Source organism: Haemaphysalis longicornis, unplaced genomic scaffold (genome assembly GCF_048455015.1).
Source record: "Haemaphysalis longicornis isolate Haplotype H1 unplaced genomic scaffold, Haemaphysalis longicornis Haplotype H1 scaffold_12, whole genome shotgun sequence".
Lineage (NCBI taxonomy): Eukaryota > Metazoa > Arthropoda > Arachnida > Ixodida > Ixodidae > Haemaphysalis > Haemaphysalis longicornis.
The window spans coordinates 24674843-24819021 of record NW_027526225.1 but is presented as its reverse complement, the minus strand read 5'-3'; the positions used below and the strand labels follow the sequence as shown (position 1 = coordinate 24819021).

The following is a 144179-nucleotide window of genomic DNA, read 5'->3' as shown; positions in this document are numbered from 1 at the left end:
ACCAAATAAAGTCTCTATCATATTCTATAAAACATTTCAAAGGGTTGAAATAGCAGACGGGTCTTCTGCACGACCGCACATTTCTTTCGGCTAGGGTAAAGACTACTGCAAAAACGTTCAAGCAATACTCAGCTTACGAGCTCGAAGTACTCTTATCCAACAAGTAAACAACAAGGAAACAGCAATGTCGGATTTGACAGCGGTGGGCCTCGATATATATACTTGTAATTTGTAAGCCTCGTTGCATATTACTGAAGCCTAATTTGATGAAGCAGTAAGCGAGTGGCATCCACTGTGTGTCAGATTTGACGGCGGTGGGACTCGATATATATACTTGTAATTTGTAAGCCAAATCAAATCAAATCAAAGTTTATTTCAACATCAATATCAGGCGATACAGATGCTGAGGGCAATGAACAAAAAGCCACTAGAATGGGCTTGAAGGCGTCCACTGCCCTGTCCACTTGGCAAAGCCTTGTTGCATATTACTGAAGCCTAATTTGATGAAGCAGTAAGCGAGTGGCATCCACGGTGTGGGTTCACATCTAGGACTAGAGGCCTTTTTTTGTTGTCCAATTGTGTTTAATTGCCAATTCGCCGATGACGCGACGGATACTGCGATCAAGAGGCATGTAAGTGAAATCCGTAGGTGCGGGAGAGACGTCCCGCGGTTCACCATCTACGATGAAATGGAGCACCGAAGTTCAGCCACTCCGTCCACTTCGGCTAGGCCTTTCTTACTTCTATGAAGCGGTGCAAGGGGGTTTATCCGGCTTATTAATGCAGTCAACATGTGTATAGCGGGTCATGACAATTTATGAAGTATGACTAATGCGTGATTACAGGTAACATCAGAAACCATGGACGTCATGGACGTCTAACTCCACCAAAATAAACCACAAAACTACATTCTCACAATTTCACTTCATTACAATAGCGCTAAAGTTTTTCCTAAGGAACAAATAGCCTTGACAAGAACACAAAAGGTTGTGAATAAAATTTTGAACGTTAAACTTCGTCCAATCGTATTTCAAGACAAGTTCACCTTATAGGAAACGTCGCCGAAAAGGGCAATGAGCCAGCAGAAAGAAGAACACTTTATGGTTCATTTTTCTGCTCAAATACGTTTTCCTAAACACACTCACACTAGTGGGAACCTGGGCTCCAGGGGCCCCATTCTGGACTGCATAAATTCACCGTGAACTGTGAATTTGCCGGAAGTCTTTTCTGATTGGTTTTCAGTTGTGGTCACGTCCCCCGGGTTGACAAAGCGGTTTTCTGTGCTTTTGTCATTTTGGCGTTTCATGAAGTTTATTTGTCCCATTTTTGAAGTTTGCCACATTTCTCTCTACTGAAAGCCTATAATGCTTGGCCGGAAATAATAAACTAGACGAAATGTAGCGGACATAACAACATTAGCCAGTGTTTGCTATTCAACTACCATACGGCTCGGATCTGTGAATGAATGAGAATATGTCACGTCATCTAAACTGTTGTCGGGAACGTTTACGTCTCATACTGGCAACTTAAGCTACGTAGCAGCGATGTGATGTTACGTAACAGGCGGTCAATGGCGGCTCCTGCCGCCGTGAAACAGGGAAAAAAATGACCCCGACATTCGGCGCCATGACATCGCCGTGGATATGCGGCCGGCGCAGTTTCGCACGCCGCGGGGTGTAAAAGTGGTTTCTGCAGAAAAAAATATTATTTTTCAGGTCGGTGAATAATTTTAGGTCGGTGATAACGGAGCACAATAAATAACGTCCGGTTTTTTGTTTTTACGTTCGGCAAAAAAATAAAAATGATTTTCTTGGCGTAACAGCAACATCAGACAGCCGTTAAAACCTCTCTACAACAAAGGACCCAACGCATGGCATTTGACCACGGTCCTCCTAGTAACCTGATGGGTAACATGATCGAATTCAACATAAAGAACAAACAAATCTTACGCTTTTATTATTACATTGCGCTGATTGAGTTCGAGCTTGACGAATGAGTGAATCGGTGGCATGAGTACCACTGCCGTTATGAGGCGTGGTGTTTCACTGTTCTTACACGTCATTCATCCGATGATCGAGGCCGCTTTTTTCTTGGATCACGCTATATAACTTGTGACAGAGCAGCAGACGACAGCGTGGCAGCGGAGCCAGTCGGGAACAGAGCTCTTCGAAGTAAGCAGTTGCGAAACTCCGCCTCAAAGTAACGGCCTGCACCGACACCTCGCCACTTTGGATCGTGCGTACAGAATAAAAAAAGTTTAAACTGGCACCGGGAAGACCGGTACAGTATTGGGAATTAAGCGTTATTTTTTTCTCGTTATTCATCTTCAGATACTGTTAGCGCTAGGGGCTGTGACAGGAATGGGCATGTTCATCCTAAACGACACTCATACACAAAAATATCACAGTACAAAGCAAAACAACCAAGAGTAGCTTGTGCTGGTTTAGAAATCTTGCCAAGATGTTTTGCAAGCTACTAATGCTAATAGATCCAACAGAAACTTTCGGGTCAAAGTTCTTCTGGCGCAGAACAGTTTCGACAGGTAAAGGAATGCTTAAATATTTCAAATGGGGGCGGTACAGAACAAGGAGGCTTGCATTATTTAAATGTTGCTGTAGGGTGCATCTATGCATTAACCATTCAGGATGCCGGGGCACTTGTTTTAAAATGTATCCTTTCTATGCGAAGGAAAAAGAATTAGTGTCCAAAAATTTCTTGTTAAATTTTCCAGGTCGCTATTATGTACGCTACGCCAGGATCAGAAACGGCGAGTGTTGTGTCGTTTTCTGCAGCTGCTTTGAAATGGTGCCGGCGAAAGTTTAGTTTTCCTATTGATAAGCTTTTAAGCTTTTTGTCTCTTTTACCCTGAATCAAACCAGCTTGGTTTTACCTATGCACATTATCTTTTTGATAGCGCATATGTTAACCCAAGTTTACTTCCTGCATGCAGGTGACGGTCGAACCACTGCCGGATTGGAATCTTGACAATGCAGGAAGCGGCCCATATAGAATTGCGCTGTTTCAACCAGTATTGTACACATTCACCGTTGTGTTGATGTTGAGATTGCAAAGTCTGACCTACGAGTTTTCTTCAGGTCTGGCGGTAAGCTTCAGACAGGCGTTCGGCAGTTCGTCTAGGAAGTCGTTACACACTAAAATATTTTCCATTTGGGCCCTTGTGTTCAGCAGTGAAAAATATTGCGGGGCCCGAAACGCAGTATCTAAAAAAACGTGCGCCAGCCGTGGAATTATGTACTTGCAATATTGTTCCGCGCTCAAGCAGCATGTTTTCCGAACAGTCAAGGGATTGAAACATTAGTCAATTTTAATCGGATGTGAGAAGGCTACTGTTTTATTCACCAAAGAATAGAAATACTGGGTTCGAGTTAAACGTTGAGATGTGTAAAAAATTACACCATAAAAGAGGTGGCACACAACAAGTACTTTGAAACGCAAATACAGTCACACTTGCTACTCAGAGAACGAATGCTCAGTCTGAAGCATAATTTGCCTACAATTTTGAGGAGGAGGTTTACGCTACAGCAGTTTCCAAATATTTTTGTTTGCATTTGATCTCACAATTTACGATCCTCCCTCTTAGAAGTGCACGGTTTGTTAACTCAATCTTTCTAACAGAACCGCCAAATTGGACAGGGATCACAAACTATAACAAATTAACAGTACAAAAATATCAGTGACATAAAGATGCCGTCCCGTTGATGATAGTGAAAACAAATACCACGAGTATAGCTATCCCATCTGCTAACATCAACGTTTGTTAAACAGGTATTTATACGAGTTGAAATCATGCGTTTTATGAGGGAAAACAGCCGCATCTATGACAGACACGAAGGAGGTGTCACTGTTACTGCTGTGAGGAGGCGAAGGCAAAATAACCAGCCTTTTACACGCCACAAAATTTGACGGTTAGTAAAGGTTCCACAGTTATGTCGGACATTCTAAGGTTTTTCTTTTACTAACCTTTTCAAGTACAAGGTTGGATACGGAAACTGTCGACTCGGCTGCACTAGAAATAGAATTTCTTGTGCAAAATGTCTGTTGTTTATCATGTATTTGATAAGTAACTAGTAATAATACCAGGGAATTGAGTGTTGTGCCAATTAGAAAAGGGTGGTAACACGTAATGTGGAATCCATTAACATGCAAAGTTTGCCTCCACTTCCCCCTATTCCACACTACACGCCTGCGCGGCAGCAACTTGGACCTTTGAGTCTTGGACACGATGTTGAAGCCCACATGACTGACGACCTAGAGGCCCACAACTGCACCTGGTCAGGCAGTACAACGACGCCGCGAATAACGTTGGCATTGCTTTATAAAAGATATACTGAACACTTGTGCCATGCTTCCGTCGTCGACTCCACCTTCAGCGGCGGCCGACGCGTCTGTAGAGGCGGCAACCAGTAGATACGAGCAATTTAGACGTGAGTTCGGAGTATGGCTTCACAAGTTAAAGCTCCTTGGGTTAAGATTCTCGAGCAGAAACACCTCGAGAATGTTCGCATCCTCATACCTGTAAGGTCATCTAGCAATGTGCCTGCTTTGCGGAAGCTTTCGCACATGGTGTGACTGAACAAGAGGGGGGTGCATACCCTTGGAATCGCGGAGGCTTCATTCGGAGCTATGCAAAACGATTTGATGCTCAACGTGATCCCAGCTGAAATCATTGTAAATTGCGACGGGAAAGTACGGACATTTCTCTGGAGAACTCAACCACATATTGCCTACGTTTATCTGCATCGATGTCGAATTCTGAGAAAAAACGTAGTTGATGGCCAATCGGCAGGAAAGATAAGAGAGCAATATTCGCGTCTTCCACCAATTTTTATGAAGGCTGCGATTCCTGCCGCGGGGGCTCTTTAGAAAAGGATGAAGTCTTTCTTTTCGCGCTGTCTTTTTTTTGTTCCGCTACCAACCACTAGCCTGGTGACTGCACGAACGATACAACTCTCGCATAAAAAAGCAACCAACTGGCATCAAAGGGTGGGTGCTTCGAATGCAGGGCAAAGGGTGATATACTCCGCGACTGCAAACGAAGAGTCTGATGTCAGGCTTAAAAACTCCGATGCACCTCATTTATGGGCCATGCTCGTAATGTGAAAGCAGCGTGATCAAAAAATCCTATAAAATAGAGCGCTACGGGTCCAGTCACTGCACGGTGCTCTCAAGGTCTTCCACTAATAAATGTTGTGCTACTCCAGACGTCTCCAAGATTTATTATGACGCCTGAACGTTGCTGTCACATGGTTGCAGACGAGAAACAACTAGCACAGGCCTAATTACCCGAGCCTGTATTAGGATCCAGGAGCACTGGCTCTGATCAGCTGTGAAACGTGACGCCGAGTACAAGCGAAGAGAACTGCCAAAAAGGAAGTCCTGCGTTAGCCGTTATCAGCAAAACATGAATGTGATTCTACAAGGTCTCAACATGGTGGTTGAAGCGCCGCATTCTACAAAACAAGCAGACATGTATGTGCTTTCGGAACAGCCTCCCATGAAGCCTACGAGACAACGTTCCTAGAGCAAAGATTTTGAGACCTTGATGCCATCAGAATTTCAGATACGCCATTGCCCCTGGGTAGCGCAGATGTCTTGAAACAATTTATCAACACATCCATTATCCGAAATGGGCGCTGCACGGTAGCGTTACCTGAAATATTGCCCCTTGTAGACACGGGTGACAATGGGAAAGTCGCCCTAATAAAGCTTTGGGAGCTCGTCACACGTCTACCATATACCAATGAATCCTTCAAAATTATGGGATAGCTATCCAGCAACGTGAGATGAATGCGCAGGTTGCACTTTTAATACGCTAACCGCACCGTTAGGAAATCCTAGAAATGTCTACGGTGGCGCGACGTCACGTCGCAGACCAGTCTCTATGAGCACCATATAACCACCATGTGTGAAAGCTACACGACGGCGGCGCGTTAGCAATCAATGCATAGTATTTTTTATTTAGCAGAATTGAAAGGAGAGCGCGTGTGGGAACCGTCTTTTAAACGTTTACGTAAATGTGCAAAAAAAGACAAGTAGGCACACAAGTTGCTAAATTATAACGAATCAAGATTCCACATGTCATCGCATGTTAGAGAAGGGCTCGAGCTCCACGGTATACAACCCAAGGTCCGACAAGTGTAACAAGTCTCCATGAGGAGGGCAGCTGCTAGTTCGCGCTTCGTTTCCATCCAATTTGTGCAATTTTTATAGTATACACAGCGCTATCCAAGATGGAGCAGTACCAACTATACCCATTTTACGTCCTTTATACAGTGCTGGTAAGTTCTGTCCTCGTCTTTCTGTCCTAGTTTTTGGGCGCGGTTTCACCAATGCATATTGCTGTTCACATGTGCCGTCGTTATGGCTATCCAATTAAAATTATTCTCCGATATGACTGCGCGATAATTTTTATGGCTCCGTCGGTGGGTGTAACCACGTTGTCTGCCCAAAGTTGCTTACTCTGAAAATACCCCGGGATTTTGTGCAGCGCGTCGTGAGTTGCGAGCAGCTTGCAGACGTTGGGCCCATTTACATTGAACATATCGCTCGGAAATTCTTTGCTAAGCGCAGCCCTTGATGGGGAGTGTTTCGGGAAAGAATAATTTGATTGGTCAAAGGCTACCACCGGAAAACGTCAGAAACAGGTTGCTTCAATGTTGAGCAGTTTGCTGCCGTCCTTACATAGTAGGACAATGTGACATATTATGTGCCGCTAACCTGCATCTCTGACGCTCCTGAGATGGAGCACTTACGCATAAACATATCCTAAGGAGGAGGAGGTCCACTGCTAGGCCTAGCTGTAAGGGTGCTGAACGATAATCCAATCACTGATATTCCCAAACGTTGGAAGTGCAGCCGAAAAGGTGGAGGACTTTTAGAAATGCTGGCATAAGGACTACCTTTTATTGCTTAAAAGCACGCATTTCAGGCCAATGCAGGCTGGTAACCAGTTTAAGGTTGCGATGGAGTTGTCATCCAACAACACACAGTGCCAATTCCCGCGCGGGGCATCTTGAGTACTCTTGGTGACCCTGGGGACTCCGAGGCCCCGTACTGACGCTGTATTTTACCGTGCAAGGAGTTTTAGGGTGAAGAGTACAAACCACAAACGGTGGCCGCCGGAGCTGTTTGTGCCGGATGGGTTTCTTCTCTGTTTTCCAGGCAGGGATTTCCAGGACCTCTCTAGCTAAAAGGGCAAGACAAGAAAAGACAAGATAGTGCCCAGGTTCCCTGCTTTATACTACAGCGTATTGTATATTCTATACCCTCCGGACGAAATGATCCAGCCCTGAATAGGGCTCGCACCGAAGTAGTTGCTTTTCCAACATTTTCTGTTTAATTGTTTCACCTGAAAACTTCCTTCGTTTTCTGCTAATACAGTTCAGTGATAAATATACACTCATCACCAGTAATTCAGTTTTTTTTGGTAGCTAAGCTCATTGAAAGCGTGGTTGGCACAAACTAACAAAGAAGCTAACATGAGGTGACATTCTCGTTTAAGTGCAAACTAAATAACAATCCACTAAACTATTGAGCCAGACCGACAGGCACGATGTCAAAGTATCCATCACTTAACACCGTTGCTTAAACAGCTCGCATGGTGTAATTTGTCAACTTGACCTTTTGAAAGAAACCGATTCTGACATCCTAGATTGCATGCGTTACCAAGGAGTTACTGCAGTCAGGAGAATAAGAAGACGTGATCGAAATGAAATAGCCACGAAGCATGTGATACTAACTTTTGATCGGAGTGTTCTTCCTAAGTCAGTCACTGCAGATTATTGCATTGCGAAGCCTGACCGTACATCTCCAACCCGCGCCGATACTTCAAGTGTCAATGGAATAGGCACAGCACAACCTCCTGCCGCGGACGTCTAACGTGCGCCAAGTACGCAGCACATGATCACCCGTCCTGATAAATGTATAACCGATCAGCTGAAATGTGCCAACTGTGAACAACCGCACGCCGCCTATTCCCGAAGATGTGAAAAGTTCAAAACGGAAAACAAATATTCAGAATCAAAGAAAGGTAAAACATCACTACCAAGAAGCGCGGAGAAAGCATGCAATGTCTCTCCTATACTCCGTTTCATACATCAAGTGCAACGGTGTCAGAGCTAGCGCTCTTGTTTGCGCTGTGTGCTTCCGCGACCAAAAGTAGTGGGTTGCTTGCGGTGAGCTAGAAACAATGAATGCTTCGCCGGCAACCTTAAAGCATGAATATTTATCATCAGCTTGACAAAAAACGTCTGCGTTACCGGGCAAACAATCGAAATATGCGAGTTTATATTTTATGTTTGTCGCTTTCGTATCAGGTTTTCGCTCTCCGCGCAACCTTGAACGCCGTTTTTGGTTTACTCTTTGAGGCCGCTTTGAAAAAATAGCGTCCAGCTCTCGGGCTTCGACCACGTCTCCTGTACGCATTTTTTCCAGGGTTTGCACATCAAAGTTGTCAAAGAACGCCACGCAAGTAATTGCAAATGTGTACGCCCGTACCAGGATGCATTTCCCGGCGAAATCTGCGCAGGAAGTACTGCGTGTTGTGAGCGAGGACACCGGAGTATCTCCCCGTATCGAGGCGAAATTGAAGGCAGAGTGTCTGCGTGGGAATTTGGTGTCTCCCAAGAGAAGACCTTGCGACGTGTCGATATCAAGCACGCGAACCGCCAAGTATGACAGCTTCACAGTACATGCCATCCGTCTGAAAGTGCAGAGCATGTACGCCAAGAGGGAGATCCCGACACTGGACAGTGTGCGAAAGGCTGTCAACGAAGACGACGACTTGCCGAACCATTGTCTGGCGCCGTAGGTACCTGCGGGCGATCAAGGAATTCCGAAGACAGGGCAGGTGGGAATCGTTGATGAACTTCCCAGGAATGTGTGACCTGTCAGTGGCGGCTTTGTTCACGAGGGTCAACTGGCAGAGGTGGAGCGTGGACACGCTTCTATCGAGCCTGCTCGCGCTGCTTCATGCTGAGCCGATTCCCCGAGAAGGCTTTGTTACTGCGACAAAGCAAACTGTGTTTCCTCGTCGTGTGGTTTTGTTTATGTGGTTTCACGTCACCAAGTGACCCGTGCTATTAAAGACACTACATCGTAGTGCTGTCCTGTTCGGTCGTGACGTGTATACAGCCGGAACAGTCATACAACTTCTGCAAAAACTAGGTGGAAGAAAGTAACGAAACGAAGAAGTCGGAACCCACCAGGAAATCGACCAGAGGCATGCTCTCCTATAAATAAAGTTTGTTTTTTTAAACCGCGAAAGTGAGCCTCCTCTTGCAATATTTGTGTATGACACACAATCCGTATTGCCCCTGTGTGCATTTATGTATGGCTACAAACCTCCAACTCATGAGCTAGTAATGTTTTTTGTCAAAGCATTAACCTATACCATAGTCATTTCCTTAACACAGAAAAACAGGCCATATCAAGGTTCCGTACGTAAAAACTATTGACCTATCCATGATTCTCTTGCGAATAAGAGCCTAGCTTAAAGAGCTCTCTTTTCAATCACAAAAGAAGATATAACTCTTGCTTCCGGGGTGAAACATTGTAGTGGAGAATTAAATAAATCACGCACAAGAATTCACAAAAATGTCGCATATATTCAGACTGAAAAGGGGCGAATAACAAATTTAAAATATGTATTCTGCGTTTCTGTGCCATAAATCAGTATTATAAGGTACAGAAATCTGCTTTCTGGCACTTCCCACGAATAACAAATGATACGTTATTCGCACGAAGTTTTTCGGGCTACTCCACAGTGCAATGCAAAAGTCGGTACCAAACTGTTTCGGTAAAAATTGAACCCGTTGCTCTGCTGGCGGCCCGGTATAATCAGTAACATGCTGAGTGCTTTAAGAGAGGCCCAGAAAGAAGTGTATCGTTCAAGGCAACGGCGAAAACGAAAGTTGAAAATGAACACCTGTTGGTAATTCATCCTGGTTGGAGCAGCTGTGCTAACTAATCAATGCATTAACGTGTTTTTTTCTCATAGTTATCGCTATATTCAACGAGGTAAACTGACAATGCTGCAGAATCGCGACAAAATCGCCATTGCTGGTCAAACATCGGTGGGAGCTTGCTTCGGCCCGCACAAATGAGCATGGTCTGCATCCAATGAACCCATACGTGCAGTTCATTTCCGCATGCCGGTAGTGTTTAAGCTACTGCGAACGAAATAAGATTTAGAATTGAACTCGCAGAAGATGTGATAAAAGATAAAAAAATGGGCTCATCTCCCTGCGAGGGGGACTCGAGTAAATGCGTCGCATAGGGGGTGGGTGTATTGCGTTAACGTTTAGTGTTTGGGGGGTTGGTGCTATCACGTGTACACCACGCAGCTATCACGCCGCTAGCACGCCGCTGAGTCGCCAACGCACGCCGCTGACGACGTAGTTTTAATGAGTCAAGGATATAAGGCGCGTTCGTAGCCTTTGATTCTGTGTCGGTTTTGTGGCGCAGTGGGAAGAGCACCATGTACCTCGCGTTCCGCCCACAGGTAGTGAATGCGTTGTATCAGCAGCTTCTTGACGTAGTTTGAACGAGTCAAGGATATAAGGCGCGTTCGTAGCCTTTCATTCTGTGTCGGCTTTGTGGCACAGTGGGTAGAGCACCATGTACCTTGCGTTCCGCCCGCAGGGTCGTGGGATCGAAACCAGGCGCCGGTAAGTGTTATTTCTTTTTATAGTGTAGGGGGAGGCTGGCTGCTCATTTGTCCTCACGAGTATTCGTACTCAATCTGTACTCATGAGCACTGGATCTGTACTCATGAGTACTCACTCTGTACTCATGGGTACTACTCATTCTGCACTCATGAGTACTCAATCTGTACTCATGAGTACTCAATTTATATTACTCACGAATAATCAACTCATCTGCACTGTTAGCTAGGTCGTATCTCGAATGAAGAACAAATAGAAATAAATAAAATGTTTAATTGATTAGAAAACAACAGATTACATATATATCAGGAGAGAGGAAGAAAACGTTTGACGCGGTGCCCTGTCGTAGGGCGACTTACTGCGCGAATGCATGTACATGTGACTCGAAACGGAACGTAAGCATGCGCGTTGCGTCTGGCGTCTCCTCTTGTTCTCAGGAATAAAAGAACGAAGTCTGGGCCGGGTCGGGCTCAGGGGAGCTCGGGGCTTGTCGGTGCGGCCGTGGTCGTAAACTGCGGTTTTCTGCGTGTCTTTGGGTGGCAGCTTTTGTAGTCCGTTTTCGTTTCCCGGCGCGCTGATACTCTCGTAATCGTGCTCCGTATCCAGATCACTGTCCGCTTATTCACAGATGCTCGATACTGGCGTTTGTTTTTCGTTGTTCCGGATACTAGAAACTTCGTTAAGAGGGTGTTCGTCTCGTTGAGTTTCGGTGAATTTCAAATCTGCTTGATTTTATTGTGTGTGTGCCGTGGTATTCACTTCGTCAAGCCTGATCTTGACTTCCGTCGGCGATTGTGTTCGTGTAGCTCGTCGCGTGCATGTGGGGGCGTAGTCGTCCGGTTTGTCCGGTGGCGAGCTGCGCTGTGTATACGGATGGCATAGTTCGGCGCGTTGAGGACGTTGCTCGAATTGACGTGTGCGTTGCGTATGGTGCGGGAGCAGTTTGGCTTTTCGTTTAGTGTGCGGTAGCGTGGCGTTTTCGTAGGGTTGCATGGCTGATCGGTCAAAGTCGTTGCGTCTGCGTGCTCGCAGTCGCCGTGGTTGTTACGGAAGTGAAACCGTTGTGGTGGGGAAGCGGGCATAGTTCGTGCCGTCCGTTCGGTCCCACATTCTGACTTCATCGTTAGGGCATTCGATGCCTTCGTCTGTCTGGATCGGGTTCATTCGTTGCCGTTCTTGCCGTGTCCGTGTCGTCGCTCAAGCCCTCGACTTTTGCCCGTTGTTTCGAGAATGCTTTAATCGCTATCTCTGCCATACAAGCAGGCTCCGTTCGTCCCGAGTCCGCTTGCTCGCAGTTGCGTCCTCTTATACGAAATGGTGTTTGTCGTGTGAGTCTCGGTCGGAGCGCGGGTGCCGGGGATCTTGTTCCTTCTGGCTCGGATATGCCGCATGCGCTAGCCGTGTCGTTGCTCGTTGACGGACCTACGTCCACGAGTGTTATGTCGTTCGGCCTTTGGACATCGGGCTGGAGCAGTGGGTGTCGGAGAACTCGTACGTTCCGGCAGGGTTGAACCGCGTGCGCTGGGTCTTCTGTTGCTTGTGGCCAGGTGATTTCTGCGGTTGTAACATTCGTTGGCCAAGTCCGGATAGCAGCAATGGGAGCGAAAGATGTTGGGAATAGCAGTTTTCTCCGTGTGTGCTGGCTTGGTGGCGTTCCGGGCGCTGTGCATTTCGTTCGCCGTTGTCAGCTCCACTGGTTCAAGTTGGATGTCGTTCGTCGCCTCTGGCGCGTTTCGTGCGCTTTGCGTCTCGTTTTATCTAGGAAACTCCCCTATAATTGGTGTGCGGTCGTTCGCCACGTATGGTGCATTTCGGCCGACGTGGGTCTTGCTCGCTTGTCGTGGCCATATCCACCAATCCGGATGTGATGTCGTTGGTTGTGTGGACCGGCGCCGGGACAGGACGTGCGAAAAATGTACGTACTCGCTCCGTTGCGTTCCATGCTCTCAGCGTTCCGTTTATGTACGTCTGTACCGGAAGAGCGAGTGCCAGGAACGTGGTGCCTTCTGGCTCATGCACGCTGCGTACGTTGCGCGTCTCGTTGCTCGTTGCTGGAATGACCTGCGCGTGGGCGATGTAGCTCGTGGGCGATGTAGCAGAGCAACGTGTGTTCGTTATCTTGCCAGAAATGCACTGACCTTCGGTGCGTTTCCGTAATCGTGGCGATTACCTGGGAGAGGTCCGGTGAGCACGCAATCACAATTTTGCATGCGTCGTCTCGTTCGTGTGCGTGCCGTCGTGCATTCTGCCTGTGTCCGGATCTCGTGCAGTCCAGGCACCGTTGGAAACGTCCCGCCGACTCTCGCCAGTTGTCTCTGAAAACTTTCTCGTTCATCACGCCGTCTCCTGCTCTCAAACAGCGCCGCCTGCAGGGTCCTCTGCTGTTTGTTGTCGGGGGCAGCCTGAAGTAGCGTTGGCACATTCGCTCGTTTGGAGAGATGGCGACGTTCTCCATTGTCCTCTAAAAGACGCAAGACGATGTCTTCCTTACGGCCCGAGCGGGATACCCTCGTAATCGTAGAGCGCTCACCAACTGCTGTTTCTTCGCAGAGCATAGGACGTAGCGTTCCGTTGAAGTCAGCGGTGTGTCGACCACCGCTGACATGGAGATTGGTGTAAACACACATGCATCATCTGCAAAATATCAGCGGCAAATACAGCCTAGAACAAATTTAAAATCAATTTTAAAGTGTGCGAATCGCAACCGAGCAGCCAGCGGAGGACCTCCCGCAATCGACAATCCCTCGATATTTTGTAAATAAACAACATCAATACACGTCACGAGTTTGTGTTGGCCGCTTCCGCACTGCCGGCGTTTCTCGCCGGCTCGCCGCTCCAATCGGAGGTCGGAGCTTCTCCTCTCCAGGAACGAATTACCCAATCGTTGGCGGCAGAGGCGCGGTGATTTCGTCGGCTCATCGGGCAGCTGGCCACGATCTAAGTTCTACAGCGATTCCATTCACTCCATTTGTATTGCTTTTTATTAGACTGGACGCGAAAACACGACGGGCACACCTAAGGCGCACTGAGCGAGCCGCACTGTCGCTGCGCGGGCGGATGAATGGATGTGAACATTTATTAACTGATTATAGAGAGGTAGCTTGGAGGCGACGGCCACGGCTGCGAAGTGGTGCAGGTCGGTGCAGGTAGCTCGAGCGATAGCTTGCTACTGCTGCACTAAATGGAACCCAAGTCCCAAACATGGCAGCACATATAAGAATGGAGTTAATGATTCGATGGCGGGTTGCATTAACAACCGTCGTCTGCATCGCCTACGACAGCGGCAATCGAATATCCGCCGCAGTGCTAAGCCGAACGCATCTGTAGGCGGACCTGTAGGCAGACCCGCCGGCTGCTCCCAGCGCGCGTCTTGCCACCCACTGTCTCGAGCGTCGCGCGTGGTTCCTAGCCGTGGCAGCAATTTGCACTCGCAGCGCCTGCGTCACGTTCATGGTCACTTCTTAATTAGGCGGGTCACGAGGGCAGTGCGTGGGGGAATTCGCAGAAACTGCCGGCGACGCGGATTCGACAGTGCTGCGGCAGTTCTGCTCTGTGATATCTGTCCGACCATCACTTGGTCAGCTTTGTTCACACAAAATCTCGAGTTTCGCGGCGGCCGCTGAACCCGAAACTACGACTGGCCGCATTGAAAACGCCTCTAATAAACAACCGCCGCACGCTGTGAGCAAATTAGGTTTCCACACGTGATAAGTAGGTCATTATATAGCTGCTCATCGCAACAAAAAAACCGAGATGCAGAATTTTTGTGTCAGTGCCCTTTTAAGGTAGCACTCGTATCACTTAATTTCGGTCAAACGCCACAACAGCCCGCCACAAGCATCACACACACATCAGCAACGATTACCGCACAAAACATATCTTCTGTAAGAAAATACAACAGCAGCCCAACAACCTCTTGCAAGCATATTTTGAGTTATCCGCGCAGCTGCAAGCCCAGGATGTTGACCTTCAGCACAGCGTCCGGGCAGGGCGATTGCACAGAAATCGCAAACTGAGAAATAATTAGCCACTTCCAGTTTGTCGAATCGAGAGACAGCTTCTCTTTCTTCATCATAAACGCACAACTTGAGGCAAAACGAAGCAAGATAGAGGTATTGCGAAATGGGTCCACAAAGGGCGGCAGTATCTATCTTTACAAAGACAACAGATCACGTCGAGGTTACCCCTATTTCGCTCGTCCCATTCACTGCGTCGGAAGATGCGGTTCCAGCAGAACGCCAGCTGCGGCCGCTGGTGTTTCCCAGTCGTCTTTCAAGCACCGCCCCATAGGTGTAAAACCCCAATTATTTAACGATATGTGACTGCGCAATTTAATATCAGTAACAACTAAGCTTGCAACCCGTCACGCGCGGATTGCAAGGTGCTGAAATGCAATGTGTATATCAGCTCCGCTATGGTTTTACGTTCATTACTTGATTGGCTTTCTTGTCGGGACGGTGTTGCTGTCACGCTTTGGTTTATTACAAAAGAGGAACGGGTGCGCTACGCGGCGCGAAGTTTCAAGTTTCACGGCGCAACCGCCACAAGTTCTCCCTCTCTGATGTGTTTACCTCTTGGCTAAGGCTTGCGTGTTCCTAACGGGGTGCAGGGAAAGGCGTTAGGATGGCGCACCGCTTCTTTCTTTCTCTCCTACGGGCCGTCCGGCAGCTCGAGGCTGCGCTGGCCCTCCAAAAGCGAAAGGGGGACACTCCGAGTAGCAATAGGAGGCCGGCAACCTAGCCCCGAGGTCTAGGCCCGGGTGCCACCGAGGTAAAGGTGGCTGCTAGATAGGGTGAACCCCGCGCCCTGCGCGGCCGGTGGGAATCCCGCATGCTGGAACGAAATAAAGGTTATTCTCTCTCTCTTTTCTTTCTCTCCAGGGATGCTATCACAGTGCTAGGAAAGGAGCTGAGGGCAACAGCAATGGGATGCCTCTCATTGGTCGATGGCGTGGGTTAACCAAGGTCAGCAAAACAAACAAACAAAAATTCCCCCGCATTTCCCCGAGGGGGAGAATGTGAAAGTGCGAATGCACGGTTGTCGGCCCGCTTGCGGCGCTTGCGCTCGGCCCCCGCAGCCCACCGCCTCGCCGCCTTCTCTTCCATCTCTTCCATCGGGTTTGTAGTATCACGTGTACACCACGCAGTTATCAAGCCGCTATAACGCCGCTGAGTCGCCAACGCACGCCGCTGACGACGTAGTTTGAATGCGTTAAAGATATAAGGCGCGTCACTAACACTGATATCACCGTCGCGTCCGTGGCTTGGTCGGTAGAGCGTCGCGCTGCGGCCGCAAAGTCCGCGGATCGAAACCTGGCGCCGGATGCTGTTTCTTTATAGAGGAGCACTGCGGACGCCGACGCCGCCGCCGGCGGTGGATGGTTTGGGGTCGCTTATAAAGTGTATTCACACTTAAAAAGCTGATTTTTCGCCGCCTTGTGCCGTCGGTTGCACACCCTTTCTTCTTACTTTCACGCTCGCGCTCCCGGTGCCGGCGCTCCAGCGAGGCGGCTCAGCGAAGAGGGAAAAAATCGCCCTTCTGATGCATTTCTGATGCCGTACTCTGGTGTTTTTTTTTTTATTCTTACTTTCATGACGTACGGTTCTCGTAATAGCTCGAAAGCGCGGAAACGTTTTAATTGTTGTGTGCTCCACTGTACATATGAATAATGCACTGTCCACGCCGGTAGTGTCAGAAAGCTCATGGCTGTTAGCCAAGCTTCTATGGTTACGGTTCCGTGTATAAATCACGTCTGTAAATAAGAACGCGCGTGACTCCATGTGTCTTCGAAGCTCGCAGGGTGCTCTAGCCTCAGATTTTCACTTTCACTTTCATATCACTTTCGTATTTATGTTTGGGTTCAAATATTCGTAATGTGTTATTTTTGTTGAACAAAGCTGATAAATAAGAAGCATGGTACCAGCTTTAGTAGCGAGGGGATATTTTGCCAATATGAAGCTCTCGATCAAGTATTATTTTAACTTTTGGCCGAGCGGCTGAATCGCGGGGCAGTTGGCCAGTTGTAGAGAGGGCACATTATGTACATAAAGATACTTAACGGTGACCCCAGTAGCTCCCATGTATACAGCGGGGCGTGATATCAAGTTGCAATAATAAATTATCTTTATGACAGACACAGACAGACAGACTGACAGGCCAACATTGTCACGCTCAAATGGCCAAAGAAAGGCTATCGTCTTTAAAACCAACTGGAAAGAGACGCTGCCGCTACTGTTCCGCATTCTGCGAACATTGCGCAACCGTACCCCTCGCAACCGCCGCCAGCCCGCAAAGTAAGAGATAAATAAAAAGACGAAAACCGGCTACCACGCGAAGAGCCAGAGGGAGGTCCCGCCGCGAGAAAAGGACAGGACAGGGGCGCTACGCGTCGCTGTGTCTATTTCCGTTAACAGAACGGTCAAAACTCACACGGGTCTGACCTTAATCCCTAATTTTTGTATGCGGGCGTGTGCGGTTAACCAGAGCGCACGGCACAAATTTGCTGCACCTGGCGACGCGCCCACTGTGGGCCCGATTCGCGCCTCGGTCAAACAGCCCGCGGCATACGTGCCGCAAACTGGTGGCACGCGGCGCCGCCGAGTCTACTCTCCTTTTCCCATCGAGGCAGCCGCACCAAATCATGCCTGGGACGACCGGCCCGAAAAAGACACGCAGCGAGTAGACCCTGGAGACGGCGCCGCTGAGTCGCCTTCCCTTTCCTGTCATGGCTCGGCTGACGCAATCACTTCGCCTTCAAACTGCGGCCAGTGATAGTCCTGATTGGAAAGATTCGAACTGCACGTGGCTGCGGCGGAACCCCGGGGGTATAAAACCAGCCCTGAAGCAGCCGCTGTGCGGCGGCATTTCATTGGAGGCATTGAGTTGAGAAGTGCTATCGCCTTTGTGCGAGCCATGTAACGTTCTTGCTACCTTTGTATATATTGTATATACATGCAGCTTAGAATGACCGTCGGCTCGACAACTTCATCGCTCTGCTCTGCGCCGCGTCGATGGCGGACTGAGTAGGGCAACGTCGCAAAAATGGTGACTAAACAGGAATGGCCCACTCCCAACAGTGTGTGTGGGTGTGTGTGTGTGTGTGTGTGTGTGTGTGTGTGTGTTTGTGTGTGTGTGTGTGTGTGTGTGTGTGTGTGTGTGTGTGTGTGTGTGTGTGTGTGCGTGCGTGCGTGCGTGTGTGTGCGTGTGTGTGCGTGTGTGTGTGTGTTCGGGGGGGGGGCGTGGAGAGGGTATCGCTCCGTTGCTCCGGTGCTTGGCAGCCGTTACAGCCGAACTGCGCTGCCGTGCTTCGTGTACTCGAGAAAAAAGTTTGCAGACGCGTTTTTCGGAGGTGTGATAGCTTGCTCTGACGTCACTGTATTGCCGTGTTGGTGGGTTGGTTGCACAGTGGAAATCTGCAGCTCTTATCTCGAGCAGTGCGGATGAGGCTGACACCGTTCGATGAAAAAGTGCGGTGGCGTCGTTATGTGCAATCCACATGTTTTACGAGACGTTCCAAGACGCAAGCTTAAGCGACAATCCCGGCGTATGGCGTTGGCGTTCATCGTTTCAAAACGGCCCCTTCACGAGGCTTCCCCAAGTGCGAGCTTAAACTCGGCAGTAGCTGCTAGCGAGGCGTGGTCGCCCGCCTGTAAACAGTACTGAAAGTAGTGGAATAACTACCACCGAAATTCACCGTCATCGTCAGCGCCATCATTACACGGTGGCATAAACGAGAAGCAGCGAATGGGGTTGCAACTCGAAAGTAAAGCCATTCGAAACCAAAGCGCTCCTCCAGCGGCAAGATGCCAGAGCTCTTCGACAAAATATGCGAGGATAAACAAAGCGTCGCCCGCGTTCAACTGGATATTATGATGTCCGATTCACAACTCACAAATGTACTTAGGTGTACCCGGATATTTTATTTACATTGCTGGGGCAAATTCCACCACCGCGGTTGCACGGTGGGGCTGTATGCTCACTTTTAATGGCACTACACGAGACCATATTACTAGCGAGCCTGAACAGAATGTTTCAAAACGGGAACCTAATAAAACCATATGGGCGCACGTACATCAGCCAAATTGTCGCTTCAATACGCACAGCGGAATGATGCGGACAATTTAGGTGAGACAAAGGTTACAAACCACGCAGTCGGTTTGACGCCAGTTACGTAAATTAACTGCAACTGTTGAAATGAGCGGTTCGGCTCACGAAATGACTACACAGCGTGACATGCGTCTACGGAAACTTCTGAAGACCGAAAAAGAGGGACTTCAGTACGCCTGTGCGTGCATTGTTAGCAGGCTCCACCGCCTCTCCCCTAAAACAACTAGAAGGGAGCAAGCGCAATGAAGCCGCCACGCGTTCACAGGCCACGTCAACAAAAATAACTGCGGCAGTCAACAAGTGCCATAGGAGCAGAGCAACTGCGGCCGCGTTTCCCGCTGGGCCCTCACACCCTCGTTTTTCCCTCTCCACTGTGACCCCTTTGCGAGCGACTGCCGAGAAACGCTTACAGCGCCAGTGATCGGGAAAGGAGGGAGGTGCAGTTTTCGTTGTCTAATTTTACCATCCTTGACAGTTAAGCTGCACAATGGCACCGCTAAATGTTTGCGACTCGTACACGCGCGTCCGGACTCGAGCTCGTGATAAAACTTGTTTCCACTACGGTACTCACGAGTGCATATATTCAAGAGTGCAGGCACTCGCAAAACCAGTATTCATGAGTATTGTACTCTGAGTGCTGTGTACTCATGAGTACTGTGTACTCACAAATGCTGTGTACGCACGAGTACTGTGTACTCGTGAGTACTGTGTACTCACGAGTACTGTGTACTCATGAGCACCCATACTCATTAGTACTCAAACTCATGAATACTCATACTCATGAATACTGTACTCATGAGTACTCATGCTCATGTGTAGTGTACTCATGAGTACTGTACTCACGAGAGGTGGACTTACCCCTGTACTCACTCGTCATCGTACTCACATTTTTTTCTGGGTATGTACTCATCATCACACTCACTCGTGAGTTTGAGTACAAATGAGTACAAATGAGTGTACTCACGATTGAGTACGCCGACCTATGTGTAGTACGGGCAAATTGTAAAGGGAGTGCGACATCCCCGCCAGTGAGGAGATCTCCTTTCATGTGCTGCCCAACGACGAACCTCGGCGAAGCAAGTGGCTACGTTTTGTGAACTTTGCAAACGGAGGAGAAAGAGAGCTAAAGGAAGTACGAGTGTGCTCGCTTCATTTCCGAGGAAGTGATTACGGCAGGGACCCTTACGTTAGCTCACTCCTGGGATATGCTAGCGCTCGTCGCCGAGTTCATCAAATCGCCGTCAAAGCGCTCTGACCTTGGGGGGAAAAATGCCGCACACATCGCGCATTGACGCTCGTATCTTTCTGGTCGGAGCAGAGAGCTCGCGCGAACGACTTTCCATACGCGACACCGGCCAACTGGTATAAGCGATACTGCTGCTGAAATTGCACTATTATTCACCGTAATAAAAATACGGCACATACGTACCAGTCTGTATTCGTCCGCCGCGACGGGGCTGACGAGGCAGCGGTGCTGACGGCTGGGCGTTCGTCTGTTGTGGCTATCGCGGAATGGTCGCTTTCCGGTCCATCCGCGTATCCCACAACTCCTGCCGCTCGTGCACTTAGAAGCATTGAGCGTTCAAGGGGTGTGAGGTTGTTAAATGCAAGCCCGAGCTTCTCGGCGAGAGTTTTGTTCTCCGGATCAGGCGATTTCATGACTAGGGCTGCGGGTGCACTAGGTTTTACTAGTATTTTTAAAATGGCCGCCGTCTCGGTTTCGGCATGAGTTCCGGTTCCTGTTTGATTCCCACGTGTGGGTGCTATATGGAGTCGACATACTAAGTATCTGTTTCATGGACCGGCTCGTATGACGTCATTGTTCACGTCACGAAATGTGAAATTTAGGGGGAGATTTAAAATTTTGGCTTAAATTGCCCTATTTCTCAGTGAATAAAGCATCATTTGCTCCCGGGAAAGCGCTTAGGGTACTATGAAACACCTAATCTTTCAAATAAAACAAACTTTTGTTTTCTCTTCATGGCTCTTTTAAGGCACGAAAACCTAATGAAACAAAAACCTCTGCTAAAGATCAAATTAGAAAAAACGGGATACAACTGTCCATTCACTAAGCATGAGTTCTCTGTTGCACTATCGACATGTGGGAAAAGAACCCCAGGGGCGGACTGTCATGCGTCTCACGCGGCAAAGAAATGGGGCTCGGGTTGACGCATTCGGTGCCCACAAAATATATTTACAAAACCAAACCTCAAACAAACGGGATCGTAGCAAATGAACAAGCATATCACACTACACAAAAACCAAGCAGAACCTCACACTATCAAAAATGTAGTCCAAATCACTATAATACCTTAACGGTCTGTGCCAAAGTTAAACAAGTCCTACCATGTCTATCACGACGAACTCGCAGTGATGCCGATGACGTGGCCCGTTGGGTCGGCTGGCACGTAGGAGCACGTCGCGATGGCCCGCGCTGGTCGTCAGTGGTCTGAATGACCCTGGTGTGATGCCACAGGTTCGTTGAGGAGCAGCAGTGCAAAGCCGCTCGAAAGAGGTGGTTCCGAGCTGCCCGCTACCAACGGTGCGACGCCGCTGGTACGTTGTGGGGCACGGCCCGACAGGTCGCTGGCGGTGCGATGCCGCCGGTGCACTCTCAACAAAAGGCCCTTTCAGGGCTCAGGTGGCTCAATAGTGGTCCACCACCTCTCATCCCGGGGGTGACATAACCACCTGGAAGCCCCGATGCTCGACCCGAACTTGCCATCATTCCTCCCAAGACCTCGTTCCACACTCCCTACTCTAAACTCGACATCCTCCTTTTCCGCTCGCATTGTACCGTGCGAGGCTCCCACTTGCTGGCCCAGCTAACCTTCTCCTCCTCTTCGATAACCCTGTGTATGTTCTTTATTGTTCCCTTCAAAATCCTTCTCGCCCTCCCCTATGCTGATCCTTCTTTCTCTTCGTCTTTTCTTCAACCATCTTCTTCCCGGGCTTATCCCCCATCGCGTATGGGCTCTTCCTTTTCTCAGCCCAAACCTTCTTACCACATGACACGGACAGTATCACATACGAAATGATAAAAAATACACACACAGACAACGAAGCTACAATTCTTCATTTATTCAATAATATACGGCAAACAGGACGTCTCCAAAAATCTTGAACAGAGTCTATTGTTATTTCAATCTTAAAATGTGGAAAGGCAACTTTTTACCATGAAGCTTAGGCCGAATGCGTTGACGAGCTTCCAGTGCAAGCTGTCTGAAAAAAAATGATTAACAGACGTTTAGTGTACTTTTTAGAATATAATAAAACTTTAGAGAATACCCAGGCAGGCATTTGGTCAGAAAGGTGCTCAACTGACAGTGTCGTGGTCGTTTAGTCTTATGCAAGGAATATATTTTTACATAAGCAGCACTGCATGACTATCTTCTTACAGGGAAAAAGGTTATGACACTACATGGCATCATAGTATCTTACTGGATCTCTGCTCGTTTGAAATTTGTGGCAATATGCTAAATATTGTCACGGGCTCTTGCCCCTTGGCAAAGGAAATGACTTCAATAAAGGAGCGAAGAGTATCCAGGTGTTCAGTTATGGCCAACCTCTCCTCCAGGAATACGCGCCGCTGCACTGATAGGAAGCGGAGCTGGTACAAACCCTTGGAAAAAGGGGACGACGACGCTGAGAGCCTTGGGGACGCGCGCGCTGTTACTTGGACATTGAAGCCGCCTTAGCTGCGGCTTGTATTTGCCTGTTCACACATTTTATTACCAACAGTTTCTTCACTGCCACGTCACATCTTGTGGTTGAGTTGCAAGTTCCGTACCAATGTCCCACTAGTCTTGGCACAACACGGAGCTTCAGCGAGAACGTCACACCAATCGCTGGACGATGCCACCAACCCGGGAGCGTGATAGTCATTGTCTCCCCACCTCGCGACCCCGGCTTTTTCTCTGGCACTGACGATGTGGGCATTGATCAATGGCTCAGCATGTACGAGCGCGTCAGTACCCACAAACGGGAGATGACACTTTTAAAGACGATAGTCTTTCTTGGGCTACTTAAACCCAGAAATTTTGGTCTGTCTGTATGTCTGTATGTCTGTCCGTCTGTCTGTCTGTGACTCGATTCAGCCACCCGGCCAAAGCAAAAGAATGCCTGCGCAATAGTCTTATATAGTCATAGCTAAGTCTACCCGTCTATGTCCGGTGTAATGTTCATACTTGTCAACATTGTTGAACAAGAATAAGACATTACGCAAATATGAGACAACAAATCAATACAGAAGTGATATTTGCAGTGTTCCTTTATAAAAAAATCAAACATGCTAGACTTTTGCGAAATTAAACACTTCATCAACTGCAGAAAAAGAATTCACTCCGCCGTCGCCTGCTGTCGCCCGCGCCACTATAGCTTCTGGCGCCATTTTAAGAAATCAACCGGCAACAGTTACGCAAGGTTCCACTAGATATGTTCCACGCTCTGCTTGCAACGCACGTGGAGTAGGGAAACGCGGTTCTATAAACGTTGAAGTAGGGCGCCTCGATTAACGAGCGTCTTCGCCGTACGGCAGTGTTCGCATCGAGACACTCGGTTTGGAGCAGTGGAACGCGGGAAATTTAAAATGATTTAAGCAAACCTTTGGAGTCTTTACCTTGGGAGGAGCGCGACGCAAGATGAACAACATGAGAGGTGAGCGTGAAAGCGAAGGGAGGCATTTACTTCGCAAAAGCCGATAAAGACCATCGTCTTTTGACGGCATTTGCAACGAAAGGAGCAGATACGCGGCCAATTTTATGTTGGAAAATCTCCCCTTACATCTAGAACACCCGCTGTGGTGTGGTTCCAAACCACCGAAGCGAAGCTCACCAGATGGGATCGCTGTAAACATGAACTGCGTGATTTGTTCGCAACTTCGTCTTCGTGGCGCGCGAGCTTCTAGCAAAGAAAGGCCTCTCTTCCCGCGTCTAGTCATCCACCACGTCTTATGTGGCTTGCACGCTAGACCTTTTGCTCTCTTATCAAAAGTAGACCCCAGCATGCCGGAATCGGACAAGGCTGGGCACATCCTTAAGGACATTGCCGACGATGATTTTAATTTGCTGATTTCCAAAGAGTGCGGGACGGCTGAGTGTGCCGTGAAGGAATGCCGCCAATTTGAAGAAGCGAAGTACGTCTCATAACGAAATCCTTCACGCGCTTCCCTCACACCGCGGTAACATCGTCGTGAGCGGATGTAGCAACGCCAGCCACCCCGTTCACCGGCGACATATGACCTGCCGACTCATGCCGATCCTCTGACGACGCTAGTGCGCCCTGAAATAGAGACCATGACTCCGACTATGGCGCCTCGATACGGCCATGCCTGAAATACCCAGACTGCAGCGCTTATCCAGGAAGTCGTGCGTGAAGAAGTTAGCAATCTGGGGCCGAATTCTCTAAAAAACGGGCGTCGTTTTGAAACGACGGGGCAGCGCCATGCAAATGCATGTGTTCTGGGGTTGGGGCCGTCGCTTTGGGGCTACTTGCAGGGGCAATCACCGCAGAAAAGCGCTGTGGCAAGGGCGCGAAGCGCGACAAGTGAAACGACGGGGGGGGGGGGGGGGGCAGTGGGTGTCACTTCGAGCCCTTGCCACAGCGCTTTTCTGGGGTGATTGCCCCTGCAAGTAGCCCCAAAGCGACGGCCCCAACCCCAGAACACATGCATTTGCATGGCGCTGCCCCGTCGTTTTAGACAATTCGCCCCCTGGTCATTCATCCTGTGTGTGCTCTTGTGTGCTCACACACGTCCGCAATCTCCTCCACTTCCTTGTTAGAGAGCAGAATGCCGCACCATTACTACGCCCAACCCTGTTGCCGCCGCCGTAGCCCTACGGAATGGCGCACCGCTGACGACCGGCCAATCTGCTTTAATTGTTCTCGCGTTGGACATGTGTCTCTGTACTGCCGTTACCGCTGATCGTCGCCGCCGCGGCCAAGGTTTCCTGATACAAGCTACTCCAGCGAAAGGACCCACCAATTTGTGCCTGGTTACCAGAAACGTGACCTTACTGGCAGTTCTGTAAGCACTCGTTTTGGCCACTCCCCGTCTCCACAACGTCGCCAGTCTCGTTCGCCCCAACCTCGCCGCCCTTCTCCACCTGCTTCTTACGCCGCCGCTTTACGCCGGAGGTGATGCTGCATTTCCGGACTTGCCCGAAGATGCTCTCTTCACTAATACGACAAAACACAATTTCTTGGGAGTTGATATTGACGGTATTCGGGTGGACGCCCTAATAGACACAGGCGCGAACATCTCGGTTATAAGCTCGCACCTTCGCCGCCACCACCACAAATTTATGGTGCATGCTCCATGTGACCTTGTACGAGTCGCCGACGGCCAGATGCCCGCCGCAGCAGTTCTCTGCGCAGCTCGAGTTGGCATCGCCAGACACCAAATTTCAGTCCTATTCACCGTCTTGGACGAATGCTCTCATGACACTATTATTGGTCTTGGCTTTCTTACTGACCACGCCGCCCCCATAGACTGCGCCTCCGGTATCCTTCATCTTGGCCTTCCGATCGCTCCTGTGCCGACACTGAACCTTATCACCGTCTATTGCCTGCCGAACACCTTCGATTAGCTCCAAAAGGCATAACCTACGTCCTTTTGTCCACGTTCACACCTGTCCCGGACGGCTAGTACATTACCCTCTTAGTGATGTCCTCCTACGGCACAACGTGGCGCTTTCTTATGCAGTCGTCACAGTCCCATGAAATCAAATAAGGTTGCCGTTCTTGAATATTGGTCCTTCCTACCACGTGCTTGCACAGGGAATGTCACTGGCCACTGTTTGTACCCTCGATGAATGCCAGCTCTCTTCTGTGTCCACTGATGTCTCTACAAGTGCTCCCGACGGTCTGAAAGATCATCCGCCGACCTCCAATGACTTAACAAAGATGATGTCATCGGTCCTTTCCGCCTCACAAGCTCGCCAACTGCACGAGTTACTTGCACCCTACCGGGACATCCTTGACTTGCCCGACCGTCCGGTAGGCCAGTCTTCGAAGGTAACGCATCGTCTACGCGTGCATTTATGTTCCGTGATTGCGTCTTGTTCGGCCGAAACTTTCGCGAGGACAGGACAGGCGAGCTACTTCCTGTGTCTCAGAATCTCCGCTCTGACGTCCTCCGCTAGCTTCTCGCCTCGCCTATAGCTTGTCACGTTGACGTAGCTCTGAGACACGACCGCGTGCATCGGCGCCTTTACTTGCCGGGCCTTTACCGGGCCCTGTACACGGGGACCATATCGCGTGTCTCATACGAAACGAACAATCATACAAAACGAGGCAGAGAAAATGCTGAACAAGGAAGCCATTGAACCTTCAAGTCTCTGGGCATCACCAGTCATCTTGGTGTAAAATAAACATGGTTCGTGGCGCATATGCGTTGACGTCCGGCATTTAAATAAATTCACCAAGAAGCACGTTTACCAGCGCCGCCCCCCCCCCTTCCCCGCATAGACGGTGCCCTCGATTACCTTCACGGTGCGCCCTATTTCCCGTCTATTGACCAAAGATCTGGCTATTGCAAGATTGCTGTGGACGCGATGGACTGCGAAAATACCACTTTTGTGACACCGGACGGCTTGTACCACTTTGAGGACATGCTTTTCGGTCTTTGTAATGCACCTGCGACATTCTAAAGGATGATCAGCTCGCTTTTGCGTGGTTTCAAGTGGTCGAATTGCATCTGCTACTTGGATGATGTCACCGTGTTTGCCCCAACATTCTAGACACACCTGCAACGTCTTTCGGACATCCTTGAGGTCTTCTGTCGTGCCGGCCTCCACCTCAACGCGTTTAGATGCCAGTTCGGTGGCCGAAAACTTAAGATCCTGGGACATGTGGTTGACGCTGTTGGTGTGCGATCTGATCTTTACAATGTGCGCACCGTCAAAGTCTCCTGTCCCTCAATCTGCGAAGGACGTCGCAGCTTTGTCGGCCTTTTTTCTTACTTCCGCCGCTTTGCCGAGAACCTCGAGGGCATAGACCCTCCACTCACGGATCTTCTTAAGGCCGATACCTCGTTCTCGTTGGGCTTTGCGCAAGCCATGGTTTTTTCCTCTCTCATTGCCCATCTTACACGTTCTCCGATTTTTGCCCATTTTGATGATACGGTTCCGACAGAAGTTTGTACTCATGCAAGTGGGCATGGCATATGAGTTGTATTTGCCCAGCAACAAACTGGTCCCACCGGAGCGATAGCTTATTCCAGTCGTCTTTTGACCCTGCCGAACGCAACTATTCTATCAGTGAGCGTGAATGGCTCGCACTTGTGTGGGCTGTAAACAAGTTCTGTCAGTACTTGTACGGGAAATCATTAGCTGTAGTCACGGATCACCATGCGTTATGCTGGCTTTCCACTCTGAATTACCCCCCCGGACGACTTGCTGGTTGGGCATTACGGCTACAGGAATACGACTGTTAGGTCGTGTACAAGTGTGGTCGAATGCGCAGGGACGCCGACCGCCTTTCTCGTCACCCTGTCGACCCAACCTGATCCCGACACAATGACGACGACTGCAGTGTATTCGCTTTGTCGGACTTGCTCAACATTGCTGACCATCAGCACCGTGATCTGTAACTTTGCAAGATCATCGAACGCCTCAGCTCCGAGCCGGCCGACCCCTGTATGCAGCATTTATATTCCGTGATGGCGTCTTGTTCCACCGAAGCTTTCGCTAGGACGGGTCTGACGAGGTACTTGCTGTGCCTCAGTTTCTCCGCTCTTACGTCCTCCGCTAGCTTTACGCCGCGCCTACAGCTGGTCACCTTGGCGTGGCTAGGACTTGCGACCACATGCGTCGGCACCGGCCTTTACCGGTCCGCGAGGTGATACGTCACGGCTTGGTACCTTTGCCAACATCAAAAAAATGCCTCGTTTTCTTCAAGCCGGCACCCTTCAACCAATCAATGTCCCTGCAGAGCCATTCTTCCGTGTATGAGTGGACTTTGTCGGCCCTTTCCCCTTGTCCTGGTCCAGAAGCAAGTGGATTGTTGTCGCCACCGATTTTTCAACGCTTGCGCTCTCACACGAGCCCTCCACAACAGCTGTGCCACACACGTAGCCGACTTCCTCCTGCAATCTTGCCCCACGGGGCTCCTCGTCAACTGCTTACGGAACGTGGGCAGCACTTCTTTTCTCAAGTTATTTATAACCACCTTCGTTCCTGCCGTACCAAGCACAACCTTACCACCGCATATTACCCACATACAAACGAACTTCCTCAACTCTTTAACCACACGCTCACGGATATTCTCGCCATGTACGTGTCAACCGAAGACCGTGACCGGGACGTACCACTAACCTACGCTACGTTTGCTGATAATTCTCGCTCCGACGCTGCTGTCTGCTCTCCTTTATTTCGCCCCTTTAGGAGCAACGCTGCCTTATTTTTGGACACCGTTTGTCTTAACTTGTAGACGTTGACAATCGGATACGCACGGGATTCAGTAGTGGAGGCTTATTTGGCCCGCCAGATTGACCGCGCCACTATGTCGACAGCACAACCAGCCCAGAAGGGGTGCTATGACCAGCACCATCGCGATGTGTAATTCGCCCCTGGCACTTTAGTACTCTTGTGGACACCAACATGCCACGTCGGCCTATACGAAAACCTTCTGTGCTGTTTCACGAGCCCTTACCGCATCCTACGCATGGTAACTCTGGTGGCCTACGAAATATGACCACTGACACCTTCGCCGTCATTGGATTCAACGATTTAACTAGTGCACGTCTCCCGTCTGAAGCCGTACCCTTCCCACGGTCCAAGCTGACTCTAACCTCGTTCCGTCGTTTGCGCCGAAACGGTGCTCCGGCCGTCGGAGGTTATGTCAGGGGCTCTTGCACCTTGGGAAAGGAAAGGACTGTAATGAAGGAGCGACAATTATCCGGGTGTTCAGTTATGGCCACTCTCATCCAGCGATATGGGCCACTGCACTGATCGTAAGCCAAAGTGGTACATAGCATTGAAAAAAGCAGACGACGACGCTGAGTGCCTTGTGGACTTGCGCGCTGTTCCTTTGACATTGTAGCTGCCTTAGCTAGGGCTTGTATTTGCATGCTAATAAATTTTATTACGGAAAGTACCTTCACTGCCAATGTCACAATAATATATAGGACTACCTTTCGCACGGGAGATATCGCAAGCGGCTTGGAAATGTTTTATCGAAAGTGTCAACTTAAGAAAATGGTGTACCCCAAGGAGGCGCTCCGAGTTGCTCACTCTTTATAGTCAAAACGAACTCCTCCGGTAAAGTTTTACACCGCTCACTTTTTTATTCTGTTTATGTGGATGACATTCTGGTCAGTTTTAAATCACGCAATTTGTATATTTTTGAGAGACGAATCCACTAGGAGTGAACAGCCTCTCGAGGGGCGCAAATGAAAGCGGTTTTGACTTTAAGGGAGACGGCGAGGCGTGAAAGAACGGCGAGAAAGAAAGACGGCGAGACAGACGGCGTGAAAGAGCAGTGAGGCGTGCGGCTGGACCCATGATTGAGTCTTCATGGAAAAATCATTACAATAAAAAAAGATCATAAATGTTTGGATGTGCTTCTGGATAAGAAATTATATCTCATACCGTTCATAAACTACCGTTAAAATGTATAAAAAGCACTCAAAATTCTTAAGAATATTTCTCGCCAATTCTATGCCATGGATAGGTCAAGCCTATTGACAACATTAAACAGCCTTATCAGATCCAGACTTCATCACGGTAGCGCAGTGTATGAGTCAGCCCCAAAGGCTGCGCTGAAACTGCTGGATCCTGTTTACCATTTAGGCCTGCGACAGGTAGCTGGTGCTTTTCGTTGCAGCCCAAAAAACAGTTTATATGTTGAATCAGATATTTGGTCACCGGAAAATCAGCGTGCCTACACAGCCTTGCTATACGCAGTAAAAACATCCTCACTCGTAAAGCATCAATCGAACGTCTTAATGCATGACACATCCACTGTATCTTTATTCCATAAAAGTCCTTCACTTCCACAGCCTTACACGATAACTGCAGACACTCTCGCTTCCAACATGGACATTTTTTTCGAAGATGCCTACAAAACGACTTTGTCTTATGTTATAGCCCCTTGCAAGCTAGCGCCAGTGGTGTGGGGCATGACTTTTACAAGAACTCACAAGAACAAAGCAGCTTGTGCCTTGATCCGTCAACATTTCGTAACCCTTCAATATAAGTATAAATGTACAGAGTACTACCAGATACATCAAAAACACTCTGCTGTATCATGTGCTCTGCATGGACTGAACCTCTCCATGGAAAAACGCTAAATCCTAACACTAGCATTTCCACAGGCCACGCCCAAGGTATTGCGATAGCTGTAGAACATATAATAAAAAAGGAAATGTTTGCTCAGTCATATACCCTGATTCGCTGGGTCTAGGGACAGGCCTATCATTAGCGAAGCCCCTTAAGAATGCAGTGTTCAACTCGCCCATAAACACTATCATGTCAGCATACTCGCTGAAGCTCAAAATCCTAGGCTGCATGGCTCCTGGCCATTATGGAATAGCGCGAAATGACGGTGCTCATACGGAGGCAGCTGCTTCTGCTCTCCGTAGAAATGTGGACATTGTGTCAGTGCCTTACTGCGACCTCAAATCGCTTATTTAAATAAAACACCGAGAACTGTGGCCGAAACACTGGGACACACAGACAGAAAAACTTCATGAAAAAAACTACACATAGGCAGACACCTAACCGGAAAACTACAAAGATCTGTAGAAGTTTCTCTCTGTCGTTTAAGAATAGGGCACACAGATGGCACACATGGATACTTTTGAAGGGAACAACGCGAAAAAGGTTTGATAAATGTGGAGGATTTCTCTGTGTACTCCATATACTAGTTGAAGGTAGACCACTGGAAACACAGACAGAGACACTTCGCTAATCAATACACACAACACATGCCGCTACACCCGGCACGCTTTCTCTCTGATAAAGGAATAACTGGTTATAAAAAGTTTAAGACTACATGGCTGAGGTTGATTTTTTTAAGGAACATTTCTTATCGGACATGGCCACAGCTTGTCCGTCAGTATTTTGGACACTGCTGAGGTACTTTTCCGTGACTCAGGGGCCTCACCCTTTTTTTCTAGGCAAAACCTCTCCCCGAGGCTCCCTAAGTTTCAGTCCAAGTTTTTTCCTATGCTCTCGACTAGTTTCACTGCATTTTTATTGACAAGAGTTGGCCCCATACAGCAATTTTACGTAACCATCTTTTACCGAAAGCATGCAGCGTAAAACGCACTTGAGACACAACCCACGCTTTTGGCGCTCTTTGGCCTCGATGCCCTTGCGCCATTAGAGATAATCATCATGACAAGGTGCTAACGTTTTGGAAAGTCGGTAGACTTATTGAGTGTATTTATCGAGGGATATTCATGTTATCGTACATAAAGTTACCTCACCAGAAGACAGAAAAGGTAAAAGAACAGAAGGGCTGTTGTGCTGGTTAAAGTTTGGTGAGTGAACGTTTTCGGGGGCGGAGGGGGGAGATCGAATTTTAAACTCCGGCGCCAATATCACGTGGTTTTCTAGTGCCACGAAACGAACGGGCTGGCAAACGGCGATGTACTTGCAGCAAGAACATCACGCTAGAGGGGCGAATAGTCATGTCTGCTTCTTCGGTGCTGCCAGCTAGAGCTGAACGGAGTACCCATTGTATGGGGATTTACAGAACAGTACTTACTGATAAGTGGTGTGGGGACCACAACCGCGCGCTTCCCCCTCTCGCATTTCGAGTGCACGCTAGCGGCTATGGCCCAACCGGCCGACACCCCTGGCGTATGGGGTCAACCACCCCGCGGTAACCCACTGCGCGTACCAGCTCCCGTTTTCTTTGCGACGCCTCGGAGGGCGCACTCGTGGCTCCAGAGGAGTGCTCGCGAAAAACTGGACCTCGGGTCGGAGGTGGGAAGCGGGGACGGTCCGGTTTTTTGGCCCGAAGAGCTCCTTGGATGAAAGCCTCTCTTGCCCCGCTGCCTCCTAACCCCGCAGCCACGCGAACCCGCAACCTTGGCACGCTACGCCAGGACTGTTGTCTTCCGTTGCGAGAACGCCACAGTAAAACCGGAACGTCGATCTTGTTGTGGCCGCTTTTTGTTTTCACGCTCAACAATATTCGCTGCAATGCACATGAGTATTGTTTTTTGCAAGTCTGTAGTATACTTTCTCGTCCAAACATTGAGCCACGCATGATTCTAGGCTCGACGGTTTCGGAGTCGGGGGAAAGTCGCCAAGTGTTACGGCGCGACAATTGTGCAAATGCTACTACGTGAAGTTCGTTTCCTAGGTTAGCCTTACGTATGCGACTCTCAAGTGGTGAATGGCATCTGCGAACGATGCGGCTTGTGCCACGCGACGGATTTTCTATATGGCTTGTGTAGAGATGATGGGTAAGAGTAGTGCGCAGTATGGCCCTGACTGGAAAATGAGTAGTGCTGCGGACATCCCATCGTGTATTTTGGGTTAGCTCAGCGAGATGAAGAGGTGGGCTTCCTTCAGAGTACTGGAGACAGGTAGTCAAACATGAGTCCACGCAGCCTATTGTAATAAAAAATCGAAAGGGCGAACATGGACATAGTACATAAGCTACTGAAAGAACGAAACTATTGTACGGGATGGATCATGCAACACTAAGGCTGAATGCGCACACAAAAAAAACCAAAAGGCCTACTTCGGACTTTGTGTGCGGCCGAGTTTCTCGGCGCAGCGGCATCGCCTCACGGTTCGTGGGGAAGTTGCGTTATCGCTCTCGCCAGTGGGAGTGATGCGACCCGGGCCCGGCTGCTGGCACGGGAGCTTCGAGGACAAACGGGCGCGGGGAACTCAAAGCGGGGGCCACACCCTCACCGGAACGCCGAGCGGGATGGCGAGCCTGTCGTGCCATGTCCCGAACTGGTCGTCTCGCGTGTCCCGGGCATCTCGACTGAGGTGACGGCTTACGGCCACAGCCGTTCGATCGCACATTTTCCCGCACCTCCACGCAGCCGTCTTCCTGTTTCTCTTGCCTGCAGTCTTGCGGGTATCCCATTCGGGATCTTCTCTGGTCTACGGGGAATTTCGCACCGCTGCTCGTCGAAATTTGTGCCACATTGGCCACTTCACCACAATGACCCCCTGTTTTAAAAACATTTGCCGTGCACACCTATTCGCTGGCTCACCCCACCATTCAACCGGTTCGATGAGTTCGAATAGTAGTGAGCACTAAAATCACCAAAAATGAATGTACATCTAAGAAATACGGAAGCCACGGGTATTTCACTTAGGGCAATAACAAGTCGCTCAGGCGTAAATGTCACATGTATAGCAATTAAGGCAAGCCAACCCAGTGAAAACACAAAAGGAGATGAACGCCAAAACTCGTAAATGGAAATGTAGATTAAACGTGTTAGCAAAAACCGATTCACGTGATTACGAACGGTAGTAACGTTTTTCACTGGCATTCATGCTGCATTAGCAACTATATATCCCGCTCATAGACAGACACCCTCCGTACTTCTCGAATCTTCGTCAATCTCGTGTCGCGCGGAAGATGCGGCTATAAGGGAAGAGAGAGAGTGAGAGAAACTTTAATCACAGTTGAAGTGAGCAGATTTCTGGTCGGGGTCTTCAGTCCAAGACTCCGTTGGCACTGCCGGCTGTCTTCGCTCTTTCCGCTGGCAAAAGCTGCGTTTCAGGGCAGGAGCTGGCCAGCGTACTCTCCCACTGCTCGCGTGAGGGGTTCGGGATGGGGGGAAGACCTGGGTTTAGAGGGCATTCCCAGATAATACGGTAGCGTGTGCCTGGGGCTTGGCAATAAGTACATAGAAAATCATAGAGAGTAGTATGGATGCGCGTAGTCTTCTTGGGTGTGGGTACGTATTTGTTGCCAGTTGTCTCAGCATGACTTCATGGCGTTTCGTGGCCTGATCGGTGACTCATGGATAGAGATGTCTCGCTAGTTGGTAATGTTGGGTGATGTGGGCGTACGTGAGGAGTGGTTATCAGGTTCGCTCCAACTCTTCTTGCGGTACCCGGTGGGCGAGTTCTCGGGCCAGGACGTGTGCCGTCTGGTTGTAGGGAAGAGCAGAGTGGCCTGGGGTCCAAATTATTGTGACCTGCTACTGTAATCGTTGTTTAAGTAGAACCCGAAGCGCTTGTCTTGAAATCCAACCTGCTTGTTATGCTCGGCAGGCGGCTTGACTGTCCGTAAGAATTTCTTTGGCCTTTGTCTGGGAGAAGGCAAGGGTGATAGCCGTCTCTTCAGCCTGCTGAGTGTTAGACGACCGAAGCGTTACACTGGAAAAGAGGTCGGTTGTGGAGGTAACGTCTGACGATCCTACCCCGTACCTTGCGTATTCCGCCGGGTCTGCAACGAGGAGGTGGTGGTGTCCTCCGTACTGTTTTTCTAGCGCAGTAGCTCTTGCTATCCGTCTTCCCATATGATGTTGAGGGGACATGTTCCGGGGTATTGGACGGACAAGAAGTTTGGTGCTTAGTTCAGGCGGGATGTCCACTGCGTTTTTCGTGATGTGCGGCGCCGTGTAACCAAGCTGAGCTAGCGTTTCCCTACCCATTTGGCTGGCTCCTAGTTTAACTTTCTGCGCCGTTAGGTGGGCCTCTATGAGCTCTTTGATGGTGTTGTGCAGTCCCAATGCCTTGAGTCGTACGGTAGAGCTGCTCGCCAAAACGCCAGGGCTTTTTATAAGGCTTTCTGACAAGTATGTCTAGCTTTTCGCGCTCCGATGCCCCCAAAAACGCATAAGGAGTCATGTAAACGATCTTGAAGATGACGAAGGCCTGCACAAGACGGACCATATTGTTTTCTTTTACTCCATGGCTCCTGCTCGCTATCCGCCGCAGCGTCCGAACAATTAGAGCTGTGGTTTCTTGAAGCCTGTTAATAAGCAAGGTATTTTTGCAGTTTTCCTAGTACGTCATTCCTCATATCTTGATTGAGGATATCGGTTTGATGAGTATGCAGTCGAGGCAAATTTTGATGCTGTCTGAAGAGTACCGAAGGCAATTTTGCAATATTATGAGTTGTGACTTTTACGGGGCACAAGTTAAACCGCATCGGCTGGCGTAGGTGCCGACGACCTCCGCTGGTGTTTGTAGGCTGTCTTGCATAACGCCAGAAGAACCTTTGATAATCCAGATCGCTATATCATCCGCATAGAGGGCATGCTTAATGTTGGGGATTTTCTCTAATTGTCGGGAATGCCTATCATGGCTATGTTGAAAAGTAGAGGCAATAGAACTGCCCCTTGTGGTGTACCACGACTGCCACACTGTATGGGGGAAGACTGGATCTCGCCAATTTCAATGATCGCAGTTCTATCCGACAGAAGATTCTTGATGAAGGAGTACTTCTTCTCTCAGCAACCCAGGTTACCAAGATTTGGGAGGATTGCTTCGTGTGTTACATTGTCGAACACACACTTCAAGTCTAAAGCCAGGATCGCTTTGAGTGTGGTGCAACTGGCTGCCTCAAGTATGTTCTTCAGCTGCAGTAGTACGTCCTGAGCTGAGAGGTGCGGGCGGAACCCGAACATCGAGTGAGGTGTTTGGTCCGTGGTTCCAAGAAATCTTTGCACATGGTTAACAACGACGTACGTCACTGCCTCGTATATGGCGAACAGATACTGGACTTTCGCGAGTCAGATATGGTTGATCGACGTATGTTGCAAGAACTAACAAAGCCTTTTGCATCACCTAGGAAACCGGGCCAGTGGAATTTCTCTTGAACACGATGCCTTGTTCTTTGGACACCTTGATTACCGTGTCCGATGTTCTTGTGGGGTACTCGGAAAATGTCGCCCCGATAGGGTTTTGAAACCACATGTGCTTTACATGTTCTGGCAGTGGCGAGTTCGTATTGCCTGTACAAAATATTCTGATCATAGAGAAACCTATAACGGTTGCTTCCGGGTAAGAAGGTCTTACTCGTTTTGCGGAAGCGACATTTTAAGGTGGAGGCTTTCCGCTGCTCCTCAACGCGTTGATCATGAGTAACATGTAATGGGGTTAATTGGTGACTCCTGTAATGGTGGGAAGTTGTCCTTTGTTTGAGCGATGGTGGCAACCTAATCTGAAGTATTGCTGCTGCACACGGGTGTCTTGTGACTGCTTATCGGTGCCGGCGTTTGGAATAGCGAGTTCCTACGCTTCCAATTCAATTATCGATTCTGAAAGTCCCGCACAGCTGGGAGATTGCCGGTTACAAAATCGTAAATTCGCTTTTTCATGCAAGCACCGCTTATTTCACCAAAACGTCTGAATAACTGCCACCGAAAGGCACTTTCCAGATCCGTCTAGAAGACGCGCGTGTCTAGTGCTTCCTTAAAACCGTCATCAGGAAGCTGCGCTCCCCGTACAATGGCCATATTACTTCCTGAGTTCGTTAGATCGGTTGCTCGTTTCCCGAGTAAGCGTCCTTCGATTACGAGCATGCCTTCGACGGTAATGAAGAGGCTTTCACGCATCGTGTAAAGGCCCTTTTTGGGTCTGGCTGTTGTATTTCTGAGAATGCTGAGGTTTGGGGCAGCTATGAAGAGTTGAAAAATGCTTGGCCAGCGCGCAAGCAACTACCTCGTTATACCCAGGCTGGCACTTCTGTCGTGGGCCCGAGGTTTCAGGATATCTTGCACTTCGGAAAGACTTTCTCTGTGCTGCGACTATCCGCAGCATGTTGACCCACTCGGTCGCACAGGAAGCACTTTGCAAGTGGCCTTTTCTTGACATCAAGACGTTCTTGGCTCGCGCTCTTTCAGGTCGTTCTTCTCTTGTCTTGGGTCTCCCGCATCATCAGCATCTTCGAATAGATTTTGCAAACACTGGCCTTCAAGAAAGCGGTTCCTATACGCTGCCAGCGTCGCAAGAGACATCCGCTCCCTCTTCTTTAGAAAACGTCTAGCATCGAGCTCCAGTAACGGAGGAACTAGTCCGAAATCTTGTGCTCCCACACAGCGTCATAAGTCTTCGGAACCTAGGCCAGCTCAACCCAATGGTCAAAATATCCAGTGAGCCGAAAGGCCAGCTACTTTTAGTTCTCTCCCCCTTGAGCCACGTGCTGTCCTAAATTTCTCTTAATACCCTTGCACCGAGAGCTGGAAGCGTTGTAGCACGGCGTTCTTTCCGTTTTGGTTGTCCAGTACGTCGTCTGCGGTCATTCTCACAATTACGGTAAGCGCCTCCCCAGTAAGGCGCATCCTAACGGCAGTGGCCTATTTTTCTTACGGCCAGCCCTGTCCAGTCGCTACGCGTTCGAAACAATGCCGGTAGGCATGGAGGTTGTCGCGCCGCTCGTCGAACATGAGCAAGAGCTTCTGGGGGGTAACAGCGGGTGTTGATGAGGAAGCCGCACCCTTATCTGTCACTGGCTCTTGCCTTAGCGCCCCTTCCTGCAGACGAAGTCTGCGCTCTAGGAGATGTCTCTCCATTTGTCCGCTTCTTACTTTGCATCAGGTTTGGTGCTTGTTCTTCTGTCCACAGCACCCGTTCGTTCTCGACCCACGTTGAATTAAGCTCCCCGCCTGAGAGGCCTAGATGCGTTCCGGACGCTATTAGCTTATATAGGTCCATGCCGCAGCGCCGTTGCGTCTACGACCACGACATTAAAATTTCCCCTCGTGTAACACCATCCAAACTGGTAGGTTCCCCTATATTTATTAAGGGGTGGGCCACGTTAGATTTCCTTTAGAGTATTGGAGACAGGTTGTCGCACATGAGTACACACAGGCGATATTCGAAAGGCGAAAGGACAGACACGGACATAATACATAAACTGCAGAAGGAACTACACTATTGTACGGGACGGTTCACATAACACGAAGGCAGAATACGCACGCGAAAAAAAACCAATTGTCCTATGCTGGACTTGCGGTGCGGTCGGCTACTGTCGGCGCAGCGGAGTCGCCTCGATGATCGTGGCATGGTCTCCTTGTCGCTCTCGCCAGCGCGGCGCGAGTGCAGTGGCCAGGGCCCGCCTGCTGGCCCCCGGAACGGCGGGGACAAAAGGGTGCCTGGGAACTAGGGCCCGGGTCACACCCACACCGGAACGCCGAGCGAAGTGCCGAGCCCGTCGTGCCGTTTCCGGAATAGGTTGTCTCGCATGGCACTGACATCTTGACTGAGGAGACTACTTAAGGCCGCAGCCGTTTCATCGTAAATCTTCCCCCCCATCCACACAGTCGTCTTCTTCCTACTCCTCCAGCCTCTCTTGCGCGTATCCCATTGGGGATCTTCCCCTAGTCTTCGGGCCATTTTTCGCCGCTGGTCGTCGAAATTCGTGCCCCATTGGCCACTTCAAAACATGTTCTAAGATCAAGTGTGGTCAATCTCCGGCAGCTGGGGGTAGATGAGTGCAGCAAGCACCCAGTCATTGTTCACGCTTCCATCTAAATACACAATTACCACATCTGGGTCTCCTTCATGTAGGCGAGATGCTTGGAGCGTGGCCTGGCTAGGTACTAGGTTATGGAGGCGACCGAATTGTTTGTTGTCGGTTAGCTGCAGTAGCTGCAACGAAGGATTGAGCTTTTTTTATTCAGCATCTGTGCCTTTCACGGTTGTACTTCATAAAACAAACCCCATGTACCAGGCTAGCTGAGCGCCTTCACCGACCACGGCGACTTACATTCACAGACAGAGCGGTGTTGGTGCACCAGCTCAACAATCGTGTTCAGTTAGGCCTTTTTTGGCAAAGTTGTTATTGGCGTCAGTCTGAGTAGTCCTTGAGAGCTTGCATGGCATCCCGAATACTTTCCGCCGGAAGATTGTAGTAGAAACCTGATGCAAAAGAAGTAAAATCTCCCGTGCCAAACGTCAGTTCTGCCACCCGCGTGAGGTACAAACCTTTCCGGTGACCTTACTCGCCGATAGCAGGTTGCACTGCAGGGATTACGTGTTGGAATGGCCCTTACGCCGTCTGTTACTGCCTTATGGCAATTGAACCACCACGGTCCACATGGCTCCACCTGTCCATTCCTGGACTCCACCATACCGTAACATAAAGTGCAGCATCTGCTGCGAACCTGCCCTGGACTGCATCGAATCCTTCTATGGCATCATCATCCAACGGGCCTCCACTCTTGGCGCACTGCAGATTTAGAGTGCTGTGTTCATGGACAATTTTATCGACAACTGTTGGAGTTATTGACGAAGCGAGCTTGTTCTTGTACCTGTGAACGTGTGTACAGCTCTATCAGAGGGTAAACTTTCGAATTGAAGAAGCTTGCGCGATGCAGCGCGCGCGGTTCTTCAATGCTTTGTGCACGAGGTGGAAAAAGATGGCCGCTATTGCGGACGCCTGGTTTTTCGTCTTTTCTCGGGCGCCACTGGACACCCAGCTGCGGTTTTCCCACAGTCATTTCAAAATCTTTGTGGAAAGTGATTGCAACATCTCGAACACGAAGTATTTGCCTCTATGACGCTTGGCTCTGTATCTGAAACCAAGAAATACCTGCACGTGACCAATACGTTCTTTAGGATGTTGCACAAATATTAATTACCTTCCACATCATCTGTATTTGATACCTTTGTGAGGTCAGCTGACATCGGCCACACTTTCTTTTGTAGACGGCTGATCCAGTGGTCAACAATGTTATTGTTACGCTTTTTTCGTTGGGTATTTTTCCTGTGCCTTGTATTTGTATTTACTGCACATTTTCTTCCGCTGTTTTTTTTTGCTGGTGTGTTCTAACTAGGCGTTGCGTGCAAGCACGAGTCTTCGCGTTGTAAGCCATTACCACACAAGCCTGCTGAAGCCTACAGAATCCACACAAGCTTAGTTTCGCCCGCAACTATTTTGTTGTACCCTTATGGACTAAATAAAACTGATGTGATTGTATCCTTTCATCTTTTTCGAATTATATATTGAAGTCAGGCATTCTAGAGGTTGGAAAAAAATTGCAGTTATCAACAGCAGAACTACTGTTTCGTGGAGTGAGGCACCCCGCTATTTCGGCCGCAAGTTCAACATTCGTGCGCTCACTCCACACTATGAGGGTAACATAGTAGTTTTAGATACGCTGGGGATACAACAGAATTGGTACATTGTTACGCTATTTTTATGCGCATTCCTTGTGCTGCACCTTGACCCAGTAGCCTCACTCATATATTTTGCTGTAAAATTTGTACTCCAATAAACAGCAATATTAAACAGTTTTAGTATTTTGTACTTATAAGATTTACATACGTAGTGCTTGCACGGGTGAAGAATGCGCATGCTCGGAACGCAAATAGTCTGCGTGAATCTTACGTACGTACGTGAGATTCGAATTGTTACACTGCGGGTCTTATGTTGCTCCTGTACATAGAGTTGACCGAAATGGCGGCGCCCTGCCCTTCCGCTTCGCAGCGATAACAGGTTTCTTGCTAATCCCTCCCTGCCATATCGTGTTGTAAGCTGTTGATTTTGCCCTCAAGATGTCCATCCTTACTCTGATATAAAGTTCCACGCAACAGATAGGTTTTGTTTTTAGAATTGCAATTTCGCAGCAGGTAAACGTGACGAAGTACTATTTGTCGCCGTCACAGCAATGGTCTCGCGCCATCGCAAGTGGCTACAGCAACGGCTCTGTCTGTTCATAGATGGCGCTAGATATCGAGCAACCTTACGCACAGCGTGTGTCGCGTACTTGGGGCTAATGAGTTTCAAACTACATGCGTGTGGGCTACGTATACTTCTCACGTTTGTTTACGTGAACTTGTGGGTACGTGAAACTAAAACTGTCTATTTAAAATCACACAACGAACTCATTCTTTGTATGCAGGACTATCAGCAAATCATGGGTTTGGACGAACGCCAGTTTTTCGTTGGCCACTTCACCTCGATGATGCTCATGCTTACCGTAGAAAATGCCATAGCCATCGCGCTGCTCTCCATCCCAGATAAAAACGGTAACCAAAACTTATTATAATCCGCTAATTTTTGCAAATGTTGTGCAAGGGTAATTGAAAATTTACCAACTTTTTCTTCATTGTGAACACGCTCGGATCACACCGACTGTCCGTTTCAAGGTGGCTAGACAGGAGAGCGTTCAATCATTGTTCACTCTACGGCAGAATGCATGAACACAAACTCTTAAACTCTTGTTTGGACTGCGCTTGTATCAATAATTTCAGTTTTGAACAATTACTGGTAATATTCCAGCACGCGCCACCAGCTCGCATGCGTTGTAGGTTACAAATAATAATATAATCATCAAAACTGATTAAAGCCCCGTCAATAGTACCGCTGTATGGCAGGAAAAACTGGTACTAAAGCTGTTAATGACACTACCGCTGGTCTTCAGAAGAAGGGAATTGTAGGAAAATTGGTTCCTACTTTCTGGTTCTTCTGGTGGTAATAATCTTTTTAGATTTGACATAAAGGAGAACGGTTGTGAAATATCCACATCACAAAAGGTTGTGGTGTTTCTTGGTTTGCAGGGCTTAGTACGTTCAACAACGTGGACGTGTCCCTAGTGTTCGCATGTTTCACCTTGTGCGGGATCGGCGTCGTGCTTCTGGCCATCGTGCTTGCGTGTATCTTCCCGAGTGGTGGTAAGTGAGCCGACATACGGCCGTTCAACCAAGTCTGCACTGGCGTCGCAAAGCACTCGCCCTGCTGTGGTGGCCTCTAATTTACTCGAGCTTTTAGATGCGACGCTCAGAGCATCTCTTGTCGGCGGCCATGTCCTTTCTGCGTGCGTCCGTTGTTGTCCGCAGCCACTCTCCCCCTCTACTCTCCGATAGCGAACACGCTCTCGCGAGCGGCATTGGATTGGATTCGATTGGATTGGCTTGGCTTGACTTGCATTGGATTGGACTGGATAAGATTTGGATTGGATTGGATTGGATTGGATTAAAGTGGATTGTGTTGGATTGTGTTGCGTCATAGCCACGGCACTCTCTCCGCGGTCTCCTCTCCTTCGGGCGCGCTCCGCATATAACCGGTGTGCCGCTCTCCGGCGGCCTTTAGGCCGACAGTTCCTCTCCGCTCGCGCTTGAACCCCCCTCAGCGTAGCATCACACCAGGGTTCCCGCGAGGGGAGGTGGGCGTAATTTTTTTTAAGTGCAGAGCACTTTAGGCACTCGCCTTGTCGTCCTAGCTCGCTCACTCGACCCAACTAAATAGAGCACCAAGGCGGCGTCCCGGGATAACGCTGTTGTTCTCGGCGTACCCCAGAGGCTTCGAAAGCCACGCAGTTTATATAGTCATTAGCGTTCGAAACACGTAAAACTCTGGCGCTTTTCATGCATCATACCGTTGTTTAGCGCAACGAAAACTTTGGGTACATTTGAGAAAAAATATACGTAATTAACCGGGAGCGCCCGCGTTCCTTCAGTTAAGGACTCCCGTTGGGTTGGTTTTCACGATAGTAAACGCCAAGTATGGCAGCGCAACGCTGGCACGTGCGGCAAGAAAAGCACAAAGAGAACATAACTCGCGCTGGTGTGTTTCAGGGAGGGGGCGCGCGAACACACCGAAGACAGGAAATTTGAATTGCATTTGGTGGTAGCAGTAAGAGGATAACGGCGGTACAGCCCGTTAAGGCGAATCATTGCTCTGCACTTCCGACAGCTTTCACATCGAGTGGAATGGCTTTTTTGGCCCAATAGCGGAAAAAGACTCCTCATCTTTGCGGAGAATAAGAGAAACAACCCCAGCCTGTGATATATCGAAGGCCGCCAAAGAGAACGCCAAGATACGCCCCCTCGCCGGGAGAGAGTGCGCAGCTTTCGTCCCAAAGTCCGCGGCTGAGTTGTAGAGGGACCGATTATGCGAGATATTTCATCGCAAGTAGCTTCAGTGATAGTGAAAAGGTTTTTCTAATACTTGCATCAGGAGATTGCTGGGAGAACAGACGTTATTGCATAATACATTACGTGAAATCGGTAGTAGGTGCCGCAGAATACCTTTAGGTAAATCATGAAGTTTCGCCACCACAATTTTGTCCCCCTTGACACACGTATCTGGCAGACGTGTACCTACTCTTGCCATTTCCGGAAGCTGTAGTTGTGTAAAGTCTATGCCTACCGTAATTGTGAGCGAGGATCAGCACATTGAGCGACATACGTGTTCTTATGCGGGTATCGTCCCCCACGCGAGAATCATGACCGCCCTCTTTTTACTGATTTCTTCTAAACCGGCCCGAAGTGGCTGTTTCGGCAGGCCTGCAGCTCTACCTGGTAAAAAGCAAGTGTGCACTAAAGCGGGTGGCGGGTGTATTCAAAAGAGTTGGGACATGCGTGCCCTGTCGACATGGTTAATTGCGATGAAGATTTTGTACATATCTTCTTCCGCACGGGGGAAAACATGGCTGAGGTTACTTTCTATTCTGCCTTCATAAAAAATTCACAACGCTGGCAACACCCAGGCAACACCCTCAGGTACGTTGGACAAGTCGCAAGAAATTCGTACTTTTACTGCCGCAAAACACACAATTCTCCTGCTTTAGGCAGAGGTGGTTTTCTGTGCAGACTTTGTGTAATTTGTTTACATGCTCATTTGTGGTATTCACATAAACGTTTTTCCAACAAAAATTTTAAAATTCGCACATTTTGAGAACTTGCCAAAACTGCGAGCCCTATATCTCTCACACAGAACGCAAGCGCAGTAAAAAACTGAGGACGAGGCGTAGACGGGACACGCGTTACCTCTGCATTTAAACAAGCTTGAATGTTGGAGTTTTTGTATTATTTCTTCGTCCGTTTGCGTTCTTAGTGCGAATTTTAGTTTGTGTAGGACAAATGGTTCACTATTTAGAAACGTTTTCTGAATTCGGTTTAGTCGCGCGTTTCGCTATAATATGGAGACCAATGAAACAAAAACGCTACCAACGATTTCTTTAAACTTTCCAAAAACTAAGCCTACGTTATTTTCTATCGCAAATTTAAAGCACGTTGCACCATTTTTTTAGTTTTGTAGCCACAATGCACGAAATATGAACTTATAGAGTTATTGTTGTGACTGGCTAGGCTGGTATTTAGCAAACATTTTACGGCAACGCAAGACAAAAAGTGGTTAGTACAAATAAGACATAATCAGAATAACATTGAGGTGACCACCTTTTCTCTAAATAACCGCGAATAAAATAGCAAGCATTTTAACATGCAGTAAACATGTTTTCCAAGTGCATTGCTGAGGCTAGCGCCCCCACATTTTCTTGATGCATCCCTTACTGCAGTACTTGCTGTTTTCTGGCCTACCCATGTACACCCATTCACATTGTTAAGATGAGCTGCAGACGCCTGTGAAGCGACCACTGTTTTTACGATGCGCGAATTAAAAGGATGCACCGGTATGCAAGGTGTGGTTGTTAAACATCTTGAAGTAGCAGGGATTTGACACAGACATATTTAAACGAAGGTATACTACAGCGCTTCCACCTGTCCATTTTGATGTGTTATTAATGAGTCTGTGTTACTTCAAGATGTAGAATTCCAGCTTGCTGCTGAGGTGACATGCGCGCATTTAATTGATGGAAAGCGACAACTACTGAAGAACCGCGGCTTTTTTACCCGCTTCAATAAATCGGAGAAACAGGTCGCAAAGCCTCCTTCTCTCAACGATTTCCTGCCGAGTGCTTCAAATACTCATGCTTCTCTCAAGCCTTGAGGGATCGTAATAACCTCATTTGGGTCATCCACCAGAGGAAGCTCACTCATGTCACATTAAGTAGAAAGAAATTGCACAAAATATAGACAGATTTCATGTGTCGATTGCCAACTGCTTTCTTAGTGTAGCGTAGCGTTTTTTGTTTGTAAGAACAACTGCTTTCTTTAACTTGTCTTATTAACAGATTTGTTTAAAATGATGTCATATTGACAAATATTATTGGTCGGTTCCACGATGCGTCTTCAAAAGAAACAAATTTTAAAGTGTTCTCGGCAATCCAACGACAAGTGCGTTCATTTTTGCCTCTCTGTCCTGATTTTGCATGCACAGAATAAAGCGCCCCGATGTGGGATCTCTAGAACTTAAACCCATTTTTTCATCTTTGACAAACCAGTGTATATATTTTGCTGTTTTTGCCATCAGCAATGAACCTAATCTTATTGGCAGTATGTGAAAATAATTAAAAAGTAAATATAACCTTTGTGCTTTGCGGAAATACAAAAAGCAGCCATTAAAGCAAGAAAAAATTGTTATTATAGGTGCAGCGAGAGATGAAAGGTGGGAAATTCAGAAAAAGTTTCTGAGCTGCGAGCAATTTCCGCATGATCATTGCTTGCGTATATTTCGCAAGTCTACCTCCGTACGTTGGTTTGAGCGCCCGAGAAAACTATTCAAAGTGCACAAAAGTTTCACATTGCACAAGACGTTATTTCATAGGAACTTACAGACCGTAAAAAGTAGTTAAACATTTTTTAAATATTTCTCATCGTCATTGCATCTTATGAAATATTTAATCATTTTCTGCTCAGCGATGTTATAATCCGAGATTTAAAATTTCCTAGTTATGCGCGAGCAGTAGAATAAGCCACTGATCAGAGCCGGAGCTTTTACACCAGATTCGGGAGCGGCGTGCTTTTATCACAGGTAATTTGCAGAAAGCGTAGTCATTCCAATTTCAGTCTTGATATTTTTATTTGCACCGAATTTTTTTCGTCATGCGTAGCCAGCCAAAGGTTGCTGTAGACCACTCACGTGTGTCCCCGCCATACAGCTACAGGGAACTAGTTCTTGCGCTCCAGCTACGAAACTAAAAAAACACCGACGGCAAAGTGCCGAATCAACCGAAACCACCTCTTATGGCACAAGCACAAGCCAGGGAAGCTTCAGAGGTAGGGGCGAATCACCTCGCAGTTGAGCTTATCCGATGACGAGGAGGGCGTTCGCGCTCGGCTAGTGCAGGTTACAATTACAAGCGCCGCTCACAGGCATATCTGACGCATTCTACAGCCAATAACATTGCTTAAGCACGGCATGCCGATTCCTGAAGTATCGAGAAGGCCTAATTAGAATAACTTCGGGTTAGAAGCATATTTTTCTAATGAACTCAAACCAAAGCTAGTTTCGTTTGCGATCTTGGACATCGCCCAATCACATCGCTACTCGAAGACAGGTCACTGCTGCTAGATTTTGTGGCCTCCGCGCATGTCACATACTATTTTTTGCAAGCTTTATAAATTAAACAGCGCTTTATCGACGGTACCAATTATAAAAATGGTTTTTACTTAAGCCGCCTATGCAATGTCAACAAAAACAGGTGCTCGACAAATACACTTCAATTTGCAATGCTGGATATCCAAAGTGAAAGCGTGGCTTAGCCTGATCAAGTCTTGTTATTAGAGTGTTAATCTTTAATTTACCTGCAATTATTATACTATTCGTCCAAAGCCTACCTTTTTCTATGATTGAACTACCGCTTCCTGCATTTTCCCAGCCGAACGGCTGGCTCTTCATCAGTGTCGGGGGCTAGCTTCGCGCGCTTGGCATTTGGGACCCTCTCCAGTGAAGCAGCTCGCCGGGCGATATCCGAGGTGGCGTCAGACGCAGTTTCCGCTTGCCAACGAGGTCTCAAACCCTCCAGATCACGCGCAACGCTCCGAGAACAGAGGTCCCGGCCTAGCTCTCCACCGTGACCAATTTCGCATACCAGCGGCGAGTCACGTAGTGAGGCGGCGACTCAGCTGCGAAAACCGCACGCGTCAAGCCAGCATCGCGGCTGCGGCTAGTAGTTGTGGCCATGGGCAGCGCTTGGCCCTTTGGGTCACAATGTTTTGGCAAGCACACAGTGCAGCTCCGGTCAAATGAAGGTAATATTCCCCGCGACGGGGAAACAGCTGTGCTTTAATAAATGATTTATCGGAATTCTTTGTACCCTTCGTTGCTTATCTGATATGCCACACGTTTTGTTAGACTGTGTAAAGCATTGAAATTTTCCGCCACTTCGGGCCAGTTTTGAAGAAATTAGGGGCCATATTCTAGAAGGCTCGAGTTCCCCTTAATCCCGAGTTTTTCCGGCTGCTTGGGGTGTGAAATTAGATATAGTGGAACATTCGATACACCTCCAGACAAACGGCCGGAATCTCGCGCAGCACGCCTGGCATATTAGGCGCGCTGTATTGAGGCCGCTTATGTTGATAAAGTACGGCTTGTGCTATCTTCCGCGTGCAGCACCATCTTAAATTGATCTGCAATACTCATTCCCAAGCATAAGCTATATAACCCCACTGCTAGTTTGAAATACCCAGCCTGGCTGTTCGCCATGCCCGGCGCGGGGCGGTTCGTTTTTTTCGGTGTGCTGTTCTTCGAGTGAAATATGTTTCCTACTTGGCTTGAGGGTAGTCCCAGTGTGGCTCTGCGCAAGCACAAACCAAGTAATCAAAGGGGTCCACTGTAGCGAATAGAACGCGCCCTGCTCCCGACCATGAAATCAAATATGGCTTTTGTTAACGGCTTGCTAGAGCGTGCACGGCGAGCGCTCAGAAATTGTCCTGTGTCAAGAGCGTGTTTGAGCATTGGCGAGTGCGTTTTAAACGTTGAAGTTGTGTCATTTGTCATCGAATGTGTTTCCATGGTGTCAGAAGAAGGCTGCCGAGGTAAAATCGTTTCGTCTTGGTCTCCTGTGTGCTCCTACCATTTTGAATTCCAGTTAGGAGCGAACACCCACGCGAGTGTGGCAGCATTGGCTGACGGTGGCATGTGTACTTAATTTTTGTTTTGTGCTAAGTTATTGTCACAGCAAGCGGGCATCAAATGATGACTTCTTGGCTACGACGCTACGCCCACACAAAGTGGACGCCATGGGTGGTTGTGGCTTAGGTTTTTATGCCGCGCCCTTGAATGGGCTGGGTGTGTTTGACTCACACTAGAAGTCGGAGGAATCTCGGCAAGGTTTTGCATGGCTGAGTTGAACAGTTGAACTCGGGACGCCCGTGAGGGCCGCTGCTGCTGTGCGGTTTATTTTTATGGTCGCCGTAGCAAGCGTATTCCTACCCGGACAGGTCTTTTAAACGAAAGAGGAATTTTGAGCTCCTTTTTAGCTCTCGAAAAGTGTTGTATATTGGTTGTGAAGTCGTCTGGCGACAGACCCCCGTTTGCGACGACTAAGAGGCGGCCTTCGCTTCATGACCGTAGGTTTTACGCGACCGAAGCTTCTACAGAAGCGTTGGTGGCGACCGTACCATCGACCGCCACCACTCGACCGTCAACCGGTCTGTGCGCAGTACGATCAGTGAAGACGTATTTCCAAGACCTCACCTTTTCTTTTAGGTTGAGTGGCGGACATGGCTACCACAGGTTCCTATTGCGCGTAAAACCGTCTGCAGCCGGAGCGTGCGCTTCAGTTATCGTCTGCTCGCAAAACGCTTTCGAACGAAGCGTTGCATGACTGCGCGTTTTGTTTATCATCAGCGCTGCAGATAGACTCCCTCGAGGCGTTACGTGAAGCCAATTCCCTGTGAGAAGGTTACTGGCAGCTTGTACGTATTGCATATACTGTCAAAGAGGCAGTCGACGCACCGATAGCCCGCTGAGGTGTTTTATTCGCAGGGGTGAAGCCGACAGGAACGCAGGTCCGAGCGTTCAGATAACACAGCTTGTTTCTCGCGCACGCACGTTACAGGGTTCATCTTCTTACCCTCACGCGTCTTTTGCGCATATCGCGTCTGGATTGATCATGTTCCTACCTTCCTCTCCACATGGTTGAGTCTGGTACGGTGCATACACCGATAGCTTGATAACCTATTGCATCTGCTCATTATCCTCGCTACAATAGAATCAAAGGCACGTGCCAATTGTCAGATGCAACCTTTACACATTGCAACGGGTCTTGTTCAGCGTCACAGTCGTATGGGAGGGAGCACAGATTAGAAAGCGAGTAAAGGGGAGAGCGAAGAATTAAAGTAAGCGCGTGACACCAAATTAAGAGTAAGCGGGAGTGGGGAGGTAGCGAAGGAAGAGACATTTTTGAGGGGATTGAACTCTATAAAAAACTACTGTGGAGCACTTCTTTAAAGAAAAGCGGTTAAGCTCAAAATAAAATAAAGCGAAAAAATCTGAAAAGTTGATGCCCTTCTTGCTACTCCCCCCTTCGTAACACATAGCCACTTCGGAGATCAGCCCGTAATTGGGAGCTTCGAGGAACTGGCGTGCCCGAATTGCAAAATTTATAGCACTGTTAATTTGAAAAGTAACATTCTTAAAATAGTTCGTAAAGAGTGGAGCGTGAACGTGATGTCGCGGGAGTAGGATAGGTGCACACTACCCTCGCAGAACTACGATTGTACGGAGGCTTTGGTGTTTTGGAGTCAGCTTGCACACTAAGACGAAGAAATTAAATAAAAAAAACTGATGCAAACACGTATTAGCAAAGTTCAAAGTTCACTGTTCAAAGTAATCAGTGTCAAGATATAGAAACGAAAGCGAAGAAAAACGCGCAAGTACGATGTATTAGAAAAGAAGTTGCTAATACGTATCGCCAGGCTGTCGCCTTAAAAGCACGAGTGCAAACCGAATCACGCCGATGAACTTTTGTATCGAAAAGCGGAGGGTTTTGATAACGTAATACGAGAAGCACTGTTTAGAATGTGGCGCGCTTCTATTAGCCGTTTACTTTTTTTGCCACTCGGCCATTATCACGTTATTGCACTGTAAGGCACCGACGGCAGAAACTATTTCTCAGGAAGAAAAATTTCAAACAAAAGCTCATATGAACGCCTGGAATCTAAAATAAAATCACCTATGTAGCGAAATACGTATTAATGAAGCAAAAGTACAATAACGTAAAGTAGTTGGATTTGCTTGCCCCTAGTAGCCACCAGTGCAACAGCGGAAAGACAGAACACACCGAATGTTGTGCCACGCAGTAGTCGCGCATCCCTAGAGCGTGCTGCCCTGGACCGATTACGTCCCCTTAATGATCAGGAAATAGCATGAATCGCATTTTAAAACGTTTTAACCCTGCCCCAAAATATTATCATTAGCTTAAAATTATAACCACTGGTCCGCCTTGTTAGAGTTTCGCTCAAACTCGGTCCTTCTGGAATAGCACCCCATGGTAGAAGGAGGGCGGTGATGATTCTCGCGGGATGGGCACGGTGATGCATTACACGCATAAGAACGCGTATGTCACTGGATGTGCTGATCCTCGTTCAACATTACGGTAGACATCGACTGAACACCACTGCAGTCTCCGGAAATAGCAAGAGTAGGTACACATCGGCGAGAGACATGCGTAAAGGGGGGCAAAATTGTGGTGGCGAAACTTCATGATATACTTAAAGGTATCCTGCAGCATTTACCACCGACTTCTCGTAAGTTATTTTGGGCTAAAGTCTTTTCTCCCAGCAATCTCCTGCTGCAAAAATTAGAAAAACCTGTCCACTTTCACCGAAGCTTGTTGCGATGAAAAATTGCGCATAATCGTTTACCGCGGGCGACGCGACGATAGCGGCGCACTGTCACCCGGCGAGGGGGCGGATCTTGGCGTTCTCTTAAGCGGTCTTTCGATATATCACAGGCTTGGTTTCTTTCTTTTATTCTCCGGAACGTTGAGGGGTCTTGTTCCGCTGTTGTGCCAAAAATTAAAGGCACTGCTGTCTGCCTGCAAGCAAGCGCTCACGTCGGCAGGGCGTTTTTCAAGCTATAATCGTTTGTTGTCCAGTCGTCTGGTTGAAAGGAAGGCATTGAGATTGTCGCTCTTGAAACGCGCGCACGCAAAACTCAAAAGAAACGCCAAAGTGTTCAAAATATTTAGGCACAGAAGAGGTTGGTGCACAGCGACGACGACGGCGGAAAATTAGAGGAAATGCGAGATATAAGCCGTGAAGTAGACCAGCAACAGCCAGTGGAACAGCCAGTGCTGAAATTTTTGTAGTTTCTCCGAGCCAGTGTTGCATAACGAGGGACACTGAGGAAAGCGCGGTTGGTTTGTCAGCGTCTTTCACAACGATTTGAGTGCTTACAACTTTACGAGCACGTGAAATATCCGGCTCAGGTATTCCTGGCACTGTAATTCCGACGTCACGTAGGTTTATTCGCACTGTTAAAAGAGTGCTGCTGTCTTACTTTAGCGCGATACCATTTTTCCCCCCACACGTATGAGTACAGTACACTTTCACGTAAATCACTATTGAGTGCATCATCCCTCTGAAAAATGTTATTCGTACGGGCAAATTCAGGCATGGTAGTTTTCATACGTTCGAAAAAAGTACTTCAGTTAAACGATTTTGAGCTTGGTTGTTGGTGCACGTGAAGGTGGTACAGCACTTAACATAAGGCAAAGGAAGAAAATACAAACAAGGCCGCTGATTAGCAACAGTTTTTGTAATTAGGGAAGGAAGCAAGTAGATGTTGACTAAGCAGCGTTATGCGCATCGAGTAGCTTTTCTGACACATGTGAAACAAAAAAAAACCCAAAGTGCTCCTATGTGCGCATAACGCTTTTTAGCAAACCTCTACTTACTTTTTTCGGTTAAAATAAACGGTTGCTAGTCAGTACCCGTGTCTGATTTTCTGCCTGTGCCTTGTGTTATCCGCTGTTCACCTAAACTTCCCTTGAGTGTGGCCTTTGGAGTTGAGTTAGAAATCTTGTGAAGTTTGTGGGATATACATGAGGGGGTCCTCGGGGCGACTTAGCCAGTCCTGGCGTAAGCCACCACGCTAGCTCCCGGCGTGTCAACCACGCGGGCTCCCATGGCTACGGCAGCCCAGCGAGGTTCGCCGATACGAGAACACAGTAGACAGTAGTGCCGAAGCACAGCCGTTTATTTGGGGAATCCCAAAGCATGCGAGCACAAGGCTCGACGGCGTTCACGCCGTCCGGGTAGCGACCGCGAACGGGAGGCAGGCACTCACGGCGCGCGACAAACAAAGCTCCCACCTGAGATGCATGTATCCACCACCGCCGCGTTCCGCCGATCTCGCCCCGACCGGGTCTCCGACGAGACTCTCCCGACTCCCCTGCGCGCACACTCGCGCCGCCCGCGCGCCTATACCCGCACACATCGGTGGCACCATCTCTCGGGGGACGCCGACGAACCAGCGGAGCGCCGGACCGGTTTCAGCGCACAAGCGTCTCTCCCGAAGCGCGCGCTGGCTCGGGATCGCAGGTCGCGGTTCTCCACGATTCCCACACTCCGCCCCCCTAAAACTGGACGCCACTTGAGCTCGAGTAACGCCACGTTGCACCACACTCGTCACGACGTCTCAAGTCAGCAAAACAGCCACCGAACGCCACTCCACACCAAAGTTCGCCACACGATGCCGCCGTCGCGATGCTCGCCTCACAAACCCGCAAACACATTGCAATGGTTCCACGTCTCTCGCGGTTGGGCAGCGCAGCAGGTTGGCAGGCCCGGGGGTAGCCTGCAGCCGCAGCCGACGAACGCCGGGGTCGCGCCATGATGCGACCCCCACTCCCCGCTCGAGGCGGGAACAGGAACGGCCGCGCCCACTGCGGCTGCCCGAACACTCTTAAAAAAAAGGTCGGAGCATTCACTAATGGAATACTAACAAGTTACTTGTCCCAGTATACACTAGGTACTTAGTAACTGGAGGTAGTAAATGTAGCACTTGTCAAAATTACTAACCGAAGCAGGCAGTAAGCACCACTACCCCCACTAGTAAAGTCCCAGCGATAGCACTTTTCTGAGCTACACGCGTTTACTAACTGGCCATGCACAACCTAGTCATAAGCACGACCTTAATCTAGTGCTACCACTTCCTATACTCAGTTAATTTACTAACCATGCCGTTGTTAGTGCCAGAGCCTACGTACAAAACCGCGGGGTAGTAAGGTTCGTAAGGAGTTAGTAAATACGGCCGTTACTACCTTTTTACGACCTTTTTTATTAAGAGTGAAGGCTCGCGCCGCTCGCGTAGGCGCCAGATCCCGCCGCCTCCTGGGTTCCGTGGCCGCTTCGGCCGCAGGTCCTCCCGAACGGTTGGCTGCCGCCCGGCAGGCCGGAGCAGCAACTGGCGGTAGCTCCGCGGGCCGCGCTCGGTCCCGCCGGTGGTTCAGCAGGCCATCCTCGCTGTCCGTGGCAGTGGTGACTGGCGTGGCTCCCGGTTATATCCGTTTGCAGGTCTCGCTCTCACCGTCCAGTTTAAACGATTCCCAAACTTGACGTGGGGAGCAGCGGGACTCCGCAATTTCCAGTGACTGGCCGGAAAGCTGCATGCCCGAGGGTACTCCCCCTTGCACGTTTGCTTGCTCGCGGAACCACGAGTCCGGCAACTGTGCTCCAGCAGCCACCCCCGCCTGGAGGCAGCTCGCCTGACTATTACGGGGGGTCAGCATCGAAACACCCGTCCGAGTAATTTCGGCTTGGTGCGTTGGTCGGCAAAGCTGCGTCAGCATCAAGCAGGCGGGCTCCTGCAACTCACTCGCAGCAATACAAGCTGCCGTAGAGCCAGCGCCAACCGCAATACCAGCGGCTTACGGGCGCACATCACCGGTATAGGCCGCCTGAGAGTCCGTCTCCTACTAAGACTGGCGATCTCTCGCGACCAACGAGCCCGCTGCCGAGCCGCGCGAAGCTCTTACTGCCTAAACGCAATCTCGAGCGGAGACTTCACGGCATCGAGACGCACGCACTCCGGAAGCGCGGAGACAACGGTCCCATTGCTCCCGCTTCCCCCCGCAGCGAGAGGAGACTGATTCTTCAGCGATCCCCCTCGCTCTTTGTCAGGCGTCAAATCGGCAAACACTCCGCCTCGGACTCGAAGCGCAGTAGCGGCGGGCTCATCGTGAGGCTTGCGAACTCCCAAACACCGCACCCTCGCTCGGTAGTGTCCGCCGCGTCTGCGGGAAACTTCAACCGGCGCCGCCGAAGCGACTGCGCGGGGACGGCGCTACGAGGAAGGTGACCCGCCGCAATGTTGGAACAAGGCCTACGCATCTCCCGTTTCGCAAGCGGGCCGCGACTGCGGTGCTCGGAGGTATCCTTCTGACGCACCGCCTGGTGCGTGTAGGAAGTTTTACACATTTGCCGTCACGGCTGTATCGGGCATCCTAACTGTCTGCCTGCAACCGACTGGCGCGAGGCGTTTCGTCCGAAGTCTTCCGGACAAAGGGTAGCGGGCTACGACTGCAGCAACGCATTTCTCGGGGAGCTAGCAACCTCGAATTCGTCTGAAGACGAGCCCCACGTTGGGCGCCATGTGGGATATACATGAGGGGGTCCTCGGGGCGACCTAGCCAGTCCTGGCGTAAGCCACCACGCTAGCTCCCGGCGTGTCAACCACGCGGGCTCCCATGGCTACGGCAGCCCAGCGAGGTCCGCCGATACGAGAACACAGTAGACAGTAGTGCCGAAGCACAGCCGTTTATTTGGGGAATCCCAAAGCATGCGAGCACAAGGCTCGACGGCGTTCACGAATCACGCCGTCCGGGTCGTGACCGCGAACGGGAGGCAGGCACTCACGGCGCGCGACAAACAAAGCTCCCACCTGAGATGCATGTATCCACCACCGCAGCGTTCCGCCGATCTCGCCGCGACCGGGTCTCCGACGAGACTCTCCCGACTCCCCTGCGCGCACGCTCGCGCCGCCCGCGCGCCTATAGGCCTTATGCAAAAGTGCTGCCCCCTGTCGCAGCCGAATCGAATCCTCGCTTCGACGCCATGTTTAAGGATAGCGCCGGTCGGGAATACGTGTGCTACAAGGTGCTGCGCGTGCGTGTTATCGCTTCTTGGTGACTCGCTGCACGTCTCGTGCTGTGTTGTCGCACGTAATGACTGATGAATGGTGTGTGGACTTGTCTGCGTTGCCCCGGTTCCCGTCCGGCTTCGCGGAGACATATTACGCGTCCAAAACGCAATCGCAACGGCACCAGGAGCGCAGTTACAAGTTCGCCACCGAATCGTGCGTTTGCCTGCCGACGATGAAGACGAAACGGTGCGCCGGGTACAAGTACTCTTGGTTTGTTGTTATTTGTATGTGCTTTTGAGTTTGCGCAGAAGTTCTTTAATGGTGCCTAGAATGAATTACATTCTAAAGCTTACCGAGCCATCAATGGTGCCGCACGCAAATCGAAGTATTGAAAAATCAGTCGCTCGGGCAGCCGCAACACGCGTGTTCCGTTTCACTTCTTGTGCGTTTCTTATTTTATGCAATAAATATTTGGCTCACGGCTTTTGTTTGTTCAAGTAGCGCCGGGGTATCGTGTTTTGCAACAAACAGTGCGGTAAATCGTCCTTATGAAAGCGAAAAAACATTGACGAATGCTCGCTCTTCCGCAATTCAACTTTGCGCTTGTTTTTGTAACAGCAATCCTGAGTCGCTCGCAAAAAAAAAAAAAAATCCCGTTTTTCAGAAATCAAATAGCACTGCAATGCTGCAGCCCGGTGCAGAGTAAATTTTCGATTGATGGAAGCGTTTTGAATGAAAAATAAATACTAAGGAATTCTTGCCACGATAATGAATGTGCAGATTACAAACGATGGAACACAGTTGGTGATTAATTTTGGTGATTGTAATCGCAAGTACTATACGATAGGTTCACCTAAGGAAGGTAGCAAAGAAATACTTGCTAAAATGAGAGGGTACAACCGTGGTACACCCCAGAGAACAATGTCTACGAAACAGCTACCCCCTCCTCCCCTTCGTTCTACCTCCTCAATTATGCACTGAAAATGCTCAATAATCATTTATTGCGCTAATTGCAGAACTAAGGCATACAATAAATGTACCTAAACTGCGTCTTTTTCCATGTATCTTTTTTTCATTGGAAGGGCATCTTTTTTTTGCGCAGCGGGTTTTTTTTTTTTTTTGCGTGTGCTTTTCGCCAGATAATCGTCATTCATGGCAAGAAAAATCGCGGATCAAGCGATGGTTTTTGTTCGGCACGGAGTTCGTTCACGCGACCACTCGAACTCATTTTGCCCTGCATTTGGTGTGAACGCAGAATGCTTACATCGCGTGCAAACTTCTCTTCGTTGTGAGAATGTAAAGAACGGAATCTTTCAAACAGTACATAAAGTACGTCCGGACATGAACTGTAGCAGCGACGTTCGCCTTGAACTCGCAAAGCATGTAAACACAGCGGTTTCACCCTCTATGTTCAAGCCAGTTGACACTCCTGCCTTCCGAGGGATCAAATAATTTCAAACACCGGACCAGCAAGCACGAACGCTAATTTATCAGTATTACACGCACGAGCGCTGGCCGTTCCATTCAGCATTCGCTGTAATTCTTTTTATAGCTTCGATCGCGTTCGCGCCGATCACCGAAGTAGTAGTCCGCAATCGCCGCTGCGTTAGCGCGAGGTCGCGTTCGCGCCGATCACCGAAGTAGTATAGTCCGCAATCGCCGCTGCGTTAGCGCGAGATATTTCTGGCATATTGAGACAAGCAGGCAGTTCTTTGGTAACACCTTTCATATCACACGGACACAATTTGTTGTTGTCATTGTTACATGAACGAATTTTACACGGATACGATTCGCTGCGCGCGCGACACGCACGCGCGGAACGCACACACGCGCGCGCGACACGCAATAAACATTAATACTTTGACTTCTAGCATTCTTACCTTTGCCCCTTGAGCATCCTTGTTCCCACTTTGTGTGCAACATGGCACACAACAGTATGTAGGCATCCTGGACGACAGGAAACGATAGATCGCCGGGAACTCGCTACAGTTCGATGCTCCGCTTTCCAGTTGAGCCCTTGAACATGGCGGTCGCGCTCGCGGTGGCCGCGAGAGGGCAGCAGATTTTGCATAAGGCCTATACCCGCACACATCGGTGGCGCCATCTCTCGGGGGACGCCGACGAACCAGCGGAGCGCCGGACCGGTTTCAGCGCACAAGCGTCTCTCCCGAAGCGCGCGCTGGCTCGAGATCGCAGGTCGCGGTTCTCCACGATTCCCACACTCCGCCCCCCTAAAACTGGACGCTACTTGAGCTCGAGTAACGCCACGTTGCACCACACTCGTCACGACGTCTCAAGTCAGCAAAACAGCCACCGAACGCAGAGAAGGTTCAAAAACAGAGAAGGCTGTCATGAATTCTACTCGGAGAATTTATCATGAGTTTCGTTCGGAGGAGGAGGAACAAACGTTTATTTTACATATTTAGAGCAGATGGGCGGCCGCCTTAGTCCAGGTAGCCGCGTGCTGTCGCTGCTCGGGTGGCCCGCTGGATCAGGCTCTGCTGGTCCTGCAGGTCCGAGCTGGTCAGCGCGCATTCCCACTGCTCGAGAGTAGGTGTGGGGAGTGGGGAGGGGTGGTGTGGGCAGAAGAATACGAGGTGGGGGGTTGTGTCTGGGGTGTGGCAGTCACGGCAGTTATAGGTGAAACGGCTGGGGGAGATATGGGAGAGGATGGTGCCGTTGTAGAATGTATTTGTTTGGAGACGTCGCCAGATGCGGGATTCTTCGTTGGTGAGTGCAGGGTGTGGGGGAAGGTATTCTCGGCGGGTGTGGCGATAGTGCGCTAAGATGTCGGAGTAGGTGGCTGGTAGTGGCTGTAGCGTGTCAGTCAGGGTGTCCAAGTCGCCCGGCCTCGTCGGGAGTGCCCGGAAGTGAAGTTCGCGCGCCGCAGCATGGACTGCTTCGTTCCCGGGGAGGGAGGCATGACCTGGGGTCCAAACGATGGTCACGTTAGGAGGTGATACTACGGCTTGTAGAAGCTTGAGGGCAGGTGGAGGAATTCTTCCAAGGAGGTATCTTCGACAGGCTTGCTGCGAGTCCGTGATAATTGTGAGGTAGTCGCACGTTGCTGTATGCATTGCTAGGGCTATTGCAGTAGCTTCCGCTGCAGATGGGAAGAGGTGGCGGTATGTGGCCGCAGTGTATAAGGTGCCGTTGGTGTCGGTGACCACTAGGGTTGAGTGGGAAGTTGAGTGAGCGATGTCGGTGTAGCGGGTGTCGTTGACCGATGAGTACTTCTTATGTAGGTAGTGAACACGAGCGTTGCGACGTCCTTTGTTGTACTCGGGATGCATATGTCGTGGAATGGGGGTGACTTTGATGGTGGCCCGAATATGAGGTGGTATCGGCTGTAGTGCTTCGTGGGGTTCTGGTGTAGGACGGCCTAAATTCTGGAGGACTGTGAGGCCTGTGGGGGTGAGCGTAAGGCGAGAGAGTTGGCTGGTTCTTTGGGCTTCTATAAGTTCGGAGAGCGAATTATGTATGCCAAGTTGAAGGAGCTTGTTGGTGGAAGTGAAAGCCGGTAGTCCCAGGGCTATCTTGTAGGCTCGACGGATGAGAGCATCCAATTTGGAGTGTTCTAGGGGTCGGAGTTGGACATAGGGAGTGCCATATGTAAGCCTGCTGAGCAGTAATGCTTGCACAAGTTGACACGTGTCTTGTTCTTTAAGACCGTGTTTGTGCATGCATATACGACGGATGAGGTGGGCGAGTTGCGATATTGTGGAGTGTAGTTGGGGTAGTAGTGCCCTTCCAGATCCATCGGCGTGGAAGCTTACACCCAGGATTCGTAGTGTCTTCACTTGCGGGACAGGTTCCTGGTGAATCATGACCTGAGGGTCCGGTGCCGGTTCGGGGGGTCTTCCACGGGTGCGTGCACGAAGGACGAGAAGGGCTGATTTTGAGTGGTGACAGGTGAGGCCGCGTGGTGCTAGGTAGTTGAGGACGGTGTCCACCCCTTGTTGTAAAGCAGATTGCTGGGTGCCGGGTGATCCTTTGGTGATCCAGATGGTAAGATCATCCGCGTAGAGAGCATGGTGAAGGTTAGGGATCCCGGAAAGCTGCTTAGGCAGGTCTAGAAGGGCGATATTAAACAATAAGGGGGAGATAACAGAACCTTGTGGGGTGCCCTTGGGGGGTGTGGAGAACGTTGGGGAGATCAATGATCCGAGTCGGATTGTGGCAGTTCGGTCGGATAAAAATGCCCGTACATAGTCGAAGGTGCGTTGACCGCAGCGTGTGGTGTTTAGCCCATTGAGGATGGCTTCATGGGTGACGTTGTCAAAGGCTCCACGTACATCTAAAGCTAAGATTGCGCTGGGATGAATTTTGCTGAGGTTGTCTATGACCTGTTCTTTTAGCTGAAGAAGAACGTCTTGTGTGGAAAGGTGGTTACGGAAGCCAAACATGGTGTGCGGAAAGAGGTCATTATTTTCCAGATGGGCAGTGAGTCTTGCGTGTACCATATGTTCCAGCAGCTTTCCGAGACATGATGTGAGGGATATGGGACGTAGGTTAGTGGGTGCAATCGGCTTATTGGGTTTAGGAATTGGAGTAATGTCGGAGTGGCGCCATTGAGGAGGGAGCGTGCCCGCTTGCCAGTGGTGGTTAAAGAGATCCAGTATAGATTCTTGGGCCTCGTCGTCGAGATTTCGAAGGAGCTTGTTGGTGATGCGATCGCGGCCAGGAGTTGTATTTCTAGTAAGCTTGGTGAGGGCCTGGCGTAGTTCCTCGGTGGTGAAGGGGTTGTCCAATGCGGCGTTAGTGGGGCCTGAATATAGGACCGAAGTGGGCTTGGGGTAGGTTGTCTGGTGCCCAAAGAGGTGGTCACGGAGAGAGTTGAGCAGTTCTGGGGGGGGGGTAGATCGCTGTTTCGGATGAGGCGATTAATTTGGTGGGTGGTGGTGGTGCGCGTAGGCTTGTCTCCGATGAGCTTGCGAAGGATGTGCCAGGTCCGCTTCGTGCTGAGGGTGCCCTTTAATTGGTCGCAGAAAGAGTGCCAATTTTGTACTGTGAGGGTGTGTGCATACTGCACAGCCTGCTGGGTAATGTTCGCGATGCGTTTTTTGAGGGTGCGGTTGTGTTTTTGTTTCTGCCACCGTTTGACCAGGCCCCTGCGGGCTTCCCATATATGCAGCAGATGGGTGTCAGCCTCCGGGTGTTTATCGGTGAGTTGCACAGTTTTTGTGTGTTTCTCGACCAGGGCTTCCAGGGCTGCTGTCCAATCTTCGAGGCTGTCTGTGATGGAGGGAAGTGTGGTTGGGTCCTTGCGGAATTCGGGCCAATTTGTGATCCTAGCCTTCCCCAATGAGCGCGTGGTGCATCGGAGGTTAGTCGTTATCTTGATAATATAGTGATCACTGCCCAGGGTGTCTTGGGTTCGTTGCCATCAGGCGAGTGACGTTGTTGGCAAACGTGAGGTCAGGGGAGGTGTCACGGGAGACGCTCGTACCCAGCCTGGTGGGGGTGGTGAGGTCGTTGTATAGAGTGAGGGCATGGTGCTGGGTAGCGTGGAGAAGGGCGGTGCCTCTTTTAGATGCTTGTGCGTAGCCCCAACAGTGATGTGGAGCGTTGAAATCACCGAGTAGGATGAAGGGACTTCGGGATGCTTGTTTCTTAGCGTCATGTATCAATGCCTCAATCGCGTGAAGTGAGGTAGGCGGAGGACTGTAAACATTGAGGATATAAACACTTGAGTGAGAGTGTCGTTCAGGAAGAACCTCTATAAAAGTGTGTGCGATGGGGGAGGCGAGGTGATGTTCTTGCGCGGTAAGGTGCTCTGCCACTAACGTTGCAGTGCGGTGCAGGGGGTCTTGTGTGTAAGTGGCATATCCTCGAAGTGATGGGTTGGGGGTGTCAGCCTCTTGTAGGGCGATGACCTGAGGAGGACTTGGGGAAATGTATAGGGCTAGCTGATTTTTCTTGTTTTTGAATGACCGGCAGTTCCATTGGTAGATTGTGAAATCCTGGAAATCAGTTCCCATCGTTACAGACAGGGGGTGGGGAGGACTGTTGCTGTTGGAATTTGGCTTTCTTCGTTTGCGGTTGGGGAGCAGGGGCAATTTCGGCCATTTCTTCGAGTTGCGCGACTCGAATGTTGATCGACTCCATGAGTGGTTGCAGGGGCTCTAGGGTGGATGCTAGTTTGGCTTGGAAGGCTTCGAGGGCTTGGGTGATGCGCTGGTCGATAATGGGAATGAGGCGTTCTGAGACCTTTTCTACTATGGCGTCTATGGAAGGTTCAGATGGAGTGCGGGAGGCTAGGCCGCGGGCTGTGTCTTCTAGGGCATCAAGGCGTTGGCTGAGCTGCATGCATTGTTGTTGTAGTGTTTGTAGCGTTTGCTGGAGTTGGGAGGACAGGGTGATTTCGGGAGTGGCGGAGATAGGGAAAGTGTTTGTGGTAGGGAGGAATTTTGGGGTGTGAGCAGAGTTAGTGGTGGGCAGGGGTGGGAAGGTGTGAGCAGTGGGAGGATGCGCAACTATGGCTGACCAGCTCACCTTGTTTTGGTGCATATCTCTGTGGCCAGTCTTCATGGTGGTTGAGATCACTCGTTTCGGAGCGGGCGTGGGCAGGACTCGTTTCGAACACTCCTTGCTGGCGGTAAGGTGGGGTTGCTGGCACAATTTGCACATTGGTGTACAGTCATGCTGGGCAGAGGGGTTGACGGCGTCACAGCGGGGACACTTGGGTGAGTCCGGGTGGGGGCAGATGTCTTGGCGATGGCCAACGTCGCCGCAGAGTTGGCAAACCTGGACGACGCGGCGGTAAGGTCGGCAGCGATGGAGAACACAGCCCACTCGGACGTAGTAGGGGACGCGGGTGCCATTGAATGTCAGGAGGGCAGATGTGGTGCGTCCCATGAGCCGAGAGTGGAGGAGGAGTGGGCGGTTGGCTTCTAGAAGTTCTTGCAGGGTTTCCTGGGTGATGTCCTCTTCCAGACCGTGGATCACACCACGGCAGGTGTTGGGTGGTGGCTTCATGTACGGGGCAACCTCGTACTCTGCAATTCCGAGGCGAATCGTTGTGATTTCACTGAGCACGATTGCCAGCTGAGCATTGTCTGTGCTTGCCACCAGCAAGTTGCGGTCCGGTTGAGCCTGTACAATAACTTCGTTGAGGAACTGCTGCCTCGAAATGGCGCTTGATTCGGCGAGACTTGCCGCAAGTGTTCGCGGAGCCCAGGACGCTATACTCAGACCAGAGCGCGGGCGGTAAATGACTATGTAGTGGTTGCATGGTAGTCGAGGTGGTGGGGCAACTGGCGTGGTTGCGCCTGTTTTTGGATCTTCCTGTAGATGGCGGGGCGGCTGCTTGGAGGCTGACGACACTGACGATAGATGGCGGGGTGGCTGCTTGGCTTCAGGTGGTTTAGAGCGGGCGGCGAGCACCGTCTTCCAAGGATTTTCTGGGGGAATTGTGCGGCCACTTAGCTCATCAAACTCCATAGCGGCGTGGGATGTCTGGTGGGACGTTGAAGCGTCTCCCTGTTCCGACGTTGTGGCGGTAGGTGACATGATAGACGCAGCGGTGTCGCTAGGCCTGGAGACGAGGCCCAGCGTAGCCGGCGAGAAGGGAGACCATGAAGTGGTCGATATCTCTGACCTGTTTGAGCCTGGGGGGTCAGCCGGGCGTCCACGTGTTCCAGACAACGTGCCGGAACTGCTGGTTCTTGCCGTATGATGGTCAGAGAAAAAGGTCCGCTATTGTAGCGAAATAAACGGGAGCCGAAGCGACTCGTGTGCGGTGGCGTTGGCCCCCTGGTGGCGGTCTTCCTCTTCGTTCGAAAAGAACAAATAAAAACCGTCCTGTTGACACCTTCCCGAACTACCGCAAACATTATATAATGAAATAAAAAGTTCAGAGACATCCGTGTTTGTATCCTAAGATGTAACGCGCGATAGCGATACGTGGACTCCCACAGAGAGTTTCCGTACACAGCTGCTGCATTTACGATCTATGTTGCACAAGCCCGCAAGGTTATCGAAAAGAGAGACTAGCAAGCAGGCTTTTTAATCGCCGTGTACCAGGAGAGGCATAGGCTCTCTGAACGTCTATGGTTTAAAATGTGAGCCTGAAAGGTTGCGAAGGCGAGGTGTCGGTGAATTTGAGCGAGGAGGAGTCAGTGTGAGTCTGTCAAAATGTTTATTCTGTGATGTCTAGGCCGGGCTGAACAATTTTCCTTTTTTCAGAGGGAGAGAGAGCAGATCCATGTATACAGGAAGAAATAGTGGTTTAAGAAAATAGGGTAAAGCGATGGCAGGGAGATCAAATGTGGAGCCTCAGTCTAGATCACCAGATGCATCAGCTCCTCCCCTTTTCCTCTCAATCAGCTCGCACTGATATTGAGGTAACGAGCTGGTCAAATCTGCCTCCCATGCTCAAAGTGGAATATATTATATTTGAGTTGTTCTTCCCTGGCCATACCGTTGGACGTGGCAATGTCCCGTGCAAGAAGGTGGGTGTTTCCCCTATTTTAGCAGACTTCCAATTTAATGGATGGTGTTCCCCCCGAACACCTTAACCCACATGAATTTTAAGATAACAGTGTTGGTTTTTTGTGCACAGAGTTTGTGATTCGTCGGCATTGGCAACTCTTTGTAGCAAGGGGAAAAACTGCGTTCCTAGGCACCGGATGAAAATTTGTTCTGAACATTTTTCGAAGAGGACAGTGTGGTAGTCCTGGTCACAAGGAGCACGGTATGCGAGTTAGTGTGCTTTTTGCTTAGTGCGTCGTTCGCTTTGAGACCATTGGATTCGGCTGTACAGGTGACGTTAACTTTCTACTTTATGGATAATAAAATCTTACCCAAGCGCTTGATATTCTGCCTCCAGAAACTGTATAATGTTCTTTGTGAGTCTGCAATGATGTTACGATTTTGTTTGATGATTCCGCTTTTCGGATCGACAAAAGAATGGCTGCAACTTCCACTTCTTTGTTCCTGTATGTTGTAAGGTCATGCAGTCACAAAGATTGCCAGAGAAGTCAACTACGGCAATTGGCGGCTCCTGCTTTCGTACATCCCGAAGTCGGTGTATACTGTGGTCTCGTTATATTGTAACTCTCCCCAAATGAACATGATCCCGCCATACCGCCCCTTCGTGTGTAGGATTGTATCCATCTTTTTCGTACAGGAGAATTTTCGTTCAAGGTCGCTGGACCAGTGTCATGTCTATCATGGCGTGCAGCGATTTTCTTTCAAAGGGGGAGGGGGGGGGGTGCCTGTCTTTTCTATTCTGTTTGCAGGTGCCTGTTTGGGGTGCCGGTTCCTCTTCAAAGGGGGTATGTTGGCCCTTCCCGATTTGGTTTTTACAATGGCTTTCTTGGTGCTAGGCGAGTAGCTTTCTTGATTTCTTGAAATGCACTAGGCAGACACAAGTTGAGACCCTATTCACCGCCATCATCCCCAAAATCCTATTGAGCACGACTGCCGCGTGAAGGCCCCTCCCATTGACCTTCACGCGCTGTTGTCCTGCGCTTCCAGAGTCCATTCTTTGTCCGAATATTGTTATTTCATCCCTCCATCTAGTAAATGGCGCTCCTCTTATACTATACCCGTCTATGCATGTTCACTCTGTTACCCGGTGGTCCACCCTTTGATAGCTTGTTTAACGGTCAAAATTGCTAGGTTGACAACTGCCTTATATGTTGTCCTAATGATGCCGTTTCGTTCAATTTCTGTGGTGGGGGTAAAGTACAGCAGGATGTGCACTATTATGGTCATGATCAGTGGTTGCATGAGTCTTATTGTTTCTTTTGTCTTTTTCTTGCTCTTCTCTTGGTTGGACGTTTCGCTTGTGGGCAATGGTTGGTTGAAGAGTTTTTGTTTTTGGCGATTGCGAGTTGGGAACTACCCTCTTGTCTGGAACCCCACCGAACATTCTTGCGTGGCTGCTCTCTGGGATGATATTCGTACCTATTTTAGGGTAATTTTTATTTGGCCGCCCGGTGCCATCTGTCGTTTACCAAACCGAGCTTGGAGCGGAGACACAACCGTTCAAATATTAAAAAGTACTTCGAAACCCTATGTGATCAGACGCTATATAGTTGGCTTTATTTTCGCTATTTTCTGGCTTATAATCTATGCCTTGTTTGATTTCTGAGAGACGGGTGTTAATCCTTGATCCTCTGTTTTAGTTCGGTGACCCACTGTTGGTGCTGGCATAAGTTCCGGTGGGAAGCACAGCGCCGTTGCTGACTGGGTAAGGCATTTCGTTGCAAAGCCCAAGGAGAGTGGATCAATTTCCGTCCACGGCGGCTGTTTTTCTGATGGAAGCTGAGAAGAAAAACGCCAGTGGGTCGAGATTTCGGCGCACGTTAAAGACCCGAAAATGGCAAAACGTCTTCAGAAGGCTTCCCCTACGGCATGCCTCATAGCCCACGAGTAGCTTCGGGGAATGAATTCCCGCAAATTTATATTTTTGATCTTCTGCAGGAAACGCGTTTTGGTGTGGTGGCGTGAACTGCGGGCACGGAGGAAGAACGTGTCTGCCGAGCATGCTGCCACCAAATATGCATAGAACAAACTTCACCGCGCAGGCGCGACACCTGGTGAAAACGAATGTCCTTTCTTTCGTATTCGACGTTGTATCATTGTCCTCCTTTCCAAACTTCTGATGCCGTAGCGCCACATCACAGGGGTAGCGGAGCCCTCGAATCTGGCTGCCTTAGTCGTAGCTTCCGGGTGGGAGCGGTGACGCATTTCACTGGACGCCTGATGAGCACGGCTGATAGAGGGCGGCTGGGAGCCACAGGGAAATCGAAAAATGAGCCTAATAACAGTATTGCGTCAATATCCATTTGAATGCCGCTGTGTCCTCTTTTGTGGTTGTGCTCTTCGAGTAGTTGCGGCGCCGTGTGTGGTCAGTGGTGCGCGTGCTTGATATGACATTTCGCAGCTCCTAAACCATGCATTCGCCTATTCCCATCTGGGTTATGGAAGGCCCGGCTGTGCCCAAGCAGAACGGCCTTCAATTGTGTTTTAGTTCACCGAAGCTCAATTGTGTTCCAATATTCCGAAACCCTGAATAGTCCTCTGGGCCTGAGGCCGTGATGGCAGTGGTGACGCCGTATTTCTTCTTCCCTGGGGCACTCTTTATTTAGTAGTTTCTGGTGAAAATGACAATAGGTCGTATAGTTGACAACGCATGACGTTCGCTGTGTTAGGTATATAGAGACGCAACGGGAAAGCAGCAAATCAATTAGAAAAACGCCCCTTACGCCAACATTTTAGGGTGCCTTGATGGCTGTCCTCCATCGTGTCGGTCGTGTCCTCAAGCTGTTGAAAGTTGGCGTTGGCAACATTTCACAACTCGCTGTACAGAACCGAGTTAAAGGCGGTTATTCTACTGGCCGTGCTATTTTTTGCATTGATGCCATTAGTGAGCTGAATTCAACATAATCGTCATTGGCTAAGAAAGTGTAAGTGGTACCAGACAGCCTACTTTAAGTTAGAATGATAATCTCCCTTACCATACTCTTTTCCCAAAGAATCCTTCGACCGATATAAAACTGCTATAAGTACAACTGTAACAGACGTACAACTGTAACTCTTCAGGACCATACCAATGCAGCATGGTCGCTCTCTTTAACAAACTTTCGCTCAAAACGAGACATAATACACATATTGAGGAGTAGCTTTGCTGACTTTACAGAGCTACAGAAATAAAAGGGTCCAATAGTCAAGCGTTTTGCTCGTCGATCCGCCACGGATGGTTTACGGCTTGCAATGGCCAAGGGGATATATGTGATCCGAAATTGAATTAGATTTTTCGCGGATAAGCCACCGGCCGTTTGTATCGGTTCCGAAACTGGACACTTTAAGGCAGAGAATAAATATTACGACGCAGAAACCAGACAGCGCTAGTTTAAGAAATCGTCTCCCTTAGGGCACCGATGCTGCGCCCAGCAGTCCTAAATGCAACCTCACAGTGCGACGTTTGTGTACGAATTATATAGCCATATCTACAGCACCGGCTTTTTTAGTGTTCGGGTTTCCTTGTTTTCTAGCTAGTTGGGAGACCATTCCTATAAAAGAAGGAAACCGAGCCGGACTTCTATCCCAATATCTGGTTAGGTCAACGTTACGTTGCTGAGAACCGATGTTGCGGAACATTGGGCAATGCATAGAACCTAATTGCGTGTAAAAGCGGACTTCTCCAACCGAGAAGTACTTGCGTTATTTTGCGTGGTTTATGCATATTATTGAATCCCAATGAAAACCGTTAGAGACAGCTCCTGGCAGGTTTCCCGTCACCACTGTTTTTTTTTTTCCCCTTCCGTTGGAGAGGTATCAATTCGAAGACAAGTCCATAATCGAAACTCGTGGGCACAATTTGTAAATCGAACTTTTGGAAGAATTAGTGTTGTTTTCTTTCTCCGAATTCTTTCGTTTAATAACGATAATATAGAGCTACGCCTATGTTGAGTATTCTTTAATTCATTTTTGGTAATGTTTAACGCGCAGACGCTACTCAGGCGATGAGGCGCGCCCCGTAGTGGAGGGCGCCGGATTGATTTGACCACCGGGGATCTTTAACACGGCCTGGAATTTCGAACACACGGACTTTTTAAGTGCGAATGCACTTTATAAGCGACCCCAAACCATCCACCGCCGGCGGCGGCGGCGGCGGCGTCCGCAGTGCTCCTCTATATTTAAAAAAGAAACAGCATCCGGCGCCAGGTTTCGATCCGAGGACTTTGCGGCCGCAGCGCGACGCTCTACCGACCAAGCCACAGACGCGACGTGATATCAGCGTTAGTGACGCGCCTTATATCTTTAACGCATTCAAACTACGTCGTCAGCGGCGTGCGTTGGCGACTCAGCGGCGTTATAGCGGCTTGATAACTGCGTGGTGTACACGTGATACTACAAACCCGATGGAAGAGATGGAAGAGAAGGCGGCGAGGCGGTGGGCTGCGGGGGCCGAGCGCAAACGCCGCAAGCGGGCCGACAACCGTGCATTCGCACTTTCACATTCTCCCCCTCGGGGAAATGCGGGGGAATTTTTTTGCTTTCCGTTTCCATCGCCAAGGCGGCCGCCGCGGCCGGATATCAAAACCACGCCCTTATGTCGACTAATCTCTCGACGGCATACTGTTCTGTGCATCTTTCATATCGAACAGAACATATGCGCTTTTTTATGGCAGCACAGACGAGTAACCATGTTTTCCTGTGCAATTTGTATTCGCAGGGAGACTTACCACCGCTGTGGTGGTAGTTCTGCTCGTAGCAGTCCAATATGCGGTACCATCCGGAATGAATTCATCCCTGGGCAGCTATCTAATCATAACCAGACTTTCGAAGCTGCTGTCGGCAATCATGCCGCCACTTGGCCTCATTGAAACTTTACGCATCATGTTCATTGCACAGGACTATGAAGGTGAGAAAATAGAAAAACGGGAGAATTCTTTTGCTACATTAGCAAGCGACGTGGTTGGAAACACCAGGTAAACTTTTTTAGCACCCTTGCCTCTGGAAGACTGTTGCCTGGCCTTTAAGTTGGTAGATATACCTTAAGGAAGTGGTGAAGCAGCCGTCAACACCACCAAATTAATGTTTCTACGCAAATGAGAAGCATTTGTCTACAAGTTCATTATCTTCAATTGCCTGAAACCGAACAATCGTCCGTATAAACCGACAACTACTGCTTTCTTGACTGCGCGAACATAAACAAGGCGAGGGCAGACTCACTAAATAATCAGCTTTCTTATGGTATATTGTATAGTATACGGCGGAATGTTTCTAGAAAAACAAAATTCTGCAGAAATTCACAGAATTGTGTACTAATGCGGAGCATTCTTATGCCACTTGTCTTGAGTGGAAGCCTTTTACAGCCCCATTTTTCGGTTTTTTCTAAATCTTGTGCGACTAAGAATCCCCAATTGCGCTATTATAACGATTTAAAGTGAAATTTTAGTGATATCTGCATTATTGTGGAAATTCACGGCGTTACATGGTTCGCCATCTTCCATTTCTTTGTATAATTTTCTTAAGTTTTAATTTTTCAAAAGTTTTGTTACCAATTATTGAATTTACGGTAACATAGCGATTATTATGTATGGAACTTCCACGAAATCTGCATTATTGCCGAAATACAGTTACTTATACAATTCGGCATTTTCCGCATTTTTTTATATTTTATGTATTAGTTTTTCAAAATTTCGTTCGAACAATTATCTCCATTTACGTTATTAGAGCGATTACGTTTGGAATTTTCCCAAAATCTGCATTATTGTAGAAATGCATGTCGTTTTACGATTCGGCATTTTCCATAATTTTGGTATTTGTGTTTAGTATTTTTTCCAAATGTCGTGCGACCAATTATCTGCCTTTACGCTATTATACCGAATACAGGTGGAACTTTCCCGAAATCTCCATTGTTGTGGAAATGCAGGGCGTTACACGCTTCTCCAGTTCCTTTAATTATTGTATATTCTCGTATCTTCTAGTTTTTCAAAATTTCCTTCGTCAAAATATCTTCATTTACCCTATGTTAACGATTACAGGTTAAACTTTCGCGAGATCACATTATTGCGGAATTCTATGCAATATACGTTTCGCCATTTGCCGTAGTCTTTAAATATTTTTCACATATTTATATATTTCAAAGATTGCGCGACCAAGTATCTCCATTTGCGTTATTACAACGATTCCATTTGGAACTTTCCCGAAACCGGCATTTTTGTGGAAATGCAGGCTGGTACACGGTTCGCCAGTTTATGCAATAATTTTTTTATTTTTCTAATTTTTTAGTTGTTCAAAATACAGCTCGACAAATTATCTCCGTTTACGCCTTTGTAACGATTATACGAGAAACTTTTGTGAAATCTCGAATAATGTGGAAATGCCATGCGTTATAGGCTATGCCATTTTCCGTGTGTAAGCTTGATAATTGTAGAAATGCAGGACGTTGCACGGTTCGTCGGTTTCCGTAATTTAAATTTTTGTTACAACAGCCATTACATTTGAAACTTTAGAGACATCTGCATCACTGTGAAAATGCAGGGCGTTACACAGTTAGCCAGTTTCCGTAGATATTTTGTATGTTTTCCTAATTGTTAATTTTTCAAAATTTCGCTCTACCAATTATTTCCGTTTACGCTATTATCACGATTACAGATGAAACTCTTGCGATGTCTCTGTTGTTGTGGAAATGCCATGCATTATAAATTTTGCCAATTCCCTTAACGTAATGTTTTCTTAATTTTTAGTTTTTCAAAATTTTCTCCAACCAGTTATCTTCATTTATGTTACTGCCGCGAACCATGTATGCGTTTGTTTGTTTATTTATTGTTTGTTTTTACTGCCCGGACACGCCCGGCCCTGTTATCTGTGTCAAGCGAAGCGCGTCTTGCATTCTTTATTTTTATGCCGCACAGGTTACCTCATTTAGATAAGCAGACTGTTTCGTCTTAACATCACTAGCTCAGAATAATCTTCTCTGATCTACAATGTTCTGGATGTAAATCGACGGTTCCAGAAACACTCGCGCCGAAAGATAAAAGCCTGCAGAGCAAACGCCACGCCATTCCGATCGTCGACGCTCGCTGGCACACGTCACTTTGTTGACTGCTGCTTCGCCGCCTGTGCATTCTTTGAGTTGCTAGGGGAGCACAAGTTCGCTCCAATAAACGTGTTTTCCTTCAAGACAACTGCGTCGTCTCTGGCTTCGTGACATCTGGTGGAGGTGCGTAGTACGCACCCTACATGCTCTCTACGACATCTGGAAGCCACCAAGCCAGTCCAACCAGGGAAAGCCGCCGACTGCAAGGAATACTACCCGAGTTCAGTCTTCTGCCAGAAGGGCCCAAGAGAACGAACGCTGCAACCAACAGCATGGTGCAAGAAGCAACATCACCAATTGTGCCGCAGCAGCCACGGGGACCGCCATCATTCCGAGGAGCCCCCGCAGAAGACCCAGAAGAATGGTTGGAGAAGCTGGAGGGCGTCCGGAAATTCAACAGGTGGGACGACGCAGAAACGTTCCGGCATGTTTTCTTTTGCTTGGAAGATTCAGCTCGCACTTGGTTCCAGAACAATGAGAGCTCCTTGACCAACTGCGCTCACTTCAAAAGCGAGTTCATTGGGATCTTCAGTAGCGTGGTCAGAAAAAAACGCGCTGCGCTTTTCGATGCGACGCTGAGATCATCTCTTGCCGGCGCCTCTGTCACTTCTGCGTGCGTCCGTCGTCGTCGTCGTTGTCCGCACAGCTGCGCCCCTCCTCCTCTCGCCGTGATAACATCTGCGGCGCGCGCAGTGCGGCGCGCTCTCTCATTCCGCCGGTGGGCGGCGCTGCGCGCGGCGCAAGCGCGCTGTGCGCATGTGCAGCGCTGTCTCTCTCCCCGGTGTCCTCTCCTTCGGGCGCGCTGCGCATACGTTTCACGCAGATCAAGTAATCGACCCAACGGAAACGCACAATGGAACCCCTTCACCGTTGCATCACACCAGGGTTGCCACGAGGGGAGGTGGACGTAATTTTTGCTTGAAATTCGAACGCAGCACCCCAACGAAGGGGTCATGATCTTCGTCGAACAGATGAGGCGACTTTTTCGCCGTGCGGACCCAGAAATGACGGAGGAAAAGAAACTGAGGTTTCTGATGAGAGGAATAAAGCAAGAACTCTTTGCTTGCCTTGTCCGCAACCCCCCCTAAAACGGTGGCCGAATTCGCGTCCGAAGCTGCCGCGCTGGAGAAGACGCTAGAAATTCGATCGCGGCAGTACGACCGCCCTGTCAACGCGCTGTTCTCGGAGACCATCGGTGCCGCAACTGGAAGTTCCGATACATTGCGCGAGACCATCCGAGCAGTGGTCAGGGAGGAGCTTCGGAAGCTTTTTCCAACGGTGCCGCAAACTCAAGTGGCTTCCGTGACCGACGTAATCCTAGAAGTCCAAAACGCACTGGGAACTTCTACGCCGTCGGAAAGACCCCGCTAACCACAAGCCATGGCCTACTCCGCGGCTGTTCGTCCACCCCGCCAGGATCCAACCCGTCCTCAAGAAACCCCACCGTACCGCCGTCCACTGTCGCCTGCACGACCCCCTGCAGCCCAAAACCAGAACCCGAGGAAAACGGACGTCTGGTGAACCCCCGATAATCGTCCGCTGTGCTACCACTGCGGAGAGGCCGACCACATCTACCGTCGCTGCCCCTACAAGAGGCTCGGTTTGCGAGGGTCCTCCATCGACGCACCCCGCCCCGACCCGGCCAGCGCCCATCGGAGATCGAGGACTACCTGGGCAGCACCACCCGTGGACCAGCCTGTTTCAACCGATCGCCGTCTTCCTACCCATACCAGTCGCCCAACCACCATAGCAATGCTAATTTCGCACGTGGAAGGTCGCCCAGCCCACTCGGGGGAAACTAAAAGCAGCAACGTCTGGAGGTGAAGTTGCTCTACGGCGAAAAACCGGAAACCCTCTAACGACACGAGGACGCGCCTAAGACAGTGATTCACGCCATGCCCTCATCCCGACCACCCGATTTAACCCTGACAAGACTCCGGAACACGACGACAGCTACACAGCACGACGCGTACCTGACATGACCGAGACTTCCGCTGAGAAGACGGCGACAACGACGACGCACAGTGCACGACCGTCAACACGCACAAGCCGAGATGCGACGCCCCGACGCACCCGAAACTCGAGCAAGGCGGCATCCGACGTCAAGGTGTTAATCGACGACTTTGACGTAGTCGCCCTCGTAGACTCGGGAGCGGACTACTGAGTAATGAGAGGACCACTTGCGTCTAAGCTGAAGAAAGCTATGAGCAGATTGGACGGTCCGCACATACGCACAGCACGAAGCCACCTCGTGACGCCAAGTGGAACGTGCACATCCCGGGTCACCATAGACGGTACGACGTACCCTGCCGTGTCCGTTCTTGCCTAACTGCTCCCGCGACGTGACTCTCGGAATTGACTTTTTGACAGAAAACGGCGCAATAATAGATCTGCAGACCAAGTCGATAACTTTTTCCTCCAGTCAATACATGAGGCCGGAACCGAACACCGAACACAATTTAGCTGCAAGGATCGCCGATGATCATGCCACCCTGCCACCCCGCGCAATCTTGATGATCACCGTCTACTACGAAGGTGCTGCTCCCGATGTCGACGCTATCGTGGAGTGTGACCAAAGGCTGCTTCTCGACCGCGGTGTGTCTATCGCAAGAGGCATTGGGTGGTTTAAGTAACGCAAATCCCACGTTTTGGTCACCAATTTCACCGAGGAGTACCAGCATTTAAACAAGGGCTCTTCCATGTCGTTCCTCGAAGAAACGCAAGAAGCCAGTGACGTGATCGCAGTCGCCGACTTTGAAGGCGCACCCGAAGATACCTTGAGGCTTACGCATCCCTTCGACGTGAATCTGGCGCTACCGCGAGAAAGGAACAAGCTATGGCCTTTGCTGCGTCGCTACAGCGAGTGTTTTTCATCGAACTCAAAGTTACGCCAGACACCTCTGGCGAAGCACCGGATAATAACTGAGGATGGAGCCCGACCTACCCGAAAGTCACCGTACCGCCTCTGTTCACACGAGCGCGAAGCCATCCGCACTCAAGTCGACATGCTCAGCGACGACATTATACAGCCATCGAAAAGTCCGTGGGCTGCGCCGGTCGTACTCGTAAAGAAGAAAGACGGCACACTAAGGTTCTGCGTTGTCTACCGGCGATTGAACAAGATCGCCAAAAAGGACGTGTACCCCCTGCCACGAATCAACGCCGCCCTCGATCCCCCCTGCCACGCGAAGTACTTCTCATCGATGGATCTGAAGACCGGCTACTGGCAAATTGAAGTGGACGAGAGAGACCGGGAGAACACTGCATTTATAACCCCGGACGGCCTATACGAGTTCAAGGTGATGCCGTTTGGGCTGTGCACGGCGCCAGCAACGTTTCAGAGAATCATGGACACCGTGCTAGCTGGCCTGAAGTGGCACACCTGCTTCGTATACCTCGACGACGTTGTCGTATTCTCCCGGACTTTCGACGAACACCTTGCAAGGTTGCAGTCTGTACTCGAGGCCATTCGTACGTCGGGGTTTACCCTGAAGCGCGAAAAGTGCCGTTTCGCGTACGAGGAACTCCTGTTTTTGGGCCATGTCGTCAATGTTGCGAAAGTCCTGCCTGACCCGGCGAAAACATCAGCCATAGCGAACTTCCCTAGACCGAAAGATAAAAAGAGCGTGCGCAGATTTCTCGGACTGTGCGCATACTACCGGCGCTTCGTCGCAAGCTTCACACCCATTGCAGAGCCGCTCACGCGCCTGAACAAAGATACACGCCTTTCGCCTGGGAAAACGCCCAAGAAAAAGCATTCTGCGAGCTACAACAACTCCTGCAAAATCTGCCCGTTCTCGCTCATTTGGACAAAAACGCCGAAACGTAAATGTACACGGACGCCAGCGATATAGGTTTGGGTGCTGTCCTCGTCCAGAAACAAAGCGGTTGCGAAAAGGTAATCGCCTATGCAAGCCTTGGTCTGTTGAAAGAGGAAAAAAACTACTCTGCCTCAGAAAAAGTGTGCCTGGCTATCATATGGGCCATTTCAAAATTTCGCCCATACGTGTATGGTAGACCATTGAAGGTTGTGCGCTGTGTTGGCCCGACAATTAGAAGGACCCCTCTGGCCGTCTTGGGCGATGGAGTTAGCGCCGGCAAGATTTCGACGTTACAAACGTCTACAAATACGGCAAGAAACACTCCCACGCCGACTGCTTGTCCAGCGCGCCCTTCGACCCACCACCACAAGAATCCGATGAAGACAGCGCGTTCTTCGGAGTCGTTACGGAGAGCGACCTAGCCGCCCGGTAGCGTGCCAACCCCGACTTGCGCGTCATGATCGACTACCTCGAAGGACGCAGCGTCGTCGTGCCTAGGGCGTTCAAGACTTACCAGCATTCAGCGTCAAAAACTCCGTCCTCGTGAAGAAGAGTTTCAGCCCCGGAACGAGAACGAATTATCTACTTGCCATCCCCGCAGACTTTCGTGACGAAATTTTGGAAGCGTGCCACGACTACCTGTCTTCCCGACATCTCGGCACAGCTCGCACTATTGCAAAAATTAAGGCGAAGTACTTCTGGCCCCGCCTTCATCCGACGTCACCGACTACGTTCGGAATTGCCGTAACTGCCAGCGACGAAAAACGCCGCCGTCAAGACCCGCCGTACTTCTGCAACCGATCGCCATCCCATCGAGGCCCTTTCAACAGATTGGAATAGACCTTCTAGGCCCGTTCCCTACGTCACGATCAGAGAACAAATGGATTGTCGTAGCGACAGACTACATGACGCGCTACACAGAGACCGCCGCTCTTCCGAGGGGGACTGCACAAGAAGTCGCAAAGTTCTTTATAAACCAAGTTGTTCTGCGACATGGAGCCGTTGAAGTCCTAATCACGGACCGCGGAACTGTCTTCACTCCTGAACTTATCCAAGGGATCTTACGCTACAGCAACACGGATCACCGAAGAACGACGGCGTACCACCTTTAAACGAACGGACTAACGAAACGTCTGAACAAGACGTTTGCGGATATGCTGTCCGTGTACGTCAACGTTGAGCAAAAGACTTGGGACGAAGTCCTCCCGTATGTCACATTTGCGTGCAATACAGCGCCGCAGGAAACTACGCAGATGACACCGTTCGAGCTTGTCTACGGAAGACGGCCGACTACGATGCTCGGCTCCATGCTTCCGCGCGTAGAAGACCACGACGTCAACGCCGACGTCCAAGGATACCTTCAACGTGCGGAGGAGGCCCGCCAGCTCGGTCGAGTTCGTATAACGGACCAGCAACTGGTGGATGCCGGACGCTATAATCTTCCACGCCGACAAGCCGAGTACCACCCTGGGGATTGTATGTGGGTTTGGACTCCCATCTGAAGACGCGGACTCAGTGAAAAGCTTCTGGGACGGTATTTCGGACCATACCAGATTGTACGACGTGTCGGCCAGCTTACCTACGAGGTGATCCCCGATGGTGATTCCGGAACATCACGACGACGCATGCGGCCTGAAGTCGTCCACGTGGTTCGCTTGAAACCTTACTATGCAATATGACGGACTTTTGCGTTGTTTGTTCGCACTGTCGTTTTGTTTCAGCATCGGGTCGATGTACTCTTAGAGGTGGGGGGGGGGGGTAATGCTGCGAACCATGTATGCGTTTGTTTGTTTATTTAATGTTTATTTTTACTACCCGGCCACGCCCGGCCCTGTTATCTGTGTCAAGCGAAGCGCGTCTTGCATTCTGTATTTTTATGCCGCACGGGCTATCTCATTTAGATAAGCAGACTGTTTCGTCTTAACGTCACTAGCTCAGAATTATCTTTTCTGATCTACAATGTTCTGGATGTAAATCGACGGTTCCAGAAACGCTCGCGCCCAAAGATAAAAGCCTGCAGAGCAGACGCCACGGCATTCCGATCGTCGACGCTCGCTCGCACACGTCACTTTGTTGACTGCTGCTTCGCCGCCTGTGTATTCTTTGAGTTGCTAGGGGAGCACAAGTTCGCTGGAATAAACGTGTTTTCCTTCAAGACAACTGCGTCGTCTCTGGCTTCGTGACATTATTATAACCATTACATTTGGGACTTTCGCGAAATCTGCATTATTCTGGAAATGCTGGGCGTTACACAGGTTCGCCAGTTTCAGTAAATATTTTATATTTGTCGTTTAATTGAGTTTTTCGAAATTTCGTTGGAGCAATTATCCCCATGTACGCTATTATAACCATCACAGGTGGAACTTTCGCGAAGTCGGCATTATTGTGGAAATGCCGGGTGTTACGGGTTTCGACATTTTCTGTAATTATTTTGTTACTTTTTTTATTGTTCAGAATATTGTGCCACCGGATATCCCCATTTAGGCGATTGTAGCGATTAGTGAGGGAATTTTCGTGACATCTCCATTTTTTTTGAAAATGCAGGGAGCTACACGGTCCTGGCTGTGGTGGTACTTAGCAAAGAATGCTGCACATTGCAAACACCGGCATTCGTTCGTCGGAATGGAATGAACATTTTCCGGCTATTGAGCTTAGCAGTCGGTTAGCGCGGTTTACACGACTGGATGCAGTCACACGTTGCATACATCGATTTCTTTTCAAAGGCATCTACTTATCATTTTTTTACTCAGAACTGGATGAATAAATTGAAGAATATGCATACCTTCACCACTTATTATAGGAGGGGCGCTAATACAAAGCGGGAGTCCTTAAGCTCCCGAAAAAATGAAATTACACCCCCAACTTACCTTTTCAAAAAATGCTCACTTTCGAATGATGCGACCAAATTTACAGATTCTTATGATCCAAACCAAATTGCCTCTGATACCCTATGAAGCGATAAACTCGTCACGTTGCCAAACATCCCCCCTATCGCCCCTACTGCGGCTGAACAAAAACGCAGCTCAAATTTTTATTCTGCAACATTGAAAAAAAAAAAACATTTGAGAAATGGCACTCTAACTACGCAAGCAAGTTGGGTTTCACTTACACACATCAGTGATAGCACGGCCATTATCCCACCAAAAGGAATCTTTGTGCCACGTAGAGTTCCAAGGGTCACTATGCGCCTTGTATGGAATATGCCTTTTAATCGTCGGCAGATTGTAATAATTTCTTTGAACGCCCGCCACTACAACGGGCATATTAAACCTCTCGCGCACATTAGTGGTTATATTTACCACGTTTTCAGAAGTCTTGAAGCACATTTGGCCGTTAGTCGCTTCTGGTTACCGTGAACAATTTATGTACTCAGTAGAACACCTGTAAATGCATTCGGTAGTTTTTCCTCAAACACTCAAATAGCCTGCCAGTTCAAAAATTTGTTAAACATAAGCTTTGACATGCCGTATTACATTCGATGTAACTTTCTGTGCAAGACATTGTGTTAGCAGCAGAGACTTAGTTTCCCTTGAAACGCTTGTCATTGCATGTGGTAAATATTTTCCCCTAAATTGAATAATGATTTAGGAACACGCTTTCTTCCGCTCACACTTTTCACAGGTGGCAAGTTCGCCCGGTCTGCCATGTTTAGCGTACCTACACGGGAGCACATGTGTTCTTCTTCCAGAATCCTATTGATCATAAATATGCTACGTTAACCACGCGTTACCGTCGAATATTTCTACTCTTCCACATTTATTCTCGCTGTAGCAACTAGTTCCAAGACGAACAGTTCATTTTCTGGTGGTTGTAGGGCACAACACACCCTCCTGAGAATATATACGTGTGGACATAAATTGGCCTACTTGTCATTAATCACACAACCCTTCGGGAGGTTTGAAAAATCCAGAACGTTTTCCAATTTCTAACGTTTGGAAATGCCACAACATCGTAATTCTTTGTAAGCTTCGGGCTGTCACTCTGTGTAGGGATTCAATGTATGGATGGGGTTGCGCGAATCAACGCTCTGAGGCCGAAGGACGTCTTTTTAACAATGGAAATCACATGCTCATTAAACTTCAAATTAAAGTCGACGACTCTAGCAATACCAAACAAGATAGCACTATCAAACGTTAGCTCAAGAGCTGCGTCTACGCGCTTGGATCGTCTGAAGAAATAACACAGCGTTCAAAATGCTGTCATTGTGTGTGAAAGCAACGCAGAGTGCCGGCCTGCGCTCATGTAGAGCGCAGGGTTTTCGTATGTATGTGCGCCGTTCTGTTGTGTGACTTTAACCAGATGCACGATAATCACGCCGGGGTCGCCATGGCGTCAGAAGAAAATGTTTTAAATGCAGAGCATTTCAGTAACTCACGATGTCACCCGCGTCGGCGTCCGTAGTCCGCATCGCTCCCCCTACACTATATAAAAAAATAATACTTACCGGCGCCAGGTTTCGAACCAACGACTCTGCAGGCGGAACGCAAGGTACATGGTACTCTACCCACTGCACCACAAAGCCGACACCACAAACTTGACTCATTCAACCGTCGGCCACAGGTGCGCCCTCTCCCCCGCGTCCTCCTCGTCTTCTCTCCGCTCGCAACGCCCTCTCTCGCCGCGTTCGGTTCGGGCGCACAACAGGTGGGGACGTGCGCAACACCCTCTCTCGCCGCGTTGGGTTCGCGCTGATCAACAGTCGGTTCGCGCGCAAGAACAGGTGGGGGCGCTCGCATCGCGCTCTCTCGCCGCGGTCGGTTCGCGCTTAAACCACATATGTCGTTCGCGCGTGCTCCGGTCGCTAACATCTGTAGCGTGATCGTGACGTCAACATCACGCGTTCGTGTGGTGGCGCGATTTTGGCGCTATAACAGTCTCTCGCGAGGGGCATTGGATTGGATTCGATTGGATTGGCTTGGATTGGCTTGGCTTGGCTTGGATTGGATTGGTTTGGATTTGGATTGGATTGGATTAAAGTGGATTGTGTTGGATTGTGTTGCGTCATAGCCGCGCCACGTTGCGTCATAGCCGCTCCACGTTGCGTCATAGCCGCGGCAGGGGGTCCACGGCACGTTTCAAGTTTCACCAGCGACATCATCGACAATGTCTACGCTGGAAGACAACAATTACAACAACAACCAATACGTAATTCATACGACTTGCAGGCGCGCCCCCCGCGGAAATGCTCTGCATTTGATCGTGCCCCTCGCGAGGGGGATGTTTTTTGGTAAAGCTTTTTTTGTATGAATGGCGGTAGCATAGTGAGGCCTAACTATTAGCTGTTCTCTCGCCATTAGTCGTGAGCACCATGTCACTTTCAATGCGCGATTGATTTATGTGATGCGCTGATCGTTCTCGTGGTTGGCTGTTTGTGTGAACCTGCTTACGCCGCAATCACCGACGTTGCATCGCGTCGTAGTTTCGATATCGCCACTCAAGACAAATGATTTGATCCTGCTCCAAAGCTCGACTTGCGTAGTCTTAAATCTGCAGAGTAGAAACGTGTCGAGGTTCGTGTTACGGCAAGAGTGCATGAACCGTCGAGAGCCCTGGTAGCTGGCCTTGTTGCGTCGCAGCGATGAGGAATTTTGGTTGCCGTGATATTTTCGCTAAAAAAACGTGTGCCCGAACAACTGTTCTGTTTGTATCTCTGTCTGCGTTGCATGTATATGTCATAATCCTTGTGAATTGCATTGCTTTACCCAGGAGCGCAAGAAGCTGCTCAACCTAGGTGGTCACCCGTCTTTATAACTGGCTAGCTCACACGTCAGTGGCTTAGCAATAGCGGGTGCTAATCATCTGTGTTAGAACTGCTATTCATGCATTCACTTGTTTATCCATGCATGCTCTTCATACATTCACAGGGTCTGCCCTATCGGTCCCTGCATATATCTTGTTTGTATTACGTAGGAACTTGAGTGTCCTTTTGGGTTTTTTTTGCAGAATATGAATATTTACACATGTATTCAGCGTATTTTCACCAAATCAACCTTGGATCTTTAGGCATACTATAACTTTCATCGCGTATAAATTTGTCTGGGCTAATGAAACAGTCCGTATTTATTAAGCCGCTACGGATGCTAAGATAAATTGTTTATATGCCGTTGTAAAGTGTTGCCAATAGCCGAATTTTCTGATTTTTTTTTATTGTAGGGTTGAATACGCCGACGCAACGCAGGCGATGAGGCGGCCTGTAGAGGAGGGCTCCGGATTAATTTTGACCAACTGGGGATCTTTAAAGCGCGAGCCAAAATCTCGTACGCACGGGCTTTTTTTGCTTTTAGCCGGAATTTCTGTTACTGCTTCTAATATAATTGTATTTTAATCACTTCAGACCTCTTAAAACCCTTTTAGTTGTGGAGCTCTTGCTTATTGAAAGCAACGGCTTGTTTAAAAGCCTGGAAATATTTTCCTGCAGCGGCAGATGTTCAAGGATTAGGTGTCTCAGCGGTACTCGCTGTCATAATTTATTTCCACTAGGAAGAAATAAAAATATCGGCCCCTATCTTTGAAGAAACTCACTGAGTTGTATGAACGCGCGAAGGTGAACGAGATTACTTTGATGCCTTGTTGTACGGACGATCCGTATGCCATGCTCTCAACTGGCTGCACTATGCCTCGTACCCTCCACCTATAAACACATGGTCAGGAGTAGGTTACAGCTTATGTTTCGGGGCTTTGGGTCCGCGGCGTCGTTAATATTGTTAACAAGATTACTCAAGCTGCCCCGCACAGTGCGGGGATATTCACAATCGAATGAAAACATTTTAAGCGCTGCGGGATCCTGAAATGACGTAATTTGTTTGCCATAGATTGCGCGAATTTTGGTTACTGTCTTTTTCTGAGTACGCAGGTGGTATTAGTTTCCAATGTTTGATGAAGGAATGGATTTAATTTTTTTTCTGTGAATGTACGGCTGCAGACGAATATGTTATATTTGTTTTGGAATGTAGGATCGCATATTTCTTTAAATAGGGGGTATTTGGGCAGATGAATCGGGTTTCCATGTTATCCTTCTATTGCACGCAAAGCTTTTGTCTGGAGCGGCAAAGGGTTGTGATAGTTTGAATGAGTGGCAATGTCCCAGACTAATAAACAGTACCTGAATGTGGAATGGGAGAGCGCATAACGCATTGCAAACTTTAAACAAAGAAGCACCAGGTTTGCGATTCTGTTTGCGCGCCCATCTGTCTTGCTTAATTATTACTGAACTTCGATACATGAACATTCTATGAGAGGTTTTCATTGTTCCAAACAAATTTGTTTTGTGGAACGTGTTGAAATTCCATGTTTCGGAACGATTTATTTATTCCTTCCTGAATATTGACATTAATGAATATTCATGTTAATAAAGTACGTTTCCCACAAGTGTAGACTCATTTTCCCATTTTTCAGCCACAAAGCCAGATTAAGTACCAGTTGATCCTTGGTGTGAATTCCATAGCAGATGTGCCAGCAAAACTGCATTGTTTTCGCCCTGGTACATCACAAGGTTTGGTGATTCAAGGATTTGAAAAAGCGGCGATCAGATATTTTATTCAGGTGAACTCTATTTCTTTCTGTTAGAAAATGCGTTAACAAAACACTTATCCCGAAGGGAGTCATAAGCTTTGGAAAACGCGCGCGATGCCCTACTTGGGTTTCCCACGTAGTCACACGAATTCACACCCAGTGGACTGCCAGGGTAACAGAGTGAATACCGAGAGGTCGGTCTAGAAGGGGCAGGACCAATAACTCGATGGAGAGGAGTGTCATGTGTAAGGCCACCCCCTGAAAGCCGATGCATCAACTCCCCCACACCAGAAATATAGAAAAAAAGAATAAAGAAACACTAATTTAAACGGCGCGTCAGGTGAGCACCAATCAGCGAACACCAGCGCCTAAACCCCGAGGCATCACGGTCAAATATGGCAGCGCACTGGCCAGCGAACTAGAGAACGCCGAACAAATGACCAGTGGCGTGATGACCATATATGGACATAGAAAAGCAAAGAGCCAATAAGAGCGCAGCACAAGAAAGCCCAGAGGGGTTAAAAGTCGGGTGCCCAAATAGAAGGGGAGCCCAGAAACAGGGAGGCCAGAAACCAGGAGACGGTAGGAGTAAGTGACCTTCAACAAACGAGCCGGTGGGACGCGGCCAGGCCACCGATTATGCCTAGCAAGCCTGGTCGTGCCGACTTCGCATCGGCTTCGGCATGCTAGGCGCACCAAGAACCTGCATCTTCGTTGCCCCAGCGGCGGCGGTCGGCAACTCGCGGCCAGCGTCCACGCTCCGTCGACCTTCGTTTCGACGGCCTCGAAAGGCTATGTTTGTTCCGAGACTACCTAGGACCTCCAGCGGCAGCGGCAACCAGGGGGTAGCTACCGAGAAAACCTCAGGACTCGCGGAGCCAACGCCGTCTAAAGAATGGCCGTGCGCATGGAGTTCCGGCATCAAGGACCTCCAGCGGCCGCGGTTACCAGGGGGCATAGAGTTTCATACAAATAATTATTGTATGAAACTCTATGCCAGGGGGTAGCCACCAAGGGAATCAGTCGGGACGCGCGGAGCCCACCCCGTCGAAGGAGTGACCGAGCGCATCGAAAGCCGGCATCCAAGCAAGACGAGGGCGACAACCACCGGGTCGCGGCCACGACAGGGTGCGTCACGTCAGCGCCGACGTCCAGGGTAGGCCAGACCTATAGGGACGCAGTCGTAGGTCACAACTAAGGAGTTGCGGTGGTAGAGATATCACCTAGAAGGTTAAGGATTGAGTGGATTCGAACTAATGATGTTGGACTTTTTCGTAGAGACCTTTGGATTGTATTTTGGGATAGTTATTTAGTGGTTTGATTGTTTAGCGGTGGTGTGCAATTCATTCTTGAGTGCCTTGGGTTAGGGTTTTCAAAGTGCGGATTAAATCTGAGTTGTGTTCAACCCGTTAACGCCTTTCCTGCGTCCATATCTCTGAGCTGGTCACGACAACCTCACCTTCCGAAGTAAGTAAATCGGAGGCAAAGAATAGACTGGGGAAAGCGCAAGACCAGAACGATTGGACGACACTGCGAGAGGCCTTCATACTGCGGTAGACCTCACAACGCTGTTGATTGATTGATTGATTATGAGGCTTCACACACCGACACTACACAGGTTATGGAGCAACGCCGTAGTTGAGAGATCCGGCCTGTATTGACCCCCTGGGGATCTTTAACGCGCGGCATAATATGGAGCACACGGGTGTTTCCACTCTTCACCTCCATCATGAAAGCCGAAGAATCCAGGTGTCGATGAAGATGAGGAATTACCGGATTACGACACGTAAACATCTACGTTATATGCCAAATAAAGTTCTCGTCACCCCAAGTTGTAAGAGCGGCACTGCCTTATCCAAATAAGCGTAAAATAATTTACAACAGCATAGAAAAAACTTATTAAAGTTACAGCCGCGGAATTAGCGTAGAACGCAGTCGCCCGCATTGCTGAATCGTTATAACATCATATCTGTTTTCTTTAACCGAAGTTTTATTTCGTACACTGGTAGCGTGCTATTCTCTAGTATCTTGTTTACAATAGAGGGGACTTCGTTAAAAATGACGACAGTGTTCCGTTACACCTTTTTCGACATTAGCACCTGCTGGCGTGCTTTCTGTAATCATTAAAAGAGCTGCTTATAGCGGATCGCATTTAAACACATGCGTATCCGTGGCTTGCGTTTGTCCAGGCTTGATTCCAAAGTTAGCAGAATAGGTGTTGCGGTAGTTCGCATGCTGATTTAGGCAGGCTGTGTGCTTCCCTGAGGCACAGACTGGGGATAAATAAAACAAAGTTCGGTTTCGCCCTCACCGGCGGGTGTGGAGATGGCTGCCTCCTCCAACGCAATAGATCGGATGCGGTTGTAGGTTTTTATATTCAGTTCTCTCCTTGATTACTAACTTTGCTCTGAATTTCATTACATGCTTGATATGTGTTTTTCTTTCCGAGGCAATCACATCATATTTTGTTCACCTGGCTTTTTCTGTCTTGCAAATACGGTTTCTAGAAATAAACAGGAATAAAGCATACAAACAAATGAACAGAGTTAGATGTATTGCGCTTTGTGGTACCCAGGCATAACAGACCTATATCTGTTACAAAGAAAATATTGTAGCGTGAGGTGCACTGTCCGATATGAAGCCGTTTCGCGTGGCTTCTGGAGAGCCGGCCGTGCTGCGGATGCGCGAACAGCAGTGCCGTCTCACGGCGCACTGCTGACGCGCTGGAGCCACCGCCGCCGCCGCCGCGATTGGATTCGGTTGAATTGGATTGGATTGAAAAATCGTTTTAGCAGCATGATAATCAGCTAATTCTAGACAACCAGGAAACTGAACAATAACCAGCTGAACATTAAGTCACGCTACGTATATCCTGGCATAGCCGACCGAAGCAACTTCTAATTTTTATCTCAACAGATGGCGCAGATTGGAGCCTGGTGTCCCGGAGAGTTCTCGAGAAGGACAATGTCACCATTTTGGAAATTTGGCTCGTCATGCTTGCGAGTGACGTGGGCTTTGTGGTGATCGGATGGTATCTTTCCAAGACGCTCCCGTGGTCTTCGGATAATCCTCAGATGCCCTACTTTTTTCTCCTGGTAAGCACACGGCCCATACCGCAATGTACCCAACACTATGTTTTTTGCGGAGCGCCCCTGTTTGAAAGCAGTGGCAGTACATTCTTGGCGCCTTATCCTATGCTGCCGACTCCGTTTGAATAATTGAAAATCTCCCTATTTGAAAAAAGAAATAATAGACTGTGGACATCCTAATTCCACAATTTCAATGGCCTACAAGTGCAACGCCGCTGTTTCTCCCTCTACCAGCCATTGCTGGCAGGCAAGGCCATCGCTGCGCAGGTTGGCAGGTAAAAAGAACGTGGCTATCTCAACGAAACGATTTGAGTGGCCTGCAACTGTACCGCCGCCGGGTTTCTCTCTACGAGCCATTGGTGGAAGGGAGGGTCATTGCTGCGCAGGTTGGCCTTCCGGCGCTCCCTTGATGTGTTTGTCTTTGGGTGTACAGTTGGTTGGCACTGGCTAGACTGTCGATGTGCGTAAGGACCCACCCTCGCGCAGCACTGCGCCCAAAAAGGGGAATATAGCTTCGAGTACAGGGAGTTTAGTATGCCGAGCGTGGTAGTATGATTTGCTGTAATTTTCTCAGAGTGCGCTCATTATTAGCGGCTAGTGGAGAGTAAAGACAATAAAAGCGTTACAACTCACATTCCTTACCGGAAACCGGCCGGTCCGAGTGTTTGAATTTCAGCTTACATGTCTTCCAAACGAGTAAGTTGTCCCACCAGTGACACTCATTTCACCGTCCGTGAGAAATACCTCGCGTCGGTTTTCATTCCCCTCGTTAGGACAACCGCCGTTTTCAAAAGGTGATTCAAACGACTTAATGTTGCTGACTGGTAAGTAGCACCAAATAAGGAAATGTACATGGTTCCTTGTACTGGAAAGGCGGCCCGTGTTTATCACTTCTGAAAAATTCCACAATACACCCAAAATCAGAGCAATTTTAAACGGGATAAAATTCTCCTTGAATTTGCACTTCTACCGCGTCGATATTTTCACAAAGCTTTACAATATTTCTTGCGGTGCTCCTTAACAACACTGCTATTTCTCCGAGCCCAAAGTTTTTATGATGGCTCAGTTTTGTGAATACCTTTCCACAATCATTATTTGCGGCTCTCCTCTAAATTCACAAAAAGACGATGCTTTAGGCAAGTGTGGTGTCGCTCAATATATGTAAAATTCTTCTACCCTAAAGGATTCCCAATGCTACCAAATAGCTTAAGAAACGAGCTCTACAGCTTCGATGAAACTTTTTCGCTTTCACTGAGGCGATTTCTGCGCTTGAGTGAAGATCGCCGCTCTCCTTGCGCCTCCATTCAAGGTGGATGGTAATGATGCTTCGAGTTGCTCGTGCTGATCCTGCGCTGCGTTGTGCTGCAGCACTGCGGCACTAGTGACGACGGTGCTCCGGTGAGATCGAAACGAAGCTTTTTTTGTATTTACAATTGTTATACAGTAAACATGTATACTGAGCTTGTTGGTCGCAATATTTAGCCACGACACTCAATCACACAGGAGCTACGCCCAACCGAACCGCAAAAACACCCTATACTTCGAGCTGAACAAAATTCACATGGTATTCGATTTCTCTCGCACCCGCGCTCTCTGCTTGCCCTTGTCCTGGACTGTTCCTGGAATAAAACGCCGAGGCCCCATCCGTGAATCCCATAACACCTACTGTGCCCCCCGGTGGTGACCCACTGCGGCCACCACGAGTAGCCGTTCCCGTTATCAAAGATTGAAAGCTGCTAGGCTCTGTGCAGCGCTGGAGGCGCACTTCCCCAGATTGCAACCGAACTACGTGGGCAGAGAACGGTCAGCACCTGCAGGGGAGGGACCTGCGAACGCGAGGCCGTTGATTGGCACCAGCCCATGGATGCGACGTTGGAGACGTTGTAGGGCAGGCCGCACCCATGCACACCCTTCGTAAGATAAACAGACCAGCCTAAAAAGCCTGTACTGGAGATCCAAACACGGATTCTACAAAATCTACAAAAGGAAAAACAGCTCCAGAAAACGGATCAAAATAGGACGCAGTGTAAACACTGTGAAATCCTGCAAAATAAACTTTCGAGACGACCGAGCCCCGGTACATGGGCGTAGCGTCCGCACGGGGAAAGGGCCAGCAAGTATTAAAAATGTGGTGCAGCTTGCGCTACTGGTGCACGGCCGGAAAAACACCAGTGCTAGCGGCCCCTCTCTCTTTGTCCAAGACCCGGCTTTTGCACCTCCCTTGAATATGCAAACTGGTCGCTGCAAGTTCTCCATGACTGACAGGCATGGATCGTTTTTACACCAGGATTTCATATGTCTCCCAAAGTAGATCGCCTTAGCAGGGGCCTGAACCCGCGGCGGCGGGCTTCGCGAACTCGGCGTCTACAGCGTTAGTTGTTGGGTGCTCCCCTCTTGACGTGCGAACGCATGCGAACCCGCAAGGAGAAGAGCATGCCAGATATCACGCCACGAACACCGGGCAGAGGGTTCTCGAAGGTCTATAGCTGGACGACGCCGGGCGCTTTTTTATTTTTTTGCGGGATCCTCACGCGGTTCAACCCCACGCCCAATCCTGGACGGCACGGGGCGATGCACATTAATTGCACGCACGGTACTTCTTCTTAGTACTACTTTGTAAATGCCACTGGACCAAGCTCAAGCTTAAACAGCTGTTATGCAAACACGCATATACATGTGCATTATTCTAACACTCTCTCGGACATAGCTCGCGCGCTGACGCATCCCAGTAAATTTCGCACGTTCACGGCATCCGGTTCCACCGTGTGAGAAACCTCTGCTCTCTGAGTGGGTTCATCTCGCTCCCCGCCAGACCGCTACCACTGGCACTGGTTTACCGAAATAAATTTTTCTCTATAAAAAACGCTTCTGCGTTGGAATTGGAGCTACCCTTTCGTTGTTGTATGAAAACAATTAGCGCAGGAGTGCACGTGCTCAAATAGTTCACTCGGCCTGTGGTCCATGTACAAGGCGAGGAAAAAAAAGGTATTGTGGTCGGAAATCACTGCACCCTCTTCGCCGATGAGCCAGATGTCCAAATTCTTAGGTTCTCAGATCACCCCAATTGCCTCCTTTTCTATCGTGGACCATAGAGTCGAAGTTGGTATAAACATAAGACCTGCCACCTCTATGCCATGTTCAGAGCCATCGTCTTCGGGCTGGGACAAACAATCACACGCCGCGAAAGCATTCCTCTCTCCGTCTAAAGTTGCGCAAAAGTTACGACCATGAATTCAGAATACCAACTAGCCAGCCTAACCATGTTAACGCAGAGGCATTGGTTGAATACCGTAATTACCCGATTCTAACGCGCCCCCGATTCTAACGCGCACCCGATTTTCCGGGCAAAAAACCGAAAAAACTTGCACATCCGATTGTAACGCGCAAGGAACTTTGTCAGCAAGAAAAACGAATGCGAGAGAAACGGGCGATTTATTTCCCGAAGTAATCTCACTCATTTCACTCCTCGTCGCTCTCCGAGAGCTCCTTGTCGCCTTCTGCTGACCGCAACATCCCGTCATCGGTGCCGTCAAGCGCGTTCGCGATGCCACACTTCTGAACGAACGTTCAACCATGTTCGATGGGATCCTGGCCCTCGCCTCGCACGCTGATCCCGCGAGCTTCTCCAGAGGCGTACGCTTCAGCCAACCGCTCTTTGTGAACGCGTGGGAAGCGGCGCACCTTCGTTGCTGCTGCTGCCATTGCTGTTATCAAGCGCGCAAGTGGAATAATTCGACGATTTGTGTGAACGCTGATAGAAAAGCCTAGGCGCCTAGATCCGAAAATTTGTTGCTAAAAGCTTTGGCGCCATCTTGAGAAGGCGACGGCGATGGGTGGAACGAAATTTCAGCTGTTTCGGCAGTTTCGGTTTCGTATCCGATTCTAACGCGCACTCGATTTTTCGGCCTATTTTTGCGGAAAAAAGGTGCGCGTTAGAATCGGGTAATTACGGTAAATAATAGTGCGTCTGGCTTGGGCGTTGTCAGCTCCGCCGCTTCGCATAGTGCTGCTTCGAGTTTCTGGAACGTGCCGCCAGCTCCGGCCAACCACGTATATCGTTTACGATTCCCTTCTTTGTAAGCTGCGTAAGTGGTCTCGCTACCTCATAATCGCTATGCTGAGATATCGTGAGCCACGTTAATAGGAAAAAAACACAGGCATTCATTTCCACTTGGCATTAAATCTGTCGGAAGTGCAGAGCAGAGACTCAGCAGAGTTGCTGTACCGCCGTTCTTCACTCTTTACTACCACCCGTCCCGCCCTTTGCCTCCCTGTGTTGCTCCTCTCTTGATGGAATGTACAAAGGTTTGTCGAATGCAATCAAATTTTGCCGCCTTCGCAGTGATCGCCCTCGAAGCTCGTTCGCTGTCACGTTAACTAGCCACACCACGCGCAGTGTCACGCAGCCAAACAGAGTCTCGCCGTGGAACCCAACCAAACCGAGGCTTCGAACAAAAATACACGCTTGTGCCTCCATTCTGCCCTCCGGACAAAAATAAAAGGATACCTGAAAAAGAACTTTATATAAGCAGAACAGACTGAAACTAGTGGAAGCGCTGGCTCTTGTCATACATGTCCCCAGAATTTAGCGAAAAGGAAACTTCAGGTGATTTAAGGCAGAATATGTGTAATTACCAGACGTCCCCGGGTGCATTTCGTTAGGAATACTCGTTGAATTGGTTTTCACAATGGTACCCGAAAGCATTCAGGGAAGCTTGAACTCACCTGCAAGGCTTGAGTGGCGAAGCTAAAGTAGGAGAGCATTGTTGGACGCATTTTTAGGCTTCACTATCATTGTTTTTGCATAGTTGTGGTGCTGTAATTGTCGTCATATTCATCGAAGAGCGCGTTGTGTAGTTTTTGTGGCGAGTCGTTGATGCAAAGACACCCTCAGTATTAACTACCAGCTTGGCCTGCAGAATAGTAGGCATAATCGTTCCGCCAAAAATACGCTTTACTTCCTTTTTGCTTAGCTTTAAAACAGCCTGTTTTATTTTCCACATGTGTAACACACCATTCTTTGCGTGTTTGTGGCGCTGTGATCGAATATACAGCCACAAAAACGTTTCCATCCAAACCAATGACTAAACTAATTCGAGGTCAGGGTATAATGGCCGCCCATGACTTCAGAGACGGCCTTGATATTACCCGCAGAGACGCTAGCACGAGATTCCTTTCTAGTGTATGTAGTAACAAACTATGAAAAGCAGAGCACTTTCTTGTTCTAGGCGGAACAATAAAAGGATAAAGGGAAGATGCGAGCTTTCCCAGCATAAGGCGCGCGAGCAATGCCTTAGCAGGAGAATTTATTTGCATTGAAAAAACCTCTGTCCAGTTCTTCAAGAGAGGACTAGTATAGAGAGGGTAAGAGGGTGAGAAAGAGCGGAGAAGGACACCACACCCCCGTGGTGAACCGCTGCTCGGCACTTAGGATAACTTTTAGGTCGAGTCGAAGTGCGTTGATTTTTAGCTGCGGAGTACCTTAGGACTGCACAGTGACTGTCCACGTCCATGCGCATAGCATATACAATCGCAAAAAAGGGCCCATCTCCCCACGAGGGGGGACTCGAGTAAATGCGTCGCGTAGGGGGTGGGTGTATTGCGTTAACGTTAGTTAATGCGTTAACGTTAGTTAGTTAGTTAGTTAGTGGTGGGGTGGTAGTGAATGTGTTAACTATTATTGCTTATTACTATTAATTGTTATTATTTCTTTCATATATTAATTATTACTTTCGTGATTTTGCGACTCGAGTCCCCCCTCGTGGAGAGATGGGCCCAATTTTTCTTTTTTTGTGTGACGCAAGAAGTGAAGGCATAGAGTAGGTTGTTGTAAGTCGTTATTTATTTATTTGTTGCTGTTGTCGTTGTATTGGACGCTGAGAACGACGGCTTCGTGGTCGCTAAAGTGTACTGTAAGGGGTCTTTAAGCAGTGGTCGTGCGTTGCAGCAACTGCTGAAGACGAGATCGATGCAACTGCTGCCGTGTATCAGCAGCTTCTTGACGTAGTTTGAATGAGTCAAGGATATAAGGCGCGTTCGTACCCTGTGATTCTGTGTCGCTTTTGTGGCGCAGTGGGAAGAGCACCATGTACCTCGCGTTCCGCCCACAGGGTCGTGGGATCGAAACCAGGCGCCGATAACTATTATTTTTTTATATAGTGTAGGGGGAGGGGTGCGGACCTGTTGTTGAGAGCGAGGAGGGTAGCGTGATGCGGGAGAGGAGGAGTGGGGGAGAGGGCGCACCTGCGCGCTGAGCTGTTGCGGACGGACGGCGGACGCTACATGTGAGTTAAAGAAATGCTCTGCATTTAAAATTAGAGGCACCGGCCGGATTTCAGCCTGTGTCTGGTAGACCAGACAGAGTTAGTGTCAGTCGTCTTACGTATTGGGCTACGACCGTGAGTTAGTACCCGAGGGTCAAACGGCTTACTCCCTAGACTGTAGCTGTGCGAAGTACAGTAGGACCTCACAATTTCCGTCCTCGTCCGTCTGTGCGCACACCACCATAAAGCGAAAATCAAGCGAGCTTTTATTTGAGCCATGACTTGCGGTTTCATTTAGGGAAAAATCAATGTTCAACTCACGGCTCAAATCGAATGACGGTCGGGGCACAAATCGGACGTCCTTCGGGGTGCAACTTGGATGTCATTTCGAGTCCCCGTACTCCGCACCCTCGCCATCATCCACTTAGTGGAGATGCTGCCATTTTTTCCTTTCGCGGCGACATGTTTTTGGCCTACTATTGTAAGCACCAACCCAACCAGCAATTTTAGTAAATGGACGAGGGAACTTACGGTTAATATTTTCCTCAAGTGTGCGTGTACTGTTTTGTGCTACCTCACTGGGACATGTTCGTATGACCAGTGGCAATGATTTCAAGAGTTATGAAATGTTCTGCCTATAGAACCTCCTGCTCAAGTATCCCCTTAACTTTTGGCCGGAAGGCGGAATCGAGGGAGAAGCTAGTTTCTTTTGGAACCCTCTGCTTTGGGGAGTAGAGAGAGAGAGAATCAACTTTAATAGAGCCCATTAGGTGGTTAGTGCACGCAGGCACCAGATGGGGTGGAACCTTCTTCGCGGGTCCCATATGCATCCAGCAGCTCCTGGCCCCTGACTGCCAGCGCTAGTTGGGTCGTCAGGTCGGGGCTGGACAACAAGGTCGCCCATCGCTCTCGGGGATTCGGGTTGGGGAAGTTGGGGGGAAGGGGTGGTGGGGGTTCTTGAGTTGAGTGCACTCAGCTATGACGTGTGCCAGGGTGCCTTCCTTGCTCTTGCAGAACGGGCACTTGATATCGTGTTCCTCCGGGTACATTTTGTGTAAGAGGACGGGATGCGCCAGCGACCCCGCCTGTAGTCTGCGTACGATCGTCTGTTGGTTCCTGTTGAGGTGCCGGTGAGGTCCGGGGAACCTACACCTGCCTTCCCTGTATAGCTCGGTAATGTGTCTGTAGCTCGTGACGGGGCGTGGTAGTCCCGGCTCGTCCTCGGCCCGGTTGGTCAGTTCGTGGGCGTAGTGGTCGGCGAGTTCGTTGCCTTCCACCTGCGAGTGAGCCGGCACCCACACGAGCTCTATGGCTCGTCCCGGTGGCCTGCGTCTGGACAGAAGCGCTAGTGCGGCAGGAGAGACCCTTCCCTTGCGATAGCTTGCGTAGGCCATTTTGGAGTCCGTGACCACTGTCTTCGCTCCCGGCTGTGCGAGGGCGAGGGCCACGGCCAGTTCTTCGGCTTCGGATGGGTTCGTCGTTCTGATTGACGCGCTGGTGACCAGTCTGTCGATGGTGGTGACGACCGCCGTCGCTCTGGTTCCATGTTTGGGTAGCGAGGCGTCCGCGTATAAAATCTCCGGGTCCTCTTCCAGCTGCCGGGCTAGTGTTCTGGCCCTCGCGGAGCGTCTCTCGTCGTTTCTCCCCGGCTGCATGTTCCTGGGGAGCGGTTTAGTCTTTATTGCATCCCTCCATTCCTGGGGTAGCGTTTCCGTCGTCGGTTGCGGTTGGATATTCCATCCCACCTTGCGCATAACGGCCCGGCCGTGCTCGGTTCGGCTGAGCCGTATTCTTTGGTTGGAAAGGTGGGCTTCCACCAGTTCTTCCACCGTGTTATGCTTGTTTATGCCCAGCAACTTCTGCGTAGACGAGTGGACGGGCAAGCCCATGGCGAGCTTTACCGCTTTCCTGATCGCCGTGTTCAGCGTTTCTCGGTCCGCCTTTGTTAGCTGGAGGTACGGGGCGGAATACGTGATGTGCGACACGACGAACGCCTGGACCAGGCGCAGGGCGTCGTCTTCTTTTATGCCTCGGTTCTTGTTGGTGACCCTGCGGATCATGCTTAAGATTTGTTCGGACGTTGTCTTGATCTTGTTGACAGCTGCGTACGCCTTTCCGTCGTCCCTAAGCAGGAGTCCTAGGATCCGGATCTGCTGCGTGGGCTTGATTTCTGTTCCTTCGATGGTGACCACCACGTTCGGCGGCGGCTCTTTCTTCGGTCTGCCGGGTTGCACCATGAGTATCTCCGACTTCTGTGGGGTGCAGCTCAGGCCGCATGTTTTTGCGTACTCGTGGATGGTCGTTGCCGCTCTCTGCAAGGCTTCCTCCACCCAGGCATCGGACCCCGCGCGGTTCGTCCACACCGTTATGTCTTCGGCGCAGAACGCCTGGTCGACGCCTTCGATTTTGTTTAGTAACTGGGGCAGGGGCAGGAGGGCCAGATTGAAGAGCAGAGGCGACAAGACCGATACCTGAGGGGTGGCCCTATCTCCGAGCTCTATTGGCTCCGACTGTTCCTCTCCTATCCGGATGGTCGCCGTTCTCTTTGTCAGAAAGTCTTTGACGTTACTGTACAATCTGCAGCAGCAGCCCGTCTTGCGCAAGTTCTCAAGCACGCTGGAGTGTGACACGTTGTCAAAGGCCCCCTTGAGGTCCAGTGTCAGTATACCGCGTGGTGCGTGTCTGGATGCCTTCTTGATCACCAGTTCGTGCAGCTGGACGAGGACGTCTTGCGTGCACAGGTGCTGACGGAACCCGTACATGGTCGCCGGCATCTGGCCCGTCTCGTCCAGGAATCCTTCGAGTCTTCTGAGGACCATGCGCTCCATGACCTTGCCCACGCAGGATGTTAGCGAGATCGGTCGCATGTTCTCGATCGTCAGAGGCTTGCCCGGTTTAGGTATGAACCTCACCTCGGTTTCTTTCCACTCTGCGGGCAGCCCCGAGCGTTCCCAGGTTCTGTTGATGTGCCTTAGGAGCTCGTGAGCTGCTGCATCGCTCATGTTGTTCAGTAATTTGTATGTTATGGCGTCCGTGCCGGGCGCGCTGTTCTTGTTGCTTTCGTCAATTGCCGTTAGCAGCTCCGTGATGATGAAGGGCTCGTCCATCTTAGCATTTTCCGGTCCACCATACTCCTCAGGTATCGGGAAGTGTCCCTTTTCCGTCTTCAGATACCTTGCTTCGAGATCCGCCATGAGTCTCTGACCGTCTCCTCCGTAGACGTTCAACACCTTGGTGAGGTTGCGATTGGTTGCAGACTTGCTGCTTAGCGGGTCGATCAGGTGTCTGAGCAGGCACCAGGTCCTTCGCGCCGACAGCTTGCCCTGCAGTCCGTCGCAGGTGCTCATCCAATTTTCGCGGCACAGCTTGGTGGCGTATTCGGAGATTTGCTTGTTGAGCAGCGCTATGCGTTTGACCAGCTTCTTGTTGCGTCTCTGGCATTTCCACCTCCGCGTGAGGGAGTGTCGCGCCGCCCACATGTGTGCGAGTTTGGCATCGACGAACGGTGTCTGTGCCGTTGTGGTCACTACCTGCGTGAACTTATCGAGCGCAGTTTTTTGCTCTTTCGCCGACTCCGTGTACGTCCTTTGGCTGGTGTCCTCCGCTTCTTCCTCGGGAGTCTCCTCCGCTTTTTCCGTCCACTTGCGCATGCGGTCTCAGTCGGTGATTCTGGCCTTGCCGAGGGCGGCCCGGACGCTGGGTCCCTTGATTGTTACGCTGAGGATGTTGTGATCCGATCCGAGGTCGACCTCCTCATTGCGCCAGGTTGCGTCTAAGGATCCCGCCAGCCATGACAGATCCGGTACGGTGTCGCGGCTCGCGCTGTTATCCCTTCGAGTCGCAACGCCCGGCTCGTTGAGGAGTGCCATCTCCTGGTCTTCCATCGCCTTCGCAAGGGCCTTTCCGCGTTTGGACTGAAATTTGTAGCCCCATGTGGTGTGCGGGGCGTTGACGTCACCGAGGATCAGGAGCGGCCTGCTCCCCGCCAACTGCTTCGCCTGGCTCACCATCTTGTCAAAGTCGTACTTCCTGCGTGACGGTCGGCAGTACGCGCTCATCACGAACAGGTTTCCGCTGCTTTCGATGGTTCTCGTGTGGATCTCGACCAGGGTGTGCTCGCAGCCCTCTTGAGCCGTGAGGTGCTGGGTTGCTGCCGCCACGTTGTTGCGCACCAGGATCGCCATGCCCCCTTCCGTCGGGTCCGTGTAGGACACGTATCCCGGTAGTCTGGGTCTGCTGTGCGTCTCCTGTAACGCAATCACGTCCGGCTTCTGGTCAAGACCGTCAATGTGTAGTTGAAGTTCGGCAGCCTTGTTGCGGATGCCCCTGCAGTTCCATTGATAAATTAACGTTGTCTCCCCCCCGCAGGATCTCTTCTTACGGTTTGGGCTCATCTTCGTCCGAAGTAGTTACGCGGCCGCGTCTGCTCGCAACCGTCTCCTTGATTCTACTGGTGCGACCCTTTTTCAAGGCCGCAAATCGGCTCTTTGCGGTCATTGCGGCCATCTTGGCGGCTTGCCGCTCTTGCTTGATTGACATGCCCTTCACCTGGGTTTCCATAGCTTGCAGTTCGGCTCGAATGACGCCGTACTGTTCCGTAATTTGATTGATGGCCGCTAGGATCGCTGCCATGTCGCCCCCTTGCGGCGGTTGCTGTTTCAGACTACACTGTGGCGTCACCGTCTCCTCGCGCCTCGAGATTTCGGCGTCCATCTCCTCTGGGTTCGGCTGCGCCGACGTGGACGGGCTCGCCTCTCCTGGCGCGATACTAGACGAGGGTGGGTCCCTTCGTGCACTTTGCGCTTTGCGTTAGCGTCCCCGGACGCTTCGTTTGGTTCGACTGCCTAGCTCGGATGCGCTAGCTAGCGCATCCATTTTCTCCATCAGTGCCCTGATTTGCATGTTCTGCAATTGGATCTGAGTGTTTTGCTTTTCTATGAGCTTTTTGAGTTCTGCGCACTCGCCGCACTCTTTCCGAGTCTCGGTGTTTTGATTCATGGTTGCGGGGGGTGGGAAGGGAGGGGTCTTGAGAGGAGGAAACTCCTTCTCGTTAGCGAGAGCGACGGGAGACCTGTCGGTCCAGCCCACCTTTTTTTCGGCGTTCCTCCGTCGACTTGATCCGCCCCGGGCTCTCGACCTGGACCTGGATCTCGAACGGGACTCCTGCCGTCCCGCTCCTGCTCCGGCTGCCGCCTCTAGCCACCGTCTCCCAGCGGCGGCCCCGGGGGCCGGCCGATGGCGTCCGGCCAGCCCCCTTTGGGGCGTCTCGGGGCAGGGAACGTTGGCGGATCTGGTGTTTGCCCTTGCGGGTTGGTGTTCTCGAGCGGCTCCGCGAAGAGCTGCTACGTTGGGGTCACCCTGTAGGACCTCTGTTTCTTGGGTCCTCTTCGTCTTCCGCCCGGCGGCGCTCCCAGCGCCGGCGTCGTACCACGTACGGTGTCTTGAATCGTGCCTTGCAGGCTCGGTCGGGGGTGAGGTGTGTGCTGCCGCACAGGCCGCACGTGGGGATGCAGGTGTGCTCTGCGTCCGGGTTGGCGATGCCGCATCCCCGGCATATGCGGTTTTGGGGACTGGGGCACACGTCCATGCGATGACCGACGCGGCCGCACTGGTAGCAGACGTCTATCTGCTTGCGGTGTACCGAGCACTCCATCAGCAGGTTCCCGTAGCGGACGTAGTTTGGGACTTTGGGCCCCGTGAAGGCGATGACGACGGACTTGGTCTTGCCAATCCGGCTCGCCTGAAGTGCCGTCGGGTTGTGCTCGTGGACCACCAGCTCTTGTATTTCTTGGGCGGTGTCCGTTAGCGGGATGCCCCGTATGACTCCCTTGACTGTACCGTGGGGCGCCGATTCGTACGCGCTCACCTCGTGGACCATCCCGTTGATGACGATGCGCTCCACCTGGGCGCACTTGTCGGCATTCTCCCTCTTCGGTGTGTTTACGACAACGATGTTCTGCTCACGATTTGAGCAAATGACGTCGTTCTTGGCCTCGGTCCTGTCGACTTGCGCCGCCAAGGCGATGGCTCGGCTGATCTCCACTCGGGACACTTGTCCTACTTGGAGGCCGCCCCGGGGTCTCATCACAATCTTGATGTCTTCTTTTGGAAGGTCCGGCATGCGGGCGGCCCGCAGCAACTTCCCCTTGTTTACACTCCCCGTCTTCCGGTGACGTGGGCTTTCGCCGGTGGCGCCCCCGAGGGCTCCGCCACGTTGGCTGTCGCCGTTGGTGGCCTCGGCGCCATCTTGGCCTGCCTGCTTACTTGGCGTTAGGCTTAGCTTCTCTTCGCCTTTTTGCCTGAGTTTCTCGCCGGCGATTTTCAACCCCAGCGCTTTGGATACTTGCTCTGGCGATATTTCTTCGCCGTCGACTTCGATTCTCATAACGGTCGACATTTTAGGTCAGTGTCCGGTCTTCCAATTAGCGACAGGGTCTTTAGTAGCTATAATTTGGCGAGCGAGACTCCGTGGAGCCGTCTTAGGCCTATGTCCTACCACGGCCGAGGCCGGGTGTTCGTTAGGCTTAGCGACGAGTGCTCCTCGCGGGCCACAAAATCGGCTCTAATTGTCGAAAAAATGATCCCCTACCTCGGAATCGGGTATCCCGATGGTCCACGTAACTTCATACACACGGTCGATGCACTCTCATTAGAATCCAAGTTGGTTAACCGGCGCAATTAGCGAAAAAAACAGAGCGCTCGTGGAACACGTCCGCACTGCTCGGCTGCTAAGTGGCGCCCCCTTTGGGGAGTAATGCCGCGTCACTTTCGCCGCGTAGCACAGTAACCGAGATCGAGCGAGCGGTGACAACAAGCCGCCTTCTAAATTGCTCTCCAGTCGAAAGGGAGCTTTATTCGCTATAAGCGGAAATGCAGTTTCCTTCCAAACTATTTCGGTGCAGCGCATTACTCAAGCGTGTTCTCCACCACCTCAAACCGTGTCGGCGTTCCCGCTGATGAAGATAATTGTGGAACTACTGCCGAGAGAAGCCCGAAAAAATGCGGGAGTTTGCCGCGTCTGTCCTGCTCACCCGATTCGGCGTAGCTCATGACTGGTTCGCGGGTCGTTTTCACTTTTTATAACTGGAGGAGCCACTGAAGGGTCATCCGTCGCTCCTGTGTGATTTTGAGTTGCGTTTTCAGTTGTTCTATTCGCATCTGCGCTTCCGATGTCGGTGGCTTGGGCGGACTCTGCCCCAGAGAATTTTCATCTTCATTACGCATTACAGGCTCACGTTGTTCGTCCGTATTCTATTCGGCAAACCGCGTGATCACGGGTTATATGGGAGCTTCTAGGGTAGGTGCGATCGCGCTCCAGCAGACGAAAAAAACGGACTCACTCAGTGTCCATTCGCTGTCTCCGTGCGACCGTCCAACTTCCCCGCCCGCTTTGGCATGTCTGCCATATCTTCAGGTGCGGCTTCGCCTTCGCCGAGATGGCGTCGTTCGCCGCCTCAGTCCGCCTGTTTGCATAGATTGTCGGCGTCCTTCGCTACTGCCAATACGGTATTCGCGGCTTACGTCGGCCGCCCTTTAGCAACATTACCAGTTGCAGCCCGTCGCCTGGAGTATCCAGTTGCCGACAAGGGGCCCATCGCCTGGCTGCAACCCCTGTCGTCACCTCTCCATATATGTCGCGACGTCTTCGATGCTACTGTTCACACACAGGAAGTTCCGGCCAAGTTTGCATTTCCTCGTACGCACGTGCTTCTCGGATTGCCTGAGCCCTCCGACTGTTGCGGATGCGTCTATCTGCCGTTTTGTTTTTGTACTGTGACGTTCTTTGTAGTGAATAGTGATGGAAGTGGACTTTCCGGCAGTTTTGTCTTCAACAGTCAGAAGCTTTTCTCTTTAGATGGTGTCCAGGGCTATTCGATTTTCCCGTTTAGAACAGCGCTCATTGGGGGAGCTATTACTAACATGTTCGGGAAAGACCTTCATAATGTAGTTCTCTATTTGAATGTTTGAATTTTTTACAGCGTCTTATATCAGTATTAACATGCACCGTTCGAGGGTAAACATAAATTGCTTGTTTATGAACGGGGAGTCCTAGGAATTTACCCTTTTTGCATTGAACTCGCACTTTTCACGATTCAACTTCAGGCCATTTTTGCTGCATTGTTCCAGTACCGCTCCGAAAGCGCGCTGTGCACAGCTTCCCTCTTACCATAGATCAGATTATCAGTCGTGTTACGCACGATGCCTTCGAGTTTATCCAGAAACTGTGACATCTTTGCAATAATTCTGGCACTCAATTTATACCAAAAGGTCACCTCTTAAATCGGTATCTGCTGAACGGCGTTATGAAGGTGGTAATGCGCCGAGACTTTTCCGTACTCTCGAACTCCCAAAACTCTGATTGGGGTCGACTTTGGAGAAATACGGAGCTCCGGCAAGTTGCCCAAGTACATGCTCGCTGACAGGCAGAGGTTGAACCTCTGACTCTACAAACTTGTTTAGGCCTGCCCGGTATACGAGTATGCGTACATTTCCATCACGTTTCTGCAAAATTACTATTCCAAAACACCATTCCGTTGGCTCCTCATCTGGCTGGATAACGTCCAGTTCAAACATGTCTTGAAGTTTTGCCTTGGCCGTGGGTAATAATGCTATGAAAACTTTTCGATGACTACTCAATGCTAGCAGTACAGCTATTTCTTAAAGGTTGATCCTGCCCGCGAGCGTAATTTTACCAAGACCATAGGTGAACTTCGACAACCCGTCGTGTGGGTTGACTGCTTAACTTTTGTGAATGACAACCTGACAACGACGTTTCATAACGCCTAATTTTTCACTAGCTTTCTTTTACAGGAGAGGCATATGAAGACCATCCACGACGCAGGTGTTTCCTTTCGAGAGCGTATCCTGGTATTATATGCCTGCCATTTTCGGGGCCGAAAGAGGACGTTATCGCTAACTGGGTACCTTCAAAACCTTTTCTGGCTTCTGGAGATGGACGGCCTTGAAATATCTGCGATACGTTTTCAGATGAATCACGGTCACATAAGCTCCAGTGCTTACTTTTAGGTTTCACGGGCCAGCCATTGATGTCCACAATAGCCATTTACTGGTCGTCCCAGCTAAATGAGACAGCTCTGAGGAATTTATCGTTGCTACCGACGATCCCGTCGGCTGACGCTCTTCATTTCCAGACACGAGCAAAATTTCTCTTGAGGCTGAAATTGTTGGATGTCGCTTTTAGATGCAACGCATCTCTTTAACTCGCCCTGTCCCGCGTCGTTGTCGCGGCGTAGTCCGCATCCCTCCCCCATTCTCCTCGCCGCGGCAGCTTCGCGCTCCGCCGCTCTCACCGCAGCGCCATCTGTGCGTCAGCGCGGTCAGCGCGCAGCTTGCGCTCGGCTGAGCTCGCTCCCGTCGCCGTGTCAGCTGTGCGTTAGCGCGCAGTTTGCGCGCGGTTAAAAATTTATACCATCCTCTCGCGAGGGGAACCATGGGGTAGATGCGACGCATCGGGGTTGAACATGCTGCGTAAATAGGATACACAACAACAGCAATCCACACGCTGACATCGCTAACATAACGGAAACGCAACGGCAACCCTCGATGCGTCGCATCTACCCCATGGTTCCCCTCACAGGAAGATGGTGTAAACTTTTTGTGGAGGGCACTTCCTAGTAGAAGGCTGCGAGTAGCCACACAACATTTACTGCTTTGCGTCGAATTTAGGCGGCTTCTTATTCCGTGTTGCACACCCTTTTCGATTGTTTGCAGATACAGTTGCTTTACGAGGCCGTCAGACACAATCTACGTTCCTCTACGTGTGGCCCTGGAGCGTAGCAGCGTGCTCTTTTACGACGTCAGACTCGTTTCATGGAGGCGGCCTTTTGTACGGTCAACTCCGCGTCCAGCTGTATTTGTTGCGACGGCTTGCGGTCCCTGACGCCCCCTACTACCCAGTCCCGGAATATGTCGGCGTACAATTCACCAAAACTGTCCAACTTGGGTAGTCGGCGTAGCGCTATGGCGAATTCTTCGACACCTTCTCCTTCCCGGCGTTCTTTTCTGAAGAACCTCGTCCTATCCTGCACATTTCCTCGAACTATAAAATCGTCCTGTAACGCCAGCAAAACATCTTTGTAGCTGTTGTTCTCTTCCAATGCAAACTTGAAAGAGGCAACGAATAATGCACTCTCCTTTGTCGCCCAAGGAGTAGAGCACTGCGTAGACTTGTTCCACCACACATTTCTAGGTTACGCCATCCACGATGGAAATATGTTCAAACCGCCGCTTCCTTTGCGGCCACTCGCTTGGACGTGCGAAAGTAAATTCCTCGGAGAACTTGCACTAAAAACTGGGCAGCTATTTTTCTTGCTTGACAGTGACGCGTTTGGAGTCGCCATGGCCTGTCCCGTGCAGTCTTGGGGCATGTCGATCACTAGAGCCGACGAGTCGTGAAACTTGAGCATGGGCTTTCGTGCTTGTGCACATGAGCCGGCGAGTAATATAACAAGGACCTGACAATAAGCACCGTTGCGATTGCAATCGTCACTTGTCCCGAGGAATGCCGCCACTGTGTACTCAACCCATGCAGCTGTGTTCCAACGCGTCGCCTCCTATTTACCCACAAGGTTGGTTCGCTCTTTCTTTTTGTCCCTGTTGAAACAGATGTGCCGCACTTACAACGGCGTCTTTATACGTGGCCGGCTACCTGCCCAAGCACGAGTAAATGACCCTGAGAAATGTCAGCCGATAAGTCAAATTTCACTTCGCACGGTCGTCTCGTCCCTCCAACTTCTGCTATTTTAAGTGCAGAGCACTTTAGGCGCTCGCCTTGTCGTCGCAGCTCGCTCGCTGGACCCAAGTAGAGGAACAGGGCATTCCGCAGTAACGCTGTTCTTCGCGGCGTGCCCCAGCGCCTTCGAAAGCCAAGCGGTTAATATATTCATAATCATAGTCATAGTCATAATATTCTGAAACGCGTTCAGAAAAAAAAAACTTTAGCCCTACTAGTTGTTGTGTTTTTGTGTTGTGGTTGTCTAGACCTCATAAGAAAAGTTAGACCTACTAGGACTTCGCTGGAGTTTTTAAAGAGCCCCTTGCATACGACTCACAGCGGACTTCCACTCGTGGGCAAAGTGCCTTACCTCAGAAAGTGTCGGAGTGTTTCTAGAACGTGCGAAAGCCAACACGAAGAAAAGGTTGTCTCTTTTCGCGTTGGCAAAACATTTTTCATGTGGTGCATCAACCATTCTCAATTAGCCCTTTTCTTTCCAAATGAAAAGCGCGCGGGACGTCGCCTGGGAGAAAAAGATGTTCTAAGGTTTTCTTAACGTCTAAGTAATACACACCTCCCGACACTAGAGCCACTTCGGGTTTTGCAGTGTAAAGCCTGCAACATAGTTCTTGCTGCAGAAAGGAAATACTCAAAAATTTGTAAACCTTCTTTTTCTGAAATATTCATTTAACAACCTTGAGCCTTATTGCTATATCACGTATACTACACTTGTTTCCTTAGCCCAGCTACTGGTTCCCACGAGAGGCCGTCACTGAAGCCGGGAAGCAAGCAAAAGATCCTATGCGCTTTGAGAAGATGCCACCTGAAGCCAAGCCTTTGATTGTAACCCACGACCTTACGAAGGTAAGAAAGTCAACAGGACAATACCAGTGCTTATGGTGTAGAGTAGGAAGCAGGGTTGCGAAATCGGCAGCCCCTTTTCGTTGAGATGCTGTTCCGAAGAAGTAGACCATTCCGCCATTATAATCCTTTGAATTCCGCAGAATGCAAATATTTTTCCCATTACCACTCAAGCAATGGCCGGGAAGTTCAATTCCATTCCTCTGATTCCTCATCGTTGAAGACCCCTACTGGTGCCTGTATTTATTTACCTATAAATGCGACATACAGACGTTATTACACGCGTTGAGAACAGCTCAAATATTCCTGCTCATCGCCAATGCGGGCGGGTGTCCTGCTGAACTACCAAACAACCGCTTTTCCACCCACGAAGTGCTGGTATTCCGGATACCTATTAAAATACACTGAACTTCCGTGAAGACCCACTCGATGGTACCGTGATAATTTGTTCGTCCTGAGTGAACATTTTTTTCTGGTGCGGATAATACCGGAGAGCAGAAGTGCGCTCCCTTTTAGCCATAAAATTCGTCTTAACAGAATTCGCCCTAAGGAGCGTCTAACGTATTTACGTGAAAAGCATGAAACAATGGCTTGCTCTTCCGTGGCACGAGAGAAGGTATTCATTCAACGATATATTATTTATTTCGAAGGGGAGGACCGTCAATCACTGATGCGAAGAGAGGGAGGTGGGAAAAAAGTTAGGCACCCACTTGATCACGCCCATGATGCCGCTAGCAACGCAGCGCTAGACAAATGTGACTACGTGGTAAGGGAGTTCGAGTAGGTCTATGTGCACAACTTCAATTCCAGCATGTTAAAAAACACTACGCTTGTGTCGATACAGATCAAAGTGGAAGGGTGTATGTTCATAATAACGTGTTGCGTGTTAGGTTACACACAGGTTGATAAATATGGATATGCAGGGGACAGCGGGTCCCTGTTGGCAACGGGGCACGTGGGGGCCGTGTGGTTGGAAGGGAGGTGATACGGAGGTGGTACATGTTTTTCCACTTCAAAACCTGGAGTTCTAGCTGCTCATCTCCAGCCGCTCCAACATGAATGCCCCATTACGCGCAACCACTGCTGTTAGCACTCACCACCAGTTGGCCACGTTGAAATGGCGGGAGTACGACGCTATCTCTGGTAGCTTCGCCGCGAGAGACTGAAATGCATCGCTAATATTCACGTATTTGTGTACTTACCCTTCAGCCGATCCCAACAATACTTATTAACGCGGCCTTCGCCAACACGGCCACTACGCCTGAGAAGAATGTGTTGCTGCCTGCTTGTTTCATTTTGCGAAGCCTGCCACGTGTTTCGTGGAAATGCTCTTCTTCTCTCTCGGAACTTATTGGAGATCTTCGAAGCGACCACGCCGAACAACTGCCAGGCCTAACCGGCTAGGCCTAACGCCCGGCTAGTCGGCGGGGAAGGCCTTGTCCAGTTCATCATGCCCGAGGTAGAAATGGTGGAAAGCACGGAAATCACTCCCGAGGAAGCACGCGGGCCGGGATGGAACGCCGCTATTGCGAAAAAGCGTAAACTGAGGTCGGAATTGCACGTTCCCGACAGAGTTGCTCACGCGGGTGCCGGCACACGGGTCAGCCGCCGCACAGCGGACCCGAGAGGGGCAATGAAACGCCTCGCTACGGCATCACGGCTTCCCCGATTACCGAGGGAACACGTCCGAATCATTGTTCGGCCGTGCGACGGCCTTGATGTGAGAAAAGTGAACCACTACGCGATTATGCAAGCGTTCGTGCGTGCTGCCGGCATTGCTCCCGAAGCAGCGAAAGCCGACATTATATGCCCCAATGTGGTGCAAAACACCCTCGTCAATGCAACGCCATCAGAGGAAATGCCGAAGCGTACTCCAAGTTACAGCACATTCATCTCGAGAGCAAGAGCTAGGCGGTGGCCGCATACATTGCGGCCCCCGACAACACAAGCAAGGGAGTCGTTCGTGGCATTGACGCGAGCCTCAGCGCAACTCAACTGCACGAACTTTTTGTAAACGAAAAGGAATCCGATCATCTTGGAAGTTAAGAGAATCAAGACCTCGCAGACGGTGGTACTACTACTCGACGGAATGCGAGTGCCCCGCCACGTCATGTTCGGGATCTACATGGTCCGGTGCTCGTTTTTCAAGAGACAGAACGACGTGTGCTACACGTGCGGTCAACCCGGTCACCGTGCAGATGTGTGCGTGAACCCAAACTCCGACGCCTGCAAAAACTGCGGAATCAAATCCCCCTCAGAAGGCCACCCGTGTACTCCAAAGTGTGCGATGTGCGGAGGCGCACACCCAACGGGCAGCAAGACCTGCAAACACCGCTTCCAGGTGCCGTACGTCGTGCGTCAACGCCGACGGCAACGCAGCTGCAGCCGGCGCAGACAACAGCAGCTTGGAGGCCAGTCGCGCCATCCCAGCAGTGACGTCACCTGGCGAGACCGATCGTCCACGCCAGCTGGGCAACGCCGGAGCGCCCTCAGGAGAGAGCGCTCGCCCTCTCCCGGCAGCCGAAGACGCAGCGTCTCCAAGGGCCGGTCGCATTCCCGCCAGAGCTGCGCCCAGTCCAGAAGACGGTTCCGGGCCAGCCGCCGGTCCGAGTCTCGAGGAAGATCCGGGCAACAGGACCTCCAGACCTCCTCTTTGTGGGCGGACAAGGTCAAAGAGGGCACGGTGCAAGATAAAAAACAGGTAACGCCAGGGCCTTTGCCAGAGCATGTAAACGACCCCAGAGTAGACCAGTTAGTCGCTGAGAACAGACAAATGTCGCAGAAACACGATCACGTCACTGACAAGCTAGAGAAGCTTATGAAAACGTTAACTCAGGTCCAAGAGGAAAACGCTGGACTTAAGGCAGAGAATGAGGCACTACGCGCTGAGAAAGTCTCACCCCCCACATCTCCTCAAGTAGAGGTTTCAGCTAAGGTAGCAAAGCGTAAGGCTGCCGCGCCACACGATACTCCGAAAAGCACAATCGAAGAAACGCTAACCACACTAACAGTCACGATCAAGACAATGTCCGACGATATGGCCATGGTTTACCAAAGAATATCGGCAGTTGAAAGCACTCTAGCAGTATACTCTCAGAGAACTGCAACCTTAGAAAGCGCAAAACTCACTCTTCGCCCAAGCAGCCCGATGAAACTATCCCCGGAAGAACCCAGCGGTCGAGCACATGCGCGAACGGGCGTGACGGAAGTAACAGACCATACCTACCATCATGCCAGTCGCCATTGAAGAACTAACAATATGGCAGTGGAACTGCGCCAGTTTCAAACAACGCAGAACAACGCTTCAGCAGTACATTGCAGCACAGACAAGGCAACCGCACGTCATTTTATTACAAGAAACCCTCTGCGACGCGCCCGTCTTACCGGGCTTTCGTACTGTGGCATCACACCCACAAGGTCAACGCGGCACTGCAACGCTTGTCGCTCGGCACTGTTCCTTCCAAGAACACCAGATTAACCTGGGAAACTCCCGTATCGAGGCAATCATGGTTGAAATTATACCGAATAGCCAGATGCGTGATCAGCTACTCATACTAAACGTCTGTAGCGCACCTTCTGACTACCACCTATCTTTCAAGGCTCTCATAAACAAAGCGAGCGCCCTGGCGAAGAATAAACCGCTCATTATCGCTGGAGACTTTAATGCACGTCACACAGCATGGGGATATCCACGACATAAATCTCACAAGAAAGGGGACAGCCTCCTACAGGCAACCACAGACTGCTCTCTGCAGCTGCTCACAGACCCACAGTACCCCACGAGGATTGGTACGTCAGTCGCAAGAGACACCACCCCGGACCTTGCCTTCGCCAAGAACATCACGGGTGAAACCTGGGCCAACCTCCAGGAGAACTTGGGTAGCGACCACTACATAACCTCAGTCACGGTCCCCATTAAAACGCGCCCGAAACGGACCTTCAAAATCACAGACTGGGACGCTTTCAGGCAGCTCCGCAGCGGTGATCACACAACCTACGAGGACACAGCAAGTCTGTTCGCACGACTCAAAGAGGATGTACAAGCAGCGTCGAGATGCAGCGAGACGTGCCTAGAGGTTACCCGTATGGACGCCCGCCTAGCACACCTACTCGAGGCAAAGGAATCCATCCTCGCTCGGTGGAAAACACAGCGTTTAAACAGACGCATCCGCAGAAAGATAGCCGAACTCAACAGAGAAATCAACAGGCACTCGGAGGAGCCTGCACGGCAGCAGTGGACGGAAGTGTGCGCCTTAATGGACGGGAGAATAAGGGTAGGTGGCCGATGGGACCTCCGAAAGCATCTTCTCGATGACTCAGAGAACAAAGGGAATCAACGACTCGCAATCGACCGCATCATCCACAAGCAAAAGATGGCGGGTATCGACGATGCAGCTCTGTTACAGGATCTGGCTAATCGATATCTCTCCATGGGCCCAGCTGATGATGCAGATTACCCAGACTATCAGGGTACTGACATCACAAAACTCCAGTCCCCTTTCACTGTACAGGACATATGGGCAGTCTTACAAGAACTAAACGGGGGGTCGACCCCAGCGCCCGACGGCATCTCCAACAAACTACTACGCAACCTTGACAGCGCTTCGGTCGAGCTACTCACCAAAGAAGCCAACCGCGTATGGGACACGGGAGAGGTGCCTGATGACTGGAAGCTGGCGTCGGTCATCCTCATTCCCAAGCCCGGAAAACCACTCTCACCCGAGAACCTCCGACCTATCTCCCTTACCTCGTGCGTGGGAAAGGTCATCGAGCATGTTATACACAACCGCATATCTCAATATATTGAGAGCAATGACCTTTTCCCATATAACATGCTGGGTTTTCGCCAAGGTCTCTCTACCCAGGATGCGATGCTAATGATCAAGCACCAAATCATCGACCGTCACACCAAGGACGTGGGAGCCATCCTTGCCCTCGACCTTACTAAGGCTTTCGATACCGTCTCACACAAGTATCTCCTGCGAGCCATATCACAGTTGAACCTGGGTAAAAATTTTCACAACTATGTTCGATCTTTCCTCCGGAACACGAAGACCACACTGAAAATTTGGCACGTCAAGTCTGCCGAGTACACTCTGGGAGCACGAGGCACACCACAGGGGGCAGTCATCTCGCCACTGTTATTTAACATTGCAATGAAGACGCTGTCGGAGAAACTCGCACAAATTCCAGGGGTACACCATGCGCTCTACGCCGATGACATCATGGTGTGGAGCAGAGGCGGGTCCGACGCCGACTTCGAACAGAGGTTACAACAAGCTCTTGAGGTCACAGAAAGCTTCCTGGTAGGAACGGGACTAAACATCTCACCCTCCAAATCTGAGCTTCTTCTCTACCGGTCCTCCCGAAAAGGCGGACGCGGCATGCCCCCACCGGAGCACACGGACATCAGCTTACATAGAAAGAATGGCCAACCCATCCCTAAAGTGGAATGTATTCGTATCCTTGGGCTCCTTATACAAGCACAGGGCAGCAATATGAAAACCATCGAGAAGCTCACCACTAAAACAGAAAACATGATAAGACTCATCATTCGTGTATCCAACCGACGTGGAGGCCTAACGGAAAGCAACCTGCTTAGATTATACCACGCTTTCCTCATGAGCCACATAAACTATGTGGCAGCGGCACTTGACTGGTCCAAAGCGGAGGAAACAAAGATCAATACACTTATGCGCAAGAGCATTAAGAGAGTCCTGGGTATCCCCATCACGGCAAGCACCGAAAGGTTGGAACTTCTCGGAGTGCATAGTACCCTGGATGAAGTTATCGAAGCACAGATCACTGCCCAGACACAACGTCTTCTCACAACGAGAGCGGGTCGCCAGATCCTGCGCACCCTCGGCTATAGAGCGGAAGACCTGGAGAAACATACCGTCCAGCTCCCCCCACATATACGGGAAACCATACATGTTGAGCCTATCCCACGGAACGTGCATCCGCAGCATAATGAGGGAAGACGCGCAGCCAGAACGCGAGCCCTGCTACAACACGCGGTGAAGAACCCCACAAAAACGGCGTTTGTAGACGTTGCCCAGCATGCAACCCCCGGACTTTTCACGACGGTAGCGATGGACTTCGCAGGGACCGTTCTATCCGCGGCGACCATCAAAGCACCGACTGCAGTCATAGCCGAACAAGTGGCGGTAGCTCAAGCAATGCAAGACTTGTCACGGCCCAACGTATATACGGATTCTCGCTCCGCGGCCAGGGCCTTCCTGTTGGGGAGGATTGCTACGGACGCAGCCAAAATTCTCACCGCACGCAGCGAAGAAGCCTTCCATAGCATTACATGGTTCGCCGCGGACATGGGACACACAGTACACCCAGAAATCCCCGACGTCAACGAGTTAGCTAACGACCGTGCGCGAGGTTTCACGTGCCGCGCCGGTCCCAACGCTATCCCGAGTGACAGGCTGGGCGAGTACAGAGACCCTTTGCTCACTTTTCATGAAATAATTTCCCACTATCAGCTATCCCGGAGGACACTCCCATTACCTCACCCCAAACTCACACGACCACAATCCATAGCTTTCCGAATGCTGCAGACGAATGCGTTTCCGACTAGAAGCAGGTTCAGGCTTATCCTGCCTTCCATTGAACCTAATTGCCTTAACTGCTCAGAGGCTTACTGCAATCTTAAACACATGCTCTGGCAATGTCCTGCGTTACGTACGGCCACGGACTACAGCACCGAGCACGAATGGACGAGCGCTCTCTCGAGCAACGATCCGCACAAGCAACTCATGGCTGTCCAGAGGGCCTGCGAGAGGGCGGAAGACCAAGGACTCTCACCTCCTGCGCGGGTGTGGCCAGCGACTACGTGAAGAAGACCCCTAGAGGCCATCCAGGATAGTCCCTCAGGACCTTTAATAAAGTCCTTTGTCTATCTGTCTGTTCTCTTATGATCACAACGGCGGCATTAGCTAACCCACAGGCACGTCGTCTGCACCTTTGTCACACTTGCATGCACTTGTATTACCTCGCTTTGCAAAGCACTGAGAGGAATTGCTATAGTGAGAGCGCAAGGGCAAGGATGGTATACCGGAAAGGAAAAGCTTAGTTTGCCATTCACCATGCGAAAGTTTCCATTTCTCCGACATTTCCCCTTTCGTTTGCTGATTGTCATGACATTAACTTTACGCTACCTCCTCCATGCAGCACATCACTTTGAACCGCTCTTGTTACCCGGACACTAGTTAGCAGTTTTTCTGCGTAAATCTAGGAGGTTCAAGCATTGCTGGAAACAATGCATGCCTTGCGCCCTTAGCGGACCGTGTTCACAGCAAACTGTAGCGATCGGTTTTTATACATTCCTTTGGTTTGAACACTGCACACCTTTGTTGTTTTCTTTCACTTTTTGGGGGGTTTTGGTGCATCCCCTCTCCGGGGGTGCCCAGACACGTGACCAACGCCACATGACAAACACATGACAAACGCGCCCGGGAGACAATCTAATGCGTATTCGACGCGTAGTAACAGATAAACTACCTTTCTCCTCATCTTACTAAATACACGTTGACGCACCAGCTGCCGTACTTCTTAACTAATACAACAGGTGACGCCCAGGGACTGGTCGAGGGTTCGACGATGTCCTCGCGGAGCAACGTTTCGGCCTTGTTCTGAATAATGAGTCTTCCAGCACCGGATGCACTGTATAAGTGCCAGTGGACAGGACTGGCGTCTACGGTGTCTCCACAATGCCTAATAGCTGTAGGCTGGCCAAGATGACGGCTGTCGAAGTCAAAGATTTTATAGTATGAGATCAAATGACAGTGAACAGCGGGAGCTTGCCTTTGTGTTAACCCCGCAACAGTGGCGGGGGACAATCCCACGGGATGGAGATGTACCGCGTGAGGATGAAGATGTGGCGTGAAATGGACTGGAAAGGACTTTATTCAAACAAACCCTGCAGTAGGCAGGAGATGGGTTACGGCTCCGCGTCGACGTGGCCTGGCGTCGCGCCTTCTTCTGCGACCCTACTCGTCACAAGCCCGTTTTACGGCGCCTGTGCCTTTCGAGCGCGGCGAAGACCTGCTGGACGGCCCATGACTGGTCTGTCTTGCTTGTAGATTTGGTGGCTCTCTAGAGTTCCTCCGGATAATCTTCGAAGTGCGCGCCGTCTGGGTCGGTGGCACAGTCCCACATGATGTGCCACCGGTTGGCCGGTCCTTTCCTACACACACTGCACCTGTCTCTCGAGCGGGATAAGAACATGGCGGACTGGGCTGGGCTAGTGGTGCGCATCCGGATCGACTGAGCAGTAGACCTTGGCGGAGCGGGAATCCCAGTAAATGCGTGATTGAGGGGGTTAAGTGTCTTTCTCGGAAACCGCGGCCGTGTGCAAGAACCCCGGTACCTCATTTGGCGCCAGATTGTGAACCCGGCAAAAGGGTTTCGGGGGAGAATCCTACGGGATGGACATGTCCCGGGTTAGGATGAAGATTTGGTGCGAAATGAGCGGGATTAGAACATGGCGGACTGGGCTGGGCTAGTGGTGCGTATCCGAATCGGCTGAGCAGTAGACCTTGGCGGAGTGGGACTCCCAGTAAACGTGTGATTGAGGGGGCTGAGTGTCTTCCTGGGGAACCACGGCCGGGTGCGAGAACCCCGGTACCACATCATATAGGAAAATTGGACACTATCCTGCTCAAAAAAACTTATACCATCTTCCCTTAGAGAACCCTGATGAGGATGCGAAGCATCATGGGGGTTCCGTGTGGTTCCATTGTGTTGCGGTTATGTTGAGGGATTTGGTGTTTAGTGGCGCCAGAGGGAATTCCGCGTTCAGATCCACACCAGTGGCAAAGGCACGCAAGTACTGTTGTGTGACGGTGTGTAGGCTCCTCCATCCTGTTCTTGTCGATGTTGTCGTCTGTGTGGTAGAGTCGGTAGTCTTCGGCAGCGTTGGTGAAGTAACACCGAAAGTTGGGCGAGTTGGTAAATCATCTTGAAAGAAACAAACACAGCGCGCAAAAAAAAAACAGGACGAAAAACGGAGGGATGTACTTGTGTTGTACATCCATCCGTTCTTCGTCCTGTTTTTTTGCGCGCTGTGTGTGTTTCTTTCAAGCGTTGGGGAGGTAAAGGCTTTTTACGTTGATGCACCGGCTGAGAGCAACGTACACGGCCTCCTCTTCGCAGCTTTGTCTTCTTCTCCTTCTTCTTCTTCAGCGGTTCCCCTACGGGAAGATGACGACGGTGGTTGAACGCGAAGCTATGTCGTGATGGATTAGCAACGTGCACGCCCTCCTCTTCGCAGCTTTGTCTTCTTATCCTTCTTTTTATTCAGCGGTTCCCCTACGTGAAGGTGACGATGGTGGTTGAACGCGAAGCTATCTCGTGATGGATTCTTTGGTTGGCCAATCTCTAGGGGCATCCTGCCACAATCAACATCAGAGGCGCTGAGGACGGGGCACGGACAAGTGACATGCCCCTGAACAAGAGATGCTCCGCATCTAAAAGTCATCGGATGGAACTCAACTACCTGTGTTATCAGAATGTAGTCTTTGTTCCCCGCTGAAAACGAAAACTTCCTGGTAACCTATCAGGCACAATGTAGCATACAACATTGCCTTCAGGCAAACCTGTGAGAAGTGCCAAAATTGAGGACAGGTGTGCATACCGTGGTGTCAGCAACAGTTACAACCGTACGCGGCAGTGCCAGATCGCGAGAAAGGAGTACGTTCAAAATAGGCGAAAGTTCGTGTTTGTGTATAAACGTATTGCATGGGCCCACTACTAGCACCATTGCTACGAGCCCAGATATTTTGCGCCAATGTTTTTCTGCACAAGGGTGTGTAATAAAATGATTGAATTAAAGCGAAACAATCACCGTCAGGAACGCGTGAGCTCGACGACAAGTCAACTTAGGTAGCTGACCGCGGATGTAAGCCGAAATGATGCATGAAGCAAAAAACGTCTCAGAGGCTCTTCAGCGGTACGAACATCTAGAGAAATTTGAAGGCATTCTTCGGCAGTCAGATTATCAGAAAGCAAGCGAAGCCACAAGACACCCGTTAAGCCACAAGACACCCGTTAAGCAGTCAATCGATCATGATCATAAGATCATGAAACACGCACAAAGAAACACCAATTTTCCCCTCTTGCTTTGTCAATAAATGAGTGGAATTCACAACCTGCTAGCGTTGTCGCACACTCTCTGCAGTCAACTTTCCAAACTGCGTTACTTGCTTTTCTTGAAACCGATAACCAATTTTAGTCATTGTAATCTCTTGCTTGCGTAAAAAGTACTGCTTTTCCAATGTGTTTGCTCTGTGAATATTTGTTGCGGTCTTTTCTATATTTTTTTGGAATTCCGACTGATTATATTGCATTTTTGAAGCAATTTTTTGTTGTTATTACTGCTGTATGTCACCCCCCTTATGTAATGCCTTATTGGGCCCTTAAGGTATATAAATAAATAAATAAATAAATAAATAAATAAGAGCAGAATGGTCCCATAGACACTCATGGCGTAGGATCAGCTCCTGGTGGCATCATTCCAAGGCGGCGAACATTAGGGCACTTTTGTAGCCAGCCTTGCGCACACGGGCCGTACACTTTCCAGAGACAGAGGACATCCCTCCATGAGGGACCTGTAAGAGAATTGGTGCGGCAGTGGGAAGGACTTTGCGAAGGTGGCGGCGAACGTTTCTACAAATACCTGAACTGTGGGCACCGGTATTAATTAGACCAATAACGGGGATATCATGAACGTGGAGCAGGTTTTGTTTTCGGAGGCGAGCCTTTAAACGGGGACGGGGCCTAACTACGCCGGAGTGCGGCGATCGGGACAGACGACTGCTGATTTTAGAAAGCGGCGGGGTGACTTCCATTTGTTGCTCATCGTCACCTACAGGCATCCGCGGCTTTCTTCACTGTTTGATGGGGTCAAACAGCATATCGATGGTGACGAAGTCGTGCGAGTACCAGTACCGGGGTAACGTGTCGAACGCGAGAACAGTTAAAACAGACTGGCCTGTCGTGCGCCGTGCCCTATTGCCCTAGATTCCGAGTGCGATGACGGCCCGTGCAGCCGAGCGGTATAGACGGTACGTTGCAGTTGGTAGGGTGACCCATGCAGAACACCGAAGGTACGCCAAGGTTGACGAACTCTTCACTGACGACAGCTTGGATCACAGACAGCTCCGAAACATGAGGATTAGGAGCGGGCTCTAGACAGGCGGAAGGAACCATGGCCTCAATTTGGCCATGCGCTTGTCCGTGTGTAATCTTTCGTCCCTTGTGCTTCTGCTGCGCTACATTTGTTCACTATGAATTACCTACTAGCCCAGTCTACAGCTTTACTCAATTTGGCATCGCAATATTCTTCTAAGGATGTCAGGTGACGGCTGTCCTGGACCTACGCGAGGCGCCTCTCTGCAGGACCATATTGCAGCCGTGATGAGTAGCCGCTTAAACTGAGGGGTGATGCGTCGAGATTTTTCGTAGTCCAATCACCCCCATTCCTTGATTATGGACTCCACTATAGCGCAGTTCTTGCATAAGGGCAGGGTAAACGCATCATACGCCATCCTCTTCAGCACGTGCGCCACTTTGCAGCCTTAGTCACAGCTGCGTCAGTCTTAAGGCACAGCGCCCTAAATATTAAATTGAATTGAATTGAAATTCATTTAATTTCAATTGAATTACATTTCAATTGGATTGCATTTCAGTTGAATTGAATTTCAATTGAATTGAAAAATTGAATATCTGACGCACCGGATTCCCTAGACGTTTGGGCCTGCGATGCTAGCTCCTGTTTTGAACAAGTTGGCGGCAGTGAGGTTCTGCGAAAGTGTTTCGCAGCCTATTTTTTCGAATGTTCCAGCTAAGGAGCGGGGTGTCGTGCGTGTCCAACCATACCTTGGCTGCGCTACGAAGGTAGAAGATGACGCTGGCCAGCAGCAAGGGGGGTTCCACCAGTTTTGAGCGCTAATGAGCTCGTACGTGGCGATCCAGTCGTCAACGTCTACGTCGTCTGTGCTATAGGGCGGGTCAGCACCGGGGGGACACAATGACGATTGGCGAAGCAGGTCCGCGTTCTCCCTCCAGTGTATGCTTGGAGAACTGACGAAGCGTCCACTGCGATGCTCCGCTATTGTATGAAGCGCTACCCCGCACCGCCCACCAAGATGTAACGGGGAAATGTTGCAGTCACGATGCTTCTACACCAGGGTTCAAGGCACTGCAGAAGACGTACACGTGAGACCAGGTGATGGTGCTTCGGAATGAAGATGGTGATGATGGCAATGGATCCCACCGCATTGCACAACTCTCGCCGATCCTCCCTTCGCGCGTATCGTAGCCACGCATAGTAACCATATTATGCCACATTCGGGCAATTTGGGGCCTGGTGAATTGCCAAATAGTCTGTGAGAACGCGGACCTCTCGACTTGGCGATATCTCTTGCGATTTAAACTGCGCATGAGCCGAGTATAAACCAGCAGCACAGAGCGAGTGCGGACGATTTGGTGGATTTACCTTTCCTTTTGAACTACTTGATCTAATTTGTACACTCTGGTGACACCAATCTACAGATGCGAGAAATTCGTTGTTCTAGAGACCCCTTGTACAGGTACCTTTGACGGTTATCTACTCAGCATAAATTCTTAACATACTTTCTTTCCTATTCAGCCGAGAAGGCTAGATTCACCTAAGTAAACATACCTGTTGTTCTTACGGCAGTTCAAACACCTGCCAGAATGTGCTCAAAATTCTATAGGCGTGTTACATCAAAACCAAAGTAACATGTATGCCTCAAATAGGATAGAATAAAATTACATGTTGTGTGTCAACAATGACGGAGTTAAGACAAATCTCGTTGATTTTGCGGACGTGTTTGCAACTGTAGTTTAGCCGAGCATCACTGGCACCTTCGGACTCGTAGGTGTTCGGGTCCAACATAGCGCTCGACGGGGTTGACCTGGTGATGTACGAGAAGACGTGCACGGTCCTGCTGGGTCACAACGGGGCCGGAAAGACGACGCTCATGTCCGTTCTCACAGGTGCCCCATTTCCTTCGGGATTCTCTCTATATATTTATAAAGAAACACGTCCATTTTAACCAAATGGAATTGCACGTATGTACCACCACTCGGGTAATTTGAAACCAAATAAAAAGCCACGCGCCGAATTCGAAAATTGGAAACAAATATAAATGTATACAAAACCTGCATCTCCCGAGGCCCTTGTTTCTGCTTCTAATTTCCCGTTAAAGCTTTGCGACTGGTACTGAGGTTAATATGTGGCCAAATTTATGCTACGTGTATTGAAATTGTAAATGCTACACAACAGACTAACAGGCTTGCAATCGTCAATACTTTTACCAGAATCACCATCGAGGCTGATTTGAATACGCAACACAAATGTATGCTTAAAAAATAGTACATGTTTCTTCCCAATTGATCTAAAATTTCAAGTCTAGAGTACGCGAGCACGCACGAAAGTGACATTGGATAGCCCGGTTCTTTTTTATTCGGGTCAGGGATGAACTTCTGAATAACACGCCAGTGCTTTTGCTGGGAACGACTGATTCGTGCGAAAATTGGGCGTTAGGTATTCGCTATTACTAACAAATATGTGCAGTAGGGATAAATTTGAAGGTGATCGCTCAGGTGCCAAAGAAACAAGCAGCAGCGCCAGGCCACGGGTTGTATCAGGGTTGTATCGTGCAAGAGGCAACGAGGGAAGCAAGCCACTGCTACCTTGAAAAGGCCTGGAAATGGCTCAAATGTCTGAAAAGTTTTCAATGGCCGTTTTGGAAAGGTCTGAAAGCGGCCTCTCTGTATGTCAAAAGGACCGCTAAATGATGCTCCCGTGATCACCTTCAAATTGATCTCGACTCTAGGTATTCTCACTTTGTTCGAGGAGCACCCACAACGCGCTTCGACGCCCGTATCCTACACTGGTTAAAGAAAGCAGGATGAAAGCCGAAACTTCTGAATTTGATGATTTTGTAGTGTTCATCACACTGCACCGTCCCGTTCATCACGCCCTTTATTACGTATCATGTGCACTGCTGGAAGAAGGCTTCTCTCGTACTGTGCTCCTATCATGGGGTACTCAGCCCATTCTTTCACCCGAGTTGTTTTTCTGTGGTACTTCCACGGAACCATCCATGCACATTCTACCTCTTTAAGAGGTCATTCGGTTGCCAGAATGCTTATTTCACCAGAGTGTTTCCCCGCCGAAGTTTACTTGTTTTATAATTTATTTTAATTGTAATTTAACTAAAATTTGCTCGTCATTGAATACGATCGCTTTCCCGCTGTAATATTTAGGGTGGAAACCTCAAAATTGAGGCCCTTTCAATAAGCGAAACCGGCGTCAGTTGTCCGACGAAACGGCTCCTTCAGAAACGCTCCCTTCTACGAGGCGCTTTATATCACGGATCATGCACGGCATTCGCGAGAAGTGACTTTCCCGGAAGCGTTTTATAGCTCAAGCCCTTTCGCACCAGAAGCGCGAGCTGGTCAGTAGCAAGATATGACTATCGGCGCCAGTACAACGCAGAGGGAGAGGGCGGACGAATGGACGGATAAGCAAGCAGATAAGTCTAGTATCACCGGGTGCACTGGTTACGCGCCAGCAAGAATGGTCAGCAATATAACCAGTAAAATACAGATTTAGGCCATTTGATACTGTTAGGCAAGGGCATTTTACGCGCTCAACTGGAAGTTCACGCTCGCGCTTACAAAACCTGCAATAGTTGTTCAGGCGCACTCGGACTTTGTTTTAAAGCAACGCTTTACTAACCTAGTCAAGCCGAGTCTCACAACGCCACATATGCCAACTTCATTTCACCGGAGCTCCGCGGTAGCCTTTTCAACGCATCACGGGACTCTCCGTGTCGAGCTCCGCCGCCGGCACATGCGCTCTCCCCAGCTGCGTCGGCTCCTTAGGACATGACCCGCCGCGCGCCTGGTTAAGGACTTCCGCTCTCGCCTTGTCAGTGCGAGCTCGGCCATGAATGGAAGCGAGGCCGGCCTATCTTCTCCCCGCGTTGAGACAGAGCGGCAGGCTTTGAGCCTTCGTCGGCAAGCGACGTCACCACCTCGCGGATATCACCCGGTGAGCTGGTTCCCATGGGAGGGTCCGGAATGCCAAGTGTACGAAGCTGACATCGGATAAAATGAAAGAGCGAACCGTCGGCCTCGAAAAACGCCGTAATCGGACCACGCTAAACCAAACCTTTCGTATCGCACACCCAGGGTCAGCTGAGCTTAGCCACTGCCATTGTTTGCGCTGTTACCCAGTGCTCCAAGTACTTGGTCTGTACGGTTCGAGGGCGAAGCTCATCATACTACTGCGCACCCACCCCCCACTACGTGGACACGGGGACGTCGACGGCGCCCAGGAGCCGCCACATGTTAGGCCGTTTGCGCTGAATTTCGGAGCGGCAACGGGGAGAGCTGCATTAGGTCTGGGAGATAAGCTGTGGCTCTCCTGAACACTTTCCTCGGTGGCGTGTACCAGGCGCGTAAGTTAGCTTCTTGTGGGGCGGTGGTCGTGGGATTTGAAAGCGAAGGTCAATGTACTGCACGCGCCCCCAGGACGCAGGCGACGAGATGTCCTCATCCTTCCAAGGCGCCGCTGTAAATTAAACTGTCTGGACGCACGGGGTTTGCGGAAACGATCACGACTGTGCACGGCCGGCAAGAAAATGGTGCGGCCGCTTGAATTACCTTGGGTAGAGATCCGCCCGCACGTATTGCACCGAAATCAGCTAGTTCGCAATCCATGTAGTGAAGTTTTCTGTTTTTCGTTAACTTTTCTTTTTCCTACACGAAGGGAATATATATTTGCCCTTTGTAAGGAATGGGGTCTTTTGTTGTCAAACTTTTGCTTCAGGACGCGTGAGTGAGCCTCGCGTCGCCGGTTAGCATCCGGCAAGCCTGTCAGCCCCACTTGGGGCCATTTCAGTTGTCTTGTATATACCTGCATTATATCCTGTACAGAAAGTGTACATAGTCTAGCCTCGGAGTTTGTTCCGTCCCTCACGGCATCAGGAGACCCGGCGGCACGTTTGTGGAGGAAGAGACTTCGCCAATGAATCTGCTTAGCTGAAACCTTCAATTTCTTCGTTCGGGAAAGGCCAAGTCTTGATGACGGTTCTGGCGGTTGGGTAATAGCGCAGACACACGGCGATATTCCACTTTTGAGGGAACTTATTGTTCCAACTTGAAGCGGGGCGACAAGTATGTCCACGCAATGAAGATAAAAATCTGCTACTTCTGATCAGCCGGAGTACGAGACATTTAAAATTCAGCTGCAAAGAAGGAAATGCGCGTTTTATTGTTCTCATATAGCTGCGCCAATATGTATTTTTAGTGTGATTTGCTAAGATCAGTTAGAAGATTGTCTACATACTGTCCCTTCCTCTTAACATATCAACGAAAGCACATGCGCTTGCGATGCCGCTGTTTCACCAGCAGACAAAACAATTGCTGTTTAAACTCCTAACCTGATAATCACGGAGGGAAGGTAAAGACTGTTCCCACAGGGGTTTGTGAAATTTCCCTGTGTTGAGACTCCGCATACTGCAGTTTATTTATATCTACTGAATGATTGCAATTGTTCCTTCGCTTGCGCTCTCAGGCACGCACAGAAAGGGCAGCCCACGCGCCATAAATGGTGATACTGAGGGGGGAAGCGCAGGCGAAGCAGCCTTTTAAAGCTCGCCTATTCACGTGATCCGATAGCAGTGAGCATTCCGAGGGAGCGAAGAGAAACATAGGAAGTAGCAGCTTGCTTGCCGATTCCATGGATGAAGGTCAATCGCGAAGCGACGAATATGACCTTGAAAGATGTATTCTAGTAGAGGTTTTACTGTGAACCACTAAGGCATAGTTGGATAGGGGCATTGGTTTTCTTGAACTGTACGTGGCATTTGGCCGCGGAAATAGGCACTGTGTACCACACAAGGACGCAACCAGTTGTTATTTTCGCATTCTTCCCAGTGACCTTTGCAGCATTAGGATAACTACAAAATCATATAATAGTAGGTATGAAGCGTTGCACGGTCGGTAGGCGAGCATTCGTTCTTGTAATACAATAGAAATAGAAAGCTTTTAAACGAACAAGTACAACATTCCTAGTGGTGTTTAACAGCGACATCTGCGAAAACACTTAAGAAATAATTGGTGACCAGCATATTTTGACCGCACTTTAATAAAAGTGAGATCAAAATCAACTGGATAGCTGTATATGCCCAGATTACTGCGGATTCTTCCTGTTTATGTGCAAAAACGTTGAGCGCTGTACTAGTGGAAACAGGGCGTTGTTTTTCGTTGTCTATCATCCACCACAAGGTTTTGAAAAAGGTCAGCATTTGGTGCGCAGCGGTGCTTTTAAAAACCATAATGGCAATGCTGTTCAAAGGAGTTCGTCAATCTTGTTTCCCTATTAGCTGTCACTAGGTTTTCGCACTTGTGACTGTGTTGGCCAGCAAATGCAATGATGGACCGAGGACATAGTGTCGATCTGACACACGATACCAGCCGGGAGAGACTCCCGTGTTGCCTCTCAGAAATTCGGACATGTTTGGTTCAACTCGACGGCTACTTCGCTTCGTGTAAGGCAAGAAATCCGACTAGCAACTGGGGGCGTGGAGGTACATGTAAAGGACAGGAATGTTGCCCTTCCGTGCATCCCTGCCATGCGAGAGGATGGACACGTTGACTTCGCTATGTCTGCACCTTGTAGACCAGTGACAGAATTGGGATATACATGGAGTACAGTTCTCCGGGCAAGTTCATGGTCAATGTTTAGACGTTCATCACTTTACAATTTGTCTTGGTCACGCATTTCCCACAACCACTTCTATTCCAATGGCAAGACGAGATTTCAGTTGGATATTGTGCGGCCATTGCTACTGCAGCTGACGTGCTTGTTTCTAGAGTTTGGTTTATATTGGCAAACTTATCCAAGCCACTCTCAACGCAGCGCCGGTCAGAATTTGACATGATATTGTCAATGATTGGTTCACTAGTGTGAGTGATAGCTTAATTTATATTTTTTTTTGCCTGTAGGCAAGTTTTACTGCAAAAAATTTGTGTCTGTCCTCTTTCTTCTTTCTGAGCAGGAATCCGGAGTCCTACACGTGGCGTAGCTCACGTGGCTGGTAACGATGTGGTGCTCAATCGGCGACTTGTGAGACACGACGTGAGCCTCTGCCCACAGTTCGACATTTTCTTCAATGACCTAACCGTCTGGGAAAACTTGGTGTACTTCGTAACGGTAAGGGCTTCTGCTAGTTCGCCAACAGTTACAGACAGTATAGTAGGTAATTTTGTGTTTGCTTTTAGAGCCTGCAAAAAATATCTGCAGGCAATTACACCCTGATTTAAAGCGCCACTGATTATGTGCGCCTCGCTGTGATGCGCTCACAAGCGCCTACATGTCATGCTTATGTCGCAAGTTTATGACTGCGTCTTGCATCCAGCGAAACGTTAACCGAAAGGCTATTTGTTTTCGTTCATTAAAGTGAACAAAATACCGGCGGAAGACGCCCGACGGCGAAGAATGCGCGAATGGTCTTCTACCACGAAATAAGTGCTGTGTATCATGCCACATTTTTTTTGTCCGTAGTGGCGAGACCAGTCCTATGGCAAACAAGTGTAGGCCATGCACACTGAGCAAACAATATTTCCGTCGAACTATCGCTACATCCTCCAAACAACGTCCAGAAGTTCGCTATTTTCAGAATTGCTGAGAAGAAACACTTGTTGAGTTGCATCACCACAGCCTGTACTACGGCAGGCTAAGAAATTCTACCACAATGTTTGTAGTCCTCGTTGTGTATGTTGCAGCATGCAGTTCATGACAATAATTAGCATCGTGAACATTTGCTTATGAAATAGCCTCACTCAGTCATTGGTTTTCCTGAATCAGTCAGGCTTCTGTGAAGGATCTTAGCACTGAGCGTCTAGATGGGCTCACTTAGAACGACTTTGTCCTTGACGTTGCCTCCGAAAACGGAATCCTGCCTAACGTTCAGTGGTCTCCATAACCTCCTTCTGGCGGACGGTGGATGGTGGAAAGCCTCTGGATGTCATCTCTCGCCTTACTCCGCATGAATATCCCTAAGAAGACGCAAGCCTCAAGTAGTGCCATCCACACTTTGGAGGACATTACGCTACCTGATCATGTTCGACGCACGCTCAGCCTCGGACCAAAGTGTGCGATGGAACGTGTGTTGTCCGGGCCTAAGATGCTATCGCTTGTGCGGAGAGTGGCTAGTGCGGCATATGAAAGTGAGAGGGACTGGTATATCTCGGAAGCCGTTTACAATCTGTTGCATCGTGAACCTGTCAGTCACCGGTTGCCTGTTAAAGGCGTCGTGGGGTATCCAAAACACCCCAACTTGTGCGTCGTCCCGTCCGATAAAGAAAGTGGGTTCGTGTTTTTTTCGCATGGTTTCTTCTTTGAGAAGGCAATGAAAGCGATTGGTGATGTAATGATCGCACCATCTGATGTATCGCTAGAAGCTGTTAGGCGAAGGCTCCCTAGCTGTGTGAACAAATGCACTTAACCGGGCTGTCCAAGCAAATTGAAAAATGCACCAAACTGGGGCTAGACATGTTTTTTGCGGTGAAGACACATAAGAAGGGGATGCCTTTTCTTGTGATAGTGTCAGAACTGCACGCCTGGCAGAAAGCAGTATGCCTGTTTCTACAGAAGCACCTTGAGCTGCTGGACGTTGGGTATCTCTTCCGAACCAGAAACTCCGAAGAGGTCTGTCACCTCTTGACACGGCACTCCCAATGTGCGTTTAATGGTTTTTCGTAGACATGAAAGACCTCTATTACTCCCTGCTACATGACCGCGTCCTGGAGTGTGTCGGAGAATGCATTTTTGAGTTTGGTGCAATAGCCTTTCAAAATGAAAGTGGAGTCCCGATGCAGGGGTTTCTCGACCTCTTGTCGATGCATCTGCAGTCCACCTATGTTTCCTGGAACGGTACAACCTTCATACAAAAAGAGCGTGTGTGTATAGTGTCTTGTGTTGCTCCAGTGCTGAGCGATCATTTTCTGGGCCATGTCGACTCGGTGCTGGCGGTTAGGTTGATGTCAACAAATGTTGTCAAAGTATACAGTTTCGTGGAATATTTTTGGTTGTCGTTCGTATGGGTGCATCTAGATTTGACAATGATGTGCGGTCAACACTGGCAGTGTTCGATGATTGCATGAATCCGCTTCAGGTAACGCACGAAGTACCAGAAGGTAACGCTCTGAAGTTCTTGGACATGATCCTCATGTTTTCGGACAACCAGGTTTGCTGGTGTTACCCACCGCGCAGCCAGAAGCCCCTGTTGCCATATAACTCCGCGCACAGCAAACTGGTGAAACGCTCCGTAGCGACGATGCGCTTCACCAATCCTCTCAAGAAGTCGTGTGTCCATCATGTGCACAGCTCTGTGGAGGCACAGGTCTCTTGGCTGAGACGTTAACAGGTATCCTCAACACGTCATTGGGGCAGTCGTTCAGGCTGTTCAAAGGAGTGAGAAGCAGTCAAACGAAGTGACGGAAACCAGTGCGCATGACGGCAATGAGCGCCGTAAAACGGAAGTTATCCTGTACTTGCACGGTATCGCATATTGGTTAAAGAAAATAGGGCACAGAGCTGGCGCTCGGGTTGTAGTGTCCGCTCCACTCAAGCTCGCGAGGCTTCGCAGAGACACATGTCCTGTACAGAAAGGAAATACTGGATGTAGCATTGGACACCAAACCAAGTACGTAGAATGCGATAGAGGGGTTGTATACCGTGTTCCGTTGGCCTTTGGAAGGGTATATTTAGGACAGACGGCACGGTGTGTCAACTCCAGGTTCCGCGAACATCAGAATAACGTACAGAAAAGAGAGGATGGAAACCTGTCAACTCACTGCGGCGAATGCCCCCAGTGTGAGCCGTACTTTCAAACCTCTGTGATATTGTTTCATGACTCTGATCAGTGCACGCGTTAGATAGGGGATGCAGCTGAAATGCAATTTGGTGATTTGCAATTTGCTAGTACATTATCGTTAGCCCTGTCAGATAAGAAGGCAGCCTTTTGTAAAAAGAACTGGTCATGGTAATGACTGACAGGTGTGGGACAGCGCAAAGTGATTTCGTTATTCTAATCTCTGTATAATCCTAACCTTTTATGTATCTCTTGTCTTTTTTCTGGTATATATTTCACCGTGATTCAATAAAATTCAGTTAGAAGTAGCGCTTGTCCTTGTCTTCTGTGTCCGTGTGATTTTGTGCGCTTCAGATGAACGTTATGGAATCAGATCTAGCCCGAACGCAAGACCTTGCGTCTGTTTCCGCAGTTATACTCTGGCGGAACCTGGCGTCCTTGAAACTTGTTCGGCCCTTCCATCTCACAGAAATTGGGCCCAGACAATAAGCTTGCTGCTTGACCCTCGTCCTCTGGCAGGTTTGCGCCAGCTTCAGCCTGGTGTTCGTCGAGATTGCGGCCCCTCAAGCAGAAGGCATTCTTCTCGCTGGGCTGGCTTGAACCTGGAGTCGTCGACTTCGTCCACAGTCTGCTGGCCGACGGCCGTGCTAATTACATCAGGAGCAGTAAGGCCTCGTCTTAGGATCCTGCTGGTCAGGAAGCTCGTCGACTTCAGGCTGCCTGCTCCTCTTCTCGGCTTCTTGCCAAGTTTGTGAGACCTTGCGCCTCAAAGTAGTGGCCGATGGTTTCGATCAGCTGGTCCAGGTTTTGGTAGCCCCTCTCTTTGAGACAAATGGCTAGCTTCTCGTAACAGCTGTTCAGGAATTGCTCGCCCACCATTTTGCCTCGGAGTGCGGCGTACGTCTGCTCTGTTTTGGCCAGCTCCTACCAATTCTCAAAATCACGGAGTAGGCGGCCCGCAAATTTACGGCCTGTCTCCGAGTTCTGTGGCCTGGACTCCCTAAACTTGCACCTGTAGCCTTCCTCGGTGTATCTAAACCTCTGTAGCAGGGTCTGCTTTAGTTTAGGGTAATTCATGGCATTATCGGAAGACATGCGACCAACGGCACTGAGCGCTTCACCAGTCAAGCACAAGTGCAGGGACAGCGCCCACTTGTCTGAGGCCCACCCTTGACTGGTTACCACCCTCTCAAAACTCTGGATGTATGTGTCAAGCTCATCACGATCCTCGTTAAAGGCAGGAATGAACTTGTGAGGGCTGTGGACGCTTTGTGCTGCATTAGGCGCAGTGTCGCTTCCCACATCGTGAGAACTCTGCGACCCTTCCTGAAGCCGCAGCTTAAGTCCTACCAGGGCCCGTTTAGCCTCAATGCGCGCTCTGGTTTCGGACTCTGTCTTCTGGGCTAGCATTGTGCTTCTTTAGCCGCCTCGCGTTCAGTTGCGCGCCGGTCTCTTTCTTTTGTGTGTTTTGTTCGTTCCTCATCAATCCATTCTTTTAGAGCTGGCCCGGACAGTCCTAACTCCTTCACGACGGACATCAACTTTTCTAGATCCATCCTTGCTTGCCACACCCACCTGCCCGCTTAGTCTCAAGATGGAATTTGAGCACGCAGTGCTGTCGCTGATGCCAGAAATTGTGAGGCCGCGTGTTAAGCAGGCGGGCGTATGGACCACGGAGGAGGATCGACGACAAATGACCCCATGGCTGGAGAACAACTAAAAAAACATATATTATTGTGCGGACATACAAACACTCGGGAAATGAACTAGTGACCTGAACGGCAACAAAATGCAGAACACGCGCAATGAGGAGGAAAGACTAAAACACAAGCCCGAACCTAAGTTCGAGCGGGAGGAAAAAGGAGGCGATACGCTCACATTCCAGTATACTCGACGCTGGGCGGGATGACGTCTGTGAAACTTGTGGAGAGCTCCCCGTGTACGGTGCCGGTGGTCCGAAAACGTTGCGGGACACTTTCTCTGTGGCGCCTGTTCAGACGCAGTGGCCGCAGGTCGGAACCCTGATGCGCGTACTCCTGCCTGGCCACTCAAGGCCTCGCCCCGAACCTTGGTCCGGAACACGCCTCGGGATTACGCCAGCGGGAACAGGCACCCCGCGTTGCAGCAGAGGAGCCCCCGGAACAGATCTCGGGACGATTCTCGGAGCACGGCGCAAGCACGCTCCTGGCTTGACCGCGAACCGCCTCTGGAGAGGAATCCTTGCGCCCGTTCCTCTAGCACTGTCTGGTCGCTAGCCTCCGCCGGCACACTCCCCTGTCGTGCTCTCCGCTCCGCGTGGTCCCGCTCGTCATCGTCTTCTCTTCCACCGCCGGCTCGCCTCCGTCACGTGGCGCGCTCTCGCGGCCCGGGGATGTCAACCATCCCATACATCTTACATGTCGTCCCGGATCGACATCAACGCAAAGTTGACGTCCCATCATGTCGCACAGCCCTATTTCAGGATTCCCTTGTCCCTAGCACTTGTGCAAGCTCGAATCGCCTTTCTCGTTGCGTAGCTGAAATCGGCAATGGGATTGCTTTTAGTTCAGACATAACCAGGCTGTTTCCATAGCAAGCTGTTATTTGGTATGTTAAATGTGGTTGTTTTGCTACTTTTGTCTGTATTATTGTGTATTTCTTACTCCGCACTGTAATGACATCGGGACTTGACTGTAATACAAATAAATTAATAAACTAGAGACGATGATGCCTCTCAGATGCTTTCTGCGAGAGACCCACGTTCAATTGCCATCGTTAAACCTCTGCTAGAGTTTTAACAAGTTTTGGAAGCACAGAATCTTCCCACGGTGTTCTGTTCATGACGAGAATATAGCGAGTTTGATCCGTGACCCAGAAAAACATTTATTGCTGTCCAGCATAAATAAACTAGTCCGTGAGAAAGCCGCCCGTCAGCTTTCTCTGCTGCCGTGCACTTCCCACCCTCGGTCAAAAGTTGTACCGATGCTGACGAGCGTAATTCTGGAGAAGGTAGCTGATGCCCCGCCGCATACTGCCGTTATGGATCCTCGTCCTCGCATGACTGCGGTAACCGCTCAAATAGCGAAAGCGAAAACGTTCGCAAGGCCATACTCAGTGTGGCCTTGTGAACGTGTGGCCTTGCGAACCATAGGCGGCTCCGCACATCAGACTGTGTCATCTTACCATCACCTCGCAGCAGAAACAAGCCCAGCTACCCAAATTAAACTGAGGCTTCTCCCTCAGTTTAACGATATCTCGTGAACCTGGGACAATAGCCCCATTCGTATCGCTTCCGTTTATCGCTTGCCACTGGCGTAAAACGTCCGACAGTGCCGTTCCCCAAACGCCCACTCACGTTTTGTCCAACAGGCCGCCTGTCCCACAGGACGCCTCCGTCGGATATCAGTTCAGCCACTCACCTTCCCAGTACTAGTCATCCCAGTACTGTTCTCGTCATCCCAGTACTCCTCATCCCAGACGGTACCCAGTACTGTCGCTTGTCATCCTCGTGTCGGCACTCTATTTCTCTCATTCGTCGACGACCAATCACTTCCGAAGAGGAAAACTATCCATCGAAGTTCCAGAGGCAAGAACCGAGCTACTATCGAACTGTCCAAGGCCTTGTTTTTCTCTTTTAAATGTTATTGGCGCATTAGTCGAAGACAGACGAACACAGGCGCTACAACTAGACCGGGGCGCTCATGTGTCAGTGATTGGTTAAGCAATTTCCTGTATGCTCACAAAAGGGATGGCACCGTTCAGGGCTTCTCGCTGTGTACTAAAAATGCAAAACACATTCATGCCTAGTCGGCGTGCACAGCTCGTGTTACTCTCCAAGGCTTCTTGTACATAATCGAGCTTATTGCGATTTCTTCGTACTTCTACGACATTGTTCTGGGCTGCCGCTTCCACGCTCGATGCAGTGCTGTCATCGATTGTGAGCGTGGAAAATTTCAAGTTACTCCAGCATCTGACCCAAACAGTGATTATACAACCGCCATTAAACTGAGCCCCAGCAAGGGCATGAAGATTCCGCTACAAGGCTCTGTTTACGTGCCTTTGCGCTGTGTTTCTCATACTGACACCACTATGCTCTGTTAACTTTTTATTATATATATATATATATATATATAGCTAATCTTAATGATAAATGAGGCCCCGGTAAAACACAGCGAAATAAGGGAAGGCGGCCATCAAAACCAAGGAAAGCGAAAGAGAAGGTGTGGTGAGAAATATTATCCATGAAACAGACCAAGAAGTTTTCCAAGAAAGGGAAGTAAAACATTTCCGCCGGGCGGGATGTCTTTTCTTAAAAAAAATATTTCATTGTGGACACCTCCGATTACGAAGGCCGCGACGACATTGCATTTGTGGAAGTCGATTGGCAGGGAAATTAAATTACTTTCAGCTCAATTCGCACGAACGAATCGGAAGTGGAAGAAGAGGTGGCCATAGCACTGGCACAGGCATTGACGGCCTCCGCGAACATCAGTATGTAATAAATGATTCCAAATCTGCATAAATTTTTCAAAAGGGCAAATCTCCCCAGAAGCATCTGCAATCCTTAAATCTGGCTTTCGTCGCCATACGCAGACCGGCAAAATCTACGTAATATGGGCACCTGCCCACTCCGGCCTGGCCGGGAACGAGGGTGCGCATAATTCTGCTCGAGGGCTCACCGACCGAGCTGACATCGACCCTACAACACATTCGCCCATTCGTTTCGATGGTCGGGAAGGGATCGGCTCGTGTCCTACAGGAACGTAACAAGTCCCTACGGTCTCGAACCGGGCCGTTTCCCCCCCCCCCTCATCCATCACTCAATATGAGGCAATCCGTCGTATGACGACTACTTCAGACGAATTCGTATCCGAAACCGGTTATGTATAGCTACTGCTACCAAGGGCAACATTCCGAAAAATGCCGCAAGTGTAAAGAAGGGGCAGATATAGCACACATGCTGTGGCCTTCCCGCAGGCGGCTACACCCGAGCGCAGAATCACTCAGGCAGAGCAATGGGAGACCGTGTTGCTCAGTTCCGACCCAGCCAATCAAGTCTGGGCCGTCGAGGTGGCCGACGATGCTGCTAGAGCCCAAAAAGCCTCTCCTATGCCTACCCTTATTTCTCTTATATATATATTTCTGTGTGTGTGTGTGTGTGTGTGTGTGTGTGTGTGTGTGTGTGTGTGTGTGTGTGTGTGTGTGTGTGTGCGTGTGTGTGTGTGTGTGTGCGTGCGTGCGTGTGCGTGTGCGTGTGCGTGTGCGTGTGTGTGTGTGTGTGTGTGTGTGTGTGTGTGTGTGTGTGTGTGTGTGTGTGTGTGTGTGTGTGTGTGTGTGTGTGTGTGTGTGTGTGTGTGTGTGTGTGTGTGTGTGTGTGTGTGTGACGCTTACCTGTAGAGAGCATTTTTGTTTTGCAGTTGTCATCAGCAACATGCGTTTTTTCTCGTCTGTTAAACATGTACATATTCATTAGGCTCAGGAATCCACTTTTGCTATTGTCACTAATTTTGGCGTTACTCTTAAGGCGCTTGAAAGCTTTCATCGGCCGTTTTTACCTCGCACGAATCGTATGCAACACAGCGTATCAACAAAACCTCGCCGAGAAGCGTATGGCAATCGCGCTTCGCCGCTCCTAGCCATTACCCGCCGCTCTACTAACCCTAGGCGAATTTCTTATAACTAACATCAATATTTTCTCCGGTGGCACCATCTAAAGCACCCAGTGACTGCAATGGCTTGTGCTTTGGAAATATAAAACTGTTCGCAGACATGCGCGAAAGGGAAACGACGACGCCATTAGGGGATTAACGACGCAGCAAAGAGACTAACTGCATGCGTTTCGTCTTCCCGTTACTCCTTATAGATCGGCGGGGACGAACAGTTAGTCCGTATTTATGCACACGGCACGTACTCTGCCGCAGATACTCCCCTTGAAGATGAACGGTCGCCCGCGAAGACTAACGGCTGTATTTTAGTCCCTATTTTAGTCTTTTTTGCCTAAGAGTGTATATATATATATCCGTCTTTTTCTGTGCGTCGGTGTGTGTATGTGGGTACTGGTACGTCTGAGGGTATATATATCTACGCTCGCCTAAGAGAATTGGTAAAGGAATTCCAAGGCACTATATTTTCCATAATCAACACTTGTGGCTACTCAAACTTCTTTTTCCAGCTGAAAGGTATGCCGAAGAGTCAACTCCAGGAAAACCTTACGGCAACTCTGAAGTCCGTCAACCTCCTGGACAAAATCGACAGCTTACCAAGCGCTCTCTCGGGAGGTATGAAGAGGCGGCTAAGTCTGGCAATAACGCTGGCTTCGCGACCAAAGGTGAGGATGGCCGTGTCTTTTTTGAGCATGCATTGACACAATTGCAATGCGTCCCTGCTTGCGCAGCTTCCACTAACAATGGCCCTGATATTCTCGCGAATAGCCGCACATTGGTGATCCCCAACAGTGTGTTCTCCTGGCCGGCGCGACGAATCAATTCTGCTCGGCCTTTATAACCACATGGTTATTTTGTTTCGTGCTACCGTTGAGAAGTACGAGAAAACGCGGCCCAGCCGGGCGCACCTCAGCGTACTCCGCGTGAGGAGCGCTCGGTGTCGGCCACACTTGTGGTACGTGAGGAGCTCAAAAAATACCAAAAAAACACTGAGTGGACTTTAAAGGCGCCCCATGAAAAGCACCTGGAGTCGGCCAGCTCGACCTTCCAGAACACTCTGCCCAACGTTCTTGGCGTTATATCCCACGAGCTGGTCTCCTCGCCAGTTCACGTGCGTTTGTGCTGTAGGGGGGGGGGGGGGGAGCACAGACACATAGATCGCGCTAAACATGCCGAGTTCGCGAAGACGGTTGCTATGTCTTTTACCGCGAGCTAACGCAGTCAGTAGCGGGAGACGTGTGATAAGCGGCGGACAAAACAATGTGGGCCTGCCAGTCATGCAGAGCTTTCAGCGGTGAGTTCGCAAGTCCGTGTGAGTTGCAACAGCAGGGTCTTTAACGAATAGAAGGGCCACCAGCTCCGCTGTTTCTCCAGCCTTCCACCACTAGTACAAGCTGTGGCAATTTTTTTTTTCCTCAAACTTTCGTGAGATACTCTTTCGGCGGAAACGTAGTCTGGCAGAAAGCACGGCTAGATAATTATTACCCCTAAGTAACCTCTAATTTTTATTATTTCGTGCTTTCAGCAAAATACTGAAAACTGCGGCATAGTTGGCAGCACCTTCGCTACGCCTGTTTGAAATCCCCATTCGTTTTTTGTTGCGGACCTCCAGAAAAACGGGTACCCGAAAAATTTCATTCACTCCGTAACCCGCCGCAAAGAGCAGAACAGGGTGACAAACTCTCCAAGGATATCAACCGTCGGAAAGCGGAAACGCGTGCGGGTGCCGTATATCCCAGGAACGAGCGAGGCCTTAGCCCGCATTTTCAGAGGAATAGGAGTGCGCATCGCCCACAAGCCTTCGACAACCATGGGCCGCCTAATCCCTCGCCCCAAAGACAGGCCGACAATAGAGAAAGCACCCGGGGTCGTTTACCGCTTTCCGTGCGCTGAGTACAACGCCTCGTACATCGGTGAAAGCAAAAACCTACCGGAGAGGATTAGGCAACACAAAAACGACGTACGGAAACAGAAAAGAGAACGCAGCGCAGTCGCCGAACACTGTGAAGTGACCGACCACAAAATTGACTTCTCCTGAACGGCCATCCTCGAAAGGGAGACGAACTGGAGGAAGCGGCTTTTCCTTGAGTCGTGTGATATCCAGCGAACCCCTGGGAACCTTAATCGCTCACTTGGCCCTCTCCCTTCGGTGTACGCACATAGGTTACTTGCCGCAGCGAGGGGCTTTGTGCGAGGCCAGCAAAAGTGAAATACTATAAGACGCAGCTGCAGCGTGGCCCCAGTCACCCCTGAAGAAGAAGCCGAGCCGGCTTCGAAACGTCGGATTTTTGTGAATGTATTGGTTGGAGCATAATTAAATCGCAGTTTAGATACAACACTCATCGAAGGGTGGAACATTTTCCCCGTGTCTTCTAACGCTACCGTCTTTTATATTTTTTATCATAAGTGTGGCTACGAATGCTTGAGTTGTACGAGCTATTGACACAGACGAGCAGCTATGCAGCGGCAAAGCTAAATTCAAGTACGACTTGGGCGCTTCTAACTGTTCTCTAATTAGAGAAATTGCATAGATATTTCTGCATCTGCAACCTAAACAAGGAAGTCCACTCGGTTCTGCATTTATGATTTACACAAATGGAAGTGGCCATCTCTACCGCCACTTCCGTCTGCCTACTACTCCTGTAAACACATACTATTGAAGTTAAATATGCCCGCATTCCCGAAATGCAGTGCAGCCTATCTACTGCCGCAGCAAATCTACGGTTGAGGCGCCCAAATCACCTCTGTCGGGGATATTTACGGCACCACCATGCCCATTTATTTCAAGTTGCATGATTAATAACCACAGGGCTACGCTGAAATCCGGAAGGCGAAGTTATTCTTACTACCAGTTTGTGCAGAGATAACCTCTCCCATCCCTAGTCAGGCGCATACATCGTTCTGACTTCACGATCGAAGAGTACTGCTTCTAAAGCGTTCATAGAAAGCAGGCATTTGATCTGAGACTTCATGGCACGCTCATCCTTAAATATCCACCTACATCCTCGGTCGTATGAGCGCGCGGACATTACATAAAAACATTCAACGCCTTCTCATGCCTGTTATTACAGCCTCAAATCTACCTTCTCTTGCTCGTTCATATGCGCACTATCTCGCTCGGTGGTTTGAGACGATTACGCACACGACCTGAATCGCTCTGCAAGTGGCCTTAAAATATATCTAAGCTTTGCCGTGGCAACCATGGAATGGCCACGCCGTGTTTGTGTGATCTTCCTATCGTCTCGTTCCTGCGCTGTTTGTGACTCAGTTATGTACCAACTGGCCCGCCTACAATCTGTGTTGTGGCCACGGCGGCTTTGTAATAGGGTGAATCCCGGTTGCACATAACCTGGGTTTTCGACGGGGCGAACGGTGAAGTAGTCAATGATGCTCCTGCTTTAATGACTGTCGAAAAATAGCTGGCAATCCAATTCAAATTAGGGGTTGCTTTGAAATGATTCGTTTGGAGATGTCGGTAGCATAGCTGACTAGTTGGTTATGAAGCTCAAGTCGTAGTTTTTGAGGAGCTTGTCTAGTTTTCAAATACCAGGATTTGTATCTGCAGCTTCTCATTCTGGACGAGCCAACGACGGGATTGGATCCCGAGGTCCGGCGCTCTGTTTGGGACGTCCTGCAAGCGATTGATAAGTCCGAAACTTCAATGCTCCTGTCCACCCACGACATGGAGGAAGCCGACGCAATGGCCGACCAGATCATTATTATGGCCTGCGGGAAGGTTGTCTGCAGTGGGTCCACTGCTTTTCTTAAGAAATCTTGCAGTGAGTATAAGCTTCTGAAAAAGCGTTCTTCAGAGAATTGAGCAAGGTTGCGCAAAGACAGAAATGCGAGTATCCTAATAATGGGGAATGCGTAGAACACAAAACGCATGTTGCTCTGTGATTTATATATTTTTCTTGCTGTAGGAGCCTTCGCTGTAGTTCAGTGAGGCAGCCAAATATTCGGTTCTGGACCTTTACTGAAAGCTCAGTCTGTAGAATACACGCATTACAATTATTTCTGACTACCCAATTCGTGTATTTCCGTTTATGCTAAAGTTCTCCCAGTCTCACTGTAACAGATGCGATATTTTTCAGCCAAGTTTTAATATGCGTTCTCTTTGCTTAACCGCCAATAATTATAAGTGTGCAGCTTATTACCTGAATGCACTATTTTAATGTTGTGTATGGCGATTGCAGTTTAGGCCTTAGCACTACACAAAACAGGCTACGTGTACAAGGTTTTCTCTCACTCTTTTCACCCCGAAAGAGATTTGTTTTTCTCTAAATTTTCTACGTTCGCTCCACTAACCTTAGAACGTTCCTAGTTCGCGAAATTACAATGTGAAACAGTGAACAATGTTCAAAGAGAGACTTCATGTTCATAAAAGAAGGTTTCATTAAGGTCTTACCGTTCCGGTCTCAATATGAATGGCTACATTGTAGATGCAAATATTGGCTGCGGCTTAGCTCACCTATCTTTGGATATGCAAAGCAGACCCGCCGCGGTGGCTCAGTGGCTAAGGCGTTGCGCTGCTGAGCACGAGGTCGCGGGTTCGATTCCCGGCCGCGGCGGCCGCTTTTCTGATGGAGGCGAAAAGCAAAAACGCCCGTGTGTACGAGATTTCGGCGCACGTTAAAGATCTCCAGGTGGTCAAAATTAATCCGGAGCCCTCCACTACGGCGCGCCTCATCGCCTGCGTTGCGTCGGCGCATTAAACCCTACAATCAATCAATATGCAAAGCAAAAGGTTGGGTTAGTTTCACTTGGGTTGGTTGCGCTTGGTTAACCTTTGATGTAGCAGTGTTCAGACAACGGCTCAAAGCCGTTCGGTCACGTGCAATGCTCACAGGAGGAGGCCCGGCCTCGCTTTCACTCACGGCGAATGTAGGGTTCATCTTAGCCGGCGCAAGACCAGTCACGTAGCCCGAGATGCCCAAGCGGCGCTTGCGTGGGAGGTGGCGGGTTTGGTCGGCTGGCGATGAGCTGATCGCCCGCAACCATGGTGGCCGCCTCCGCTAGTTGAGCAGAACGACTGAAAACGAGGCATTGTGCGCATTGCCGATAGGGCCCCGGCGAATCACGCGATGAACTTCGAGGAGTGTGTTGCAGGGGGTGCTTCTGCGCTGAAAAGGTGAACTTGCACATCCGCGGCAAATCCGCTCGGACAAAAGTAGTAAAGCTTTGCTTTTAAAGAAGTGTGCACTGACTGATGTGCAATCGCACCAGAATGGCTGGCCTCTTAATACAGGGGTTAGCGCAATGCACGCGTATCGAGCAGACTGTGCCGCGGTGTTGTGAGGCATTGGAAATATTTTCGCGCGTTTGTCACACTGTCAACTTTATAAAACATTTATGCTGTGACGCCGTAGCAGTGCGTCGTTACAGACCTCCAAACAATACCCCACATACACATATGTGGGAAGCGTTTTGCGCTTACAGGCATGACCTGAAAAAATTCCTCCCGGATGTCTAAACAGGACTAGCTTTTTTTTGTGAAGACCCGGTAAAGACGCCCAAGACACGGATACCCTTCAGCACAATTGTGTGTGCACACAGCAAGTGGCAGCGAGCGGCGTATAGATACATCTCGAGTGAGTGTCCGTCATCATGCCGTACGTGATTCTGATTTCTATAGAAATTAGATGCCTAAAGGAAGACGACATACAGGCTGTTGGTTTCGAGGACCTGTATTATTCCATTCTCTTTTTCTATCAGTAGACCAAAGGAAAGGAGAGGGAAGGGCAAGACCGCGCTGAGCCCGAAATCTCAAACGGGGCTTTGCGCGCTCAACCACGACAACGCAAGCCACATCGAATACCGCGTACGTCAGCCGCAACTACTTTGTGAAGACATAAAAATCCTTCCTCCAAGGAAAGGCCAATATTTCAAAGGTCAACGAAGAGCTTCACCGCGACACAATACTTCGCGGCCCGGAACTCACGACGGAAGAAGCAGAGGAAGCCACGATTCGAATCAATGCGCTGGAACGCATCCTTTTTAAAAGCACTCCCAGCCTTAAAGGAGCGATGAAGAGAAAACACAAGTTTGGTTAATTCAAAAGATTGTCTCGTTAGAATCATACTGACACCACTTTTAACGTAAAGTTCGCTCAAATAAGCTACATAATTAGGAAAAACGGGAATGGTCATGCGACCCACCAGCTCATTTCCCGCAACGGAACCTGTGATGTCACATGAGCTAAGCTCTGCGTTTGGCGGAAGCTGGCAGAAGCAGACGCAAATTAGGTAGAGCTTACAAACTAGACGAACGAGCGATTTGCGCTTAAATTTAGGGCACATTCTTTACAAAGCAATAAGAATGATGGGACAAACAGTGGAAGTTACGAAAGCACATGTAAACATAGAAGTACTGATGCGTTCTGCTGTTCGTACTGCGCACAGCATGCTTGGTTTAGCTGCACAGCACTACGGGGCTTGGGGTTGTCTCGGACGACACTGGCCGATTGACGCAAGCAACGGTGTCTTACATGACCCAATTTGTCGAGCGAGGACTGTTTCAGGGAACGAATATTTTCTCCCAGAACAAAAACAAGCCAGGTTTAAATGCGGGCAAAAACAAACCAAACGCTTGCCACGGTATGGTGGCGCCATCTAGGTTACGGAACGTAATTGAACGCGGGAACAAACCAACACCGCTGTACAGGGTGGAGACAACCTTAAACGGTCCCGTGCCGCCGCAATTGGGCCAACGGGCTCAACGCGTTATTGTTTTCGTTTCCCACGAGACCTAGCAACGCGAAACAGACAATATGATTCAAACTTCTTCAGTAAACCGCGTTGCGGCGATAATTTTAGCGCGGTTTGACACAATGACTTGCTTCGGCGGCGAGCGAGCAACCGAAAATGGCGGCGCCAGCGTATACGTGTCTCTACCCTGTACGGCGGATGCGTGAATGAAGGTATTCTAGGCTGCAGAGCGGTCGGTTCCTGTGATGTCACTTGGCACCACGAAAACGCACGATTGAGCGAGAAAATCAAAATTTTAACCTAAATTGTTTAATTTCTCAGTGAATAAAGCACCGTTTGTATCCGGACAAGCGCTGGGGGCACTATAAAACACGAAATCTTTCGAATAAAACCAACTTGCATTTTCTCTTCATGGCTCCTTTAAGAGAGCCGCAAAATACGATGCAATCAAGGAACTCCTGATCGCCGAGCGAATTTACAAAGTCGCAGCATTTTCACACCGCCTGAAGACACCTCCAAAGGCATAATATAGCGGCGAGTAACAGTGGCGGCCGCGTCCCTCGAAGGTTGATGAATAAACTAAACCGGAAGATTCATCAGGCGAGAAGAATGGTCCGACCGAATTAGGCAATAATCGTGTTAGAGGGGAGGTGGTGCTATATACGTCCACTGCATAGTCACAGAATATCGGTGTTATCTGCATTAGAAGCAGGAGGTATGCGAGACATGCGGAAGACTCAGCTACAGTACTGACGTGTGCCCCGCTCTGGAAAACAAGATCTGCAGGGGCTTTGGAACCAAGAACCCACAAGGAAACCACAAGTACGACCCAAACGTGCGCTGTGGGGAAACGACTACCATCCTGGAGGCAAAAAGTGTCGCAAACGCTACCAATTACCGTTTCTACTCAAGAAGCGTCAGTAGGAGAAGAAACTCTTCGAAGCGAACACAATAGGGGACAAAGTAGACCCTGAATACCCGCCTAGCGCCGGCAACACCATTGGGGGAATTCTGCAATATGGTGCCGGGAATAAATTGCCGAAACCTGCGGGAGGGACAGGCCCGGCTTTTCCCGCTTCTCCCCTCCCGAGACAACTCAAGCGGCAATGGAGACAATGGGAACGAGAAGAGAATCTGCGCAGGCGACACCCACAACAACAACGTTCCTGATCGTCCCAGGTCGTGGTCTACGTCCCGACAGCGGAGCGATGAGGACATTTCCGGGCAGAGAAGCGATTAAAAATCAAGGGCAAGGTCAAGGTCGAAATCCAGGACCAGACTCGGAACCACCGAGCCACGCAGGAGGGATATCGGCAAAAAAGGGCCCCAACAAAGTAAGGGTAGCCCGGCTAGCGCCATCTCCAACGGCTCCACACTGCACAGACACACATCAACAATCAATGCCAATCAGATAACCAGTTCGAAATCCCTTAGGTATGACAAATCCTAGCGATAGTAACTGCAGAAACAGGGCCCGAAAGGTAGAGTTACTAGCCCTAAACAAGTCAACAAGGAATATCTAGCACCTGGTCCTTTCGAAGAGGGAAGACAAATAGAAGTTGCAACGCAACCTCATAACCACAGGCCCATGTGTACGAGGCAAGGGAACAAATAAAAAATCTCCCCCTCCAAACATAAGGGCCGCAACCTATAGCGAGTAAAGAGGAGCAGCCGACACCATTACACTTCAGGAAATGCTCATTGACGATGAGCTCTTATACACTAGATTATACACTAGACCTTACACTAGATTATACACGACCTTATCTGGAAAAGGGCTTACGCACCAGCCCAAATTAAACCCTGTATTTAAAATAGCTGAGAGGAACCGGCTGTATTCCAAGGCACTTTGCGTATATCTTTCAAGGAACACGAAGGAAACGACATGTCTAGCAAAGCATAAAACTTTGTCAAGTTTGTTAAAGCTATTGTGGCGTAGCCATACACGATTCAGGTGTTTTACAGGAATAAACTTTTATTCCAGCGACCTTGTACTCGTATAAGAGCTTAAAGAATACACAAGCGGTGAAGAGGCAGTCAATAAAATGACATGCACAGACTAGCGTCGGTGAATCGAGTGCCGTGGCGTGTGCCCGGCGGACATTTTTCTTTCGTATAATTTCTTCTGGAACCATTTTGTTAGACCGCAAATACTGTCTACCAAAAAATATACTACTCTTGTGATGGTAGGGCGAAACACTATTCTTATAAAACAAGATCGTCTGCTCGGCGTACATAGAAAGAGAAGGAAAAAATGCGCGCCCACCCACCCTGAGAAGGTGGTTGGAAAACGCAGCTGTAAATTACACGCACAACGCTTACCCCTGCGACGTCACTTTAATTCACACACGTTGCTCCACGATAAGTTAAACTAGAGACAAGTGAAATGTATTTGACCGCATGACATATTACTTCATTGTTTGATTGTAGGGTTTAACGCGCCGATGCAACCCTTGCGATGAAGCGCGCTGTAGTGGAGGGCTGCGGAATATTTTCGACCACCTGGGAATCTTTAACGTGGGCAGAAATCTCGTACACACGGGCGTTTTTGCTTTTCGCCTCCATTAGAAAAGCGGCCGCCGCGGCCAAGATTGAACCAGCGATCCCTTGCCCAGCAGCACAACACCTTTGACATCGAGCCACCTCGGTGGGTGTCTTCTTACTTCAAAGAGATATTCTTTGCTAAGGTTAAGTCAATGCATGATTCATAAACTGTGGTTGGTTGAGTTGTATTTTTGAAGGAGTTAGTGAAAGGTCTTTTTTGCTAAACTAAAAGAAGCTCAATCTCGTTGTCAGAAGACCCCACCTATCATCCGTCTCTGCCGCCGCCGACGGAGGCAACGCGACTGGCGGCAGAGACGGAGAAGTGAAATGCCATTCGTTGGTGTGAGCTTCCTTTTATAGCTCCTATCACATGCGCAAGGCGCACACACTGCCGCTACAGGGGTCGTGTGCGGAGCGCACAGCGGCACGAGAGGTCGCGTGACACTATCACGTGGCATTCGGTGAGTGCACCGTCTGTCTCCCCAGTCTCCGCGTACGCTTGTAGCTCAATAGGTAAGACAACGGGCTCTCAGCTCCGTTTCTCTATTCGTTCCAGGTTCGATTCCTGCCGCTGCGAGTAACTTCCTTTACTTGTTCGCGGCAGTTTTCTGTTGAGACCCACTGTCGGGACTGAACCCTTGGGGGGGTAAAAAGCTTCTCTTTAAACCGTGCGTCGATTTGAAAACAGATAGAACAGCCGGATGCGGCCGGATACCAGCAACAAAACACAATGGTCAACAAAGCAGAAGTTTAGCTTAGCGGCCAAATCTCAGCCGCCAGTAAAATAATAGTTTCGTTCAAAGCGTCATCAGGATCTGTCGTGCTCCCTAAACCACTGACGATGTTCTCTCCCATAAGAAGTGCCTGTGTTTCCAATAAAACGCTTTGTAGACCGCCCTGGCCATATTTGGCCGACACTTGACTGATTAAACTTAATAAAGGCGAACCTGAGCTGGTGCGCCAACTATACTTTTGACATCTTACTTATTGCAGATGTGGGCTACGTGTTGACCATAACGAAAGCATCAAGCAAGTTCAACCTTGCCGGTGTTATGGCCATTGTCAAGCAAGCTGCCCCCGAGGCGGAATTGGACGATGACAAGCAGGACGATGTGAGGATCAGCCTGAAGACTCTTGAGTGCAAAACGTTTGCCCCCATGTTTGAGGCGCTGGAGAAATCGCAGAAGACGCTCGGCGCTGGAAACATTGGAGTCAACGTCGCTTCAATGAAAGACGTATACATCAAGTACGTAACATCCACCGGTTTTGGACACCATAGTTTGCTTTAATTTTCACGTGTTTTAAAGTCTAACACGTTGAAGTATCTGGGGATTACTATGGGGTTCTTACTATCGAACGTTACAGCTCATTTTAAAATAACGCTACATGTGGCGCGTGGGTCTTTAGGGGAATTTGGGACAAAGACTGTTTTTCGCGGAAGGACGGTAATGAAGGGTAGCGGGAATTGGAAGTGTTAGGCACGAGGTTGTGCAGGGGCGGAAATGGCCACACGGGAGTGTAATGCAAATTGATGGGAGTGTAATTGAGATTAGAGGGTGTGATGAGGGGATGGTGTGAAGAAGTGACATTGTTACAGCGGTGATGTAGGTTTTGGCAAGCTCAAATGAAGGGGAACGTTAATACAAAGTTGGAGAGTCCCCTTTGTGGGCTGGATTGGGACTGAACAGGGACTGGACAAGAAGAGGGGATCGTGACTCGCTTCGTAGCAGAGTGGATTCCAAGGAATAATGGTTCTGAGGACTGCACACAAGATACGGTAGCCATGGTCTGCCGAGGCCATCACTGAGGAGACCCGGAAACCCAAACAAGTTGAAGCGCAAATCTCATCTACCTGCTTCTCGACCCCCGCGCATTGAATCGCCGGTGTCGACTGGTTACGTGGTGTTCTCGGTGCCGAGCTGTTAAATGCTGCCGACAACCGGGACTGCATCAGCGTCGGCTGCATCACGTGTGCCACAGCATATGATACGTTTGGTTCGTTATCATTTCTTTTTGAACTGAACTTCATTGTGTTAGTTTTTCCCATTTCGCCGATGTTTGCATGTTTAGGGTGAATTTGTTTATGGAAAAAATGTTTCCCCCTGTAACACCATTATCATTGCCTCGTCCCCTTTTGATAAATGTTCGCCCCCAATTTATCCCTTCGGCTCAAGTGTCTTATTTTTGCAACGGGAGTATCGAGGACTAGCTGTCACCAGTACCATCACAGAGAGGTTATTCACTTGTGTGTAATAACGGACGGCACAAAGTGGAGCGATCTGAGAAGTGCTTGAAAATTTGTGCACTTTTGTTTGAAGCCTCAGCACTTAAATTGCCATATCACATGCTGTTTCTTAACTTTGTATGTCATGGTCGATAGTGGTTGCTCTGGTAGTGTTTCTATTTTGGGTGTAAAAGTCAGCTGCAGTAATTCTGTTGCCCATTCTAGGAGTTTCCTGCGTAAATCTTGAAAGCAGTAATTTCGTCATGTGTTCGCTTTTCCAGTGTTGTGAACGACTGTTCCATTTCCATGCGGATAGGCTGTATTTCAGAGGGGGGTGAGGCGAAACAAGTTCGGTACGGAGCCTTCCGCTTGTGGTGGCTCCGCTTCTTGTGCTTTGAGTAGGAAGGTTAGGGGGGGGGGGGGGTGAATGGGTCTTCACGCATCCCCTGAGAAGGAAATTTCCTTATGCGAGGCGCCTGTTTCAGAGTTAATGTTGGAACAATTGGGAACGGGGAGCTTCTTTTTTTTTCAGCATGTTCTTCATTGGAATGTGGAAGAGAGGAGCTGGTCGGGAGGACGTAGAAGGCATTAGGTAGGGGGTGGGGTAGGGAACAGGTCTGCGCAGCTCATCTGGCTGCGGATGATGCGACTGTAGATGGCAGATGGCTTTGATGGTAGACGGGCGTCTTGGGGGGGGGGGGGGGGGGGGGGAGACGTTCTTTCGGCTGGCAGCCCGTATGGCGAGGCTGAGTTTGCAGGACAGGGAGAAAGGTGGGTCGGCATCTTATAAAACGCTTTGATGGGCGACTTGGATGCTGGATTCGATATAATTAAAGTCTACTCGTGTTCTTTTATTTGTGTCCAGTCTACTTGTGTTCTTGTGTCCACGTTTTTTTGCACTTTTTTTAAGTTCTTTGTGGAATGGCGTGCCGGCTTTCATGGTTGCTGCTAACTCTTCTGGAAGCTCGCCACGCTGGAACTGCCAGAATACATTTGAGGTCACACAAGTGTTCTGGAGGAGATCCAGAGGAGGGCCAGTGAAGTTTAGTAGAGGGGTGGGATACCACACTCCGGCAGCGGCAAGCTTGCAAGGAGGCGTACACAATCTGCTTGAACTGGTAACAGCGCATGATAGTGTGACGGTATTGTAGGCACAAAGGCACTCGATCTCCTGTGCGTAGGACCTGCTCAGTGTTTGTGGTATGGACATATTTGGCTTCCAGTATGTGGTTGGGGAAGCACTGTCAATTGGGCAACTTGGTACTGCTTGATCATGTGCACACAGCGCAAAATGATGCACTTTGAACGACCTCTCTTTTTTTCCTATGTCCTTCCGTTTACCGCAGTTTAAAAAATGTTGCAGGAGAATAACACTGAAAGCTATGTAAATTGTTACGTCAATTCAGAAACACCTAAGTGTCAAAACGGACGACAAGGCAACGCAAACGAATGATGGACGCAAACACCGGCGCTTTTGCAGTAGCCCTGTTTCGCTACCGTCGATTTCCATTCCTGTTTTTTCCTGAGGTTGTAGTTGTTGTTGAAGTGTGTGAGGTTCTTCGTGGTGGCCATGTGGTCCTCACTGGGAAAGGCAGCATAACGCGCAAGCGATCGCAGAGCTCAGGAAGGGAATCCGGTGCCAGTAGATAGATGGCGGCAGTCCATTCCAGTTTTGTTATGTCAAGGTACTTTTGAGCAAAGTTATCTGACTGAGTGAAATGAGAAATTTCAACGGTGCCGCATCTTCAGTGATTCCTTCGTGCTCGGGAGGCACCTTTCGCGGGCGACAAGTGGATTCAGCGACGAGAATGGTGTTTTCAATGCACAGGTACACGCCCTTTGTGGCCGCACAATGACTAATGTCATTGTGCGGCCACGCGTCCTGCCATGCGTCCTCTGGGGGTGTGGAGGATTAGATGGTTGCGCCTGAGAGGTGGTGCCGGTGACTCCGCGCCGAGTTTTTAACCAGCCATTCTCTTAAAGCGTGGCATGGTCGATCTTCACACTTTCAATCTCAGTATTCGTGCAGGGTGGTTGTTCGGGAGGTTCAGGTGGCAGCGAACTCCGAGGTGTCTGAATTTTTCAACAGCAAGGCTCAGCCCTTGGTGGCACTGCTGGGCGACGTTGCGTCGAAGCTGTGCTGCACTGCAGATTCCTAGTCGGTTGAAGTGGCGGCCTCAGGCGCGCGGGCGTCGAGGCTCGGCCGGCGAGGCCGTAGAGTGAACTGCAAGACAGTCAGGTCGAAACGGGCTGCCAAAATCGAAGAGGAAATCGGGTGATAGAAGCAAAATCCCGAAGTATTGAGGTCGTCATACCGCATTGCGCTGACGAGTGGTAACTTTCGCTTCTTCCAAGCGGAATCTCCTCAATTCTGGGTAGTGGTAAAAGCCATGCGCACGCAAAACCTCTCGCGTCGTCTGCTACATGAACTCCTCCGACGCGGAGCCAACACACACAAGATAAGATAACGGAGCCCATTGCTTGATGGCACCACACAACTGTTAAGAAACATCGCGTAAAGCGAGTAGTCCTTGCAGTAAATCTGGATCGTTAATTCAGCAGTTCCCCAAATGTGCCTCTTGCCCTAACGTTACGTCGAGTTCTCACGTTTGGTGAACAGTGCTCTGCCAAGCCGCAGACATCGCGGTTATGAGGAGATGATGACACAAATGGTCCACATAATCGGCAGGCGCATAAATATATATATATATATATATATATATATTATTATTATTGAAGGTTACAAAAATCACGCAATTACATTGATTTGACTATGAATGTGAAATTACATATACGACTACTGTGCGTCCTGCAGGGCAGAAATCCATACAAAAATATTGTAGCCCTTAAGCGCGGTTGCGAAGTGATTTTGAATATTATAATCAATAAAAAAAACCGGTAAATACCATTGATGAGATTCGAACTTCTCGAACTTCTTCCAAGCTCTTTATTCCCTTTCTCGGAAGGAGATACAGAGTAACGCACTTCAACTCCGGCAGACGTGGTAGGTACCTTTGTAGCCGCTCGTCAACAATCAGAATTAAAGGGGTGCACACGTCCCCCGAATGGGGGATCCAGTTTACTCTCCACCGCTTCGCCACATCGGCTTACTATGAGGCACGAGAATGTGAAAGGTACTTCAACAGCGCTGGGCACCAATTGATAAGAATTGGTGCACGCACCACATGTACAGGGTGTCTCGTCCTTGGACAGCTACCCTATTTAGTAGGGAAAAGAATGAAAGGAAAAGGTCGTAACTTTAACCACACCGATGGCTCACAGGTACAGCCCTCGCCTCGCTTGCGGGACGTACTGCATTAGCATCCGCGTACCGCCGGGCATACAGTTTCATGCAATAACAATTACAGAGGAATCTGACGCTGCCATCGTCTGTCGCGATGGGCGTGATGGGTAGTTCTAGATTCGGATTGACACCCGATGGCTTGCCGAAATTATTTCGGAATAAATCGTGCAGCCAGTTTTGTTTTCGTTTTGGACTTGCATGAACGCATTTGCTTATGTTGGAAGAAGCGTTCAAAAATATGTTTCTCATTGAACTGAATGTCGCACGCGCACTGACGCCGCCCTGAGTAGAAATGTTTTATAACCAGAGTTACTAATTGGGTGAGTTATCAATTCACTGCCCGCACAGCGAGCACGAAAACACAAATGACGACGCTATATCCGGGGAAGCTACCTGTGAATTAGAAGTTAGGGCGCTGCTCATTCGGCAGAGCGATGTATTTTAGAAGCTCGGGACAGTTGGGAACAGCCACACCTTCCGTCCGAACGCCCGCTCCTAGACCACCTGTACGACCAGCTGAGAGGACGGCAGCTTCATGAAGGTACCTAATGCAGGCTAGAATAACTTCTACAAGGTAATTGGTTTCTTCTTTTTAGGAGCAAAAT

General features: G+C 49.8%; 1 protein-coding gene across 1 annotated transcript; it reads left to right on the top strand.

Annotated features, from left to right (window-relative positions):
- Positions 1–47189: 47189 nt before the first annotated feature.
- Positions 47190–140377, top strand: LOC144161894 (phospholipid-transporting ATPase ABCA3-like). The gene is made up of 9 exons (XM_077692456.1): positions 47190–47329; positions 67573–67761; positions 84195–84373; positions 102107–102229; positions 115141–115258; positions 120337–120491; positions 129305–129460; positions 132361–132574; positions 139040–140377. The coding sequence occupies exons 1-9, from the start codon at positions 47305–47307 to the stop codon at positions 139333–139335; spliced, it is 1455 nt and encodes a 484-aa protein (XP_077548582.1). The 5' UTR covers positions 47190–47304; the 3' UTR covers positions 139336–140377.
- Positions 140378–144179: the final 3802 nt, after the last annotated feature.

Coding starts and splice junctions, on each gene's coding strand:
- LOC144161894 (XM_077692456.1), top strand. CDS start 47,305: ATGGTGTCAGAAGAAGGCTGCCGAG. Junction 120,492..129,304: donor ACTTGGTGTACTTCGTAACG/GTAAGGGCTTCT, acceptor TTCTTTTTCCAG/CTGAAAGGTATGCCGAAGAG. Junction 129,461..132,360: donor CGCTGGCTTCGCGACCAAAG/GTGAGGATGGCC, acceptor TTGTATCTGCAG/CTTCTCATTCTGGACGAGCC.